At 43.1% G+C, this 144,179-nt stretch overlaps 5 protein-coding genes, 1 non-coding gene and 1 pseudogene across 6 annotated transcripts in view; 5 read left to right on the top strand and 2 right to left on the bottom strand.

The window, feature by feature from the left end:
* Window positions 1-1,740, top strand: part of Il2rg (interleukin 2 receptor subunit gamma) — a 3,742-nt gene extending 2,002 nt beyond the window's left edge. The window contains exons 6-8 of the mRNA XM_028892089.2: window positions 374-470; window positions 663-732; window positions 1,060-1,740. Coding sequence (XP_028747922.1) covers window positions 374-470; window positions 663-732; window positions 1,060-1,245 — 353 coding nt within the window. The 3' untranslated portion in view covers window positions 1,246-1,740. The remainder of the gene's footprint in view (window positions 1-373; window positions 471-662; window positions 733-1,059) is intronic.
* Window positions 1,741-1,902: 162 nt separating this feature from the next.
* On the top strand, window positions 1,903-4,786 carry CXHXorf65 (chromosome X CXorf65 homolog). Its single transcript, XM_028892090.2, has 6 exons — window positions 1,903-2,304; window positions 2,424-2,510; window positions 2,710-2,850; window positions 3,834-3,902; window positions 4,336-4,499; window positions 4,661-4,786. Exons 1-6 carry the CDS (start codon window positions 2,280-2,282, stop codon window positions 4,751-4,753), a joined length of 579 nt encoding a protein of 192 aa, XP_028747923.1. The 5' UTR covers window positions 1,903-2,279; the 3' UTR covers window positions 4,754-4,786.
* Window positions 4,787-5,295: 509 nt separating this feature from the next.
* Window positions 5,296-12,549, bottom strand: Foxo4 (forkhead box O4). The gene is given in 4 exon segments (XM_028892066.2): window positions 5,296-6,741; window positions 7,033-7,542; window positions 7,545-8,091; window positions 11,654-12,549. Coding segments are annotated over 4 exon segments (1,518 nt in total). The 5' UTR covers window positions 12,107-12,549; the 3' UTR covers window positions 5,296-6,733.
* Window positions 12,550-25,367: 12,818 nt separating this feature from the next.
* LOC114708660 (selenoprotein K-like) lies at window positions 25,368-25,676 on the bottom strand. Its single transcript, XM_037198778.1, has one exon. It carries the CDS (start codon window positions 25,674-25,676, stop codon window positions 25,368-25,370), a length of 309 nt encoding a protein of 102 aa, XP_037054673.1.
* Window positions 25,677-41,044: 15,368 nt separating this feature from the next.
* Snx12 (sorting nexin 12) lies at window positions 41,045-121,198 on the top strand. Its single transcript, XM_028892097.2, has 6 exons — window positions 41,045-41,341; window positions 47,727-47,822; window positions 49,090-49,214; window positions 49,743-49,833; window positions 119,362-119,404; window positions 120,864-121,198. The coding sequence occupies exons 1-5, from the start codon at window positions 41,177-41,179 to the stop codon at window positions 119,383-119,385; spliced, it is 501 nt and encodes a 166-aa protein (XP_028747930.1). The 5' UTR covers window positions 41,045-41,176; the 3' UTR covers window positions 119,386-119,404; window positions 120,864-121,198.
* On the top strand, window positions 42,376-42,505 carry LOC114708664 (annotated as a pseudogene).
* Window positions 119,035-119,166, top strand: LOC114708665. Its single transcript, XR_003736833.1, has one exon. It is a non-coding gene; the product is annotated as a small nucleolar RNA SNORA72 (small nucleolar RNA).
* Window positions 121,199-144,179: the final 22,981 nt, after the last annotated feature.

The following is a 144,179-nucleotide window of genomic DNA, read 5'->3' as shown; positions in this document are numbered from 1 at the left end:
CTCTACCTCCACCCACTGTTCCAAGTCAATCACTATGAAGCAGGGTTTGCTATGTAGGGATGAGAAGGGCTGCAGCCAGAATAAGAGAGTGGATCCCCAAAGAAGCCAGAGGGTGCTCAAGGGTAATATGGAATGTGTAGGAGGTCTCTACAGCATTCCATAGCGTCTGCATAGTGGAGATGACCTTGGATCTGGGCTGACCTCTTTGATTTGGTTTTATTCATCTGTAAAATGTAGATAAACATTGTTCCTCCCTCTCAGGAGCTGAGTGGAAAGTAAGCATAAGGAGTGTGTTTGGCATGGTGCCTGGCATCCATGTCTTAGGAGTGCCACAAATGCAAGGCTCATTTTCCTTTCCTTTTTTTTGCTGCAGAGAATCCTTCCGTGTTTGCGCTGGAAGCTGTGCTCATCCCCGTTGGCTCCATGGGATTGATTATTACCCTGATCTTTGTGTATTGTTGGCTGGAACGGTGAGATTTCAGGAGGCCCTTAAAAAAGAGGTGGAGGTGGCGGGGTTATTTCAGGATCTCCAGAGGTAGATCATACAGAGCTATGATGAGGGGGTTGAGAGGAAGCTATAGGTTCCTCGCTGGCCAGTTGGATGACGGGGAATAAAGGGGCTTTCATTTAGTGCTGCTGCTCCTCTCTTTCTCTCTGCTCAGGGCAATGCCGCGAATTCCCACCATCAAGAATCTGGAGGATCTGGTTACGGAATACCACGGGAACTTTTCGGTGAGAACACTGCCATGCGCATATTGCAGTCTATCAACTGCCAACTGCCAGCTAGCAAGACCGACTGTGAGGGGGGCAGAGTGGAGGGAGGAGCGGGGCCTGCATCATCAGGATGTGGCTGACCAAATGGAGGGTGGGCTAGGCAGAGAGGGAGCAAAGGAGAGTGTGTGATGCAGATGAAAAGTGTGTTATTAGGGGCTCTGGAGCCTGGGTATCCCTTCTGTAATCGCTATGGTTGCAGCGTTGTGAGAGCTCCTTTGGCCCCGAGCCTTGGTCTTTTGCTTCCTGCCCCTCATCGACCTCTGACCTGGAGATATCTGTCTTTAGGCCTGGAGTGGTGTGTCTAAAGGGCTGACTGAGAGTCTACAGCCAGACTACAGTGAACGGTTCTGCCACGTCAGTGAGATTCCTCCCAAAGGAGGGGCCCTAGGAGAGGGGCCTGGAGGTTCTCCTTGCAGTCTGCAGAGCCCCTACTGGCCTCCTCCATGTTATTCTCTGAAGCCTGACGCCTGAGCCTCAATCCCGTGATGGAATCTCAGGGTCCTATAGCTCTAAGTGACGCTAACCTCCCCCGGTCATTTTGCCAATCTGGATCCAATGCCTATCGCACGCCTCCCCCCTCACCCCACCCCCTACCCCTTGGCTAATTTTCAATTTCCTGCCCCATGTAACTGCTCCTCCATTCAATATGCTCTACTTGAGAAATACCTCTTGTCCCTTTTCCCTGCACAAGCCCCATCCCCTCCGCCAAGTCTGGCACCTTCCCCTGTTTTTGGAGACATCTTACCCTGTAGCCCTGGGTGGCTGGGAACTCACTACTAGGCTAGGTTGGCCTATAACTCCCCGGCCCCGGCACTCGGCCCACCTCAGCCTCCAGAGTGTTTGGGTTATCAGTATGCACCACCACACCCAGCACGGTCCTTCTCTTTTACAGGCTCCTCCCTCCCTCTTCCCACCTACCATTGAATTGTTCCTCAACCAACGAGAAATAAAGTTTCTACCAATGATCGTCCAGAATGTCTGTTGTGGGGCTGGGGAGCAGGGGAACACATGGAGTTGGGAGGAATGGCGTGAGGGTAGGAAAATGGGGGCGCGCAGTCACGCTGCCGAAGCAAGAGCACTCCAAATGAACTAAAGGGAGTATCTGGTGACTTACTTCGCTCTGGTCAACTTCTGGGCTCACTCCAGGGGCCAGTGTACGGTTGGATTTGCTGTGCTGATCCGGTTCCTAGAAAGCTCTTTTACAGATCGCACCCAGTGTCTTTCTCTCCTTGGCCTTACTCCACCTTCTACTGTAAGTACCATTTCTGACCTCACAATCCTTCACCTGCAGCCTCAGGCCCCACCCCTTACAGATGCTCCCCAAACTTAACTACCAAAAGTGCTCTCCTGTCTGCCCAGGCTGGGCCTCCTTCAACTTATGAGCTACACCTGGCTCTTCGGTCATCCAACCCTATGGGCAACCTCAGGCCCCTAGGGCCTCCAGAACACCTTCCTTCTTCATGATTCACCAGGGGAACTTTGAAGAGTGAGATGATCCTGATAGCATGTTTATCTACATTAAACATGGAGGTGAGGGGCAGCACAGAGCAAGTCTGGCCGTGGACGTGGGGAGGGCTAAGGACAGCAGAGATCACAGAGGGAACAGAACCAGAGAAGGGCCTGCATATCTCCACCCCATCTCTTCTCAGATAATCAAGAGTTTCTAGTCAACACCAATTGCTCCGTTCTCCTGTTGCTACACTACATCCGAAAGAAAATGGGGTTGCGTAAAACAGGTAAGTGGTCTGGAGAGAAGTGGAGACTGAAGGGCAGAAGCAATAAGCTGCTTCTGGCCTCTGGACTTTCCTCCCATCAAGAAGGGTTAGCCTCCTACCCCTGAATCTTCCTCAAACCCATTCTGTAGAGGAGCCCTGGCCCTTTTTACTCACGTTCTCTAGTCTTACTTGTCTCAATCACCCTGCGGCCTTCCTGTAGACACCATTGATTTGTGTGATGAAACTGGGACCATGAAGTTACTTTTCTTGTCAAAGACACCCGGAGACTATGCCAGCAAATTCCTTACAGCTCGAAGTATCTACTACGTTTGTAAAGTAGAGCGTGGAGCACCAGGTAGAGGTACGTGTGGCTTCATAAGTCCCTCAAGATGGATTAGGAAACTTGGCCTTAAAATACGGCAACTTTCTCTTGCAATGCCAGCACTCAGGGAACTAAGGCAGGGGGATTGTAAATTCCAGGGCAGCCTGGGCGTCCTAGCAAACTCTCATCCCAAATACCAACACCACACACATAACAACAACAAACAGAAAGCAGGGCTGGGATGTAGCTCAGATGGCAGGGTGCTCCCTAGCAGGCATGAAGTTCTGGGTCCCATCCCTAGCACTGCATAAAACTGGGTGTGGTGGAGCAAGCCTATAAACCTAGCAGTTGGGAGGTGGAGACAGGAGGATCAGAAGTTTGAGGTCATCTCTAACTGTACAGCAACTTTGAGGACAGCCTAGGTTGCATAAGACCCTATCTCAAAATAAATAAATGCATTTGACAGCTCTGGCTGTTCTGGAAATCACTCTGTAGACCAGACTGGGCCTTGAACTCACAGAGATCCCTGCCTGCCTCTGCCTCCTAAATGCTGGGGCTAAAGGGATGAGCCACCACCTCCCAACATAAGTACATTCTTTAGAAACTGAGGTAAGGAGGATTGAGAGTTGGAGGCCAGCTCGGCCTACAGAGCAAGAGACTGCCTCAGAAAACACCCACAAGGTGGAGCCAGGAACATTAGGAGTTCAAAGTGAACTTGGGCTAGATGAGAGCCTATCTCAAGACTCCCCAAAACAAATTAGCAAGTAAAATAGGGCATCCTTAACCAGATCCAGATTGACCATGTCTAGTCAGCTCAAAGAAAGGGCCCTGCGTTGATGGCAGTAGGTTAGGTTCATATAGACCATGTCACCGTACTTCATCCTAGGGTTCACGTAGGGCCATGCCAAAGGGGAGGGAAAAAGAACACGAGCTCTATTAGAATCCTGAAGTCTTGGGTTTTGAAAAGGTATGCATGACTTGGTATGTATCAGGGGCTGGAAAGAGGTATGCTCTGTTTACAGGTATGAGGATCGAGAATTCCTACAAAGCTGTTGTGCCTCTCTTGAAGAATCCAGAACAGGAACTAGTTGGTAAGGCATGTGCTGGGGGAGGAAGGGAATAGGAAGTGGTGTACCTAGCTGTGTACCGGGCGTAGTGCCATACACGGGTAACCCCAGTACTCCCTCCAGAGGAGGGTTTGGAGTTAAAGGCAGCCTAGGCTGAATGTGGAGGGCACTGCCAGAGAGGGGAAGGTATGAATGTAGGGGTGGGTGGGCTCATAGGAGTCTAGGATAAGGGGGACAAGGGTCTAGATAAACTGTAGAGGGGTGTCCAGTTTAAACTATGTGAGCCCTACATGTCGCTTCTTCCCCACTTCCATGTCGTCTTTTCAGTTTCCCAATCATCCTCTCATCATTTCTGTCTTAGGCCAAGGTCCTCTGACGGATCAAATGAATGACGGAAGGTCATGCTGGGTTCCATCTTGGTTCCTCAGAGCTGATGGTGCTTTTTCTTGTTTTCTAGAGTCCCTACGCACACAGTGTGACTTCCTGGAGAGAAGCCGAATAAAGATGCTTCGAACTCTAGAAGCGAAGAGACTGGCAGCCATGGAGTCCTCTACAAACCTCACAGCAAGATCTTCCAAGAGCAGTGCCCAGCAGAGCACTAGTCCAAGTAGCCAAATGAAGGTTTGTGCGCTGCTGACCAGAGGATTTCCTTTCTAAATCTGATGTCTGTGTTCACCACCGACTGACTCCAATTGCCTCTTCTTCTCTCCTGCATTTGGCCCTAGCCCGTAGAAACTTGCCTGCAGAGCCTCTACATTAATAGATTGCTTTCTCTTTTCTAGTCTAAAGCCGGACGATCAGATGAAGACGGGCCACCTCCCACCCGCAGACCATTCTACAAGACCAGAGCAGACTTTCTCAAGAGACATCGCTAACTCAATAAAGTCACCAACTGAGAGCAGCAACTACCGAGGGAGCGCATGACGTTACTGGAATTTAACGTGAGCGCTCTTTTTTTTCTAGAAAGACTCCTTCTCCCAGCCTCTGCACAAAGGCTTCAGTAGGCTGCAGGCACCAGGGAGGCTGAGGGTGGACCGGAGCAACAACAGAGGGCCGGAGTGAGCACTTGGGTGGGGGGTGGTGGTGGTGGTGGTGAGCAGAGACTGTGAAGTCTGGTTACTAGACTTTTAGTACAATGAGCCTTTGAGGGCCCGAGAAGGGGGTGGGGTCTTCTCAAACCAGACTACCTCCCCTCGGGGGAGGCCTATCTTGCAGCCGCCTACTCCTGCTGGGGTTAGGTGTCCCTCCCCCACCACACTCCATTACCTCCCAGGCTGAAATTCCCCCACCTCCCAGCCTGTGGGCAGTCCCTCCCACCCGCCCTTCAACTAACTGCCCTTCGCCTTTCCGTCTCCCTCCCTCCCTCCCTCCCCTTTATGGGAGGGGGGCAGCAAGGCAGCAGAAACCAGAAACCAGATCTGATTATAGACATTTATTGAACTCATTTATTGATTTGACACACTTCCCCACTCCAATCTAGCACATGATACAATCTGGGTAGGCCAGGCGCTGACACAGGAAATGATGGGAACCCACAGCAGGGGTGGGGGAGGGGACAAGGCAAAGGGCGCTGGGGGAGGGGCTGCTTGGGGGCTGGGGTGGAGGAGCCCCAGATGGCCTCTCTGGCAGGTGCTAGTAAACCTGATCCACATTCCCCCCCATCCCTGCTCATTTCCCAGACCCTCAGCCAAACTCCCCAGGCTCCCCCTTCCCTGTTCCTCTCCCCAGCCCTGCCTGCCACCACACACTCTTCCACGGAGCCCTGGCAGTCCATGACTAGGAAGAAGGGCAGGGACAGCTGTCCCCTGCCTTGAACAGGGAGGTCTCTGTACCTAACTTTACTACCCTAAATCCTTCCTTCTTTCACGGCCCTCCGAGGGCCCAAGCCAGTTCCCGGCCTTGGATGTTCTCTGGAGGCACGAACAACCCACACTGGTCAAACAAGAGGGTGCTGGCCCCGCAACAGCACCCTCTTCTAGGCACAAAGTGGACACAATGTGGGGGCCTGGCTTAGGTTTCTTTCCTTAAACTCTAACCGAAGTATGCACAGAAAGAGATTTTTCTAGACCTGGTCCAAAAAGGGTGGGCTTCCCTCTGGTCACTTTCGCTACCCACCCCACCCCCCCCAGCTTCCTGTGGCTCCCTCCTAGAATATGTAGTGTTTGTATCACGTCACTATGACAAAGCCTTCAGAAGAAAAAAAGCAGGCTCCCCATTACTAGCACCTCACCACTGTTAAAAATCTCTATATTTGTGTTTATAGTTCTTTAAAAGTTTATAAAAAGCCTGTCTGTTATCTGCATCCTTCCAAAAAGTGATTTGGCCTGGTGAGCCACTCCAGTGCTCAAAACTTGGCCCTTCTAGGTCCCCTAGCCCCCCACCCCCCACCCCCACCCCACTGCATAAAAATCCAGGCCCAACCTAGCCTGGCCCAGCTCTAGTAAGACTCTCTACAAAAAAAAAAAAAATAATAATCCTGCTTCCAAAGGCAGGGGTAATAAGGCCACTGGTGACTTCACATTTCCAACAGCATTGCTGGCCCCTGCTCCAAGGCCTAGGAGGTGGGAATGGGGAAATCAATGATGGCTCCTGAGAAAGGGCCATAATTAACCCCTAATTGGCACAGTGAGAATAAGCCCTCTTCCCGTCTTCCTCCCATCACCCTCCTCCATAATCCCCACATGGCACAGCTTTCTCTTTATGATTTCCTCAACAGTCATGTGTGTGACCACCTAACCCTAGCCCGAAAGCAGGGTCCCAAACTCCTGAGGAGGGCTCAAGGGGAAAAGTAGATAAGGACAGGCCTGGATCCACCTCCGAATCTGAAGCAGGGGGCCAAAGCTTCTGGCTGTGACTCAGGGATCTGTGGGGAAAAGAAAGGGAGAATCAGATCAAAGATTCATTTGGAGCACTATCTAGACTCATTCCAAGGAGAGGCACTCCCCTCCCCTCCACACAGCTCCCCCTTCTGTGACGGAGGAGCCAGGAGCCGGGAAGTCCCACTTAGAAGTGATGCTATTCTACTATGACATCCTCCCTCCAACTCCGCAGGAGCTCCTCTTATCAGCTATATGGCTCTTCTCTCTGGCTCAGACCAGAGAATTAGCTGAGCACTTAAGAACAGAGATGCTGTAGTGATCAGGGGATGCTATACCTGGCTCAAAGTTGAAGTCCAGTCCCTCGCCACCATCCATGAGGTCACTGATGATGTTATCCATGTCGCACTCCAGGTTCTCCATGTACATATCAAGATCGAGATCCTGAGGCATTCTGTCATGGCTGGTAGCTTCAGTAGGAGAGGGGAGCACAGGGGTTCCCAGAACCTTAGGGATGGGAGCACCTGCCATGACTGGAGGTGGTGCCATCACAGAAAGGGTGGGAACCAGGTTGCTGGGCCCTGGACCCTCGAGCGGCTTAGGACACAGGCTAGCTCCAGTAGCCAGCTTGCTAGAGGAAGGCATTCCTCCCAGTAACAGCAGTGTGGGAGCCTGAGACAGAATAGGATCTACCTGGGTCATGAGGACATCAGCAGGAGGGGGTGGTGTATCAGAGGTGAGCAAGGCCTCTAGAGACTGGGAGCTTGAAAAGCACCCTTCTGCTGCTGATAGAGGCCCATCTAGTGGGCCAAAGAGGGAGGCACCATAGCTATGTAAGGGGCCAGAAAGCCCGGATGTGGTAAAGAGAAGCCAGAGAGACTGCTCCTCGACAGCAGGGAATGGGGAGATGCAAGATTGAGCCCATCCAGCAGCTCCAGATCTTCACTGAGGGTGGGAGGGACACCCCCTGAGTAGCTGCTGGCCGAGGCCGCCATTTCCTCTTCCGCTAGCACCTCAGACTCCGGCCTTATTGGGGACAGCCGGGTGCTGACAGTGCTGGCATTGGAACTGCTTCGTGGACGGAAAGTGGTCCACGCCTCAGCTTCTTCCCGATTTCGAGGACAAGGGTTGCTCGACCACTTGGCAAAGTGGCCTAGAGGGCTCCTCGGAGTGGCACCTTCAGGCGGGGCTGGCAGGACAGAGGGTTTCTTCTTGGGGCCTTTGCTGCGGCCCCGGAGCAGCTTGCTGCTGCTATCCATGGAGGCAGCCCTGCGGCGGGGTGCCTTGCCACCCTTGCCGCCCTCAGGGTTCAGCATCCACCAAGAGCTCTTGCCGGTGGCCTCATTGTGAACCTTGATGAACTTGCTGTGCAAGGACAGGTTGTGACGGATGGAATTCTGGATGGGACAGAGGTGTAGAAAGGGTGCATGAGCTACATGTAGAGGAGGTGGGCGGCCAGCAGTCTAATAATCTAAGGGGAGGCTGGGAAACAGCAAAAGTCAAATCCGGGAAGGAAAAACTAGAGCGAGGTGAGGGAGAAGAAACTGTACACAGTTCCTAAGCTCAGCGTCTCCTGCAGACTTCTCACAAGAGACACACCGTAACAACCTACTTTCCAGGGAGAGCCACTACCTACCCCAGAAAAGCTCCTCCCAAATCTCTGGGTGCAGTGTTGGGTTGGTGGGCATGGGGGAGTACTCGACCTAGAAAAAACTAAGCTCAGATGGGAAAAAGCATTCCAGAACACCATTCCTTTCCTCATGTGCAGGCTTGGGTGGAGAATACAGGATGGTGGCCATACCAGCTCAGGAATGTCCTGACTTGGGCCAATTCTCTGAATAGACTAGAGGGTAGAAGCTCAGTACAGCTGGTACTCCATTCTCTACTAGGCCTTAGGTCAGCCAGATAACTCTTAAGATTGATCCCAAGCCAGGCCTTTAATCCCAGCACTTGGGAGTTAGAGGCAGATGGATCTCTGTGAGTTCGAGGCCAGCCTGGTCTACAGAGTGAGTTCCAGGACAGCTAGGGCTATATAGAAAGACCCTGTTCTCCAAACATGGGGGAAAAGGGATCTCAGCCCAGCCTTATTTCTACACAATACTTTCATGAAGTGTAATTCTCTGTCCCCTTTTCTTAGGGAGATATTTCCCTCTCTAAATTCTACTGGAGGCCAAGCTTAAATCCTATGCCTTTTAATAAAGTGTTTGCTTATCTTCCATAGCCAAATTTCTTGTATAGTATTTTTTTTTAATCTGTTTCCCAGTTTTACCCAATCTATATGGTGTGGTTTATGGTTTCATGTAATTAGTCTTGTCAACTGTAAGTACCAAAGGCACAGGCAATGCCCTCCAGTCCCACTGTACCCAATAGTGCCCCCTCAGAGTGCCAAGGCCACAGCATATCAGGTACACAATACATAATCAATACTTGTCCAACCGGTAGGTAGCCCCTAGATGTCGTCTAAAGTGAGGTTTTCCTTGAGGCTCTGGCAGCTCTTGGGTGCCTTGGGTATTGGAACCTATCATCTAGTATTCATTCTTCTTCACTGGTAACCTGTAGATTAATATACCTTTTTCCTCTAGCAGTCCAGGTACAAGATGGAGGGTGGCACTTCTTGAGCCTCTGGTGCTGCTTGTTTTTACTGGTTGGTATACGCTGTCTGCCCCCACCTCCCGTCACTTCCTCCTTCCCAGTTTGTCCCCCTGGAAGTCTTCTAAGATTCTGAGCATAAATCTCTATCGTAAAGGCCATTTGACCTCCCACACAGAGCTCTTTAGTTTAGAAATAAATTAAGGAGGAAGCTGAGACATGATAGGAACCACTAAGAAACTGAGGCTCTAGACAGCGAGAAACCATTTCTACTGGAATGGTAAAAGGGCAACCCTTGTCTTGAAGAGCATGGTTTGATCAGCTCTTGTGCCAGGGTTCTTTAGTGAAAGACTTCCTTGCCTTCCTGAGCCCGTCCACTCACCTCGGGCTCTTAGTAAACGAGAAGCATTAAGTCTTCTAGCTCTGTGATTTCTTCCCTTCTTTTTCTCTAATTCTGGATCTACTGTAGTGTGTGTGCCCGAGTGTGTGCACGTTCGTACGTTCGTGCGTGCGTGCGTGCGTGTGTGTGTGTGTGTGTGTGTGTGTGTGTGTGTGTGTGTGGTGCTGGGGTGCGCGCACATGTGCGCGCGCCTGCGTGGGTTGGTGGTTCAAGCCCAGAGACTCACATATGCTGTGCAAGGGATTAACTACTGAGCTACACTTCCATCCACATCCCTTCTCCCTCAGGCCTTGGAAAAAGCAAGTAGGAAAGGTCAGTTCCCAGGTGCAGAATTGTTTGAGGTGTGTGTGTGTGTGACCGGGGTGGGGGTGGGGGTGGGGGTGGGGGTGGGGTGGAGAAACTGCTCACTAAGCCACCTAACTTAAGCGTTCTTGTTCAAGTGAGTGCCGCCCCCTGGTGGGGTGGGAGTGACCTTGGCACAACACCAGGGAAGTGTGAAGCTTCCTGCTGGGGGGCTTTGGAAGCTCTAGACCCTGGTCTGACTAGGTTTGGCAATGAAAGCAAGCCATGCTTTCCTTAGAGAAACAGGATCTGTAGCAAAACTTGCATTCCAGTCCTCATCCTCATAGTAGGCCAAGTACCTAACCTCCAGTGCCTTAATTTCCTCAGATGTAAAATGTTGACTCTCAGAACTGCCACGAAGACTAACAAAATGAAAAACAAATCTTAAAATTATTTCACGGGTTATAGATTCAGCTTAATGGCAACCGCACTGCCCTGGTTCCCAGAACCAAAAGAAAAAAAGAAGATCTCACAAACTATCAAGGCCGTGTTACGCGTAAATCATCAGGAGGGACTACTCCCCAAGTCGAACAAGCAACTCGTGGTCATCCTACCCTGGAAAATCAACTTAAGAGAAAAAGAAAAACAGCTGTGCAGGCTGGGTCCAAGGAGGGGAGCTCTTTGTGAGCTTGAGATTGCGGCATGGCACTCTACCCAGAAATAGTGCCAAGGGTCTCAGTCAGCTGTCCCATCTTCTGTTCTGTCTGGCCCCTACGCACACTGCAGATCTGTTCCCTCACTCTCCGCATCTACGGGAAGCTCCTCTGTCCACTCTGTCCTCTGTACTAGGCACACTAATCCTAACCACCTACCGAGGCACAAGACACTGATACGGGCCGAACTCGGATTCCTTAATTTTGTGATGAGAGCCTGTAGTTCTCTGGCAATTTTTTCAGTTATCGTTCGAGATCTTCCCAGCTCTCAACTTGGGCTCTAAAATCAGAGTTATGTGATACCTCCTGTCTCGTGAGTAGTATTCCTCACCAACAAAGACTTTCCTAAGAGTTTGGATAGCTCCTTAGGAGGAAGAATTCTCGCTAGCAGAAGGTAAACTGAGGCAAGATAGCCGTTCACAGCCTTTTTCCTTAGTGCACACTATCAGCTACCTTTCCTCATGGATACCAACCACTTTCTCCTCTCTTCACCGCCGACTCCCTCTCGGGCAGAGCAATCCTCTAACAGTTCCTGTTCACTGAGGTATTGGGAGGCGAGCAGGGAATCCGAGTAATCCCGCAGGAATGGGCCAAAAGGTGTTGGGTGGGAGGTGAGGGAGGAGGGAAGGCTAGGTGCGGGTGGAGAATCCACACAGTTCCTGCTGTACATAGGATAAAGACTTCTCTGTGGGAATAAATGTTTGGAGCGGCTCAAACCAAAGTGCTGAGTAGCGAGCAGAGAATTCGATTTTCCCCAGAGCAGGGACAGTGTCTTATTCATCGCGGATCCTCCCGCTTCAAGCTCCGAGTGTGGCATATACTATGTACTAAGTAAATGTTTTGTCTAACTGAAGATTGAAGGTGGATTTTTGGGCTTCCCAACGGAGTTGGGAGGCGGTAACGGGGCCCCCCGGAGGGAGAGTAATCAGAGGGGTCCAAGGGTGGATGGCGTGGAGGTAAGGGAGTCATACTTACTTTCCATCCTGCCGAGCTGTTGCTGTCACCCTTGTCCTTGAAGTAGGGCACCGTGCGGACCATCCATTCGTAGATCTGGGCGAGTGTCAGCCGCTTCTCCGGGGCGCTCTCAATGGCCTGGCTGATGAGTTCTGCATATGACTGATTTCCCCAGGCATTCCGGCGGGAGCCTCCCTTCCGAGGACCTGTAACAGCCCCCAGGATTCCCGGCTGGGAGCCCCCTGCCGGCTCTGGGAGCCGAGAGGGCAACAGGATTGGCTCGGAGGGTCCCTCCGGGTGTACCTTCTGTCCCAGACCTGGCTCCACCTCGGACGGTTCTGGTGGCTCCGTAGCCAGCTCTGGTCGAGGAAGGGGCCAGGTGCAGGATCGTGGACGGCTCTGGGGTTCGAAGTCGGGATCGAGGTCTATGATCGCGGCAGCCTCTGTGGCTGACTTCTTATTCTCTGGATCCATACGTAGAGTTGAACCTCTGCAGCTCAGTGTTCAGTGGAGCCTGCCACAGTCCCTCACCATGCCTCCCCTCAGAGGGGAAGCAACGAGGGCCAGGAGGCACATTCCTGCCAGTTCTCAGAAAGTCACGAACTTCTCCCTCCTCTCAGGATTCTAGACCCCAAACTGTCCCTTCCACTCAGTTCTCCGATCTCCTTCCCGAGTACAGGCTGCAGCCTCAGAGCGCTACTCTGAGGCACCACCTGTAACCTCCGCCAAGCGAAGGCACTTTCTGCACCCTCTCACTCAGCTTCCTGCTCTTTTAAACCTGAGGCACCATATCCCCTCATACATTGCGCTCCCATCACCGAACGTCTCAGCGAAGTTCCCTCCCCCTTTCAAGTTGCTGCCCCCCGGACACTCCTCCCAAATTTCCTCCACCCGGATCGCTGCCCTCCCCCACGCCCCGCTCCCGGCGTCACTTGTCCCTCCCCTGGCTCCCCCTCCCCCCGCCTCTTCCCTCCAGGTCACTCTTGATAGGGTCAAGGTTCCCGCGGCTCCAGACTCCCCTTTTCCCGTACTGAATCCCCTATCGGACCCCCCACCCCCCGCCCCCCGGGTTTCCCTTTTGTTTTGCTCCAAGCAGCAGCCCCCGCCTGACGTCTCTGTTTACCACTCGCCAGGGCAGCCATCTGCGCACGCGCCTCGAGAGCCACTTGGGAAACCGAGTTCTTCGGTCGTGCCACCCAGGTCGGTCTCGAGGACTACATCTCCCGTCCTACCATGCGACCAGGAGTCCGATATCGGCAGCGGGACCGCGGCGCGTGGCAGGATATGGGGAGGTGGAACTTTAATGATTAGAGGTCGTCCCGGACTCTTTTTCTTTTCTTAAAAATATTTTTCCTCATTCCTTCCCTTACCACCCGCTCCCTCGAGTTTCGGGGTCGCCCAAGTGACGGTTTTGAGAGACGCTAGACTTTCCCGTTTTCAGTTAAGAAAGCAAAATGCAAAGTATTGTCCCTATAAAAAGCAGGGAGAGTATCAACAAGTAGGGAACTGATTAGAAAATAAGATACATTCACGCTAGGCAGTTGAGTGGGGAACTTGTATAACATGACAAATGGTGGTAACTGGTGGGGGTACTCTCCATGTGCAGTACACAGACACGCATCTCTAGCCAGTTTCCTCCGTCGGCCTCCTCAGAAATATTGATATTCTCCTTTTCCCGATCTTCAACAGCTTCTCATTCAACAGATCCCCAACTGAACTTTTTCAGAAATCTCTTCCTGCATCCAGACTCCTACCCTCAAGCTACTCTTAACCTCTGAGCTTGGTTAGCAGCTGTCCCGGGTCTACATAACATTCCTAATCATACTTGCCGGTCACCTTTCCATTTCTGTAACTTGCTCCTTCCAGATTCCAAATGGAGACATTATGACTGCGTTTAAGGGCCTTGGCATGGTGGTGCTTGCCTTTAATTGCAGCACTCAGGAGGCAGAGACAGAGGACAGATCACTGTGGGTTAGAGGGCAGCCTGGTCTACATAGTGAGTTCCAGGATAGCCTGAGCTCTTGAACAAACAAACAAAACCCCAAAAAGCTCTGCATTTAAATGGCTTTATCATCTTAACTGGACCTCCTTTCATCCATCAGTCCCACTACCTCCACCACAGTTTGTTTTCTGTTACCAACAAGATTACCTTTCTAGGGGTTGGGGTTTTAGCTCAGTGGTACAGCGCTTGCCTAGCAAGCGCAAGGCCCTGGGTTCCGTCCTCAGCTCTGGAAAAAAAAAAAAAAAAGATTACCTTTCTAAGAAACACCTGGTAATTAACAGCTAAAATATGTCCCAGTCACTGTTCTAATTGCTTTACCAATTGTCTTAGTCACTGTTCTATTGCAGTGAAGAGACACCATGACCAAGGCAACTCTTACGAAAATTGGAGGCTTACTTACAGTTTCGGAGGAGTCCATTATTATTGTGGCGGGGACCATGGTGGCACATGTGGTTCTGGAACAGTAACTGGAAGCTGCATCTTGGTCTGCAGATCTAGAGAGAGAAAGTGTGTGACACTGGGCATAGCTTGGGCTCAAAGTGACATCCTCAGTGACACACTTCCTCCAACAGTGACACACCTTCTAATCCTTCTAATGAAACAGTTTCCAATAGTGCCATTCCTTGGTGACTAAGCATTCAAATTTATGAGCCTATGGGGGCGGGGCATTCATATTCAAACCACCACACAAATGTTAGCTCACTGCTCACATAACCCTGCAAGGTAGATACTGCTCTTATACCCATTTTACAGATGAAAATGCTGGTGGTCTCAGAGATCAAGTGATTGATCTGTCATCCTCCCTCCCTCAAGTCTCCATTTGGGGAAAAATCCCACCCATTTTTTCATGTTTTCCTCTGGTGCAGCTTGTTGTTCCCTTCGTGCCTTAAAGCATCTCTGGCAAGCTCATGATATATAGCTGCAGGGCATGTTTGTGTGCTGGTCTGTGTCTTATAATAAACTGTGAGCCCCTGGGGGCAGAAACAAGTCTTGTGAATCTGCAATCTCAGCTCTGGGGCACAGTTAATGTTGGCCAAATAAAGGAAAGAATGAATAGGATCAAGAGTTACATATTACACTTAGACAGTTAACAACTTTTAAATAAATACCTGTTTCTTGGCCTGGTCATATTGCAATTTTTCTTGTAGACAGCAAGATTTGAGAGACTCTAATTTATTTACCTCTTGAATTGTTGCTGTATATATTTTTCTCCTGCTACTTCCTCTTTTGCTTTTTGGAAACAGAATCTCTTGTAACAAACCTAGGCTGGCCTTGAACTGCTGATCATCCTGCTTTCACCTCTCAAGTCCTAGTATATAATAGGCCATTTTTTTCAGCACTTATACAGTTAACTAAAAAAATAAAATAAAAGTTTTTTTTTTCTTTCTTTTCTTTCTTTTTTTTTTTTTTCTGAGACAGGGTTTTTCTGCGTATAACCTTTGCTGTCTTGGAACTTGCTCTGTAGACCAGACCAGACTTGAACTCACAGAGATCCTCCTGCTCTGACTCCCAAGTGCTGGTATCAGAGGCGTGTACCACCAATGCCTGGCGAAAAGAAAATCAGGTGTTCTTTAAACATTTTGTGGTGTGTGTGTTGTGTGTTTGTGTGTGTGTGTGTGTGTGTGTGTGTGTGTAACATGTGAATATGCTGTAGAGTCAGATGTTTGAGGAAGATGAGTAAAAGGATTGGTGGAATGATAAAGAAAAAAAAAAGATGACTTTGAGGCTACGAAGGTCAGGGTAACTTATTGCTGTGGGAGTGTTAGAAGAAATGTTAGTCAAGCCGCATGTCTGCAACCTCAGTGCTTATGAGGCTGAAGCAAAAAAGATCACTTACTGCAAGTTCAAGGCTAAGCTGGTCTACATAGCTAGCTCCAGACCCACCAGAGCTACACAGGGAGATTCTGCCTCAAACAGAACCAAACCAAACCAACCAAGCAAGCAAGCAAAATCCAGCCAGCCCAACACAACAAAACCCAACACAAACATAGTCATGGAGAGTCAGCAAGGTGGCAGTGGAAAATGAAGGAGGTGGAGGGGAGGAGAGGACCAACAGGAGGCTGTGGTGAGTGATGAGCAGACGCAGCAGGACTTGGGAGTCCAAGGCTTTTGTCTTGTAATCTGTGCTCTCAAAGGGATCTCATTTGTTGCATTTTCTCTTTCTCTTGAAGGTCACAGGGCTTTGGCTGTCTTGCCTCTGTCACTGCTGCCACTGCCCACCCTTCTACTTGGGCGCCACCCCTACCTAAGCCTGCTGCCAAACTGGCCGTATTAATGTGAATGAAGACAGACATTTCTCTACTTCTCTGTTACCCTATTCAGCTCTGAAAACCTCACTTGAATTTCTAAAGGAGTTTGCTAGTAATCACAGGGAAAGTTGTCATCCTTATCATGTTAAGAGCCAGTTCAGAAATAATACAAGTTACACCGGGCAGCGGTTTCACACGCCTTCAATCCCAGCACTCGGGAGGCAGAGCCAGGTGGATCTCTGTGAGTTCGAGGCCAGCCTGCTCTACAGAGTGAAATTCAGGACAGGCACCAAAAACTACACAGAGAAACCCTGTCTCGGAAAAAAAAAAAAAAAAAAAAAAAAAAAAAAAAAAAAAAAAAAAAAAAAAAAAAAACAAGCAAAAAACATAATGCAAGTTACACTAATATTAATAAGTAACATTACTGGATTATATTAAGCACTGAGCCTTTGCTAAGTGCATTAAAAATTATCTAACTTAAGATATGCAACTAAATAAGCTAAATGCTATTACTATTTTCTTCCTGCTTTCCTTTTTTCCTTCCTTCCTTCTGTTTCCTTTTCCTTTTGTTAAAAATTTCATCTATTAATTTTATGTGTGAGTGTTTTGCCTGTACATATGTATGTGTGCTTGGTTCTTATAGAGGTAAGGAAAGGGACGGGAGTTATGAGAGGTTGTGAACCTCCATGTGGGTGCTGGGAATGGGACCTGGGTCCTTTACAACAACAGCAGGTGCTCTTAATGGTTGAGCCATCTCTCTAGCCCCAGGTGGGGTTTTTCTTTTCTTTTTGAGACAGGGTCTCATATGACTCAGGCTGCCGGCAACTCAGTAGGTAGCTGAGGAAGACTGGTGATCTCCTGCCTCCACCTCCCAAGTGCTATGATTACAGGTAGGAGCCACAACGCTAGCTGTTTTTTTTCCCTATTTGTTTATTTTACCTTCTATTTAAAACTGGAGGTAGTTGTGAGCACACACACACAAATAGGAAAAAGAAAAACTGAGTTCCATAGCTTAGTTGGAGAGTGCTTGCTTAGCATGTGTGAGGCCTATGGATTTTATGTGTAGTACAGAAAAAAATGACAGGAAGAGTTTACAGAACATGAACACATGCTCATACTTTAAACTTACTTACAGGAAAAGACCTGGATATGACAGGATACTAGTTTACTGTTGTATGTTCATAACTTTGGTTAAGATACATTGGAAATGATAGGCAGAAAAAAAGTTTTTTCTTTTGAGACAGGGTTTCTCTGTATAACAGCACTGGCTGTCTTGGAACTCTCTCTGTAGACCAGGCTGACCTCGAACTCACAGAAATTCACCTGTCTCTGCCTCCAGAGTGCTCAGATTAAAGGCATGCACCACCACACCCGGCTCAGAAATTTTTTTTTTTAATTAAAAAATAATTGTTTTTAGGCACGGATCTCTGTGAGTTAGAGGCCAGCCTGGACTACATAGAGAGTTTCAGGACAGCCAGGGCTACACAGAGAAGCCCTGTCTCAATAAAGAAAAAACCAAACAATCAATCAAACAAACAAAGGGTCTCCCTGGCTTCTGTGTAGCTTTTAAACTGGGGGAACTGCTTTGAATTCTGCCTCTTTGTAGAGGCAAAATGTTCCAGGGATTCGAAGAAGAGTACACAGTCCTTACTTAGAAATCCAAGGCATAGGAGCAGGAACCCATTGTGCAATGATTGACCACGAAATTCACCTTCTGGGGTGGTTAAGGGAAGGAGGTATGCAGCAAACTGCACAAGTCTTGTCAGGAAGAAAGAAGATAAGCATTCCTTAACCGGTGGGGAGAGGGAGAGGGAGAGAGAGGGCAAGTCGGGGGGAGGGGAAGAGTTTTCTGTCACCAGCGGCTTGTTTTCCCCAATTGGAAAGACAGAGCTAGAGCAAACAAAATTGTTTTTAGAAAACAAAAATACTTACAATCCCATCGCCCTCGTATAATTTTGTCTTTGCCTATCAGCTTTCAGTCTTTGTCCACAGGCACGTATAATTTTACATGGCTGCAATTAGAGTCTATATACCAGTTTGTGTCCTGCTTTTTTTCTATGAATCTATCATAAACAGGTTTTCACGTTGAGTCTTCCATAATTATAATTCCTAACAGCTACATAATGGTCCATTGCTGGCACTAAATTCTATAAGAAATATCTCTTGTGGGATTAACGTAGGGGACAATGTCCTCAGTAGCAGTTTACTAACGCACAGAAGCGATTCCCATATTACATTCTCATAACTACCCTGGTTGAAAGCCAGGGCAGGACATTAAAACACTTCTGCTGGGACAAAGCTCAGATGGTTCAGGCATGTAACCTTCTGGTGCTCTAACTTGATCTGGGGACACAACTTAAAATGCCACCTAAAGGAGTGGATGGATAGAATGTCCCTCACAATATATTCCATAAATATCTCTTCTCAGAGGCAGGCATTTGGCGGGACTCTTCAGAAGCCAACTTCCACTTATTCTCTGTTGAAGGCCAGACGTGGTGGTGCTCTCCGTTGTTGACTGAGTCAGGATCCATATGCTTTGGAAGTCAGATGAACAGGTGGTCTGGTGACAGGGTTACCATTCTGGCTTGAAAGTTGAGAAGCCCCACTTAGTGTTGTTGCCTGCCTGGAAGTTTACCTCCTGTCCCCATGGAGGTAGAGTGCAGGTAAAGCCAGATTTTTTTTTTTTTTTTTTTTTTTTTTTTTTTTTTTTTTTTTTTTTTTTTTTTTTTTTTAGGGAGTAGCTTTTGAAACGGAGTTTCACACCACAAAGGAGAGATTTTATTTTTTTATCTATACTGTTTGTAAAGCCCGTAATCAGTCACATGGTCTGTGTCTAAAAGGGAAGTCTCAAAATGTTCCAATGGAAGCTCTGGTTTTAGGAGCCGTAGGGTTCCACTGTGCCTGCCAGTATGGATTAGCTACAGAGTGGGTTTCCTATCGACCAGTTGAATTTTGGAGCCTGTCACCAAGGACGATACAAATTGTTTTACTTGAATGATGTGGAGTTGTTATTTCTAGCACTAACCGAGTGCCAGAACCGATCTCTTCTTTAACAACTGTACCTACGGCCAGTGAGATGGTTCAACAGTTAAAGCTCTTGCAGTTCAATCCCCAGAACCTACATAAAGGTGGCAGGAGAGAAGTCCTTCACAGAGTTGTTCTCTGGGTCTCTGTGCATCCCCCAAGAGTAATAATAATAAAGATGAACAGAACCGTACCTCTTACACAATAAGATAACTATGTTAGTAGCATAAAGCCAGGTTGACTTTCTTCTTTAAATGTTTTCATTATGTAAACATGACAGTGCCAAGTGCAAAGGGGTTTTTTTTTCTTTTTAAGTAGTGAAAGTGAAGAATCTAACTACAGTGCTGCATCTTAACACAATGATCACTAAGGTTAGCAAGCTTCCCTTGTTTTTCTCACTATACTTTTACATATTTCTGCTCACACCAATTTGTGTCCCGTTTTGATCATTGTAATCACACCAGTGTGCACAAATGTGATCGTTATAGAAGAAAACTAAAAGCTCCTTTGGCCGCCCTGTAGCACACAGACCTTTCCATCCCCTCCTCCCTGAAGTAACTCCTGTCACAAGTTTACCTGCTTTTATTTTTAGAGCACTGTCAATGTACTTCTAGAACCTCATGCATGCGGGACAAGTGTTCAGCCCTTCTACGTCTACTCTTACACAGGGAAACATGTGGCAATGTTGTCTCAGTACATTCTCTACCGCTTGGATCAGAACATCACAGTTTCAGTAATTTCTAAATAGTAGAAGGTGTTTTTCTTTTTTCTTTTTTTTGCCTTACCGTTCTGAAGGCTAAAACATCCAAGATCAAAGACCGGAGAGGGCCTTTGTGTTGTACCATAAGGCAGCAGAAGGGGTCACAAGGCAAGAGGGCCCTCAGGAGGGACAGGGAAGGCACTCAGCCTTTGTAAGGTCGCCACTCCCATAAATGTCAAAGAGACTGTCATGATCATGGCTTTAGTCCATTTGTGAAGGCAGAGGCCTCCCAACCTGTTTGCTTCCCAAAGGTCTCATCTTTGAAAACTATCCTTTTGGGCACTACGTTTCCAACACGTTCAAACTAGAGCTATTTTGTGTTTTTCTTTGTAATAATGATTACATTTAGCAACTTGTTCCCCCTCCCATAGAGATACTTTTGAAGTCTATCTTTATTGGTACATCTAGTTTGTTCCCTTTAGCCTTTGTTATATTCCATTTAGTGAATATGCCATATTTTATTTAGACACTCCCAAATGAATTCTTACTTTTTCCATTATGGCAAGAGGGCTCATCTGTCAAGTCACCTGGCTTCCCTCCTTACCGCTCTGCCCACACCAGTGCAAAGAGACGAGTGAGAAAAATGAAAGCCCTCTTCATGCAGATGCAGATACTTGGTCCTGAGATGATGGTTTTGAACGTCTAGATTCACAGTGCTTTTCAGCGGAAGTGTCTGTGAAGATGGAAATGCTCCATATCTGTAGTGTCCAAGAAGCTAGCCAAGTGAGCACATGTCACCAGTGGATATTTAAAATGTGGTCAGTGCAACTGAGAGGCTGCAGGCTTTCTTCTGTGATCCAGGATCTTCTGTAGCCCAGGCTAGCCTCAAACTCACCATTACGTGGCTGAGGGTGACTTCAAACTTCTGATCCCCCTCCCGGTATCTAAGGACCAGGATTACAGGCAGGTATCAACACACCTGGCTGGCGATTTTTAAAATCTAAATTGGGCCACTTGCTGGGTGGTAAAGGTAAAATTCTTTTATAAGTTGCATCATCAGAACTCTGAGACAATTGCAATACCTTCTAAAGGTCAGGGCAATGACACTAAGATCTTGTCTTCGTCCTTGTACGTGCTGGATTTTTAGTATTGTCTCTAGTTTCCTGACTTCTCTATGGGTCAAAAAGATGTGTTATCTATGGAAAAGACAAGGTTCCTGGAACATCTGTCTTTCTGGGAAATAACTCTACTCTGTAGAAATTCACCCCAACCCCTTCACTTGACATTTACTCAACCAACCCTCCGCAGTTATTCCATTAGCTCACTAAAAGTTTTGAGGATGACAGAGTATGTCCCAAAGTCAACAGAAAAGTATAAACACCTTACAGAAATGGTCTTGGCTGAGAGTCAGCATTGTTCAGCTAGTTTGGTTGTGTGTCATAAACGGGGTTTAGATCCAGAGAGCACGGATGTACTTTTTTGTTTTCTGTAAATGCCTCCGGGGCTCCCTGAGTCCCCATCTAGATCTCCTTTATCACCAGAAGTTTCCAGGCTCTTCCATATAGCCTGCAAAAGCTATAGCTCACACGCACAGGCATGTGGTTATGCAATTTGCTCCCAGAGTGGGCTCAGGAATGTCCAGATCTAGTGTCCAGTTGGTCTTTGCTGGTAGTGTCAGGCAGATATGACAGCTCACGTGGGCTGAAGAAATACACAGCCTGCTCCTGGGAGGAATAGGGAGAGGCTTAAAGGCATAGATACATATAGTCTTAATACAGACAATAAAATACACGAAACTTGCTGCTTATGCCTGTAATAAACATCCATTACTAGCACCTCTCATATGGGCATTGATCTATGAAAGTGTACCTATCCTCTTCTCTTTCCAACCCACCCTCATTTCCTGTTCTTTCATGTTTACCTTCTCTGATCTCTCCTTAGTCCCTTTCTCCCTCCGCTTTTGGCAGTTTCCACTGCTGATCCCTGTTCTTTTTTTCCCCCTGGGACCAGCTTTACAGCATCCTTCAATAAAATCATGCACTCACTTAACCTGTAAGTGGTACCAGGCCATTAAGATATAAGTTAAGGGGGCTGGAGAAATGGCTCAGTAGTTCCCAGGTTCAATTCCCAACACCCACATGGTAGCTCACAACTGTCTGTAGCTCCAGTTCTAGGGGACCAGACGCCCATGGCAGAACACCAATGCACATAAAAAAAAAATAAGAATAAATACATTTTAAAACAGATGTAAGTTAAAGAGAAAGGCATAAACACAGCACCACTTACTTGTGATAGTGGTTTGGTGTACCAGGGCCCTCCTACTTTATGTTTTAAACTTTTAAAAATCAAAGTCCCTTCCTCTACTGAACAAGTAGTACATCTTTTTTTTTTTTTTTTTTGGTTTTTCGAGACAGGGTTTCTCTGTGTAGCTTTGCGCCTTTCCTGGAACTCACTTGGTAGCCCAGGCTGGCCTCGAACTCACAGAGATCCGCCTGCCTTTGCCTCCCGAGTGCTGGGATTAAAGGCGTGCGCCACCACTGCCCGGCAAGTAGTACATCTTGGCTAAAGAAAAAATTATAATGTGGCCAGGCGGTGGTGGCGCATGCCTTTAATCCCAGCACTCAGGGGGCAGAGGCAGGCGGCTCTTTGTGAGTTCGAGGCCAGCCTGGTCTACAGAGTGAGATCCAGGAAAGGTACAAAGCTACACAGAGAAACCCTGTCTCGAAAAAACCAAAAAAAAAAAAAAATTATAATGTACATAAAATTCATACTCATACTACCCGTTGAAAACTACAGTCATTATTTTAAAAATTATATATAATATATGTGGTCTGGGTATATGCATGTGATTGTAAGTGTCCTTGGAGGCCAGAAGTGTCAGGTCCAGCTGGAGTTGGACTTACAGGCAGTTACAAGTCCTCTGACATGGGTACTGAGACTCAAATCCAGATCCTCTGTAATAGTAGTGCACGCTCTTAACCCTTAAGCCGTCTCTTCAGCTCCACAGACAGTATTTTTGTATTTTTAAAAAATATTTCTTTATTTTTATTTGCGTTGGTGTTTTGCCTGCATGTATGTTTGTGTGAGGGTGTCAGGTCTTAGAGTTGCAGACAGTTGTAGGTTGCCATGTGGGTGCTGGGAATTGAACCTGGGTCCTCTGGAAGAGCAGTCAGTAAGTACACTTAACTGCTGAGCCATGTCTCCAGCCCTGCATTTTTGTATTTTTTTCCGGGATTAGTTTTTCATTCTGTATGGATTTTGAATGACTGTTGTAATCATATTATACATACAATTTTGTGATCTTGTCTTTTCCGTTTACTAATAAGCTGGTTTTCGTAAATATAAATTTAATACCTGTATAGTATATAATACATTCTGTCAGATGGATGTTTCATCAGTTTTTTGTTGTTAGGTATCAGACTTGAAGTAAGTGTTAAAATGAGATTTTGAAGCTTCTTTTTTTTACATTCATTTACGTGTATGTGTGTGTGTGTGTATGTGTGTACCACATGTGGAGGTCAGAACTCATGGGAGTCAGTTCTTCCCTTCAGGTCACCAGGTTTGGTGGCAAACACCTTTACCTGCTGAACCATCTTGCCAGCCCTAGAATAAGAATTCGTTTCGGGTGGTGGTGGTGGTGGCAGTGGCGGTGGCGGCCCATACCTTTAATCCGGGCATTTGGGAGGCAGAGACAGGTGGATCTCTGAGTTGGAGGCCAGCCTGGTCTACAGAATGAGTTCCAGGACAGTCAGGTCTATACAGAAAAACCCTGTCTTCGAAAAACAACAACAAAAAACCCCCCAAAACAAAAAAATACAAGAGTTCGTACAGTATTAAATACCAATGTTTGATATGAAGCACATGTAGATCGTCCCCCTGCAATCTCTACACTTGAGACACCAGGGCCATGAGTTTGAGGCCAGAGTAATTACAGAGTGAGAACCTGTGGAAAATATCTTCAGTTTTTCAGTGACTAGTAGGTTCTTCTGCAGTTTTATTTTGGCCTCTGAGGATTTGGACCAGGCTCCTTGCACGTGGTAAGCAAACACTGCTGCGCAGCCGCATCTCCGGCTCCTCTCTGTGAGTTAAGGAAGTACAACGATAATGGATTGTGTAGCAGTCAGGCCCTTCCTCTCCATGATGTACCAAGTAGAGCCCTTGCTTGGCAGTAGAGCACTTCCTTTCCATGATGGTAGCCTGATGGAGTAGAAAGAGAAAAAGGACTTTGGGATCAGACATTCTTTTTTTTTTTCTTTTTCTTTTTTTGGTTTTTCGAGACAGGGTTTCTCTGTGTAGCTTTGTGCCTTTCCTGGAACTCACTTGGTAGCCCAGGCTGGCCTCGAACTCACAGAGATCCGCCTGCCTCTGCCTCCCGAGTGCTGGGATTAAAGGTATGTGCCACCACCGCCCGGCTCAGACATTCTTTCATTTACCCAATAATTGAGTATCTGTTATATGCCAAGGGCTGTAAAATATACTAATATACTAATAAGAAAATACAGGTCAGACATGGTGGTTCATGCCTGTAGTGCCAGTCCTTGGAAAGCCAAGGCAAGAGGATTGCCATGAGTACAAGGTCTTCCAGAACTACATAGTGAAATCTTGTCCCCAAAGACCAAAAACAGACCCAGTGGGGGGCAGTGGTGCATGCCTTCAATCCAGCACTCTGGAGACAGAGGCAGACAGATCTCTGTGAGTTCGAGGCCAGCCTGGTCTACAGAGTGAGTTCCAAGACAGCCAAGAGTGTTACACAAAGAAACCTTGTTTTGAAAAACAAAAAACAAACAAACAAACAAAAAGCCAAAAAAAGCCCCAAACAAAAATAAACAAAATAAAGATATCATCAGATAAAAATGAATTTCTTACTAGGTTTTATGATGTGTGCCTCTATTTCCAGGTACTTGGGAGGCTGAGGCAAGAGGTCTCTTAAACCCAGAAGTTTGAAGTTAATCTGAGCAACACAGTAAGACCTTGTATAAAAAGAATCTGTCTCATGCTTAGAAGTCTTTATCTGCTGTTCCCTGTGTCTGGAACAAACAGACGCCCCAGTCATTTCTCTGTCTTCAGCTTTCTGTTTCTCATCCTTCACATCTAAGTTTAGCTGCCACTTCTTCCAGGAAGCCTTCTAGATTTTCCTAAGTTTGAGTTGGATCCTCTTTTTTTCTTCCTTCCTTCCTTCCTTCCTTCCTTCCTTCCTTCCTTCCTTCCTTCCTTCCTTCCTTCCTTCCTTTCTTTCTTTCTTTCTCCTCCCTCCCCCAGGACTGAATATGTGACCCTTATTTCTTCCAACTCAAACATTTTGGATTTAATCAAATAAAGATGACAAATCAAGGTTTGAAGCCTAAAAGTATTTATTAAAAGTCTAACAACACTTTAGTAAACAGTTTATACAAATAGTTTACTAAATTAACTATACACAAAAGATAAGGATGGAGTTGGGGATTTAGCTCAGTGGTAGAGCGCTTGCCTAGCAAGCACAAGGCCCTGGGTTCAGTCCTCAGCTCTGGGGGGGGGGGGGAGATAAGGAGACTAATACAAATACGTACATTTATTGAAGTGCCTGTCAGTCAGGCCAGATCCTGCAGCTGGAATTCCCAGCATAACCTCATTCATCAGAGACGACAGAGAGCAATACTTGTTCAGACATACACCTTCATCTTGTCCCGCTGAGCGGTTCTTCACCTCTTGATGCTTTCCTTCTACGCATGTGCGCATGTGCGTGTCTGTTCACTGCTTTGAGTAGACTTTCTTTTGCCTTTCTCATCCACCAGCCTTTGGAGGAAGGTTGAGGCCATGAAGATGATTGAGCCAACCTATTCTTCCTAGGGAGTCTCCTGCTGGCCTTCTTCCCTCCTCATATCTGGAATCAAATGAGCTTCCATAGTCTTTTCTTTCTTTCACATCTTGCTGAAGCGGAGTTTTGAAAACAAAACAAAACAAAACAAATTCTGCTATTTCCCAGAACAAATCTGCTATAAAAGACAGTCTCCATGGGAACTGATTGCAGCTGTCCAACACTTGTCCATTCCAGATATAAACCTTCTCACCTCCGGTTTCCCATTCCAACATCTGAGTGATCCTCTTTTCTATACCTTACTCTCCCTATAACTCGAGGTCAGGACCACTCCAAGGTACGGTGGGGGGGGCAGGTTTTTATTGTAGGTATGAGGGAGAGTACAGCCAGAGGAAGAGTCCAGGGCAGGGACAGAAAGTAGTACATTGAACAGGGTCAGCGGCCTGGACCAGGCCATGGCGCACGCTGGGGGGGGGGCGGTTGGGGGAAGAGCCAGAGAGGAAGACAAAGAGAGTGTGGGCAAAGGAGACTGAGAGAGGGGGGGTAGGGCCAAGAGAGGAAGACAAAAGAGCTCAAGAGAGCGCATGGCGAAATGACAGGCTTATATGGGCCTGAGAAGCTGGGGGAGGGAAGCCGTGAGCTGGAGAAGTTTAGGGTAGGGGGTGGGGTGAGAAGAGCTGAGAAGAGCCACAGGTACTGAGCGAGCCTGGAGGGCAGCGTGCTCTTTGGTATGCTAATAGGCACCACAGTTAGCCATTTGTCCCGAGTTTCTCTTGGACCTGACACTCTCCCACCTTGTTCCAGATTTCCTTATCATGCTGAAATTACTTGTTGGCTACTAGTGAAGTCCATTAAATCGTATATTCTGAGACAGACAAGCACTTCACCATCTGGGGCTATCTTTCGCTCTCTGTCTCCCTCCCCCTCCACTCCTTCCACTCTTTCTCCTCCCTCCTTCTCTGCCTTCTTTCTTTCCTTCTTTTTCTTTCTTTCTTTTTCTTTCCTCCCTCCCTCCTCCCTCCTTTCTTTCTTTCTTTCTTTCTTTCTTTCTTTCTTTCTTTCTTTCTTTCTTTCTTTCTTTCTTTCATTCATTCATTCACAATCTCACTCTGCCTGGCGCTCCCTAAGCAAGGCTGTCTTGGTAGGAGAGTGCTTACTTAGCGTGTTTAAGGCCCTGCACGTAACTCTCCAACTTTACAAAAACAAAACAGAACTACCAGAGAGAGTGTGAAGGGTCAAAGCACACTATTGGAAGAAAAATACTGATTGACTACTTCTCTAACTTGGCAAAAAGTACCCATTTACAAATTCCAGCTCTGCAAAGCTCAAACAGAATAGGAAGAAACCTACCTCTATTTGCACTATGGTCAAATTGCTGAGAACTGAAGATGAAGAGAAAATCCGGAAGGCATCCAGACAAGGACGGTGCATTCAAATCACCACCGATGTCTTTTAAGGAACCATGGAAGACATTTCACAGCTCAGACACCTGCAACCCTGACAATGACAGGTCAGTTCTGTCTGGGACCCCAGCAACCCCTTTCTCAATGTGGACACCTTGAATACTCCCTTCTCTGCTGTCTGCTAGGTACTTTTCTCTTGAGTTGGCATCCTGGGGATTGGCGGCTGAGCCTGGCTTGTTGGGGCTTCTAGAGTGCGAGCTTTTATCCCAGAAACATTGGTAACCTCATCACTTGCTGCCATTCACTCATCTGTTCATTCATCTAGTCAACGTGTGTGTGTGTGTGTGTGTGTGTGTGTATACACACGTGCGCTCACGTTGACGGGGAACTGTGGTGGGATCTAGGAGTAACAAGAATAAGCAAAGCAGACTTTGGATATCATCCTACAGATTTCAGAGCTTCGTCCATTTTTCTTCAATCTCTTCTCCTTCTTTTGTTTGGCCTCAGTCCCTCTCAGGAGCCCTGGATGGCCTCTTGCTCTCGAGTCTCCCGGCTCTGCCTCTGCAGTGTTGAGATTACAGGCATGTATCACCAGGATGGGCTTGGATTAGAGACATTTTATTACCTTCAAGGTTCCTGACCCCGTTGTTATTTCTTCATACTAGTAAGTCCATCCAGTTCATTTTTCACTTTATATATTACACTTTTCACGTGTAGAATTTCCATTTAGTTCAGTTTCATGTTTTTTATTTCTCTCTTACCATTGCTTTTTCTTAAAAACAAACAAAACCAAACCTTATTACCAATGGATTTCTCCCTCTTTGAGTATCACCATCTCAAGACTGACCTCTATCAGTCTGGTTTTCCCTTGAGACTGGGTCTCATTTTCTTGACTCTCTATCTAGTGGATAATATTGATGCCTTCTTGGATCTTTGAATGCTAGGTTACAGAGCCCATGCATTTTATTACATTCTCTGAAGATGTGGATGCCCTTATTACAGCAGGCATTCAACTTAGCAAGAGTGCCACTGTGCCCTTCTTGTCTGTTCTGCATGGCAGGTCAGCTCAGTGCTGTTCTGTCGGTGTCCACTGGAGCAAACTTGGAGTGGTCCTATGCATCTCACAGTTCAGGACACATCCTGAGGAAAATGTATCCAGATAATTTAATTTAGAGTTTCTTGCCTGCATAAGACATCCCCTCATTCTCCAAAGCTTGTCCCAGGCTAGGTTTTGTTGTTGTTGTTGTTGTTTTGGTTTTGGTTCTTCAGGCAGGAAAGGTTTTCTTCAGGACTCCAGAGCTCTGGGATTGCAGCCTGCCCTAGGGCAAGAGCCATAAAATGTGAAACTCACCCCCATGTTTATTTCAGATTGTAAATGCCCTCAGGAAATCGGCCTGTTTTTCCTCATTCTCAAGAGCCTCCAGGTAGTCTGTCTCCCCGTGTCTCTATCTCTGTCCTTTTGTGTTCCCATTTGCAAGTGTTTTCCACTCAGAACGTTCACAGTTGTACTCGACATTTTCAGGAAGAAACAAACAACAGCCTCGACTCTTCTCTTCTCCATCTTACAATTCTCTATGTCATCACCTATGTTTTCCTCCTGCTTTAGAGAAAAATGGTCAACAGGCTTAGCGTTTCCCTTTTCCCATTTGAACTGGCCTGGCAGGGGAGAAGGTACTGTGTCCTTCTCCTCTCTTTGACCTCTCTTTGACCATTAGGCCGTTGAAACAATGAGCCTTAAGGAATTACGATTTCTCCAGACTCCTATGCTGAGACGGTAAGGCTCCAGCCCTGGTGTCAGCCAGAGGAGGAACTTGCCTCCCAGGAAGCAATTTCACACAGGTCTGACAACTTGTAGGACAGGCTCAGGCTGGAGCCCTGACAATGATGGACAGTGAGGAGGCGCAGGACCATACCTTAACAGGACTGCTTAGTGATGCATACCTCTTGCCTCCTTTTGAATTCTAAATCTTACATCGGGGACCCCAGAAGGTGGCCCTAAGGGGTGCTCAATGTATCACTATTTGTTCCTCTTACCGAGTAGCCACACTGAATAAATCTCACATGTCTGCTTTTCACTGTTGTTTCTTTTCAAGTGGCGTCCTGGGGACTGGTGGCTGAGCTGAGCTTGTTGGGGCTTCTGTTTGGGGTAGACCTTGCAGTTCGCCTCTCTGTTCATTTATTCAAAATGTGTGTACAGAGTGGAGGCTGTGGCGGGACTTAGGGGCAACAAGAATAAGCCAAGTCAGCCCTTCACTGGGAGTGCTGCTAGCTCGTCAGAGGTCTGGAGTGGGCGGCAAAAGTGGAGCTCAGCAGTAGAGTGCTTGTCTAGCATGCAGGAGTTTCTTATTCAAGGCCTTCAAGCCCCACAAGAGGACCGGAGGACCGGAGGACTGGCTTCTTAATCACCAGATAAGCTACTTTATCTCAGCCTTATTCTCTTTTCTGCCTCCTTCTCTGCTGACTCTGTTGTCCACCCTCAGGTCTTCATTTTTTTTTTTTTTTGGTCTTCCTGTGTATTCCTAACTTCACTGATTTTTCTCAATCTATGTCTTTGGCTCGATTCTTCTCTTGTCCTTGACAGTCTTTTTTTTTTTTTTGGACTCAAAACGCTGGGCAAGTGCTCTGTCACTGAGCGACACCCCCACACCTCCTCAGCTGACTTAATCTTAGTGTTTCAACTGCCTTGTCTATGTCCAGGACTCCCAAATGCTTATCTTCAGCCCTGACCTCTCTCCTCAGCTGTTTGTCTCTGCCTGGCTCTTTAAGCTATGTGCAGTAAAAAAAATTCAACATATTTTTGCCTCTGAACCTGCTCTTCTTCCTGTTATTTTTTTTGAAACCGGGACTCTCTGACAAATGAACATAGTCCTGGCTGTCCTGGAACTCACTCTGGAGACCAGGCTGGCCTCAAACTCAGAGATCCCCCTGCCTCTGCCTTCCGAGTGCTGGGATCAAAGGCGCATGCCACCACTTCCCAGTCTTTCCTGTGTTTCTCATTTCACTTAATTCTGAATAGTGGAAGCCAAGTTAAATAAGAGCCGCATCAGGGCTGTGGCTCTGAGTAGGAAGTTTCCCTCTAGGGAGGCTCCAAGGTGTCTGTCCTTCTTATGTCCTGCTTCTATCACATTTCTAGCACACAGCTAGCCATTTTCTTTGAGGTGTTCACAACCAAATCGAGGGAGACAGAGCAATGGAGGGATAACTGCGTGTGATTTCAAATGCCGCAGGAATTCAGAGAAAAGAGAGCGGCCACGAGAGTGGTGAGAGAAGACTTTGGAAGAAGAGAATTGAGCTAAACTCTTCAGACTTAGAAGCCGGCCTGGCTTTCCTTTCTGGCCCTCCAGCATTATCCTCTGCACATTGTAGAGACTCCATAAAGCCTTTTTGAATGATTTTGCAATATTGTTGTTTATTGAGTACACATTGAGTTCATAGTTCTCCACTAAATGATGTGGAGGTTCACCGAGATTAGATGTAGTCTCTGACCTTTTCAGCCAATCAGTCAACTGACAAATATTGACGAAGTGCCTATTATTTGCTGTACACCAGGCGAGGAATTGTGGAGGCTACAAGATGTAAGAGAAATAGAAATCTAAGTCCCTTTCCCTCGGGGAGTTTACAGTACGGTTGGTAAGATGAGACATATGTGCATACAAGGCTGAGAACGTGAGCCAGAGACAAATGAACATCACACACAAAACAGAAGACATTTTAGAGGACAGCTAAGTTGGATAGGTATGGAAACGTTTATGGAAGGCCAGAAACTGTGCTGGACTTTGAAGGATGGGCAGAAGTTAAATAAGCTTGAAGTTCTCAGGGTTATTAAGAAGACAAAACTCAACCCAAGATTCGGGCTAAAGACCAAAGAGAACAGTATCCAGGCAGGAAGCAGCAGTTTACTCTCGATCTTAGCCAAAGGTCTAGAAGGCACAGAGGAAGGCAGTTTCTATCAGCGTGTTACTTACTGGGCAGTTGTTAGTGTCCTTCTACTTGCTCCCCACTGTAAGCAAGCACCTTTTCTGTCTCCCCCACTCTTCCAATCATTTCTCCTCTTTCTGAAGTCTTTAAGCAACATACAGATTGAATCTTTCATTTCTGACAGCCATGTTAAAAATCTGTACTCAGAATCTGAACAATCCAGGTTCAAATCCTGACTTTTCTACTTCCTAACTGGGTGGTTTGGAGCACATTGTTTAATGCTTGTCTTATTGCTGTCTGCAGGTATAAAAACAATGCTTTTGTTAGGTTATTTTGAAGATTACCCGAGTTAAAACATACAAAGTGCCTATGATAGTGCACATATTAGGAGACAGCTGGTTAATTGTGACATGACTTTCCTGTCACTTGATAGGTAATTATATAATTAACAGACACCTCTTTGGAAGCTGGAAGCCATTTTCTTGTAGGCTAAAGTCTTTAGCAACCCCCCTAAACATGCAGAGTTTATTCATGCACTTAAGTCACAAGGCTGTTTCTCAAACTGTCCTTGTCCGTAGGTGATCCACAGATGCTCTGCTAAAGTAAATAGAATGGACAACTTAAGTAGACAAGTCGAACATTTTAAAAGCATTTTGTCAACACAGAAGGAACTGACAACTTTCAGAAGGGATTTAGTTGAAACTAGAGACTATCTCCAGGGAGGTGCCAGGTGAAATTAGGGCTAAATGAACTTACTAAGACAGAGAAACATCTAGAGTAATAGGCAGCACATTACTGCTGGATGGGAGACTGTGTAAAGAGAGGGGGGCTCCATGGAAAGGTTGTTGATCTCCAAATCCAGACTCTCTGGATTACAGATCATTCATATGAATGCACTTTGTTTAGTTCTCATTAACTCTTTTTATACTCAGACCCACGGACCTCCTTTCTGCTCCTGAGAACACAAGCACCCCAAATCCCAGAGGTTTTGATTTGCCATTTCCTTCAGACAGTCTGAATAGAGAAAAAAAAAAGACATCCCTGTCATTATGATTGCATAACACCAAAAAGGAGATTTTGAAACCTTCCAGAAGAAAAGTCTGGGGACAGGAAGATGGATAGGTATCTGTTTAAGATATAATGCTGCCTGTAGGCAAGATGGTACGTGAGTGAAACCCTTATAATTTAGAGATTTTAAACTGAGATTTTTCATTTTTCTCTAGTCCTGGTTCCTCAGGTCCAGAACACCCAATAGAGAGAGCAACTTGTGTATGCATGTGCTTTCCAGAGGATAATTATCCTTTGCTCAACATCACTTGGTAACTTAGCCTCCCAGGAAAAACAAAAAAGATATACGTGTCTGTGTGGCTTTGTGTATGTATGGGACCCAGCTGCTAAACAGCTGTCATCATCTTATTTATTACAACAAAGGGTTTAATTAGTTTAGTGCCCTTTACTCTCCTCTTTCTACCCCATAAAACTTAAAAAAAAAAAGACCCTGCTAGCCGGACATGATGGTACATGCTTGTCATCCCAGCACTTGAAACGCTGGAGTAGGGGCATATGAGTTTGAGGCTGGCCTGGGCTACATAGTGAGATTCCTTCTCAAACAACAGCAACCACCACCACCACCACCACCACCACCACCACCACCACCACCACCACCACCACTAAATACAACAAGAAGAAAAACCACGTAAGTTCCTCCTCTGTCTGGGACTAGGGCTTCAGCCAGCATGGGATTCCTGGGAAATTTGTAATTCTTTGGGGTCTATTGTTTCTAGTGTCTCTTTTGAATATCTTTTCTTCTGCTAGGAGAGTAACACTTTCCCTCTCTTATTTATTTTACTTATTTATTTTGAGACAGAGTCTCTCTATGTATCTCTGGCTGTTCTGGAATTTGTTATGAAGACCAGGCTGGCCTTGAACTCTGAAACCCACCTGCCTCTGCCTCCTGAGCACTGGGACTAAAGGGGTACACAAACCTTGACTGGCTTATCTCTATTTTTTTTAGACCTCTTAATCTTGAGGGGTTTGGGATCATATACTGGACTTGGTATGAAAAATTCATGAAATATGCATGTTCCCCAAACAAATAAATAGAACAGTATCAGGAAGAGATTTCACACAGTTCGGACAACATATTAGACCACTTTTTTTTTTTGACAGAGTGGAGCCAAGGCAATGATGGGGTCTGTGATGGATGGGACCACACCTTGACTGGGGACTGCTTAGTTATATACACCTTGAGTCAGTACCCTAAAGACAGACTTGGGGAGTCCAGCCAGAGAAGACTATGCATTAGCTATTTATATCTCATCGTGAATTTAACTTACATAATTGTCCTAGGGTTATGTGATTTTAAGCCTTATCTCTTTGCTCACTTACATATTCCAATTTTCACTGTCTATGAAACCATTCTCTTCAGCTGCTTAACATGTCCCGGTCTGTTCTATCTTTATAAAAGGAACAACACCAAGTAACTCAGCTGTGCCTCCCAAGAAAAACAAAACAACAATAATGTTGTATGTTAGTGGTGCAGGCCTGGATCTTAGCGTTTTGGAAGTGGAGGTAGCAGGATTAGTTCAAGGCCAGGTCTGGCTACATTGGGATTTGAAGCCAGCCCGGAGTACAGGAGACTCTGTCTCAAAAAGAAAATCAATCAAACAAACAAACAAACAAACAAAAAATCCCCAACCACCACCACCACCAGAAAACCCCAAGCAAACAACAGCAATAAAAACCAAGGTCGTAGTCCTTTGATGCTACATCATTCCTGGCTTTTGGCAATGCATGACTCTCTAGCTACCCCACTTCTTTCTTGGGAAAGCTTTTTGAGAATCGTTCTTCACAAAATGTCGTTACTTTTCTTTCAATATAGTTCACGGGCCCTGTTATCTGGCTTCTAATCCATGTTCTCTATGGAACTGCTCTGTTTTAGGTAATTGCCAAACCGAGTGGACATTCTTGGGGCTTATCTTATTTGACGTTTCTATTGGAGGAAACATTGCTAAACACCTAGTTGCTCCTTTTGGAGACGTTTTCATCCCTTGCCTTCAGATCATTATCACCTCTTAGATCTCTCTTTTTTTTTTAAAGATTTATTTATTTATTTATTATGTATACAGCATGTATGACCAGAAGAGGGCACCAGACCTTATTACAGGTGGTTGTGAGCCACCATGTGGTTGCTGGGAATTGAACTCAGGACCTCTGGAAGAGCAGTCAGTACTCTTAACCTCTAAGCCATTTCTCCAGCCCATCTCTTAGATCTCTTGACCACTAACTCCTTCCTTGTTTTTCACAGGCTTTTCTTCCTGTGTCTGCCTGCCCTAAAGTATTTTCCCAGATGAGAATAGTTTTTTTTTATTTAAAAATATATATATATATATATATATATATATGCAAAGATACAGCTCAGTAGTAGAGAGCTTTCCCAGGATGCTTGAAGTCCTGGGTTTAATCTTTAGTACTGGATGTATGTGTATATATATATATAAAACACATAAATGGAAAGATAAAAATTGTACAAAAACATTTATAAGAAATATATGTACAATCTCTAGTGCTATAAAAACAAAACAAATAAACAAGGAGTCTAAGAAATCCATTTGTTGAAAGTCAGGTCCTAGGGCCTGAAGTGTTGCTGAGTAGCAAATCACTCATACACCTCGTACAAGGCTCTGCATTTGATCTCATCACACTTCCAAGATCAGATCCTTTATCTTCCAGAAAATGATAAATAAGCAGAAAGTCCAACTGAAATCCCACTACCCAGAGGTTACTACTGTTAGTTTTATCTATATCCTTTTAGACTTTAACATTTATTATGTAGGGTTGGAGTGGTTGGGAGTCGCTGGGTTTGATTGCTAGCACCCACATGGTGACTCACAGCCATCTGTAACTCCAGTTTCAGGAGATCTTACGCTCTCACCTACACACACACAACACACAATATACAGCATGACACTCATACATACTAAATTTTAAAAATCTAAAACATTATCATGTATATTAATATATTAGTACAAATGATATTATACTATGACATTTTCACCAGCTTTTATCATTTTCAGAGATGTTGCTTTGAGACAAGGTCTCACTCTGTAATCCAGGCTGCCCTGGTCTGTAACTTGGTGCAATTCTTCTATTTCTGCCCCACAGGTGGTAGGATTACAGACATGCACCACTATGCCTGGGTTTTTCTCACATTGTGTGTGTGGAAGGTGTACACGTACCTATGCTTGTGGAGGCCAGAAGCCGAAGTCCTCTATCATTTTCTACCTTATCTTTTAAGATTCATTTTTATTTTATGTGTATAAGTGTTTTACCAGTATGTATGTAAGTGTACCATGTGCATTCAGTGTCCATGATGTGAGGAGAGGGCATAGGATGCCCTGCAACTGGAGTTAAAGATGGTTGTGAACTGTCATGTGGGCCATGGGAAACGAACCCTGGTCCTCTGCAAGAGCAATTGCTCTTAACCACTGAGCCTTCTCTTTAAGTGCCCTGTTTACATTTTAATGTACATCATTCCATATCAACAAGCATGGAAGGGTTTTTATTTTGTTTTGGGGTGTTGGGGATTAAGCACAGGGGCTCACACGTGCTTAGCACATACCTTACCACTGAACTTTACCCTTTACCCCAGACTCAGATTCCGGCTTATCTTCAGCTATCATAACACCTTTTTTGTTGTTTGTTTTCAGACAGGGTGTTACTATGCAGCACGAGCTGACCTAAGCCAAATTGGCCTCAAACTCACAGAAATCCTCCTGCCTCTACCTCTCCAGTGCTGAGATTAAAGATGTGCATCGCCATATACTGCCCTGTCTTTTTTTTCAAGACAAGGCTGACTTTGAACTCTTTAAAAATTTAAAAATATTTATTTTACTTATTTTTTATTTATGTGTATGTATGTGCATATGTGTATGTGTGCGTGTGTGTGTGTGTGTGTGTGTGTGTGTGTGTGTGTGTGTGAGAGAGAGAGAGAGAGAACTTGCCCAGACCAGAGAGAGAGAGAGAGAGAGAGAGAGAGAGAGAGAGAGAGAGAGAGAGAACTTGCCCAGACCAGAGAGAGCCTAGGATCCCCAGGAGCTGGAGCTACAGGTAGGTGTGAGTGAGCCTCTTGGAGACCGAGCTGGAGACCGAGCTGGGCTTCTCTGGGGAGTAGTAGAAGCTCTTAACTGTTGAACATCTCTCCAGCCCCATCTTTATTTTGAGGGGTGGGGGGCTCCTGTCTAAGGCTAAGACTAGACTGGAACTTGCTGTGTAGCCAAGGATGATCTTGAACTTCTGATTTTCTTGCTTTCACACCCTCAGTTCTGGGATCACAAGCATGGGGCAGCACATCTAATTTAACGCTGTGCTGGGGTTAGAACCCAGGGAGGGTTTCTTGCTTGTTAGGCAAGCACTCTACCAACTGAGCTACATTCACAGCCATGCTCTTAAAACTCTTGACCCTTCTGCTATCTTCCAAGGGCTAGAATTATAGGGGTGCACCACCACCATTATTAATGGGCACCACCATGACCAGCAAAATGTACGATGTAGTGGGTAGCCATTCCAGCTTTGACCTGGAAGTACCACCCCCATTGAGGCTTTGGAAATGGTCATGCCTACAAGGCGGGGCCAAGAAAGGACCCTGAAGACCCCTGATGCAGATGGGCTGGCTCTCTTGGTTCCTGGACCCTGGATGCTGGAGGTAGACAGAACAGAGAACACCGCTGGACTGCGCTACACCTTTCCCAGACCCTGTAAACTATCCCTTCACTTGTAAGTTACCCCACAAAATAAACCTCCCTTTAAACTACGTGGAGTGGCCATAATAATTTCACCAATATCACTTCTCATCTCTTTTAGTTTTGGTGTGTTTGAGACAGTTTGGTTATGTAGCCCTGGTTGATCTGGTATTTGCTAAGTAGCATAGGCTGGCCTCAAACTTTCAATAATTCTCCTGCCTCTGAATATTGTCTCCTCCTTTCTGAATACTGAGAGTATAGGAGTACACCACCATGCCTGGCTAGTAATTTTTTACTTTAAAAAGATTTTTTTCTTTTCTTTTAACGAGACAGGGTTTCTCTGTGTAACAGCCGTGGTTGTCCTGGATCTCGCTCTGTAGACCAGGCTGGCCTCGAACTCACAGAGATCCACCTGCCTCTGCCTCCTGAGTGCTGGGATTAAAGGTGTGCGCCACCACTGACTGGCTCCTTTAAAAAGTTTTTATCCAGGTGTAGTAGCTCATTACTGAAATCCCAGCACTTTGGAGGTAGAGGCAGGAAGATCAATAGTTCCAAGTCAACTTGGGCTGCATTATATCCTGCTTCAAAAATCTATTCTTCCAAACTGCACATGGGACCACTCCTTTTTTTTTTATACATTTAAAAAAAAGATTTGTTCGGCCGGGCGGTGGTGGCGCACGCCTTTAATCCCAGCACTCGGGAGGCAGACGTAGGCGGATCTCTGTGAGTTCGAGGCCAGCCTGGTCTCCAAAGCGAGTTCCAGGAAAAGGCGCAAAGCTACACAGAGAAAAACCAAAAAAAAAAAAAAAAAAAAAAAAAAAAAAAGATTTGTTTCCCAGAAAGATTGTAGGGATTGGAACTCCCATCTAAACGGTATCATCTCACTAGCTTTTAAATCTGTCCTGTTTTTCCCCACATATTTCTTTGTACACTGTATTCTGATGATCCCTAAGTCTCTATCTGCACTATATCCTGATGATCCCTAAGTCTCTATCTCTAACCTCATCATGCCCTCAAGCACTAGGCAAGGATTTTCAGCTGCCAGCTGGACATCGACACCTGCATGTCTTCCAAATAACTTTGATTTATTTTAACTGAACTCATTTTCTCTCCTCCTCTATGTACTCCTCTTTCTGTAATTCCAATGTTGATTGATGGTGCCTGGTCAGAAAACCTGGGGGTCATTTTCAATTCCCTCCCTTTCCTCCCTCTCCAAATAGTAACAGTAGTGAATAGTTACCAACAGCTACTTTGTGCACATATAATATTTTATTTCATTCAATTCTCACAACAGCTACAAAGGTAGCTTTTAATTTTATTTCCATTGTACAGATAAGAAAAACTTTGTATAGTTTACTCAAGGTTACACAGATAGGGAGCAGGGATTTAAATCAAGTCAGTCTCAATCATGGCTCACATATTTAATTAAGTCCTATACTGCATCATCACCATACAAACCCTAATTCATTCTCCCATAATGTGTTCCTTTACCTTTTTAAAAATGTGTTATGTGTATGTGTATGTGCCTGCTTCTCACCATGCAAGTGCCCTCAGAGACGGGAAGAAGACCTCAGAACTCCTGGAGCTCAAGTTACCTCAAGTTGTGAGCTCCCCAGTGTGGCTGCTGGGGACTGAATCCCAGTCCTCTGGAAGAGCAGTCATTGCTCGTAACCATCAAGCCATCTCTCCAGCCCTCGTCACTCTTGCTGTTGGTTCCTTCAAAATTAGTCACATTCACTTTAAATCCATTTCCCACGTCACTCGCAGAATAGTCTCTCTAACACAAATAGGCTCATGTCCTTCTCATTCCTTTTCTCTTACGATTCTTCCGTGCTCCCTGTCACCTATCATAAAGTCAGAGCCACTCCGCTTAACAGAGCGGGCTCACTCTCTTCTGCCCATCCCCAGACACCGTCCATCTCAAAACATTTCCATGACACAGTCTGAATTGGTGATAATCGCCTAAAATTACTGTAGAGTTTCTTCCTGCAACGCCTTCAAATATGCTATTTCCTGCGCCAGAAATTGCCTTTCCCCATTTCCATTATTTCTCCTGTATGCCTTTAAAGTTTTTAGAAAAGATCTAAAAGTTTGATGTATCTGAGTGTTGCATCACAAGTATGCCTGGTGCACGAGGAGGTGAGAAGAGGGGAGTGGATCTCCCGGAACTGGAGTTAGGAGCCACTGTGTGGATGCTGGCAGTCAAACTCAGGTCCTCTGCAAGAACAATAAGTGCTCTTAACTGCTGAGCTATCTCTCCAGCTCCCATCCTTTATGCCTTTTCATGGGTTAAACTCTGATGTGTCCTTCTCTAGGAAGTTTCCCCCAATTTTCCCAAATATATATGTCTTTTTATTTTGTTTTGTTGAAACAGGGTCCCATTGTAGCCCAGGCTGGTCTCGAACATGCTGTGTAGTAGAGGGTGGCCTTGAATTCCTGAAGCTCCTATGTCTACTTCCCAGTTGCTGGGATCATAGGCATGTACCAGCATGCCCAGTTTAGTTACATAGATTCTATTTGCTACTTTGAACGCATTAGTTTTATTTATCTGTCTCTGCTTAGGAAGCTAACTCATGGTTATCTGTAGTGGCTCACGCCTTTAATCCCAGTACTCAGGAGACAGAAGCAGGCAGATCTCTGAGTTTGAGGCCAACTTGGTCTACAAAGCCAGTTCCAGGACAGCCAGCCCTACACAGAAGCCCTGTCCCGTCTCCCGTCCCGTCCCGTCCCCGTCCCGTCCCGTCCCCCCCCCCCCCCCCCGTCCCCGCAAAACCTTCAAAAACAAAACAAAACAAAAAGGAAATTTAGCACAGTGCTTGGCACATAAGTAGTTTATAGATATCAGTTATATTAAATTGTCAAATTGTAAGCCCTTGTGCTTTGTTGAAAGAATTTAGTCATCAGTGAAATGAAAAAAAATTTTTTTTTAAAGAAAAGGTTAGGTGAAGGGAGAAGGAAAAATGACCTAAAATTACGACTTGTCTACCTCTTAATATGGGACATGTAGGGCTAGAGAAGATGGCTCAGTGGTTAAGAACACTGGATGCTCTTTGCAGAGGACCTGGGTTCAATTCCCAGCACCCATATGGTGGTTCATAACCATCTGTAACATAAGGTCCAGGGGATCTGAAATCCTCTACTGGACTCCTTGGGCAAAGCATGCACATGGTTCATGGACAAATATGCAGACACATAAAAAATACTTATTTAAAAATTAAAATAACAATAAGAGAAATATTTTTAAAAAATATGGGACATGCATAAAAATCAGTCTTTAAAAAAATCTATATTTAGCCAGGCAGTGGTGGCACATGCCTTTGATCCCAGCATCTGGGAGGCAGAGGCTGGGAGAATCTCTGAGGTCAAGGCCAGCCTGGTCTACAGAGCGAGTTCCAGGACAGCCAGGGCTGTTACACAGAGAAACCCTGTTTCGAAAAAACAACAAAAAGTATATTTAAGGACTGGGGATATAGCTTATTTGATATACCCTGGATTTGATCTCCAGTACTACACAAAATTGGGTGTAGTGGAGCATGCCTGTATTCCCAGCATTTGGGAGATACAAGCAGGAGGGTCAGAAGTTCAAGGTCATTCTCAGATACAAAGCAAGTTTGAAAACAGCCTGGAATACATGAGACAATGTCTCACAACTATAAAAACAACCACAAATAATATTTCTAGCTGGACATGGTGACAGAGACCAGTAATACCAGAAATCAAGGGGCATCGGCAGGAGCATTGCTACGAGTTTGAGGCTAGCCTGGCCTACAAAGCAAGTTCCTGGCCAGCTGGGATAAATATAAGACTCTGTCTCAGCATGTACATATCTGCAAATACATTTTACAGGTATGTATATATGTTTTTCTATAGATGTTCTCATGTAGACATGTGTTCATCATAGGTTGCAAGCAAGCTCAGAGCATAGCCAAGTATGGATGGGGTTCTTCAGAATGTAGACAAAAGTTATGGAATAAACGTTCTGAAATTAAAGAACTGAGTACACCTGGAATTAGTTTATATCAAGCAACATGTGGAAAATGAAGACACACCCACTATTCCTGAAGAGCGAGAACAAGAAATCATGATTGTTTACGCAATTCGAGTCTGCTGCTTCCCTGGCACTTGTAATGTGTTGCTTTCCGAATGCTCAATTGTGTGTAGTGGGAACTGAAACTGTTAGTGGCACAAGTAGTGGAGCTGCATTCTACGTTTCTGGTACTGTTGGTGGAACCTCACCTTCCAGAAACCATTCTTCTATTTTCATGGCAAACCCGGACTTACTCAGGACCCGGGGTTTCAGTCTAACACCTTAGGATAACAGCTCGCAGGGCAGTGCCCACTGCTGATCGGTGCACGGGATGAGACAATTTCTGGGACCGAGGAACACAGATTGGCGGAGCCTGCGTGTGGTGCTTCTCGAAGTATTGGACAGGGAATATTAGAGATGCAGGTTCCGGGGCAGCTAGCAGTACCACCCGGAAGTCTGAATGACGCTTTCACCGTAAGGTACAAGCCCTAGTCAGCATGGCGGCTATTCAGGGCGACGGGCCGAGACTCAGGCGGTGTGTGCGTGCGCGCATGCGTGCGCGCGTGCGCGCCGCCGCCGCCTGTGGGTTGGCTGGTTATTTTGCAAGCGGGAGGGGCCGTGCGCGCTCTTGCCTCAGGCCTCTGTCCCCCACCCCCTTCGCCGGTACCGGTCTCTTCTTCGGAAAGATGTCGGACACGGCAGTGGCTGACACTCGGCGCCTTAACTCGAAGCCTCAGGACCTGACCGATGCTTACGGGCCGCCAAGTAACTTCCTGGAGATAGACATCTTTAATCCACAGACGGTGGGCGTGGGCCGCGCGCGCTTCACCACCTATGAGGTTCGCATGCGGGTGAGTCACGGGGTGAGGGAGACAGCTGAGGGAGGACGACGCGGGAGGGGAGGGGGCATGGGGACGACTAAAGGCGGGGAAGCTGGGAGGGGGTCATGTGAGGGTTAGGGCTTGAAAGGGTTGCAGGGAAGGCTGCAGACTCAGCTGTGGCCTGAGGGTTGCAGAAAACTCCAGAGGGGACTTTCGGGCGGAGGGGAAGGAAAACAAGTACTCACGAGGCAGAAGTGAAGCATGGCTGGACAGGGTGTGGAAGATGGACAAAGATTAGTGAGGAATTCAAGTAGAGTGGAATCCTGATTGACAGAAGCACGAAAGGGGAGGGTGGAAGGAGGCTGGGGGATGGAAAGCCAAGGCGAGGGATCGCTGGGTCCCACAACTAAACTAGGTTATGGAAGTCATTCTAAAGGGGGGGGGGTGGCGGTGGGAAGGCTGGGCTAATTCCTAATGACAGAGCTCTCTGGGATGATGGAGTTAAGCAAACCTTTAGTCCTAGGAAAGACTACCGGAAAGAGAGACAGTGGGCTTGTGAGAAAGAGCAGAAGTAGAAAGGCAATCTTGAGGCTGAATGCTTTGCTGACTTGTCTAAGATTTACATCTGAAAGAGAGAAATGTTTTATGCTTGAGTTTCTTAGGTACCACAATGCCGTGTCTTGCGTGAAACCCGGCCCTGCACTGGGATTGGTGGATTGTCAGTTGCTGCCTCCCATCCTTTGCTGATCCTTTAGATTTGAAGTTTCCAGAATGCAGAATGTTTACTTTAGATTTTATTGGCTCTCACTTTTTTCTTTTTGTGAAAGGCCATTTGCTTTTTCTGTCCCTGGTCTGTAGTTACTTTAATACATGACATTTCAGAAGGGCTCTAGGAAGGGCTTCTTTCAGTTTGCACCCCAGGGACTTTATTCTCTGAGTCCATAGTGCAAGGATGGAATGTGCAGATATGCAGATAGAGTACATGGCTCACACGTATTTTTTCCCCCAGTTGAAGTGGTACAGGTTTAAAAAAATTAGGAACTATTTTTTAGTTTTCCTTGTGTATCGCTTCTCGGCCTTTTGGCTAAGATCAAGTGTAGTTTTCCTTGTGTTTCCTTTTCATTTTGGAGATCCAGGATATTCTTTGTGAATAGCATCCCTCTTGAATAGCATTGAAGAGCCAAGAGACATATGGTGCTCTTATTTTTTAGAAGAATTGAATGAGAATGCTTGTTCTACCTGTGCTTGACAGTCTTAGGGGAGAAATGGTCCTCTCCACACTGAGGGAGGAAAGTGATGGCAGCGTCTGGAACGCTTGCTTGTCTTGTGGAGACTAGACTATTTGAAATGATCTCTTTAGAGAAGCATGGATTTACCTTCTTTAAACTATGATAAAAGAGAAGTGTTCATGGAGGAAGGCTTAATTACTCAAGGGAACCTAAGTATAACTTGTTCAGTATAAAGACCACTTTTAGGGTTTTGGAGATTTTGTCTAGATGTATAAGAGTCTTAAGGATTAGTAAGGAAATCGTTCTCTTTAGGTATTCTGATAACAGAGATCATCCATCTGGTCCCTACAATGAGCCAGGCACCAAAGCAGGTTTTAGCTTTCTTTTCTTTTCTTCTTTTTTTTTCTTTTCTTTTCTCTTCTCTTCTCTTCTCTTTTCTTTTCATTGTTTTTTTCTGAGACAGGGTTTCTCTGTGTAGCCCTGGCTGTCCTGGAACTCACTCTGTAGATGAGGCTGGCCTCCAACTCAGAGATCTGCCTGTCTCTGCTTCTCCCTCTGCGTCCTGAGTGCTGGGATTAAAGGTGTGTGTCGGTATGCCTGAGTAGGTTTTAGTTTCTGTATGTTTTTTAAAAGTAGAAATCAGGAAAGCATGTAGTTTAAGTAATTTTCCCAAGTGCATATAACAGTATGGATAGGGCTGGGATTTGAAACCAAGTCTCTAAGTCCAAAGTCCATGTTCTTTCCACTACTTTGTTCAGGCTTGGTTGCAAAACTTAGTATGCAAAATGTACACTGAGCTTTTTCGTCAGTCCCTTCCCCAGTTCTAGCTATGTAATGTTGATAGAGTTGACGGTGGCTCTTCTTTCTGTGGCTGTGAGTTGATTTGAGGCTTTTACTGTTTTATTGAACTCTGATTTTTGTAAAAATATGTAAAATCGTTTGTATTTATTTTTTTCTGGTGCTGGGGATTGAATTTAGACCTCATGCATGCCGAGCACACACTGCCATTGATCTACAGCTTCAGCTCCATATAATAAATATTGATGAAGCTATTCTCTTTAATTTTATTCAGAAATGGATCCTGCCTGCCTGAGGAGTCTGGAGAGGTGCTATGGTGTCCTCACATCATCATACATATTCATATGGATGTTTCTTTCTTTTTTTTTCCTAGACAGGGTTTCTCTACATAGCCCTGACTGTCCTGGAACTCAAATTGTAGACTAGGCTGTCCTTGAACTTGCAGAAATCTGCCTGCCTCTAACTCCCAAGTGCTGGGAATAAAGGCGTGCACCACCACACCACCACCACCACCACCACCACCACCACCACCACCTGGTTCATATAGATGTATCAATGTGGACTTGATTTTTTTTTCTGTCCTTTTACTTTATTTTGTGCTGAGCAGAACCCCTAAACCCTCAATATCCTATATTATACAATTCTGGCTTCCTCATATGATTTGTAGTTTGGAGCCCAGGGACTAGCCTTCTATGTAGTAGCTTTTTTTCTTAGATGGTTAAGTGCTGAGATGGAAGGACAATATTTTCAGCATCCTTTGGGGGTAAGGAAGGAATAGTTTTTTTTTTTTTTAGTCAAACAAAGCCCATAAAAAGACAATTTTTAAATTAAAAACTTTTAAAAAAGAAAGATTTATTTATTCTATGTGTATGAGTGTTTTGCTCAAATATATGTCTATGTATCATGTGCAACCTGGAACTGGAGTTATGGATAGTGGTGAGCTACTACATGGATGCTGGGAATTGAACCTGGGTCCTCTGTAAGAACAAGTACTCTTAAAAAGGGAGCCATCTCTCCAGTCCCTTAAAAGAATTTTTTTTTTAATTTTGTGAGACAAGGTTTCTCTGTGTAGCTTTGGAGCCTGTCCTGGAAATCACTTTATAGACCAGGTTGGCCTTGAACTCACAGAGATCCACCTGCTCCTGCTTCCCGAGTACTGGAGTTAAAGGCATGCGCCACCACCGCCCAGCCCTTAAAATTTTTGAAATTATATTTGTATTTATTATCTTGTGGTCAGGGGAAGAGTTGTAGCACATGTCAGAGGACAACTTGCAGGACTTGGTTCTCTCTTACCATATGGGTCCTAGAGATGGAACTTGGTTGTCAGATTTAGAGTCAGGCACCTTTACTTGCCAAGTCATCTCACCAGCCTCCAGTTTCTTATTTATTCTTATTTTTTGTTGTTATTTTCTGAGTTTCATGTAGCCTAGGCTGGCCTAAAACTCACTGTCTCACTGTGTAGCTGAGGATGACTTTGAACTACTGACCATCCTATTTCCACTTATCAAGTGCTGGCATTACAGATCTTTGCCACCATGTTTACTTATTTGTTTATTTCTTTTAAAAATATTTTTGCCGGGTGGCAGTGGTGCATGCCTTTAATGCCAGCACTCAGGAGGCAGGGCCAGGTGGATCTCTGAGTTCAAGGCTAGCTTGGTCTAGAGAATGAGATCCAGGACAGGTACCAAAACTACATGGAGAAACCCTGTCTTGAAAACTCCCCCCCAAAAAAAATTGTTCTTTGAAAATTTCATACAATGAATTTTGACCATATTCACTCCTACTCTCCTTCTAATTCCTTCCTGATCCATTTCCATCTCCCTCTCTCTCCAACTTTTGAGTCGTCTTTAAAAACCAAACCAAGCCATCCAGTCCAGTTTGTATTGCCCATATACTTCTGGGTATGAGGCCATCCGCTGGAGCATTGTAGACATACCTGGGGCCACACTCTGAAGAAAACTCATTCTTTAGTTTAGATGACAAAATGTTATGTATATCAGACTCCATTTAAACCTATTGATATTTTTTGAACCTTGAAGATTTTGGGTAGAATTGGCCAGTTATTGGCTGGGGAGGCAATTTCAAGACTTGGGGACTGTAAAAATTAAGGTAGTAAGGACCATGTGAGGCTCTACCAGAACTCCAAGATACTCCTTTTTTTGCCAAGAGGCAGTTGTGTTGAGAAGAAAGAGGTGGTTCCTATTATTACCCACCCATTGCTCTGAATTGGCTGGCAAGAAATATGGTCTAGATTAATGTATGTATTTGACCATTTTCATTTAGAATTTGTAGACAGGAATGAAGATTTGAGCTTTTTTTTTTCCAATGGGCTTTTTTAATATGTTAGAAGTTCCTCTTATCACTAGAGTCTAAGGAGTCTTCTCAGTGATTAAGATGTAGGAATGAGTAAGCTACAGAAAGCTAACTTACATAAAGGCTGTTCATTCTGCATTTTTTAGGTAAAAGGGGTAACTAGATTCATTCTAGTTTCTATTGAGTAATTGATTATTGGTACCTTACATTTTGGGAGAAACAAAAGTTGTCATGATTGTTGATATTTTTTGAGACTGTCTCACTATGTTCTGGCCAGTCTAGAACTCTCTATGTAGTGACTTGGCCTCAAACTCAACAGAGATCTGTCTGTCTGCCTTCGGAGTGCTGGGATTAAAGGGATACACCACCATGCAACAGTCAGGTAGTTGACTTAAGATCATCATTTAGTCATGTAGACAACATACAGAATGCATAAAACATCTGAAGAAAACCTAGTAATGTGATGCTTTATAAACTGTAGATATGGAAGGATCACAAGTTCAAGATCATCCTCAGAAATGGGGATGTGGGTGTATTTTAGTTGGTAAATACTTGCCTAGCATGTCTAAAGCCCTGGGTTTGATGCCTGACACTTCATGAACTGGGTGTGGTAGTATACCCCTGTAATTTCCTAAGGAGGCAGGAAGACAAAAGTTCAAGGTTATCCTCAGAGTTTGAAGCCAGCCTAGGCTAGAGACAGGGTCTCAAGAAAAGTATAATGTCAGAAGGGATCAAGGAGGAGGTAGACCACAATATACCCAGCTGATACTATCAGGAAAAGTTTTCTTAATTAAGTGAGAATTGAACTAGGACTTACAGAAAAGATTGGAATAGGAAAGCAGAGAGAAGCATGTCTTGGGGATCTAGAGAATGATCTGAAATAGCCATACTTTTGATTTTGAATGAGTAAGTTTAATTATGTGACAAGTCAGAGTAGAAGAATATAGCAAGAGATAGACAGATAGAAAACATTATCAAGTCAGCATATCCAGCAGAAACTGACTGGGGAAAGTGCCTTTAAGGCAGCCAGCTGGAGTTTCCCAAACAGAGAGTCCCAGACAGCAAGCAGAGTGTCCCCTTGGTTGAGGCTTCCAAGTAAAAGAACAAATAGCAACAGAAAGGTAACATCATCAAATCAGGCATCCCTAAGGTCCAGCAGAAACCATCTCAGGAAGTTAGGCAGTCAGCTGGAGTTCCTGATTGAGCATTTTCTCCATGGCTGAGCTTCCCATGAGTGAGCTTCAGCTTTTTTTCCACTGCAGGCACTTTTATATCATGGGATAAACATCTGTTGGAAATGGTTTACCTTCTAGTTGTTCTCAAAGACTGTTTTTACTGTTGGAGTGTTTTGTTGTTCACTTCCCTCTGTATCACAGAGATAGGAAGGGAACAAATCCCCAGACAGGGCCTTTGAGAACACTTTGAGACAAACATGTGGGTATGAAATGGGGATGGGGAACCCATCTGAGCTCAAATAACATGATTTACCAATATAACGTACATTAGAACATGACTGTGAGTCTTCTCCGTAAAATAAATTTTAAGTAGCAAAGGATTTTATGTGTGTGTTTGTGGGGCGGAACCAAGAGCCTTGAGCATGCTAGGCAAGTACTCTATCACTGAGCTACCCTTCAGCCCCAGCAAAGGACTTCTGATAATTGGGTATGTTAAGGGTTAATATATACCTGGTGGTGTTTTGGAAGAGTTTTAGGTATATGGTCCATAGGAACAAGTTTTCTTTTTTGTGATGCTGGGAGTTAAACTCTGGTGCTCATAGAGAATAGGTAAATGCCCTACCACTGAGTTATATCCTCAGTCCCAGAGGAGCTGTTTCTTCATTGAGACTTTTCCAGTGGTTCTGACAGGTGGTCCCCACAGGTTGGTTGAACAGAACTTATTGCCTGTTTTCAGTTTTTATTTTTGAGATAGGGTCTCACTATGTAGCCCAGGCTGATCTGGAATTCGCTATGTGGCCTAGGTTGGCCTCAAACTGCTGATCGTCCTGCCTCAGCCTTGTGTGTGTTAAAAGTGTCACAACACCTGGCTTCTCTTTATTCATTCTTCCTTCCCTGTAGACAAACCTACCCATCTTCAAGCTGAAAGAATCCTGTGTACGGCGACGCTACAGTGACTTTGAGTGGCTGAAAAATGAGCTGGAACGCGATAGTAAGGTACAGCCCATCCCTAATTAGTACCATTGGAGGAAGCAATCTGCATAGGCTCATAGGGTGTAAGATCATAGCTCGTAAAGTTTTGAAGTAGGTGGGAAGGGTGAACACATTCTTATAGACTGAATCCCAATGTATTGGTCCTGGGGGGGATACACTTTGAATCTTGAAAGAGATTTAGAATAGTTTTTTATTAAATTTTTAAAATTTATTTTACACACCAACCACAGTTTCCCCTCCCCTCCTCGCCTCCTGTTCCTTTGCCCCACCTCCCTTCTGCCTCCACTGCCATCTACCCCCACCGTAGGACAGGTTTGTTGTTTTTTTTTTTTAAAGATGATTTCCTTTTGTAGCCTTGGCTGTCCTGGAACTAGCTCTGTAGCCCAGGTTAGCCTCGAACTCAGAGATATGTCTGCCTCTGCCTCCCAAGTGCTGGGGTTAAAGGTGTGCACCATCACTGCTTGGCTGACTGTATCATTTTTAAAAGTGTGTGTGTGTAGCGGGGGTATATGGTGCAAGGGCACATGCAGGACAGACGAGCAAGTTGTGTGTCCTGCTCTATCTACCTCACACATTTTACAGAGCTTCTTACTGAATTTGGAGCTAGGCCAGCAATCTCCAGCAATCCTCCTGTCTCTACCCTCCACCCGCAGCTGGACTTTTTTGTTTGGGTCCTGGAGTCCATATTCAGGTCCTCATGTTTGTGCAGTCAAGGCTCTTACCTGATGAGCCATCTCCTCAGCCTCATGAACAATATTTTTAACTCGCTTTGTTGTTTGTAAAGTTAGTAAACTCGTATAAGTGCAAAAATGTGTCAAGAAAATCTTAGCTAAATGCTTGGATGGTGCTGGATTGTTAAAGAAAGTGAAGAGTGCTTGAACTTTACTTCCTTTCTTTTGAGATGGTAAATCTGTCCTACAGAAATCAAGTTGGATCCATATGAGCCATCTTTACTGTTCTAAGGTCTTAGCTGAACCTGGCATGGTGGATCCCAGGCCTAAAAGAATTGAGATACACAGTTTACCTGGCAGGTGAAGCCAGGAGGATCAGAAGTTCTAGGTCATTCTTGGTTATATACACAGTTGGAGGCCACCTTGCAGCCATGGAGGGGAGGGGAAGGGAGGAAGGGAGATGGAGAGAGGCGGGGGGGGGGGGGCGGGGCAGGGAAAGAGAGAGAGAATTCAAGCACGCAGGCGCTGGAGAGCCTTTTACCATCTCATTTGCTTTTTTATTTCTTGCCCTCTCCAACTGGGCTGCTATTTGACTGCAGATTGTAGTACCACCACTGCCTGGGAAAGCCTTGAAGCGGCAGCTCCCTTTTCGAGGAGATGAAGGAATCTTTGAGGAATCTTTCATTGAAGAAAGGAGGCAGGGCCTCGAACAGTTTATCAACAAGTAAGCCGATTTCCTGGCTGCTCTGCTTACTCTATTTGCCATCACGAACTTTCTTCCCTCCCTCCGCATTTTTCTCCCCCTCCCCCTTCCTCCTTTGTTCCCTTTTTGTTGGGGAGTGATTCCAGGGCCTTGTGTATGCTAGGTAAGCACTCTACCTCTAAGCTATTATACTCCCAACCTATCATGATCTTTCTATATTTTTTTCTGCTTTGTCTTTTTGTAATAGGTAGTATGATGTAGTGGGCAAACTGGATAGTTAAACTTCATTCCTGTGAATAAATTCTGATCCTGTATGTCAAAGCCTGAGAATGTAATGCATGTTAACCCTTTTAATTAGAATTTCCCTACCCTGTCCTTCTGTTCAATTTCCCTTCTACAATGTTACAATTTAGGTCATCCCCCACTGCTGTCCCCAGAGGCTCAAACCTAAGGCTGATCATATCCTTTTTCCTCTCTTCATATTCCTATTCCCCTGCCAATTGTCTTTGATCCCGGAAACTACTGATAACCATTTTGGTCTCTTTATAGAATTGCTGGGCACCCACTGGCTCAGAATGAACGCTGTCTACACATGTTCCTGCAGGAGGAGGCAATTGATAGGAACTACGTCCCTGGGAAGGTGCGCCAGTAGGAGTCCCTCTCACCACTTGCCCTCTACTTTATCTGCTGAAATGACATTGATTTTTACACTAAGCCTCTCTCTCTTTTTGATCTGAAGTTGGCTGCCCATCCCCTGGCCTGATAGACCGTCTTGCATTGGGCCCCTTGGTACCAGACTACACCATGTGGGCACTCTGCTAGTATCTCTTCTCTGAAGAGAGGTGGGAAACCACAGGCAGATGCTCTTTGCTTGGGGTTGGGGTGGGGGAGGGATTGGACTGGAAGGCAATTTTTGGGTATTTTACCCATGCCAGAAGGCTTAACCTTGCGGGGAGGGGGGTTTGTGCTGGTGAGGCACTGGGATATATTACTGATGCTGCAAGTCTAGGGGCTTTTTCTTATTCTTAGGTTTCACCAGGAACACTGAATAGGGAGAATCTCTGCTTTTCCTACCTGCATGAAAATTTTCCTTTAGGGGGAAGGTAGTAGAGACCCAAAACTTACTGTTTCTTCTAGGCCTGCTCCCAGTTTTCTCAGCAATTTTTTTTGGTTGGTTTTTCTCTCCCTTGTTGCTTTTCACAGCAGTAATCCTCATAGAGTTAAGCAGTCTGTTATGTGGAGCAGGGTGTATGGGTTTTATGGGCCCATCATCATGGTTACTGCAAAGTCAAGAAAGCCATAGGGTAGTAGGCTGCTCTTCTTGCCTAGCCCCTATCCCTTTATGGCTCCCTACTCTGGCTGTCTATATTTTGCTCACTAGCTAATTAGTCAGAATGGGCCAGCAATCATCCCGCCTCAATCCTTGTGACTTTATGGGTTAGCTTTGTAGGTTTTGAGGAATAAGAGCAACTTACCACTGCCAGGTGACTTCCAGAATGGTGGAGGGGGTCATGTTCTAGGTTCCTCTACATGGTAAAGAAGAACAACATCACTTTCCTCCTTCCATTCCTCCTTTTCCCATCTCATTTAGTGCTGTCCCAAGGGCAGAAACACACACACACCACAGTTTCTGATTGCTCCTAAGCACTTTGAGCTGTTGAATGGGGTTCAGAGGCAAGAGTTGTCTGCTGCCTTCCCCAGCTTGGACACAGGGTTATTGAACTGCCTGTACTTGTTTCCCATGGAACTCCAGTGTTGTTCCCAGAAACTGAAATAGGGCTAGCAGCTAGATGTAGAGTTCCCAAATCTTAGAGGCTAAAGCAGCTTCTTGATGCTGGCAACTCTCCTAGGCTATTGTTTGGAAGGTGGTGGTTTGTTTGCTGGGACCTGCTGTCAGTCCAAATGATGGGATGAGAGCAAGTAAACTCTGGTGCCAGGGAAAAGTTGGGACTCTTGGCTTAGACTCCCTATCGTGGAAGGAATTGTGTTTTCCATGTAGGTCCTTGGGGAAGAGGATTGCTCATCCTGGTGTGATCCTGGTCAGAGAGATCAGGATTAGATTTTGACATGGGTCTTGGAGCCCATCTCAGTGTTGAAGATCCTTGAGATAGATTAGCTCTCTAGCTGCTGAGCCCATGCTGGGGGCTGAGCAGCCCCTTTCCCACCTCACCAGTGTCCATGTCCTTGCTGCCTTTTGATTTGTATCCTCTGTTACAGATATTTTTTTTAAATATTTCTTCTTTCATTGTGCACAAGTGCTGAGACTCTGAGGCCCCATTTCTGCTGTGTATATATCCTGACTCGGGGCTTTTATTCAGCAAACTGTTCATTCTTCTGTCAGACAATGTCATATTCAACTCTGTTCATATTAAACCACTGTGAAGCAAGCCTCCGTTTTCCTCCTTAAGTTGTAAATTTACTATTTCCCAGTGTTGAGCGCATGCTGGGTATTGTGTAGAAGTCATGCAACATGGCCGTTGTCCTGAGGTGATGACTAAGCTTTGCACTTATTATATTACATTACAGAAAAGCAGAATCCAGGCTGCTTGTAGTAGTTTACCTATAGTTTCTTGTAACTTACAACTAACCGACTTTGTCACATAGATAATGCATCTCCTTCCAGGAAGTAGCCATATAATATCTGTGATTTATATTTATATTTAGGTCAGATTTAGCTGATCTGATTTTTATGTTTGTGGAATTTTGCTAATTTGAGTTGAATGTATTTACATTACGTGTGTTTATATATGCTTATGTAATGTGTTATAACAGAAACATACATATAGACCCATCCTCTGGTACACCCACATATCAACAACAGTTTCTTTCATTGTCTTTTACCTCATTCGAAGTTGCTTCATTGTGTTGTTTTTCAAACAGATTTGATGCAGACAGAAAGGTGGGTAAAATCCTGAGAACTTCTGATGGGTCTGTGTTTTCATCTAACTAATATGGTCTTGTACAGAATGGGTTCCAGGAAGGTTGGGATGAGGGAGGTAGGAATCTTGTCATTTGGTAAATTAAAGATAGTTTTAGAGCTGGACGTGATAGCACATGCTTGTAATCCCATCATGTGAGAGGTGGAGGCAGGAGGATCAGGAGTTCATGGCCAGCCTTCATTACATGGTGAATTTGAGGCCAACCTGGTCGCCCTAGAAAACCTACTTTTCATCTATTTTAAAATGAAACAATGGTATAGAAAATGATGTGTTCAAAAGATGAGGATGTTACAGAGACCTAAGAGTGATACTTGGTTTTAAATAGAAGAGTCAGCTGAAGTAAAGAAGTTAAGTAATTTTTGATCATTAGAGAATGAGATGAATAAAAGATTTCTGAGGGAGTAGGAAGAATAGGTATTTCTGTGAGATAAAGGAAAGGAGTGATCAAGAGATACAGCCTTCATAGGCAGCAGTATTACAGGATGAACTGGAGAATAACTAGAAAAGGTGGCTATAAAATAAAGAACTAACAATGTTTTAGATAGCTAGTATTCAGCTAGGTAGGTGTAGGGTAGGGTAATCAAAATACAAGTAAGATGAGTGAGTACATTCTATTTCTTCATAGACTTCACGAATCAAGAGCTCTCGATGTAAGACAAAACTGAGAGATAAATATGAAAGATGAGGTTCACGATAGCTAATTAATTATTCCCTTTCCCTACTTACTCTCTTATCTGAGACAGGTTTCATTTTGTAGCCCATGCTTGCCTGGAACTTGTGATCCTCCTGTCTCTGCCTTCTGGGTGATAGCATTGTATGGGTGATTTCCTTTTATTATTAATTTTAATTTTCAACAAGTTCAATTTTCTCTTTTTGGAGGAAAATTGGCCATTTTAAACACAGTCACTAGGTCCTCTAAGAACCTTAAATCCAAGTCCTCTTTCCCATCCAATGAGTCTTTACTACTAATAAATCCCCTTTTTTCATTGCTCAGAAAGATTCAACTTTATATTGGCTTTTAGGAGAGAGAGAGGCTAAGAATGAATCTTACGCATAGTTAGACCTAAAAGAAGCCTACATCTTAACATTCCAAAGATGCCTTACCTGCCCTTTGACCTATTGGAGATGAGAAGTTGAGCTAGTGAAGGTGGGAGAGGTGGACACCAACAGGCTTCACAGGATTTTCTATGCTATGTAGCCTAGGTGAGACACGGCTCTGTTGAAATACTTGGTGTAGTAATGTCAACAGAATCACCTGCTGTGCTAATTTAGACCAGCTGCTCACTGAAGTGGCTATTTCTTCCTGGCCTTGTGGGCTGTTGAGTCACTCCTGGTATTCTCTTAGGCACAATAACCATTCGGATTTTTCTTCACTTGGTTTTTTAACCTTTTTATTTTTATAATTCTGAAATTTTCAAAGTCTTCATTTGTGCCTAAGCAGGGAGTCTAAAACTGAGTACTCCTTTAATTATAGCTAAAAGTTAGGTGGTCGTTACTCTGATTATACATAGTATAATTAAACTAGTAATTAAACTTTTATTTTTTTGAGATGGGTCAGGTAGCTGAAGCTGGCCTTGAACTTGCTATGTAGCTCCTGATCTGATTCCATTCTCAAATGCTGCCATTACAGGCTTGTGTTACCACACCTGGCTTTTTTTTTTTTAATTTATTTTTTATTTTTTTAGACAGTCTCACTTTGTACCTCAGGATGACCTATAACTCACTATTTACAGGTTAGGCTCAAACTCATGGGTGATACTTCTGTCTCAGCCTTCTGAATGCAGGACTCAAGTCACCATGCCCAACTTCATGAATAATTTAGTTTGTGGTTCTTTGCTTTTCCCCTTCTGACCACCCACCAGGCATCATTCATCTTTTCTTTTTTTGACTTGCTTATATTGGCTTATATTTGTCTTCTTAATTTTATTTTTAGATTTTTCTTTCCTACTCCCCTGTGTGTGTGTGTGTCTGTCTATACTTTTTTTTTTAAAAAAGATACTCATTTTTATATAAAACATACAAATGAGGAATAATTACAATTGTCTGTCTATGCTTTAAAAAATAGATACTCATTCTTATATAAAACATACAAAGTAGGAATAATTATCAATATCATGAAAGGATTCTTTAAACCCTTTGAGGGCTCCTTTAAATAGGTGGTTTCTATGGTGGCTTTATTTATTTGTCTGTTTTTGACTGTCTTACTCTGTAACATTGGCTAGCTTCAAACTCATTATGTAGCCCCGGTTGGCCTTGAACTCTCAAGAATCCTCTGGCTTAGCCTCTTGAGTGCTGCCATTTACTGTTGTATGCCAGCATGTCTGGCTCTTCTCTAGTGGTTTCAAATGTTTGTATTAGATAGAAATTCCTTTACCTAGAGAAATTGAAGATAAAGGGTTAAGATGGTTAACAGGAACTGTCAGCTAAAGATAGGTTAAAAATTAGGAGAAGAGGGCTGGAGAGATGGCTCAGGGATAAAAGCATTTGTTGCTCTTGCAGAGAACCCTGATTTAGTTTCCAGCACCTATATGATGGCTTGCAACCATCTGTAACCCCAGTTCCAGGGGACCTGATGCTCTTTTCTGACCTCCATGGGCACCAGGCACGCCTGTGGTGCACATTTATGCAGACAAAACATTCACATAAGAGAAAACAAATCTTTGGGTTGGAGAGATGGCTCAGTGAGTAAGAGCACTGGCTGTTCTTCCAGAGGACCCTGGTTCAATTCCCAGCATCCACATGGCAGCTTGCAGCCATCTATAACCATCTATAACCCCAGTCCCAGGGGATCCCGCATCCTCTTCTGGCTTCCACTGTTACTGCTTTCACATGGTGTAGTACACTCACAAAAGCACACAGAAATAAATTTAAATAAATAAATAAATAAATAAATAAATATTTTTTTTAAAATTAGGAGAAAACTAGTTAACAAAATAATTGGTAGAAATTTTATCCATGTGTTTCTTTTTAAGAAAATGTTATATCAGTAATGCTTTTTTGTCTAGTTGCAGTAAGCTCTTAAAATTTTTGCTAACAAGTACACACATTTTAGTTTGTTATATATTTTTATTCTAAAATACAATAACTTTTTTCTGAGAGTCAGCTTTTCAAGGCTGTGGTAATGGTATACATTTTTTTTTTTTATATAGGACTGCACTATGTAACCCTGGCTGGTCTGGAACTCCCTATGTAGACCAAGCTAACCTCAAACTCACAGAGATATGCCTCCCCAGTGCTGGGATTAAAGGGGTACACCACCACATCTAGCTACGTTTTCATTTCCCTATGTATTTTTGTTCTAACATTTAAATACAGTGACATCTAATATTTAGGAGACAAGAATATTTCATACTATGTCATCAGAATGAAGACTCAGGAAAATCTGAAAGGAAGTAGAAAGAATACCAGGGCTGGAATAGAAACTGACTTCTGGATCTGGCTGTGGTGGGCTAGAGGACCTTAGGTGAATTGTTTCATGACTTCAGACTTTTTGTTTTCAACTATAAAATGAAGATATTTGATTGAATGATCATAGATATTTAACTGAGTTTATAGTTGCCCTAATTTTAACTTAAATTTTCTAGATGAAAAATTTTGGTAGTAGTAACTTACATGGAGTTGCATGTGTGTCTGTGTGTCTTTTGAGACAGAGTCGTGCTATGGAGACCATGATAACCTTGAACTTTCAGTGATTCTCCTTTCCATGGTTGTAATTACAAGCATATGCCACTACACCCAGCTATGGAGTTATTCTTATTTAAATTATATAAATTATAACTCTCTTGATTTGATTACAAAAGAGTCTCTTTTGTTAAAATAGTATATTGTAAAATTCAAAAGCAGTTTATGTAAATAGGCAAAATTTAAACAAAACAAGCATATAAAGTAAAAAGTGAAAGATTTTTTTCCACATTCTTTCCTATTCCCATTCTCTAAAAATGTCTTTTAACTGGTGTATGCTAAAGCTCCCTTTCCCTTCTCCCTCTCCACTCTGTCCTCATACATAAACATAAAGGAACATCCGCACATATGTATAGTTTTTAAAAATAGGACGTTGTTTTACTACTATGCAAATGAATATGAATATACTGTGTATTTCTTGCATTAATACATGGACACTTCATTTAGAAAAATGAAAAGAAAAATAATGGTATAACATTCAATAGTATAGCTTTATTACAATTTAACAATTCACCTATTGATTGGGAACTTGCCTCCAATCATTCACTGTTATAAATACTACATTTAATCTTTCTCCTGTATCTAAGTATTTCTGTAGGATAGATTTTGAGAGAAGGAATTGCTAAGTCAAAGAGTGGTGCAGTTTGTACTTTGATAGCTACAGCTAAATTACTTTTTTGAGACAGGGCTCTCTCTGTGAAGTCCTGGCTGGCTGGGAACTCACAGGAATCTACCTACCTTCCAAGTGCTGGTTTTAAAGGCGTGCACCACCAAGCTGGGCTAAATTACTTTCTTTAAGAGTATAGTTTAGCTGGGCAGTGGTAGCACACATCTTTAATCCCAGCACTTGGGAGGCAGAGCCAGGTGGATCTCTGTGAGTCTGAGGCCAGCCTGGTCTACAGAGTAAGATCCAGGACAGGCACCAAAACTACACAGAGAAATCCTGTCTTGAAAAAACAAAAAAAAAATCGAGTATAGTTTAGACTCCCTTCACAAATATCAAATGACTGTTTCTGCTGATCCCCTCAGATGAGGAAATTAATGTTTCCTCACAAAAATTTTCCCTGCTAAACAGGGTACAAATTTAAATAATCTACAGTTATCAAAGGTATTTAGTGAAAATGTTGTTTTCATGATTCTAATTTGGATTTCCTGATGCGTTTAGTTGTAATGATACCCACTGTTAGGAGTTTACAAGTTTCCCCACACATTTCATTTTGATCATTCTAGAAGCAGTATCTTTCTGTCAGTTAAAGATCCTCACCACTTAAACAAATTCAGTTACCACTTTTAAGTTAAGAGCCCTGAATAGTCCTATTTTTTCCCACTAGCCTTTGGGGGACAATAAAATTCATTAGTCCATTGGCAATGCAATCTTGTATGAGGTACTCTTAAGACCAGTTCTGTCTTAGATTAGCACCACTCAGGACAAGTTCAGAGCAACTCCCATGGATCCACATGGAAATATACTTTGCTCTTGGATCCAGCTTGGACCTCTTCTTTTGTTATTTTTCCTAGATCCAAACCTTAAATTCTGGGAGGGGACCAAGAAAACATGTTGATTTAAATAGGAGGCCACATTACAAGATCCCACTCTTCTGGTTGGCTGTATGTCAATCAGAAATGAGCAAGCCTGTAGTTATTTGTATGCTGTGGAAGCACATTTCCTCTCCTGATTGGTCTCTTAATGGAGGGAAGGACCACAGGAAGCCACTGGTATGGGAAGCCAATGGGAATGCTGTGATGCTGCTTTTGGAAGTGAAGGCCTGCCTAACTTCTGTGGCTGAATTAGTAATGGCCTGCCCACAGCCTGAACACCCTTCACAGTCTCACACTTTACATGTGTCTCAGAGTTGTCACCTGTTTTGACACAGTTGACTCAGGTTATACAGGTTTTATGGCTGTTAGATGAAGTCCTCCCTAGCCTGGCTGTACATCAAGGCCAACTTGGAGCTCTCCCTTTCACTTGGTTGCTGAGGTCCTGGGTCTGAGCAAAGGGGTATTAGCTGGCATATTTGACCTTCCTTGCTACAACATCACCACAGGATTCTCGATGGAAGCAGGAAAGGCCACAAAAGCTGGAGACTGAAGATCTTTGTACTAAATCCATTGGAAGAACAGATGTCTGACCTAGAAAGTGTCCATTCCTGTGCTACCATTTCAGCCAGTCCTCTGTCATCTGATTGTACTCTGTGCACCTTTCTACACACACACACACACACATCAGTTTACCATAGAAAATCCATTGTGTTATGTTTTTATTTCCACAAATTACCGTGCTTTAAGTTCTCATTCAGTGTTTTGGAAATGTTATTTACTAGATTCATTAAATGTAACACAGTATACACAATATGCCATAGTATAACTATAAATGGTTATTTAACTTTTTTCTTATTGATAGACTACTGGATTGTTTTAACTTTATTATTACTTTTACAAACAATAGTGGTGTGGCCATTCTTTATTTGACTCTTCATCTTCTCAAACTGTGATCGCAGGACTCCATTGAAAAATAAATTTTCTGGGCTGGAGAGATGGCTCAGAGGTTAAGAGCACCGACTGCTCTTCAAGAGGTCCTGAGTTCAATTCCCAGCACCCACATGATGGCTCACAACCATCTGTAATGAGATCTGGCACCCTCTTCTGTATACATAATAAATAAATAAATCTTAAAAAAAAGAAAAATAAATTTTCTAAAGTCAAGAATTAGAAGAATAAAATTGACATTTGTTTTGTAAGTTACATTGATATCTGCCCTAGTAAGAGACAACTAAGTTCTCATATCTGCTTCTGCCTTTAATCTTTCTATTGTTTCCATTGAAATATATCACATATTGCAAAAATATGTATATATGTATGCACATATATTATGTATAATAATATTCACTGTTTTAACTTTTTTTGAGATGGGGTCATGCTGTATAGCCTTGGCTGGCCTGCCACTTGCTATATAAACCAGGCTGACCTCAAACTCGTGGCAATCCTGATGTCTAGTCTTCCAAGCCCTTAGATTACAGGCGTGTGTCACTACACATTTTGTTGTTGTTTGTTTGTTTTGTTTTTATGTTTTTTTGAAACATGATATTACTATATGACCCTATGTGGTTCAAACCCACTGTGTAGACCAGGCTGGGCTTGAATATACAGCAGTCCTCCTGCCTCTGCCTTCCAGCTGCTGGAATTACAGATATGTGTCCTGTGCCTGGCTGTCCTAACCATTTTTAAGTGGCATTAAGCATGTCTGCATTGTTGTGCAGCCATTACCACCATATATCCCAATACTTTTTTTCATCTTTCCACTTTAAACTCAGTAGCTTCCCATTACCCCTGGCAAACACCATCCTTTCTGTCTCTTTGAATTTGACAATCATAAGTATCCATAAATGGAATAGTTCTTAGGCTTCTGTTATTGCGTTTTTATTTGTGTATGTGCACACTTCTGAGTGCTGTAGCATGTGTAGGGGTCAGAGGGAAGCTTGCAGGGTCAGTTCTCTCCTTCTACCATGTAGGTCTTGGAATTGAACTCAGGTGGTCAGGCTTGGTGGCAAGTGCCTTTACATGCTGAGCCATCTCACTCACCCTTAATTATCTTTTTTGTGACTGGCTTCTTTCACTTTAGCATAAAATCATCTATGATGCAGCACATGTCAGAATGCCTTTTCTTTTAAAGGCTGGATAATTTTCCATTCATTCCCCATCCCATTTTGTTAGTTCATATGCTGAGGACACTTAAATTGTTTTCATTTATTTTAATTAAAAATGTAACTATATCTATCTATTTATTTATTTTTGGGTGTGTGTGTACATGAATGTGCATGCTGTGGATTGTTGTGTATGTAGGTCAGAGGACAACTTGTGGAAGTTGGTTCCCTGGTTCCAGTATATGGATCCTGGGGATTGAACTCAGATTGTCAGGCTTGGCAGCAAGCACCTTTAACCTGCTAAGATGACTCACAACCTCTATTTTTTAAAATTTATGCGTGTGTCATATGTATGTATATGGGGGGTGTCAGAGAACAACCTTTAGGTGTCATCCTTAAGAACTCTTTCCCCTCTTTTTTTTTTTTTTGAGCTGAGGATCAATCCCTGGGCCTTGTGCTTGCTAGGCAAGCGCTCAACCACTGAGCTAAATCCCCAACCCATAATATCTTTATTGATTTTGTTTTGTTTTGTTTGTTTTTTGTTTTTCAAGGCAGGGTTTCTCTGTGTAGCTTTGGAGCCTGTCCTGGAACTCGCTCTGTAGCCCAGGCTGGCCTCGAACTCACAGAGATCTGCCTGCCTCTGCCTCCCAAGTGCTAGGATTAAAGTCATACACCACCACTGCCCGGCCCCCCTCCTTTTTAAAAATGCTCGATAAATAAGTATATTTCCTTAAGACCTCTGCCTAACATATGTTTATGTTTAAAAAGTGATGATGAACATAAAAATAATTAAAAAAAACCAAGCTGCTCTCAAAGTATCCCATTGTTTTACCAAGCACATATGACTATTTGACTGAACTGTGGACTTACCTTCTCTAAGTTAGTCCCCATGTCAAAATTATCACCCTTTAACTTAAAAGAAACATGTTAGATGATAAAGATATGTGTCTCCAGAGGCGTTTAACCGTTATTCTGCAAATCAAGAGTGTTTTCAATACATTCAGTTGGAGACTCAAGCCTGGTAAGACTTCTGCTTATAGTCAGCCTGTACTGCAGAAGACACTCAATGCAAGATTTGCCTGAAGTTTTCTGCTCTCACACATTCATAGTTTCTACTCAAATGTTAGAGTCTTAGCTTTTCTTCAATTTTAACGTAAATCACCTATGTTTTCAGGCTTCCTATGTCCCTGTCAAAAGCTGTGATGGAGGGCTGGGTGTGGTGGCAGCCCTTGGGAAGCACAGGCAGTTGGATATCTGTAAGTTCGAGGCCAGCCTGGTCTACAGAGTGAGCGCCAGGACTACACAGAGAAGCCCTGTCTTGAAAAACCAAAGGGGGAAAAAAAAAGCTGTGATGGTGTTTTTTGTCACTTTGCAGTTAATAGGTTAATGGAACCCTCAGAGACTTCAGGTTTTATTCCTGTTTTCCACACTTAACTATCAAGGGATTCTTCTCAAAATATCTACATGAGTCAATCTGCACTTTAAGGCTGCCTCTCTCTTTCCCCCCCCTTTTTTTTATTTTTGAAATTGTAATTACATAATTTCTCCCTTGCCTTTCCTCCCATACACCCCTTTTTGCTTTCTTTGAAATTCATGGCCTTTTTTCATTAATAGTTGTTACATACATGTATGTATGCATACACACATATCTTCCTAAATACACAAATACAACCTGCTCAGTCTGTATTGTATGTATGTTTTCAGGGCTGACCATTGGTATCGGATAACAAATTGGTGTGCTCTTCTCTGGGGAAGACTATTTCTCCTCCTCCCAGAATTCCTTAATTGCCTGTAGTTCTTTGTGTAGGGTTGATGTCTCATGAGCAGACACCCCCCCCAGTCCACTTTGGCATGTCTATTGTTGTCCTTGTTCAGCTCATGTTAAGGCAGCCGTGTTGGTAAGACTTTACAGGTGTAGCTTCTGCCATTACTAGGAGACACAGTCTTATGGCAAAACCCCTGGTACTCTCTCTAGCTCCTAAAGTCTTTCCTCCCCATTCTTCCATAGTGTTCCCTGAGCCTTAAGTGCAGGAGTGTTTTGTAGATGTATCCATTAGGACTTGGCTCCACAACTCTGGGTTTTGATTGGTTGTGTTTTTCTGTAGTGGCCTCTGTCTGTTGGCAAAGAGAAGTTTCCTTGATGACCCTTTTGAGATATGGTCTCGCTTTGGCCTAGAACTCAACCAATTAAGGTAGAATAACTGGCCAGCAGGTCCAAGGGATCCTCCTGTCCTCCCGCCCCCCCCCAGCCCTGCAATTATAAGTATGCACCACCATGCCTGGCCTTTTTAGGTGGGTCCTCAGGCTTGCAAGGCAAGTAAATACTGACAGAAGTATCTTCCCAGACTTTTTTCCATTTGTGGGCCATTATGACTCAACTACAAGGAGATAGATAAAACAATTGATGAAAATATTTTTTTTTTGGTACAGGGTCTTATGTAGCCCAGTCTGACCTTGAACTCACTTTGTAGTCACTTACCAAGAGCTAGGATTGAGGTACATGCTACCATACCTGATTTATGTGGTCTTGGCTGTTGAACCTGGCCTCATACATACTCTATATGCTTAGAGAAGCATACTATCAACCAAACTATATCCCCAGCCCCGAGGAAAAGCATTTAAAAACTTATTTTCAGATAGGGTCTTAATATGTAGCCCTGGTGGCTGTTACCATGAAGACCAGGATGGCCTTGAATTCACAGAAATGTGTGCCTCTGCTTCCCTAGTGATGGAATTAAAGGCGTGTGCTACCACATAGGACTAAAAACTTTTTAATGTATTTATCCTTTGAGAATTTCATACATGTATACAATGTATTTTGGTTATAACCTCCATTCACTCTCCTCTCTTCAACCTCCCTCCAATATCCACCGTCTAAGCCCTTATTCTTTTTTTTTTTTTTTTTAAATAACCCACTGAGTGCAATGAATGTTGCTTTTATGTGTGTGCATGTAGGGCTATCCACTGGAATATGGGCAACCTACTGAGGGCCCTATCTCCAAAATGTCCCTCCCTTCCTCTCTCCCAGAAGTCTATTAATTCCTCAGGTAGGGATGGGGCTTCTCTAGCCCTTCCCCTGCTCATGCTGGAATGCTGACTGTCTTGGTCATGTGCAGGTCCTACAGGTAGCTATGTCTGCTGTGAGTTTATGTGTGTAATGGCCCTGTCATGTCCCTGAGGGGTGTATGTGCATGTGTGTATGCCTGTGTTCGTGCGTGCGTGCGTGCATGTGTGCATATGTGTGTGTGTGGGGGGCTGATTACTCCATAACCACTTATTTTCTGTACTTTGATCAGTTGTGTCTGTATTAACTTGCTGTCAACAGCAAAAAGAAAAATTTGATGAGGCCTGAGAGCTGCAGTAATCTATGGGTATAAAGGATTTAGAAGGCAGTTTGATATTATGTGTATTTGGCAAAATAATAGTAGTAGCTTTACCCCCTAGGGCCTATGACCTCCCCAGCTATTCATTCTTGGCTAAGTTTATAGTACAAGCATGAATGCCTTCCCATAGAGCAGTCCTTGAATCCAATTAGCTTAAAAACTCTTGTAATTCTGAGGGTCAAGTATTTATCCAGTACAAGGTTGTTCTGAGTGATTTTTTTTAGTTTTATACGTAGTGTATTCTTTGACGATTTTATACATGTCTATAATACAGTTCAGTCACATTTACTCTCCCACTAAGTTTTAACCTGTTCTTGAAACTTTTTAGAATTGGGTTTTGTAAATGATATATTTGTGCCTTGAAATGTTTTTCTAAATAGGTAATTAATTGTCCCAACATTTTTCTCAGTGATTTGAAATCCCATCTATATCATATACTGAATCTTATTATATACCTGAGTCTGTTTCTGGATCACTTATTTTGTTTTGCCAACATCACACTTTTCAAATGACTACTTTAGGTTTGTTTCTTTTTCTTTGACCCATAGTTTTTGTATGCTGACTAGGGTCTCCTCAAAATTCCATGTTCAAAGGAGTGTGTACCACCATGTCCAGCTTGCTATGAATTTGAAATGTGGCAAAGTCTTCCTTTGTTTTTCAGACATTTCTTTTTTCTTTTCTTTTCTTTTCTTTTTTCTTTCTTTCTTTTTTTTTTGAGACAGGGTTTCTCTGTGTAGCTTTGTGCCTTTTCTGGAACTTGCTTTGGAGACCAGGCTAGCCTCGAACTCACAGAGATCCACCTGCCTCTGCCTCCCGAGTGCATGCGCCACCACCGCCCAGCAGACATTTCTTTAATAATTTTTAGAAACAGCTAAATATTCCACAGAAAATCATACTGTTTTTGGTTTTTTTTGTTGTTGTTGTTTGTTTTGTTTTGTTTTTGAGACAGGTTTCTCTGTGTAGCCCTGACCATTCTGGAACTTGCTCTGTAGGCCAGGCTGGCGTGGAACTCACAGAGATCTGCCTGCCTCTGTATCCTGAGTGCTGAGATCAAAGGTGTGCGCCAGCACTGCCCAGCTTTTTAAAGATTATATTGAGTTGTCACCTTAATTTTGAGAAAATAGATGTCCTTACATTGTAGAGTTTGCCTGACCACAGGACTGTAGTAGAGTCCTCAGTTTAATCAGGACTTGGTAATGATATGTCTCTCCTTTCATTTAGACTTCTATATTTTGTAATACCATGTTTACTCACCTGTCTGTCTCATCTAAACTCTCATGGATCTTTTTGTTTCATTTGTGTATTTACAATGTCTGGCATAGAATAGGTTATTCAGTAAATGATCGATGAACATTTTACACTACAGCAGTTGCTTCAGAATTTGATTAAAAACTGTGTACTCACCCCCATAGAAAAATGGACAAATATGCACAGAATTTTAAATAATACTTTAAATAATACTTAAAGGGATAAATAGACACTGTTCCTGATGTCTGTCAGGTCTGAGTGCCCCTAATCTGAAGTGAGATGCTGTATAATAGCAGTTGAATACTTTTTTGTGGAACTTGAAGGAAAGATTTAATACTCTAACACAGGCTGTCATGGAAAGCTTTATAGTAACAGATACTCTCTTTGGCGACTAGGAGATTTTGAAGGGCAGAAAAAGCATTTTAGGTAGACTGGTCCACCATCTGAAAGCCATTAATTCTACAAGCTTTGGGGGGCCATTTTTAAAATGTTTGTTATCTTTCTTAAATTCCTTTGGCTGTCTTTCTCTTACCTTTTCTGTCTTCCCTCACTGCCAATCATCCACTCACTGTTGCATCCCTTGCCAAGTATTTGCATTGTTTTTCCTTGTAGATAAGTTTCTGGATCCTAAATTTCCTCTTAATTCTTTCTACTTGCTTACTTTAACCGAAACCTGGTGTCTTAGGGGTTCTATCACTGTGATAAAACACCATGAACAAAGGCAACTTGAGGAGGAAAGGGTTTGTTTCATCTTACACTTCGCTATCAGTCCGTCATGAAGCCAGGGCAGGAACTCAAGGCAGGAACCTGGAGGCAGAAACAGAGACCATGAAGGAGCCACTACTTACTGGCTTTGCTCCCCAGGGCTTGCTCAGCCTGCTTTCTGATACAACTCATAACCATCTGCCCAGGTTTGCACCACCAACAGTGGGCTGGGCCCTCCCCCATCAATAACTAATTAAGAAAATGTCCCATGTGGTGGTGGCTCAGGGAGGCAGAGGCAGGCAGATGTCTGTGAGTTTGAAGCCAGCCTGGTCTACAGAGCAAGTTCCACAACAGCCAGGGATACACAGAAAAACCCTGTCTTGAAAAGCCAAAAAAAAAAAAAAAATGCCCCATAGATTTGCTTACAGGCCAGTCTGGTCGGGGTATTTTCTCAGTTTCTAGGTTTGTGTTGATAAAAACCAACCAGCACTCCTGGCTTCTCCCAAAGAGTTATACTCTCCCTACTGTTATGGCACTTTTCACATATGGGGTCTCACTAGGTTGCCTTAACTGATCTCTGATCTCAAACTTGTGAGCTCAGTCCTCTTGCCTCAGTCTTCCAAGTAGCCATGTCTACAGGTGTGTGGCACAAGTGGATGTAACTTGCTTCTTTTCTAATAAATATTTAGGTGGTTTTCAGCATTTTAGTTTACAAACAATGTCACAGTAAGCATCCAAATAAATGTATGTTTTTGTATATGTAAATGTGCTTATAGGATAGATTTGTAGAATTTGAACATCTGGATCTAATGCATGAACATTTAAAAATTGATAAATAAGGATGAGAGGGATAAAAGAGGGTGGGGGAGAGGATAATTAGGATATATTATATAAATTTATGGAAATTGTTAAAGAACAATATTAATTAATAAAAGTATTTGATACCTGCTGTCAATTTTTATCTTAGATGTTTGTTTTAATGTATATTATTATCAAGCATACATGAGTGTCCATTTTCTTATACTTTACCAGTACTGGAGCTTTATTAACTTGGATAAGTTTTGTTTCACAAAGAAAGTTTTTGTTTTTGTTTTTCTCTTTATTGCTTTTGCTTTCAACTCTCATATTGTAAATCTCTCCTTTTGCATTGTTTCCTCCCTCCCTCCTCTCTTTCTTTTTTCCTTCCTTCTACTCCCTTCCTATCCTTCCTTCCCCACCTCCCTTTTTGTTTTTTTGAGACAGGGTTTCTCTGTATAGCCCTGACTGTCCTGGAACTCATTGTAGATCAGATTGGCCTCAGATTTAGAGATCTGCCTGCCTCTACTTCCCAAGTGCTGGAATTAAAGGCATGTATCACCACTGCCTGGCTTTTTTGTTTTATGTTTTGTTTTTCAGGACAGGGTTTCACTGTATAGCCCTGGCTATCCTGGAAGTCTTTCTGTAGACCATGCTAGCCTCACACTCACAGAGATCTGCCTGCCTCTGCCTCCCAAGTGCTGGGATTAAAGGTGTGCGCCACCACTGCCTAGCCCCTCTTTTTAAAAACGAAAACAAACAAAAAAACAGGGTTTCATGAAGTCAGGGCTGGCCTCTAACTCAGTATGTAATAGTCATTCTTGTATTGCTATGAAGAGACATCATGACCAAGGCAACTCTGATGAAAGAAAGCATTTAATTTGGGGCTGACAGTTTCATAAGTTAGTCCATTATCATCATGGCAGGAATCATGGTGGTGTGCAGGAAGGTGCTGGAGCAGTAGCTGAGAGCTACATCCTAATCCATAGGGAGAGGAGATGGGGAGAGGGAGGGAGAGAGGAAAGAGAGAGAATGTGTGTGTGTGTGTATGTGTGTGTGTGTGTGTGTGTGTGTGAGAGAGAGAGAGAGAGAGAGAGAGAGAGAGAGAGAGAGAGAGAGAGAGAGAGAGAGAGAGAGAGAGAGAGAGAGAGCGCCTAGACCTGTCATGGGCATTTGTATGTACACCATAGTACATACAGAAAAGTCAGAGGACAACTTTTCAGGAGTCAGTTCCACATTGTTAAAGTAGGATCTCATTGTTTTTCTCACTGCCCAGCATACTCCAGGCTAGTTGGCCCAAAAGCTTCTGTCTGATTCTGTCTCTGCCTCCCACCCTGCCTTAGGGAGTGCAGGGATTACAGATGCACATCATAGCATCCAGCTTTTTATGTTGGTTCCAGGGATGGAACTCAGGTCTTCAGGTTTTTGCTACAAGTAAGTGCTTTTACCAGGGAACCATCTCCCTGGCCACCAGGATGATCTTGAGCTTCTGATCCTCCTGCCTTCACTGTTCATTTTGCTGGGATCATAGGCATGTGTTGCCCCATCCAGTTCATGTGGTTCTGGAGACTGAATCCAGGGCCTTGTACGTGGCAGGCAAGTACTCTAACTGTGCCAAATTCCCAGACCCTTACAAGTCTTACTGTAAACATACGTGTGAGGCCCTAGGTTTGATACCTAGCACTGCAAAATATTTCAATGATTTGTAAGAATCTTAAAAATATTTTCTGGGCTTAAGTACTTTGTCAGATTTATGTTTTGCAGATATTTCCTCCAACTCTGTACTTGCCTATTCATCCCCCCTCCCTCCCTCCCTGCCTTCCTTACTTCATCCATCCATCCATTCATTCATTCTTTTTTTTTTTTTTTGAGACAAGGTTTCATTATATAGTCTTGGCAGACTTGGAACTCACTATGTAGACCAGGTTGATCTCACACTCAAAAATCTGACTGTCTCTGTCTTCCAAACTGGGATTAAAGACATGCACCCTCTTCATTTTTTTTAATGGTGTTTTTTTTAAAAACATGAACTAGGCTTTAAATTTGGTAAAGTCTAATGTGTTGTGTGTGTGTGTGTGTGTGTGTGTGTGTGTGTGTGTGTGTGTGTGTGTGTATGTGTGTGTGTGTGTATTTTAAGGTATGATCTGCTATGTAGCCCAGAGCCTGCCTGCTATAGCCTTTCAAATGCTGAGGTTATAGGAATGTGCCCAACAAATTAATTTTGTTATTATTTATTGTGGGTGTGGGTCTGTACATTCCTTTACACCATGTGGCTCCTTGTCCCTTGGATTGAACTCAAATCATCAGACTTGGTAGCAGGTGCCTTTACCTGCTCAATTATCTTGCCACTTCAAATTTATCTTTTGTTTGTTTGTTTGTTTTTCGAGACACAGTTTCTCTGTGTAACAAGTTCTGGAACTCACTTTGTAGACCAGGCTGGTCTTGAACTCACAGAGATCTGCCTACTTGTGTCTCCTGGGTTCTGGGATTAAAGGCATGTGCCACCATGCCTGGCTCTTATTTTTATGACTATTGTTTTCTATGTTTTAAAACATCTTGGTCCTCAAATCTTAAAGATTACCTTTGGGCTTTCTTCTAGAAATTGGTAGGCTTAGCATTTATATGTTTAGTTTCATAATCCATTTTTATTTAGTTTCTCATATACTATAGATCAAAGCTTGTATCTTTCCATTTGAAAATCAAGTTCTAGCACTTTGTTTAAAAGACTTCCCTTTATTCTATCCAGTATTGCTTTTTAAAAGTCCGCTGACTGTATGTATACATTTATTTCTGAGTTCTCCATTCTGTTTTGATGATCTCTTTGCCTGTCAGATTCTATAGGTTTACAGTCTTAAGGTCAGGAGTACAGGTGTCAGGGGCCCAGACCCTCCAGCTGTCATTCTTCTTTTCTTTCTTGTTTTGTTCCAAGACAAGGTTTCTCTGTGTAGCCCTGCTGTCTTGGATCTCGCTCTGTAGACCAGGCTGGCCTCGAACTCACCAAGATTCTCCTGCCTCTGCCTCCCAAGTGCTGGGATTAAAGGCTTGCGCTGCCAACTGTCATTTTTCAAGATTGTTTTCAACATCTTGGGTCCTTTGCATTTCTTTTTTTAAAAACAAAATTTGTTGATCAGGGCCTGGTGGCTCACACCTTTAAAAACCATTTGTTTACATATATTTTATATTTATTATATTTATATAAATAAATATATAAAATATAAAATATATTATATATATATTTTTTTTTTCCCCCAAAGAGCTGAGGACCAAACCCAGAGCCTTGCGCTTGCTAGGCAAGCACTCTACCACTGAGCTAAATCCCCACCCTCTCTATTTTTATTTATATGTCTGTGTGTCTGTGTAAGTGTATGCCATGTGTGTGGTACCCACAGAAGCCAAAGGATAGCATCAGGTTCCCTGGAGCTGGAATTACAGACAGTTGTGAGCTGTTTGACATGGGTGCCAGGAATTGAACTCAGGTCCTCTGGAAGAGCAGGAAGCACTCTTAACCACCGAGCAAGCTCTCTAGCCTAGTCCTTTGCATTTCTCTCTCTATATATATTTTGGTTTTTTAAGGCACAGTCTCACCAATGTAGTGTAGGCTTGGCCTGGAATTCACTATGTAGCCTAGACTGACTTTAATTTTGTTTTTAGATTTGTTTCTTTTAAAGCCGTGCATGGAGGCATATGCCTTTAATTTCAGCACTTGGGAGGCAGAGGCAGGTGTCTCTGAGTTTGAGGCCAGCCTGATCTACAGAGAGAGTTCCAGGACAGCCAGGGCTACACAGAGAAATGCTGTCTTGAAGAACCAAAAAAATATTTATTTTCTGTGTATGAATGTTTTGCCTGCATATATGCATGTGCACCATATGTGTGCCTGGTGTTTGTGGAAATCAGGATCCTCTGGAACTGGAGTTACAGATGGTTGTGAATTCCCATGTGGGTGCTGGGAATTGAATACAGGTCATCTGCAAGAACAAATGGTTTCAACCACTGAACCATATCTCCAGTGCTAGACTGGCTTTTGAACTTCAAGTAATTCTCCTGATTCAGCCTTTTGAGTGCTGATATGAGTGCCCCTGTGTGTTGTCCTTTGCCCTCCATACAAGTGCCATGGTTACACACACACACACACACACACACACACACACACACACACACACACACTAGTTTTAATGTAAAATAAATGACAGTGGCAATACTTGTAAACCCATCTCTGGGTAGACAGAGATAAGAGGATGAGGAGTTCAAGGTCATCCTTTCATCTTTGGCTATACAGAGGTTTGAAGCCAGTCTAGGCTATGTGAAACCCTGTCTAAAACATACACACACACACACACACACACACACACACACACACATATAAAGTAAAAATAAAGAAGAGCAAGAAGCTCTTTTGAGACAAAGAAATTCTGGTCTTTGTGACACAAGATACCATCTTGTTTCTATTACTCAGAAGAGCCAATGTTAGTGCCTTACTAGCCTTTCTTTCTTATTTTTCTTGTTTTTCGAGACAAGGTTTCTTCAGTGTAGCCCTAGCTGTCCTGGAACTCTCTCTGTAGACCAGGCTGGCCTAAACTCACAGAGATCCACCTGCCTCTGTCTCCCAAGTGCTGGGATTAAAGGCGTGCGCCACCACTGCCTGGCCTCCTGAGCCTTTTTAAAAGCTTTTTTTGGTATGCAGTATTAAGATACATGTTTTCCTATGTGTATTGGTTCGTTCGTGCGTGCGTGCGTGCGTGTACGTACACTTGTGCACATGCTATAGGTGTGGACATCTAAGGTTGACTGGGCATCTCCCTTGATTACTTTCTCTATGTTGAAGCCCGGTCTCTCACTCAACTGGGAACTCACCAATTCTGGTTGGTCTAGCTAACTGGCTTGCTCTGGGATCCCCCGTCTCTGCCTCTGAACTGCTGGGATTACAGGTGCCTGCAGTGTCTGCCTCATTTTCTTCCATTTTGCCTAGGGATCTGAACTCCACCCTTCACACTTGTGTGGCAAGTGCTTTATTCACTGAGCTGCCTTCCTCAGCCTTTTTTGTTTGTCATAATACTGATACTTCATTTCTTCCTTTTTTTTGAGATAGTTTCTCTCTGTAGCCCTGGCTATCCTGGAACTCTCTCTGTAGACCAGGTTGGCCTCGAATTCACAGAGAACAGCCTCTCTCTGCTTCCTGAGTGCTGGGATTAAAGGTGTGTTCCACCACCATTACCACCAGGCTCTGTTTTCTTTTATTTCAGACAATATCTGTAGCCTGGGCTGGCTTCAGAATCACTATACAGCCAAGGATAACCTTGAGCTTCTGATCCTCCTGCCTCCATGTCTTGAGTCGATGGTGTGCACCAGTGTCCAGTATATGCAGTGCTGGGGATAGGACCCAGTGCTATATCCCCAGCCTGTGCTTGAGCACTTCATTATTTCAGGAAGCTGCCCTGGAGACAGTGTTCTCCATTTTGGGCAGCCTTGACATACCTTTCTGTCTGATTCATTTCCTCTATCTATTCGTCTCTTCTCGATACTAAACTCATCATTCTGGTTATTCTGTTCTGTTCATCCTTTAGTTCATTGATGCCTCACTTTGAAGATTGCCATCTAGAACATAATGCACTATTCAAGTACCTGTTCTAATCAGCAGAGAGGAGTGGGCTGATGCTTTGTTCTAGACCCTCTGCTATTGCTCATGCATACAAAGATTAGCCCCTCCCGCTGTGCCACATCAAAAGCTCTGTGGACTTAGGTCGAGCCTATAGTTAGTTAAAGTTTTAAGACTTTAACTCTGCTATGTTTATACATTCAGTACTTGAACATCTGTGGCTTAGGATCTTGTACAAGTCTTTACTTTGATCTGTTTTTTTAAATCTTGCTAAATTTATCTATCATTCCTGTTTATCAAATGTATTTGAATCCCAATATCACTCAGTTGCACTATCTTATTTTCCAGCTTATCTGTAAACTGGATTACCAAGCCATCAGTGTTTTCATACAGATAGATGTGGAAAGATACTAAAAAGGGCAGCGTGGAGCTCAAATCTTTCCAGCTTGATTATAAACTTTCTTCCATTGAAATTGGGCCATCTGATAAGGGTGGCTGCTGTTCTTCTACCCTCTTTTGCTGTTGACTACACTTTGAGCCAGTTTCTAGTCTTTTCATGGAGTCAGTGCTTTAAGATAAATAGGAAGGTCAGATTATTATAAAAGTGAGGGGAGGTGGTGGCAAGATGCCTCAGTGCATAGAGGGGCTTGCTCTTAAGCCTGAAGACCTGAGTTGGGTACCCAGAACCCACATGGTGGAAGGAGAAAACGTTTCTACAAGTTGTCCTCTGAATTTCACATCTGTGGTGTGTATGCCCTACTCTCTCTCTCTCTCTCCCTCCAAATGTCAACTAACTAACTAAATACCCCGGAAGTGATAGGGAGTTTACATAGCAAGCTTGAGGCCAGCCTGGGCTACATAGCACCTGTCTAAAATACAAAGACAGGTTTATTTAGTGACATTTCTGGAGGTTTCAAGTCCAAGTGGCATAGTGCAAGCTCTGGCAAGGTCCCCACAGTAGATGACAGAACATGTGCAACAGTAAGCACAACTTGAACCAGAAGGCAAAGAGAAGACGTTCTTGTTCCTTTTATAACAACTCTTTCAGGAACTTGAGAATCCGTGATAGACACCTGATTCCTTCAAAGGCACAGCCCAATCATCTAAGGACCTCTCACCTTTTATGGCCCTGCCTTATAAGGCTCCACACCATTTCCCAACACTTCCATTCCAACACATAAACCTTTTAGGGATGTTCAAGCCACATCCAAATCACAGCAGATAGGAAAACTATTGCCTGAAAATGAAGTTAAATAAAACATAACAGATAGAAGCAGCTATTCAAAAGACTATATCCAGTACACCCTAAGAGACACTGGAGTCTTAGAATGGAGCCAGTATGTTTTCAAGTTTCCATCAAAGCCCTGAGCATGATCTCCAAAAAGAGAAAAAAAAAGAAAGAAAAAGAAAAAGAAGAAAAGAAAGAAAATTAAATGTTAAAATATAAAGAAAAAAATCCTAATTCAGCTGTCCTATAATTTGGCCATCTGAAATTGTGATCTATTAATAAAAGGAAGGATGAAGGGTGATCCTTTGCAAGGAGCATGGAAAGGAGATTTTTTTCATGACAGGATTTCTCTGTGTAACAGCCCTGGCTGTCCTGGATCTCACTCTGTAGACCAGGCTGGCCTTGAACTCACAGAGATCCGCCTGGCTCTGTCTCCTGAATGCTGGGATTAAAGGCGTGCGCCACCATCACCTGGCCCGAGAATATTTTGTTTCATTAGCTTTTTCTGTTTTTTCATAGTTTAATTAATAGGTAATATGTATCTGAATATATATAGATATTATAAAAATGTTAAAACATGACCCCAAGAGTAAATTCTCTCTTACCATTTAACTGGTTTTGAACTCACAATCCTTCTCCTGTGTAAATTTCTTGAGTGTTGGAATTACAGGTATACATGTCATAAAACCCAACACGAGTAGGCTTTTTTTTTTTTTGGAGCTGAGGACTGAACCTAGGGCCTTGTGCTTGCTAAGCAAACACTTTACCATTGAGCTAAATCCTCAAGCCCTACTAGTAGGCTTTTAATAGAAATATATTTAGTAGAGAGAGTTTACCAGGGTCATAATCTGATATTACCATATCCTTTGTGGATATGAATTCCCTTTATTTTTCATTAAAATATTTATTATTCTAAAGTGCTATTTATTATATTTTATCTCCATGAATGTTTTGCCTGCATGTTTCTATAGGCCTGCATCATTATGTGGTGCCCAGAAAGTCAGAAGAAGGTGTTGAATCTTGTAAGCCACCATGTGGGTGCTGGGAATGGAACTATGGTCCTCAGAAAAAACAAGTGTTCTTTGCCACTGGGCCATCTCTCTAGCCTCCCTTTTTATGTGTATCTGTGCCTGAGTATATGTGCATCATGCTTGTGCAGAAACCCCAGAACTACAGATGGTTGTGAGCTGCTGTCTTGTCTTAGGGCTTCTGCTGAAGAGCTCCTTGGGTAGGAAAGGCTTTATTTCACCACATGACAGTCCATCATGCAAGAAGACAGGCAGAAACTGGAGGCAGAAGCTGAAGCAGAGACCATGGAGGAATGCTGCTCACTGGATTGCTCCTTGTGGCTTACTCCTCTGCTCAGCTTGCTTGCTTTTTTTATACACACCATGACCACCTGCCCAGTGGTAGCACCACCCACAATGGTCTGGGCCCTCTCACATCAACCATTAACAAAAATGCCCTCCAGGCTCACCTGCAGGCCAGTCTGGTGAGGGCATTTTCTCAAGTGAAGTTCCCTCTTCCCAGAGGACTCTAGCGTGTGTTAAGTTGACATAAAACTAGCTAGGACAAATGATCATTTGTCAACCTGACACAAACACATCACTGTTCAGCTAGAAGCATACCTTTCTTGTTCATCTCCAAGATCTCATATTAGTATCAACATCAAAAAAGGAAACATTCCAACTTTTAAATGGCCCACGGTTTTCAAAAATTCAAACAAGTTAAAAGTTTAGTCTCTTTAAAACATCTAAGGTCTCTTTCAAAGTCTCTCTAAAATTTTCCAACATCTCTCTAAAATTCCAAAGTCTCTTAACTGTGGGTTCCTATAAAATAAAAAAAGGTGGCACACTTTCTTATTCCAATGAAGAAGCAGGTCATAGTTACAATCAAATCAAATCAAAACCAAAATTTAACATACAAAGTTCTGTGCTTGACGTCTGAGTCCCACTCACAATCTTCTGGGCTCCTCTAAGGGGTCTGTGCTACTTCTCCAGATCCTCAGTTTGTCTGCTAGGGTCCGGCCTGCTCCACTCCATACCTGCTTGTGCCTTTGGTGGTCATCCCATGGTACTGGCATCTTTAAATGCTGGGGTCTCTTATGTCATTGGGATGCACCTGTACAAATAGCCTCTCCTAGACTCTCTTCAGGGACTCTGACCTTCCCACACTACACCAAGCCTCAAATTCTTTCTCTGACCCCTTCAGTCCTGGGGTTTCTACTGGAAAGAGGCTGCACCCTCACTAATGGCCTCTCCTGGCCTCTCACTACCAAGCCTCAGCTGCTCTCCCTGACCCCTTCCAGCCTTCAAAGCCAGTACCACCTAGGAAAATCTTACACATTACCATGCTCAGCTGCCAGCATGAGGTGCACCTTTCACCTGCTCTGAAGCACAGCTTCTGTGCGCTGACCCTGATCCAGAAGATTTCATCTCAATGATGCTAGTCTCTTCTTAATCCCCACTAACTTCTTAGCTCCAGCTAACCTCCATCAGTCATCCCAGCAAAGCAAAGGTTTCACTTGGTGCTTCTTTTTTTAAAACTTTATTTTTATTTTATGTGCATTGGTGTTTTGTCCACATCCATGTCTGCATGAGGGTGTGGGATCCCCTGGAACCATAGTTATAGGCAGTTATGAGCTGCCATGTGGGTGCTGGGAATTGAACTCAGGACCTCTGGAAGAACAGTCAGTGCTCTTAACTGCTGAGCCATCTCTCCAGCCCCCACTTAGTGGTTCTTAATTCAAAAGATCACGTAAATGGCCCCTATAGAATAATTTCCCTCTGAAACTTCACAAGCTAGGCCTCTACTGTTTGCATGTTTCTCAACATTCTTATCTTCTAAGCTCACAAAGAACAGTCTATTAAACTCTGAGCCCATAATGGCTTTGCCAGCCCAGAGTTCAGTGCCACCACAACCCCACTCAAAACACATGGTCAGGTCGGTCATAGCAACACCCCATAACCTGGTACCGATTTCTATCTTAGGGTTTCTATTTCCATGATGAAACATCATGACCAAAAGCCACTTGGGCTTTTGGGTGGAAAGGGTTTAGCTCAAATTATAGATATAGTTCATCACAAAAGGAAGTCCGGGCAGGAACCTGGAGGGAGCAACTAAATTAGGGGCCATGGAGGAGTGCTGCTTGCTGTCTTTCTCCTCATGCGTTGCTTAACTTGCTTTTTAGAAAACCCAGGACCACCTGCCCGGGGTGGGGGGCACTGCCCACAATGGGCTGGGCCCTTCCACATCAATTACTGATCAAGAAAATGCCCCACAGGTTTGCCTACAGGCCAATCTAGTGGTGGTGGGGGGGTATATTTCTCAGTTGTGGCTACCTCTTTTTAAATGACTCTAGTTTGTGTCAAGTTGACATAAAAGTACCCAGCACAGTTGCCATGTGGGCGCTGGGAACCAAAACCCAGGTCCTCGACAAGAGCAACCATAGAGCCATCTCTCCAGCCCTGTCTTTGTCTTAAAAATCCGTTCACAAACTACCTTTTTAATATGTGCTTTGTCCTGCCTAGTGTGCCTGCTTGTCTCAAGTGATTACCATGTATCTATGGTCTGGCACTAGTCCTAGTAGCTTTGTTTCCTTTTATAGTCCAATACATTGGCATCTAGTTCAGCTAATTATGTGTCAATTAGGAATTAACTGACTCGGCTCACCGATCATCATACTAGGAACTGCTGTGGTACCACAAATCTATCCTTTACTTCTGTCTTTGGTTTTATATAGCTGAATGTTACTGGGATCACAGGTGTAAGGCACCATGCCTGGCTCTAGATAGTTCTTTCAGTGGCTTACAAGGTCCTGTAACTTGCTCTCATACCAGTGTCATTTACTGTCACTCGTCATGTCAAATTATGTACCTCAGTTTCCCTTCTTGGAGTATGCTTTGCTCTCTTTTTGTGTAATCCAGACTTTCCCACATGCTCTTCCAATGGCTGACTTTTCCACTTTTACTGATGTTATGACTTAGCAGTGAGTACAGCTTGGTGACAGCTTAATCCTCCCGTTAAAAAATCCCTCCCTGTGTCTCTCCTACTGGTTTTTATCATCCCTTAGTCACCGTTATTCGAATCACTTATTACATAAGGTGCTCCCAAATGGTGATCCTTCTAGGTCCGCTCCTCCTTCTGCATCTGTTAGCTGAAATGTGTTTGTAAAGAGTTTCTGTTACTGGCTCGGCTTATTTGATTGCCTCAAATAACAGCGTGTACACGAATGTCTGGGTAAATGTTTAATTCTTATGTGATTATGTCTTTAAACGTTTATTTAAACTTGTAATTCAGAGCTTTGGACAAATTTGTCAGAGAAACCACTTGCAAGTAGTGGTTGTGCTTGCAGAATAGCAGACAAAAACCTCCCTAATCCCACAGGTTAAATGAAATATTACACGTAACTTATAAAAATCAAAACTATTTTTGTAATATTAGTTATTAAACAGAAGAAGACTGAGATTTAAAGTTCAACTTGAGTGCTATCACTTGAGAGAAAAAGCAGTCTTAATTAGAGAAAGCAGTGGATGGCTACTCAGGGTGATTTGAAGTGATCTGCTGAGTGTCTTTAAGGGCTTTCCGGGTTTGACGGCACTGTTCTTATGTCTAATTCCACTACAAATTTAAGCTATTTTCAGTGCTTTGCTATGTGCTATTACCAGCACTTTTTATATTCAACAGCTGGGGCCCATGATTAGGATAATCTTTGGCTCACAAATGGAGAGAGGCACATTTCCCATTATAAGTGAAAGAAGTGGATGTGGATGAGTGGAATGAAATCAGCTGAGCCCAAGGTAGTGCAAGACAAGAAGAAGGGGGAAGAAGAATGTTCCCCCTCATACCTAAGGGTTAATCCTGTACTTGACTGATCCATATGATGAACGCCTCCTTGAAATTCGTGCCATAAACTAGTGGTTGGGGTCTGTGTGAAACAAGACAGTGAGAGTTGTGGAAAACTAGATGTTAAGTTTCTAGGAGTTCATGTAATGGAGGCCCCGAGCACAGGAGTTACAAAGACTTCGCGGCTATAGATTTGAATCAAGAGTCTCTATAAAATCAAAATCAAAATCAGAATAGAGTGAATAGTGGAGACCAAGAAAGGCTTAGTAAAGAGACCATGTTGAAGTCTGAATGATAAACCTCAAAACAATTTCTAGGCCAAAAGCATATGGCAAGAAGTTTGGTAGCAAAGACAGGTATAGAGGCATGTAAGTATAAAATAGGAGGTTAGTGCCAGAATCTAGGGAGTGGAAGAATTCTTAGGACAGGTTAGAGTTTGGGAAGTTTTCTCTATGGATCTTGGGGAACCATTTGAAGAACTTTATGGTTGAGTTGTGTAGCTACAGTAGTACAATATAATTTCAACATTTCTCAATATTCTATATAAATAAAGACAATCTTATAATGAACCCCTATCTGCTCATTAATCACAGTCCATAACTCCCTTTACCCCCTTCCCTCCCCTTCCCCTCGTATCCCTCATTTTCATCGCCCCCCTCATTCTTCCCTCCTGCCTCAGCCTGCCAAGTGCTGAGGTTATAATTGTGTACCACCATGCCCAGCTCATTCTTTTGTTTTAGAAAATAATTGCTCAAATAGTTTTTTGAGAAAGGGCCTCATGCCCAGGCTGGCCTTAAACTCAGTAAATAGATAAGGATGACCTTGAGCTCTTGATTCTCCTGTCTCCCCCTTCCTAGTGCTAGGACTAACATGTATGTGCCATCAAGCCGAGGTTGTTGAAGTGTCTTCAAAGTAATTCTAGACATCATGCTGTTTTTACCTCTGAATACTCAGTAAGCATGCCTGAAATGTGCAGATATTCTTGCATATGATCACTCTTTCACACTGCTATCTTAAAAATTAATAATTCTGGGGCTCAGAGAGATCTCAGTCATAATGTGCTTGCCACATGTAGTGGTTAATTTTGATTGTCAACTCGGTTAGATTTATAATCACCATGGAAACAATATTTGGGTGTGTCTGTGAGATTGACTAGATTAGATTAGGTTAGTGAGGTAGGATGGCCCATCTTAAATATGTGATGGACCATTCCATCAGCGGGAGTCCCCTTCTGACTAAAAAGGAGAAAGTGAGCTGAAAACAAGCGTTTGGCTCTCTCTGATTCCCAGCTGTGGATAAAGTGGATCCAGCCTCCTCACTCCTGTCACCATACTTTCCCTGAAGTGATAGACTACTGTGATTTTGGACCTATAAGCCAAAATAAACCCTTTCCCCTCAAGTTTATTTTGTCAGGTATTCGGTCATGGAAATGAGACCAGCAACTAACATACTGGGTAGCTTCATTCTCAGCACCCGTATTAAAAGCTGGAGGTGAAGCCCATGAGATGGGTCAGAGAGCAAGAGCACTTGCCATAAAAGCCTGAAGACTTGAGCTAAATCCATGGAACTTGTGGGGTTTTAATACTTTATCATCATCATCATCATCATCATCATTATTATAGTTTTTTGAGATAGGGTTCTTCTGTGTAGCCCTGACTGTCCTGGAACTCACTCTGTAGACCAGGCTGGCTTGGAACTCAGAGATCTGTCTGCTCTGCCTCCCGAGTGCTGGGTTAAAGGCATGTGCCATCAACACTGTTTGTTTTGCTTTTTTTTTTTTTTTTTTTTTTTTTTTTTTTTTTTTCGAGACAGGTTTCTCTGTGTAGCTTTGCGCTTTCTGGAGCTCTTGGTAGCCAGGCTGGCTCGACTCACAGAGATCCTGGCTCTGCTCCGAGTGCTGGGATTAAAGGCGTGCGCCACCACCGCCCGGCTTGTTTTGCTTTTTTTAAAATGGCTGTTATGGAACCTATCTGTAATCTGAGCATTCCTACAACAAATTGGGAGGCAGAGACAGGTGAACTGCCTGGAAGCTCATGGGCCAAGTAACCTGTTGTACGTGGAGTGGCCGAAACACGGGAGACCCTGCCTCCGCAAGTGGACTCAGACCTCCACTGCTGTGCCGTGTCATTTGCCCACCCGCACTCCCATCCGTATGCATCCTTCGCGCACGCGCGCGCACACACACACACACACACACACACACACCCACATGCACACTTCTACCCAGAGCCAACGGTGGTTGTATGTGCCTGTAACCCTACCACTGGGGAAGGGGAGATAGGAGGATTCCTGGGGCTCACTGGACTTAGCTGAACTTGTAAGCTCCAAATAAAATAAGATGGAGAACGCCTGAGGAGGACATCCGAGGTTGACCTCAGGCCTTCACGTGCACACATATGTGTGCCTACTTACACACGTGCCACCACACATATGAACATATAAATATACTAGCACACACATAGCCAAACATTTAATAATTCCTTAATAGCATTTAATATACAAGTTATTATTAAATTTCTTAGTTCGTCTTAAAAGGTTATCTAGTAGTTGATTTATTTAGGTCACATTCCAAACAAGATGTGATCCATATATATTATTTACTATTGTCTATTAATCTAGAGTGCTCTGTGGCTCATTTTTTCCTTTTCAGGTCTTTGAGTAGTTACAGACAGTGGGTCACATGTACTGTAGTGTTGTCCTCCTTTTGGATTAGATATTCTTCATTCTTGTGCTGTCATTTACTTATTCTTTTATGCCACATATTTTTTATAGAGGAACTTAGATTTGGAGGCTTGATGATATTCAGCTTCTTTTTTCTGTTTTGGTCAAGAATACTTAGGCTGGGCATGGTGGTGTATACCTTTTTTTTTGGGTGGTGGTGATAGTGATGCACACATTTAATCCCAGCACTCAGGAGGCAAAGGCAGGTGGATCTCTGTGAGTTCAAGGCCAGCCTGGGCTACAGAGTGAGTTCCAGGACAGCCAGGGCTACACAGAGAAACCCTGTCTCGAAAAACCAAAACAAACAAACAAAAAACAAAAACTATGATCATGTAATATGTGGTCTTTTGTATCTAGTTTCTTTCATGTAGTGTGTGTTTCAAGGTTCGTCTATCCTATAGTACATATCAGTACATCATTCCTTCTTATGGTTGAATAATGTTCTATATACTGTATATATTTAAATTGTTATTGGGTATATGTGCAGGTGTGTGGATGTGTGTGCCAAGGTACATGTATGACAGTAAGAGGACAGTGCACAGCTTTGTGAAGTCAGTTTTCTCCTCCCATGTTTAGGTAGGTTCTGGGGACCAATGCAAGTTGCCAGGTTTATACAGCAAGTGACTTTACCTACTAAGCCATCTCAATAGCCCTGATTTATACTATATTTTCTTAATTAGTTAATGGACATTGTGGTTTGCTTCCATATTGTGACCCTTATAGGTCACCTTTAATTTTTTTAATTAAAAGTGTTATTTTAGCTGGGTGGTGGTGGTGGTGGTGTGGTGGTGGTGGTGGTGGTGGTGCATGCCTTTAATCCCAGCACTCAGGAGGCAGAGGCAGGCGGATCTCCGTGAGTTCCAGGCCAGCCTGGTCAACCAGAGCCTGTTATACAGAGAAACCCTGTCTCAACCCCCACCCCCAAAGTTTATTTTATTTTGTGTGTATGAGTTATAGGCAGTTGGGAGTTGGACCTGGGTCCTCTGAAAGATCCAGCCCCACTGTGATTCACCTTTTGAAGAACTACATACAGTATTGTTTTCAAAGCAATCATATTGTTTTACATTTCTGCTAGCAGGGAATGAGAATATCAGTTTTCTACATCCTGACCAATACTTGCTTATTATATATATATATATTTTAATAATAAACATCCTAATTGAGTATATGCCTTTTAAGAAAAGAAACTCCCACTCCCTGAAATTGTGCCTTAAAACAAATTGTTTAGTGGTTTGCCTGAATTCTGTAACAGTTGTCTCCTTTCAAATATGTGGACTGTGATGTTTCAGCTTGGATATTCTTTTTGTTTCTTGGAGACAAGGTTTCTCTGCATAGCCCTGGCTGTACTGGAACTTGCCCTGTAGACCAGGTTGGCCTCGAACTCAGAGATCTGCCTGCTGAATTCTGAGATTAAAGACATGCACTACCACTGCTGGACCCCAGCTTGGGTATTCTTTAATTTTGAGTTGAGAGTGAACCTAAGGCCACATATATGCTAAACATTCATTCTACCTCTGAGCTACACCTATAGTCCCTCTATTTAGTAGTCTAAAAATTATTTTTACTTTTGTAGTGCTTGTGATTGAACCTAGGGCCTTGTACATGCTAATTGTTCTACTATTAAGCTACATCCCCGGCCCCCAGATTATTTTCACTTCTAAACCTAGTTTCCTAGATGCAGAATGTATATCAGGATAGCTTGGTGGCCAATGATTGGTTAAAGGTTGTCCTTGAACATCTTGGGCCAAGCTGTCTTCTCCTGTTTTTGGATGAGATAGGATGTAGGTTGAGAAACATACTCAAAGTCTCCTTTAGTTATGTCTTCCCATGTCTCCTCTGTGCCCATGCAAGGTCTCCCATGCTGTCAGGGAAATGCAGATAACGAGGTCTCTCTCCAGTGTCCCGAGCTTGAGTGCAGTGATCTGCCAGATCGCTGGCGATTCGAGGAGTCTTACAAGCTCCACTGTAGTTGGCTGGTTTTCTGGATCCCTCTGTCAGACTTAGGGGAGGTATGCTCTTCTGTTGCTTATCCTAACCAGTAATGTGACTGCAGGTAACTGTGATGTTGGCTTGTTCTGATTATAGGACACACTAATTTGCTGTTTTTCAATTCCTCTAGGAATGGAACATTTTGTGATCATTCCTGGTCAAGTAATTCCCCTCTGGCAGCCAAGTTGCTGTTTTTTGAGATGCCTTGCCTTGTTCTTGTACAGTTAACTCTAGGAACCTATGAAGGTAGATGGGGGCTGCCTCCAGGATAAAAACACAGTAGTCTCACCTTTTTAAAACGCAAGTTATCTTAAACATTTCTAAATTAAATATTGCTCTGTTTTTAGGTCCTAAAATAATTGTTTTTGACACATTTGTATAGCTTTATCATTTTTCAGAAACAGGATTTTCTCAGTTTCGGAATTCCTGCCTAATCTATGTTTGAAAGGCAGTTCTTAAGTGTTCTTACTGAAAAAATGATAAATATGTGAGATAATGCCATGGTAATTAGCTTGATTTTGCCATTCTACATTCCATGATATTTTAAAACATCATATTGTATACCATAAATATATAATTTAGTCAGTTTTAAAAAAAGGTCTTTTTAAATGTAGATTTATTGTGTGTGTGTGTGTGTGTGTGTGTGTGTGTGTGTGCTTCTATGTGTGTGTGCACACGTGCATGTTTGCATTCCATGACCCATATGGGGTTGTTGGAAGATAACTTTCAGGAATCATTTTTTTTTCTACCATGCGAGTCCCAAGGATTAAACCTGGGCCATCAGGTTTTGTGGTAAACACTTTTATGCTCCATCTCATCAGCACCCAGAAAAAGATCATTTTGATAGCAGTGAAGGCTAGAGTGTGTGTGTGGGGAAAACTGGTAGTCACAATTATAAGATTTCACTTAGCAGTTCATTGTAGTCTGTAGGAATGGATAATACAAGGGATTGATTTTTGGATGGGGATTGACATAGTATGGTGGGAAGAGGCTGAAATCCACAGCCCATGGAGTCTTTCCTAGGTAAAAGAAGAAATGAAGCCTACCTGTAGAATAAATTAGTGGGTGTTGGTTCCAATGGTGCAGGCCTGTAATGGGAACTATTTGGGAGGCTGAGACAGGAAGATCCACGTTTAAGGTCAGCCTGGGCTACAGAGAATAGGTAAGAGGGAAACCAGGTGCATGCCTGTAATCCAGCCCTAGGGGGAAAAGAGTAGGTAAAAGGGTTAGTGAACTAAGCACCTTGAGGAAGTTAAATGGTGAATTTAAGGAGTATGAAGTATAGAAGAGGCACTCAGAAAAGAAGTTCTGAGAGTGTACTCAGTGTTCAGTTTTAGAGTAGAGCCATCCCAGCTGTCCCTTCAGAAGTCAATAATCAGAATAGAATGAAAATGAATACATTAGATATGGCTATGTCTAGATGTAAGGTTTATAAGTTAGATCATCAAGGGGGTAATGAAAGCTTTCAGGACTAGAGGAGAAAAGGAAAACAGTTGGTCCCAAAGTCATCAGTGAGTAGAGGGGGGAGTCTTGGAGATTGTCATTTAACACAGAGAGTGATGCAGTTGGGTAGTATGAAGGTCAGAGAAATGGGCTATTGAGTTAAGATGGTAACTCTGGGGATTCAGTGAAGGAAGGTATAAAAATACTATAGCCTGATCCTGACTTAAGTGGCAGGGTGAGCCAAGGAAAGGGGGGAAAAGCCTCAAATTAAGAGCTTTGCAAGGGCAACAGCATACTTTGGGATGACAGTTCTGTTAAGAAGAGAAGCTGGAGCTGAACATGGTGACACACACCTTTAGTCCAGCACTCGGGAGCAGAGGCAAACAGATCTCTGAGTTCAAGCCCAGCTTGGTCTACAGAGTGAGTTCCAGGACAGCCAGGGCCACACAGAGAAACCCTATCTTAAAAAACAAACAAAAAACCCCCAAAACAACCCCCCCAAAAGAAGTGAGGATGATCAAAGGCTAGCCGGCTTCAGGAAATAGCAGATAGTTTGTTTTTTCCCCCTCAAGTACAGGGTACAGTTAGGTATATTATAAAAAATAATACTAAAATCTGTGTAATTGGTTTGAATTTAAGATTATAACTAAATTAACTATTGTTAAAATATTTTTAGGCACTGGGTGGTGGTGGCACACGCCTTTAATTCCAGCACTCCAGAGGCAGAGGCAGGCAGATCTCTATGAGTTTGAGGCTAGCCTGGTCTACAAAGCAAGTTCCAGGACAGCTAGGGCTGTTACACAGAGAAAAACCCTGTCTTGAAAAAACAAAAAAACCAAAACCAAAACCAAAACCAACCAACCAAACAAAAAACCCACAAAAAACAAAAACAACAACCCCCCACCCAAAAAGCCAACAAACAAAAATGAAAATTTTGTTAGGTACATGGTATGATGAGATTTTAAAATGGTTTGTTTAGAGCTCAAGAAAATTACTGATGTTGGTGGCTGCAAAGTAATTTGACAACTTTGGAATATTATGGTTATGATAAGTGTCAAATTGAGAGATATGGATTGGATGTAGTTTAGCTTTAGACTATGTGACTAGCATGTGTGGAACCTGGAGTTCAATTCCCAGCATAAACACACACACACACACACACACACACACACACACACACTTTTGAGAAAGGGTCTTGCTTTGTAGCTTATGCTGACCTGAAACTTAGGCTATATAACTCAGACTAGCTTCAAACTTGTGGATGATCTTTTTGCCACAGCCTCATGAGTATTGGGATTATCGGCATGTGCCATCACATGTAGGAAAAAGTATATAATTGATGTTGTTAATGCTAACATAAAATTAATATAATTTTGGAAAGAATTAAGTCTAGTATAAAATTGGTTATTCCTAGATTGTGTCTTCAAGACCTATGAATTTTGATCTATTTTAATTGGAAAACTAGATCTTTTAAAATATATTGACATTTTGGATCTTTTTTACTATTTTTTTTCAGGGCTGTTTGCAACTCACAATATATAGAGGGCTGTGTAGTATTTGCTGCAGTGTTTAGGTTTGGATCTTAATCTCCCTAAACTATATTTTCTATAATGGTATTGATATGTAAATAAGGTACATAGCTAGAAGCCAAGAAGACCAAATGTAAAGCAATAATGAGACTGATGTAGAGCTCCAGCTATGAAAACCTTAAGATGATAAATTGCCATGATGGTAATCTGATAACTTTTTTCTCCATGCTGCCATTGATTATGGGCAGAATGAACATTGGAATAATTTGATATTGAAGTGCATGACTGTTAGCATTAGAGAGCGTGAGAGGAGTAGATTTTCTGGAAACAAACTTTGTAACTTTCTGTATTAATACTGTATATTTGATGCTGGTTCACAACAGCAGAACAACTATTTATTACCTTGTTGGGGACTTATTAAATTGAATTCTACTCTGAAACAAGATGGAGGTGTTTGATGGTTAAAATAGTTGATGTAATATTCATTCTTTAGTTTAGAAGTCATTAGAAAAAGAGATAGCAAAAATCCATAGCTTGTGCATCTGTCTCTTCTTTGTGACCTGTGATCCTGAGCTCTTGGGCAGTTAGAATTCCAATTCATGAGGCAATCTGTTTTGATCTGTTGGTGCCAGGTGAATAGTCTGTATGGACTAGTTATACAGGACCTGGCTCTCTAAAAAGAATGTGAAAGAAAAAAGCAAAGAAGGAAAATATGGACAAATATAGATAGGAATCTTAGAACCTAGAGGAGGAGTAAAGGCCTGGGACACAGAGTGCAGCAGATGGAGAGCGCCCTGAGGCTTGTGCTGGAATCCAGGAGAGTGGTATTCATGCAATATAAGCATTGAGAGAACTGGGAGAACTGAATCTGTTTTGAAGTCTGGCTGGACTTCAAGAATGAAGAAAACTAGGTTGAACAGTAATAAAAATATCTGTGAAGGCAAGGTTAAATAGAAAGGAAATATGCTTTGAAGTTAAAATGGGCAGAGCTTGATAAGTGTAATGAAGTCTCTCTCATGAAATGCTAGCTAGAGATGATAATTAAATCTTTAAGATTTAAAAAAATTCCCTCAGTTTCTTTGTCAATTAAACACATTAATAATGCTTAGATGGTTGTAGTAATAATTAAATCAAAAATCATGTAAATCACTTAGCGTGGTGCCTGCCACACACTCACAGCTCAACACATTGCCACTGTCATCAGGCAGTGGAAAGAAGAGGGAACATGGGGGTCCTGTTGGGGGATGAACTACTCACAGGTAGATATGCAGTGAGCTGTTTCTTCTTGGAGCAGCTTGGAGAGCTCTCCGGGTGAGAACCTCTTGCAGACCAGTCTACAGTGAGTGCGAATTTGGCTCATTTGAAGGAAGTCAATCACATTTGTTTCCTGAGTTTGTGAGAAATTAGATTAAAGGCATAGCCCACACCTTTAATCCCAGCAGGATACAGTCAGACAGAGCTCTGTGAGTTCAAGGTCAGCCTGGTCTACCAAGTGAGTTTCAGGACATCCGGGGCTACACAGAGAAACCCTGTCTTGAAAAATCAAACAAAAAAGAAATCAGATCCTTTATATGGTAGTATTCTTTTATGCTGTGACTTGAACTCAGGGTCTCTCGTATATTAAGCACAGTCTCTACTACTGAGCTACATTCCCTGTCCCAGAATGGTACTTTTGTTTTTTTGTTTTTGTTTTTAGGTAGGGCCTCATATAACAGAGACTGACCTTAAACACATTGTGTATGTGAGGCTAGCATAAACTCTTAAACCTTCTGCTTCTATGTCCTGAATGATAGGATTAAAGCATGTGCCACCATGCCTGGCCAGAATCATATTGTGAACATTTACATTTTTAGTTAGCATTTACTTTGAGTATTTTTGATGATTTTGTTTTTCTCAGAGCTTGAATTTTTGAGAAAATGACAAAGTGGTTAAGTAGACAGATGATACTGGTTGAAAACAGATGATTATTAGAGTATAAAAGGAAAGTTTTCTCAATAGTCAGTGCAGATCACTCTGGCTAGAATTCATTAGGCCACACATCTGAACAGAGTGTAGGCTGTTTAAATCATCATAGGGAACCTAAATAATTAAATCCTTAAGAAGCTCCCTGGGCAGCTTATTGAACTTAGGGAGGGAAAGCTAGACTCCACTAGCTAGATAGCAAAGGAGGAGGTGAACTGTGGCTTCTTCTTGGTAGTTTTGAGGTAGAGTCTTGTTATGTATACCAGTGGCCTTGAATTTGCTGTAACCCTGCTTCTGCCTAGTAAGTGCTGGGATTACAGGTATGAACTACCACACCTGGCGGAACTGCATTTTTGTAAAATTATATATATAATTATTATTATTATTATAATATATAGTGCATATAATATATATAGTGCATAAAGATGCCTGATGACCTGAGTTTGAGCCCCAGGGTCCACATGGTAGAAGGACAGAACTGACTTCCACGCTTGTCCTCTGACTTTCATATGTGGTCAATGGTATACCTGCTCACACATATCTAAAAACACATATACACACGAAGAGATAAATAAATAAATGTAATAAAAATGAAAGAAAAATCCTACAAGGATTTTTGTTGTTATTTTACATTCGTTTTAAAGAATCTGATTGTTTTAAAACTGTTTTTTTTTTTTTTTTTTGAGACAGGGTTTCTCTGTGTAGACCTGGCTGTCCTGGATCTCGCTCTGTAGACCAGGCTGGCCTCGAACTCACAGAAATCCACCTGTCTCTGCCTCCGGAGTGCTGGGATTAAAGGCGTGCGCCACCGCTGTCTGGAGAGAAAAGCACTTTCTGTCTTTGCTCTTGATGGTCATTTTTCTCTTTCCTTTATGATCTTTCTCCACCAGCTATTCCTTTTTTACTTGTATCATTTGGTGTGTGTGTGTGTGTGTGTATGCGTGTGCGTGTGCGTGTGCGTGTGTGTGTGTGTGTCTGCATAGTACATATGTGTGCATGCTCATGTGTGTGAGTGTGAGCACATGTGCCACAGATAGATATGGAGGCCAGAGGACAAACTTGGGTGTTGCTTGTCACTTTCCACCTTGTTTGAGGCATAGTTTCTTGGTTTTCACCACTCTGTATGTACCACAGGCTAGCTGGCCCATGAGCTTCGAGGAATTCTCTCGTCTCCACCTCTCCTATCACTGTAGGTGCTCTGGGATTATACAGATGTGGTACCATGTTTAGCACTACACAAGCTCTGGGGATCACCCAGCCCCTTCTCTCTTCATTTGCTTCCTCTTCATTGCTACTTTCCCCATATCAGATATACTCAAGCCCTCAATGCAGAAACAGATATCCTGCCTTTTCTTTTTAAAAATTTATTTCAATTCTATTTCATGTGTTTGTATGTTTTGCCTGCCTATATGTCTGTGTACCATGTATGTGCCCAATGTCCATGATAAATAAAACACTGATTTGCCAGTAGCCAGGCAGGAAGTATAGGCGGGACTAGCAGAGAAGAGAATTCTGGGAAGTGGAAGGCTAGGCGGGGAGAGACACTGCCAGCTGCCGCCATGACAAGCGAGATGTAAGGTACCGGTAAGCCATGAGCCACGTGGCAACTTATAGACTAATAGAAATGGGTTAATTTAAGATATAAGAACTAGATAACAAGAAGCCTGCTGCGGCCATACAGTTTGTAAATAATATGTCTCTGTGTGTTTACTCAGTTGGGTCTGAGCGGCTGTGGGACTGGTGTGTGAGAAAGATTTGTCCTGACTGTGGGCCAAGCAGGACCAGGAAAACTCCAGCTACAGATGTAGGCCTTCAAGTATATTTTGTTTTAACAAAATGTAGCTATCTTTTGTTTTTTATTCTATCTTTAACTAATTTTACATTTAGTGTGTGTGTGCACAAGTGTGGCAGTCAGGGTAGCTGGCGTGAGGTAGTTCTCTTCTTTTACCGTGTGGGTCCTGGAGATTGAACTCAGGTCATTGGGTATATCACAGGCACCCTTGCCTGTTGAGCTGCTTGTTATTTTTGACTTGGCAAGTAAAGATTGTGTGTATTTATGGTGTGCCACATAATTTTTCAGTGTATGTATACATTGTGAATAGCTAAATCAGGCCATTTAACGTGGGTATTACCTCACATACTTATCTCCAAGTCTGCTTATAGAAATTCTCAATTATACAATAAAGAGCTATTAACAGTAGCCACCAAGATATGCAATAGATCTCTTGAACATATTCCTGTTTGTCCTTTGACCAACTCTTCCTCAGTGTACCTACCCCCAGCTTATGTATTTTACTCTATTTCTTTGATTCAACATGTTTAGATTCTACATATAATTGGGATCGTGCAATAGTTGTCTTATATTTGTCTTTCTATGCCGGGCTTATTTCAGGTCATGTCATACCCTTTAGGTTCATCTGTGTTGTTGCAAATGACAGGATTTTGTTCTTTATAAAGCTAAATAATATTCCATTGCATATGCAAACAGCATATCTTCTTTTTATGCGCTGATGGACACTCCAGTGATTTCCCCATCTTGGGCACAGGGAAGAATGCTACAGTGAACACAGGAATGATCTCTTCAGCATGCTGATTTCAGTTCTTTTTGATCTGTACCCAGTAGTGGATCATACAAGAGTTCTATTTTTTAATATTTGGAGGAACATACATACTGTTTTCCACACTGGCCATACAAGATTGTATTCTCACTAACAGTATTTAAGCATTGCCTCTCCCCCACATCCTTGCCAGTGAATTGCTAGAAGATGGCAATTCTAGGTTTCTGGCTTGACTTAGGGGGAAAATGGTGCCACCAGCTGAAGTAAGGAATGCCAGAGAAACAGATTTGTGATCATGGTGATAATAATTTCAATTTAAGACATATTTAGAGATATCCCAGAAGAAATATGAATCAGGCAATGGATATAAGAATCTGAAACTCAGGAGAGAGATGAAAGCAGAAAGCAGAAATATAATACTGGTCAGGATTTAGGTGATGGTTTAAAAGATGGGACTATTTGAGATTGCTTAGGGAGATTAAGGATTACCTGAAGGAAAAGGCAAAGGTTGGAATCCCAGGTTAATATTTAAAGGAGACTTTGTCTCGTTTATGTATTCTCTATAGGAACGATTTTCTGTACTCATGGCTTTGAGTATTTTTTGTTGTTGTTGTTGTTTTTGTTACTTTGTTTTTTGAGACACTGTTTCTCTGTAGCTTTGGAACCTGTCCTGGAACTCACTCTGTAGCCCAGGCTGGCCTCAAACTCACAGAGATCCGCCTGCCTCTGCCTCCTGAGTGCTGGGATTAAAGGCGTGTGCCACCAACACATAGTGAGTATTTTCTTTTAAGATTCAATTTAGAGGCACATGGTGTTAATTAGTGGTAGAGTACCTGCTTTGCCTGAGCAAGGCTCTGGGTTCAGCTTCAGTATCAAAAAAGAGTCTCGGGGTAGTATTTCTAAGGATCAACTGGACTGTTTTGCTTCCTAAATATTCACACTAAGTTTCTTTTCTTTTCTTTTTTTGTTTTGTTTTGAGACAGGGTTTCTCTGTGTAGCTCTGGCTGTTCTAGAACTAGATCTGTAGACCAGACTGTCTTCAAACTCAGAGATCTCTACCCCCCCCCCATGCTGGGGAATTAAAGGCATGTGCCACTACACTCAAATATCATCATCATCAAGAGAAGATACAGCAAATGCCATTTGTTGAGCATCTGTTATATGCTTGCCGTTATTCTCAGTGCTTACATGTTTTGATTTATTTTCATGAAGTGTTACTATAGTTAGCTCCATTTTACGGATGAGGAAATTGGCACATAGAAAGGTAAATAATTTGCTTGAAACCACACAGCTATGAAGTGACTATGCCCAGATTTCAGCCCCAGTGCTTATTAGGCAAGAATCTTTTTGTCAGTTTGTTTGTTTGTTTGTTTGTTTGTTTTGAGACACGGTTTCTCTGTGTAGCTTTGGAGCCTTTTCTTGAACTCACAGAGATCCGCCTGCCTCTGCCTCCTGAGTGCTTGGATTAAAGGCGTGCGCCGCTGCTGCTGCTGCTGCTGCTGCTGCTGCTGCTGCTGCGCGCTGCGCCGCCGCCGCCGCGCGCCGCCGCCGCCCCGCCGCCCCCCGCCCCCCCCCGCCGCCGCCGCCCCGCCGCCGCCACCACCACCTGGCCAGGCAAGAATCTTAACCATCCATCCCTCTCTCCCTTGCCATCCATCCTTGCCAGCCATCCCTCTCTCCCTTCCTTTCCTTTCCTTTTGAATTTCTTTATTCTCTGTTACCTTTATTTTTTTTAAGACAGAGGCTGGCCTTGAATTTGGTGTATAGATAAGGATGATCTTGAACTCCACATTTTCTTGTCTCTACCTCCCAAGAGCTGGGATTATAGATAAGAACTGGTTGATCTGCCACCTTTAATTTCTGTACCATCCTGAGTTCTCACTTGTAATTATTGTTTTAATCCTCTCTTTGGTTTTAGTTTTCTTTTTAAAAGATTTATTCATTTTATTTTATTTGTGTTTTGCCCAAACATATGTATGTGCACCATGTGCATGTACTTGGTGCCTGTGGAGATTAGGAGATGGTATGGGACCCCCTGGAACTGGAGTTAATGAATGGTCGTGAACCACCATGTGGATTCTGGGAATCAAACCCAGGTTCTCTGCAAGAACAACAAATGTCCTTAACCGATGAGCCGTCTAAGTAGCCCTCTCTGATTTTCTAAACTAGGAAGTTCAGTGTCATGTTTGGCTTATCTTGGTTTTCTTTAGTTTTGTTTTGTTTTGTTTTGTTTTGTTTTTTGAGACAGGGTTTCTTTGTGTACCAGCCCTGGCTGTCCTGGAATTTGCTCTGTAGCCCTGGCTGTCCTGGAATTTGCTCTGTAGCCCTGGCTGTCCTGGAATTTGCTCTGTAGACCTGGCTGTTCTCGAACTCACAGAGATCCGAGCACATCTGCCTCCTGAGTGCTAGGATTAAAGGCATGTCCCACCATGCCCGGCCTTAATTTTTTTTAAACAGATTTATTTTATGTGGATGAGAGATTTGCTTGCATACACATCTATACACCATGTGCATGCCTGGTGCCTGTGGAAAAATTATGTATGTACATGAATATGTTATTTATTTTACTTTATTTAGATAGGGTTTCACTATGTAGTCTAGGCTGGCCTGGAACTCTCTATGTAGACCAAGCTGGCCTCAAACTCATAGAGATATTTCTACCTTTGCCTCTGCTGTGCTTAAAGGCATGAACCATCAGTACCTGGCTATAATTTTTTGCCATGATTGGGATGGAACCCAAGGCTTTGTACATGCTAGGCAAATATTCTATCAGTATGCTACACCTCCAGCCTTGTAACTGAAATTACAGTGCTATAACTCACTACAGGACTAGAATAAGAAATTAATAGATGATAAAATTGGATAGCCAAAGGTCAGAGCACAAAAGAGCCTCACATGCTGTACTGTGCTGTATAATTGGTAGCTGTTGAGTGTGTGTATGAATGTGAGGGCCACAAGAAGATGTCAGATCCCCTGGAGCTGGAGCTACAGGCAATTGTGAGCAGTCCCATGGGTGCTAGGAACTTGTGTCCTTTGGAAGAGCAGCAAGTACTATTAACTGCTAAGCCACATCTTCAGCTCCCGCCATCGAGGTGTTGTAAAGGGAAAAATGAAGTGCATTTAAATGTTTGGGTATAGTGTGAAGAAAGAATGGGAATAGAAATATCAGAGGTGGAGAGATTTATACAGTTGGCTTCTCAAGGAAGAATGGTGGGCTTGAACAACAACAAAAAGCAGGTGATCAGTCTAGAGAGGTAGTTCTTTTTGTTTTTGGTTTTTTGAAACAGGGTTTCTTTGTGTAGCTTTGGAGCCTGTCCTGGAACTCGCTCTGTAGACCAGGCTGGCCTCGAACTCACAGAGATCTTCCTGGCTCTGCCTCCCAGAGTGCTGGGATTAAAGGCATGTGCCACCACTGCCCAGCTGGGAGAGGTAGTTCTTAGGAACAATCTATAGGTGTTTGCTAAGTGAGCATGGAGAAAATAAATGGGAGTTAATAATAGTGTGGAAAATACTTATTTGGGTTCTTTATGCACATTGTTGTCCTGTTTACCATGGAGCCCTAGAATCTGGCCACTCCCAAATGCATAGAGATACATTCTATATGCAAGGATTAGTAAGAAACAAAGGCTATAGAATCTCTAGTTAACTGACATAGTATTTATGCATTGAATTATGATGCATTTAAAAACAATGTAAAAGAATGCAAATTGTTACTATCACTTATATGTTAAATGCTGTCAATGCTGTATTTCCATGACTTAGTGGCAAAAAAATAATTGAAAACAAGTGGTAATTTGTATATAGTCTTCTCTTGTTAAAGTGAAGGTTGTATTTTGAAGACAGTAAGAAAGAAAAATGTAAAGGTAATTAATAATATATTTATAATTTTCCAGATTGAAATGGTAAAATATGACTATTCAGGATGACTTAGAGTAATTTAACTTAATTTTGTTCCTATTGCTTACTCATTGAAATGAAAAACAATACTTTAGATACTTAGAGAAAAGAATCAAAAATTAATAAAATAATTTTTATTATTTCTATTTTTAGTGATAACAAGCTGTATTTCAATTTAGAAGGAAAAACATTAGAATAATTACTATATAATTTACATGCAGCGTTTTCTTGATAACATATAACATTTCAATGACTTAGAAAAGGGAATGCAAGATTAGTAATTTATTCTTATTTTTCACATTGCTTGTATTTTAAAATTATAATGCAGAGCATTTCAAAGACCTTTTAAAATCTGAAAGTAACTATTTATATTGCTTCCATGTTAAAATTACAGTACTTGGGGGCATTTTATATTAAATAAAATATGTTATTAAAATATTCTAGTGTCTGGGAATATGGCTCAGTGGGTAAAGTGCAAACATGAGGCCCCAGGTTTGGATCTCCAGCACCTATGTCAAAATCCAGGCTTGGTAATGAGCCCCTGTAGCCCCAGTGCTGGAGAAGTAGAAACAGATGGATCTGAAGCTTGTTGACTAGCCAATAGAGCTGAATTAGTGAGTTCTAGGTTCAGTGAGACACCCTGAGCAAACAAAATTCAAGAACACATTTAAAAAAGATTATTCATGGGCTGGGCATGGTGGTGCATATCTTTAATCCCAGCACTCGGGAGGCAGAGCCAGGGGAATCTCTGTGAGTTCAAGGCCAGCCTGGTCTACAGGACAAGTTCCAGAACAGCAACATAGTGAGACCCTGTTTCAAACAACAGACACCCCCAAGAGCATTCACCACAATCATGTTTGCTTTATTTCAGAGATGTAGGTATGGTTCAATATATGTAAATTAATAAATGTTATAAATTTCATAAATGAACTCAAGGACAGAAATGACATGGTCATTCTGATAGTTCAAGAAAAAGGCTTTTTGACATAATCTAACATCCCTTCATAGTAAAAATTCCCCAGAAACTCAGAGTAAATAATAATATATCTCAACATAATAAAGGCTATATGTGACAGACATACAGCCAACATCATACTGAATGGAGAAAAACTCAAACATTCCTACTGAGGATCAGAAACAAGACAGGGAGTCTACTCTCTCTGCTTCTGTTCAGTATAGTGCTTGAAGTCTATGCTAGAGCAATAAGAAAAACAAAAGGTATACAAATAGGAAAGGAAGCCTGGTGGTGGTGGCGAACACCTTTAATCCCAGCACTCAGGAGGCAGAGGCAGGTGGGTCGCTGAGTTTGAGGCCAACCTGGTCTACAGAGCAAGTTCCAGGACAACCAGGGTTATACAGAGAAATCTGTCTCGAAAAACCAAAACCAAAAAATAAATAGGTTAGAAGTCAAAATACCTCTATTTGGAGATGATATGACTCTATACTTAAGAGCCCCTGAAGACTCCACCAGGAAACTCTTAGAACTGATAAACACTCTGAGCAAAGTGGCAGGATACAAAGCTAATGTACAAAAGTCAGTACTTTTCCTATATGCCAATGACAAACATGCTCAGAAAGAAATCATGGATCCAGATACAGGGACACACGATTACAGCCACCTGATTTTGGAGAAAAGAGCACATTTTCAAACCAATGATGTTGGGGAACCTGGATATCTGCATATAGAAGCAAGGAACTAGGTCCTTTATCTTTCACCATACATGAAATTCAACTCCAAAAGGATCAAAGGTCTCAACAAAGGGCCTGAACCCCTGAAATTGCTAGAAGAAAAACTAGGGAGTATGTGTCAAGATACAGGCATAGGTAAGGACTTTCTGGATATGACTCCAGTCACTCAGGAAATAAGGCCAATAATCAACAAATGTGAACTCATGAAATTAAAAAGCTTTTCAACAGGGACTGGAGAGATGGCTTGGTGGTTAAGGGCATATACTGCCTTTCAGAGGACCCAAGTTCAATTCTTAGCACCCTGTCAGGTGACTCACAATAGCTTGTAACTCCAACTCCAGATCTGACACCCTCTTAGGACTCCAAGGGTACCTGCACTCAACATGCACACACCCATGCATAGTCATAAGTGTGCACACATACTTTAAAATAATAAAAATAAATCTTTTTCTTAAAAAAAAAAAAGCTTTTAGCTGGTCATGGTGGTGCATGCCTTTAGTCCTAGCACTTGGGAGCAGAGGCAATTGGATGGATCTTTGTAAGTTCTAGGCCAGCCTGGTCTACAAAGCAAGTTCCAGCCAGGGCTACACAGAGAAACCCTGTCTTGAAAATAAACAAACAAAAGCTTTATTTATTTTTAATTTATTATTATTATTTTATGTGCATTAGTGTTCCGCCTGCATGCATGTCTGTGTGAGGGTGTCAGATCTTAGAGTTTCAGACAGTTGTCAGCTGTCATGTGGGTGCTGGGAATTGAACCCAGGTCCTTTGGAAGAACAGTCAGTGCTCTTTAACTGCTGAGCCATCTCTCTAGCCCCCCACCCCCCAAAAAAAGCTTTAAATACCAAAGGAAAATGTCAATAAAGAAACAGCCTACAGAATGGAATAAAATCTTTTCTAGCTGTATATCCACAGGAGGATTAGTATCTGGAATAAAGAAAGAATTCAAGAAATTAACCATCAAGAAAACAAATAAGCCTGATACGGTGGCTCATTTCTTTAATCTCAGCACTCGGGAGGGAGGGATCTCTATGAGTTTGAGGTCAGCCTGGTCTAGAGAGTGAGTTCCAGGACAGCCAGGGCTACACAGTGAGATCTTGTCTCAAAAAAGAAAAAGAAAGAAAGAAAACAACCTATTCAAAAAATGGAAAGGAAAGAGAGTTCTGGAAAGAAGAAATGCAAGTTGACAGTAAACATTTTAAAAAGTGTCTCTGTGTGGTGGTGGTGGCGGCGCAGCGGCGGCGGCGGCACACGCCTTCAATCCCAGCACTCGGGAGGCAGAGCCAGGCAGAACTTTGTGAGTTCGAGGCCAACCTGATCTACAGAGCAAGATCCAGGAAAGGCGCAAACCTACACAAAGAAACCCTGTCTCGGGGAAAAAAAAAGAAAAAAAGAAAAAAAAAAAAAAGAAAAAAGTGCTTAGCATCATTAGTCACCAGGGAAATGTAATTTGAGTTTCCATTTCACCTCAGTCAGAATGACTATCATCAGACAAAACAACAACAAAACAAAACCAGATGACACCAAATGCTGACACGGGGTCAGGGAAAGGGGAACCCTTATGCACTCTTGTTGACAGTGTAAACTAGTGTAGCCGTTATGGAACTCAGCATAGCGCTTTCTCAAAAAGCTACAAATAGAACTGCCATATGACTCAGATATATACTTGGGCATATGCCCAAAGGACTGTGTGTCTTACAACAGGGGTAGTTGTCCATCCATATTCATTGCTGCTCTATCTACTCACAATAGGAAGGAAATGGAGTCAGCCTAGATGCCTGTCAACTGATGAATGTATAAGGAAAATATCATACATATACACAACAGAAATTTCTTTAGCTATAAAGAAAAATGAAATAGGCAGGAAAATGGATGGAACTAGTAAAGTCACCATAAGTGGGGTAACCCAGGCTTAGCAATACAAATGCTACATGTTCTTTCTCATATGTGGGTCCTAGCTTCAAATTTTTATATTTATGTGTTTAATTTGGAGTGTCTGTAGAGGTCAGGAAACTAGGAAATGATGGGAAGAGGCATTAATTGGGAGACAGGATAGTAGAACACACGGTATTAAAGGGGAGACTACTGGGGGCTCAAGGTTTAGATAGGGATGAGGTGGGGGATGGGGATGAAGGATGAGGTGGGGGGAGGGAGAAGTAGAGGAGTGATTAACTCAAGCTAGACATATATGAAAAAGCCTTAGAGAAACTTCTTTTTCTAGTTTCAACTCCATTGTATTTTTCTTTTATTATGGTGGATAAGTGAATAAAAATTAATAATGAATGTGTAAACTCTAAGCGAAGCTCCATTGCTTTCGAGTGGCCATTCTAACTGTATGGAAGTTCGCTGAGATCTGTGGGATTTGGGAGTGGGCAAGTGTTTGAGTGGGTTCACTAAACTAGCTGTGTGATGTTTTCATTTGTGGGCTAATTAGAATAAGGTGATTTTATTATCAAAAAGAAAAAGAAAAAGAAAAATAGAAGCTAGGTGGTGGTGGCACACTCCTTTAATCTTAGCACTCAGAGGAGGAGAGACAGGTGAATATCTGAGTTTGAGGCCAGCCTGGTCTATAGAGCTAGTTCAAGAGAAACCATGTCTCAAAAAAAAAAAAAAAAGAAAGAAAGAAAGAAAGAAAGAAAGAAAGAAAGAAAGAAAGAAAGAAAGAGAAGAAAAAGAAAGGAACTCAATGTTTTAAAAGCTAATTTAAAAATATAACTTAAGGGGCTAGAGAGATGCTTCCTTCAGTGGTTAAAAGGACTGGCTGCTTTTCCAGAGAACCCTGGAATCCAGCAGCCACGTCAGGTAGCTCATAACTGTGACTTCAGCTCCAAGAAATGCAGTGCCTCTGGCCTACATGCTCACCTACACGTACACGCACACACAGCACCTACACATAATGAAAAGTAAATCTCTAAAAATATGAATTAGAAGGAGAGTTTAGGGGCTGGAGAGATGGCTCAGCAGTTAAGAGCATGGGCTGCCCTTTCAGAGGACCCAGGATCTCTTCTCAGCACCCACATGGTGGTTCACAAACATCTGTAACTCCAGTTCTAGGGGATCTGTCACCCTCTTCCAGCTTCTGTGGGTGCCACACACACGGCGCAAAAACATACATGCAGGCAAACACTCATGCACATAAAATAACAAATAACAAATGCTTTCAAAGTATATTTTAAATGGAGTTTGAATGCATGGGCAATGCTTCCCCCAGAAGACATGGGTTATTAAATGAAATTTTCAGTGCCAGTGTGGGATTACCTTTGTATGAGTTATTCATCAGATAGGCCCCAGAGACCACCAAATTAACACAGATATGGGGAACAGATGAAGCTCTGAGTGAGAAAAGTCCTGAGTGAGTGTGTGTTGACATGGGCTTGGCCATGTCAAAGATCCCAATGCTTTCAACCCATAGGAATGGCAAAAATCTTTCCTGCAGTAGCTCAGGGAAATGGACATCCTGGTCTGAGCACAAATGTTGATAGTATGTACAGAAAATGTCCAGTATAGGCCCCTCCTGCCCGTGCTTATGGCCCCATGTTCTAGACTGCTCATACCGCCATTAACTAAACATGCCTCCTTGTTCAGCTGTATGCAGTAACCTTGCTTCCCTGTTCAACTGTATATGATAAATATGCTGCTCTCAAGGGCAGGGACCACTCTGAGTGTTGGGATTAAAGATATGCACTACCATATGTCCCTTATCAAAAATAAATTTAAAATTCTGAAAAAAGTTTAAACTTTTTTTAAAGTACAAATTGAAGGTGAAGAACAGCTGAGGAAGATACCCAGTGTTAACCTCTGGCTTTCACATGTATGTGTACATGCACATACATATACACACATGCATCTCACATATAATGTGCACACACACAAACACATGCATATATACATACCTAAAGAAAAACACAACATAAAATATTTTTAAAGTACACGGAGAATCTTGAATGATATATTAATGTGGCTTAACTTTATTTTTTAAGCAATGAAAAGCTGCAAAAAGACTTGAGGGTAACACAATCACATCTTAGTCACAATTGACTAAATTGCCAATTCCTTATGGACAGAGGCCATATATTATGTGGTAAATAACGGGCACAGTTGGTACTCTCAGGATGCACACAAAAATGTATCTAAAATCCATTTCTTTCCATCTCCACTGTCACCACTCTAGTTCAAGCTAATCCTTTCTTCCCTGGATGATTACTGTAGTTTACCCTTCCTGGTTCTGCCTTTGCCTCTCCAATTCTTTGTTTTTCCACAGTCAATATAATCATCTTTTCAGAAGGGTAAGAACTGATGCTTGTAGCTAGGATGGAATAAGTAAGAAGGACTGAATTACTCTTTGACTTTAACTCTAAACCTGGACAAAATACATGAAGCCAAAATTCAGGAAAGGGGAGCCTGGCTAACACCTACCATTCGTGATTTGGGAGACAGATTTCAGAATTCATTCAGGTAAGTTTGATGGCTAGAATTCAAAGGGCATAAATTAAAGGAGGGAAATCAAATATGCCTTCCTGAGAGCTACAGTATTCAGCAGGGAGTGCCTCAACACATGAAGTAATGACCTGAGGGCAGGGAATGAACCAGAACAGAGCAGATCCAAGAGTGCAATGCGCAGGACATTAGTTTGAGTACTTAGAAGGGTGTCGTCTCAAGAGTAGGGACACCTTTGCTCTAGGCCAAAGGTTGCTCTGGGCTTGCTTAACAAAACTTAAAAACAAGTCTCAAAAGAAACTGTTTCTAAGGAACCTAACTGCATCTCAGAACCAACCTTAAATATATTTAAAGGAATAGTAAGGAAAAATCAGCACCCAAAGCCATAAAATTCACTGTTTGACATCCAGGAACAAATTATTAGGTATGCAAAGCAAGGGAATGTTTTCCATAATTATAAGCAAAGTGAATTAATAAATTACCCAGGAAGAAAATTCATGATGGAATCAGCTGACCATAACATTGAACTAATTATGAGTGTGCTCCATATGTTAATAAAGTACAGGGAGACGTGATCATGAGATCATATGGAGGAGAGACATGGAGGATATAAAATATAAATCAAACTTCTAAAAAGGGCATGATGGTACACACCTGTAGAAGCAGAAAGACGAGTAGTTCAAGGCTAGCCTTGGCTACATAAGTGAGTTCAAGGTCACTGTGGGCTATAAGAAACTCTGTCTCAAAATATCAAAACCTACCAATCAATCAAAAGCCAACTTCTAGAGATAGTGAATACCATGCCTGAGGAAAGTGATATACTTGGTGGGATTAGCAGATTAGATACTACTGAACTAAAGATGAACAACTTGAAGGCGAGGAATAGAAAACCTTAGGGTCAGGGGATAGCTCCTCAGATAAAGGCACTTGGTCTTGAAGCTTGGTGAGCTGAGGTTGATTCTGAGAACCCATGTATATGTGGAAAGAGAAACTCCACTTGTGTTGCCAAGGCACATGCCTTCTCTTCCCCACACCATACCCAATGCATACACTGAAAATAGAAGAAACTAAGGGAGACCGGAGGCCTCAGGTAGGTAGAGTGAATAGGATGGCTGCCATAGAGGCCAGCCAGCCAGCCTGCTGTGCTGGGAAATGCCCAAGAGACTTGGCTTTTAAATAGTTATTGATAAAAATCATAAGAAAAATGAACAATAAGAAGTTGTGGACTTTATGGAGAAGTTTTAATTAGAATGGTGTGACTTAGAGCCCACTTTATAGTGGGTTGGAGAGGAAGATGAAAATCAGCCAGGAAAAGTGACTGATAGCTTTGACTGTGGTAAGGGTTTTTCCTGTGATAGAGTCATGCTCAAGACCTTCTGCCTGCTCTATCACTTACCTGCATCTCTAGCCCTGGACTATGTTCAACATTATAAACAAAGTAAAAAGGTCAAACTTATGAAAAATAGTTTAGATTTTTCAGAAAAGTTTTGGTTTTCAAAATTACTGATAAGGACTCTGGGGGACCTGCACAACTAATTAGGAAAGCAATTTGACACCTACTCGGAGAAGAAGTTGACTCTGTCTTCACCTCTCAACCAACTAGTTCATTCCTAGTGCCAAAGAATCCACAGAAAAGTATCCATGACAATACTGCTTGCACCAGTGTGGTGATATTGTGTTCCCCAAAATATCGTGCACCCAATAAACTTATTTGGGGTCAGAGAACAGAACAGCCACTAGATATAGAGGCCAGAAAATGGTGGCACACATGCCTTTAATCCTAGCATTCCAGAGGCAAAGATCCTTCTGGATCTCTGTGAGTTCAAAGCCACACTGGTGACACATGCCTTTAATCCCAGGATGTGAGCCTTTAATCCCAGGAAGTGATGGCAGAAAGCAGAAAGGTATATAAGGCATGAGGACCAGGAACTAGGCAGGTTAAGCTTTTAGGCTTTTGAGCAACAGTTCAGCTGAGATCCATTTGGATGAGGACTCAGAGGCTTCCAGTCTGAGGAAACAGGATCAGCTGAGGAATTGGCGAGGTGAGGTGGCTGTGGCTTGTTCTGCTTCTCTGATCTTTCAGCGTTCACCCCAATACCCAGCTCCAGGTTTGTTTTTATTAATAAGACCTTTTAAGATTCCTGCTATACACCAGGAAGAAACTAGAAGCACTAATGTACATTAGAAGGTGGACAAATTGTGATGTGTCCAAATGGAGGAAGTTAGTTTCAAGTGAACTATAGTTGTATATATAATCATGAAATGTTTGGTGTGGTGTCACACACCTTCCTTTAAACCCAGCAGGCTGATCTCTGTTTGATATCAGCTAGGTCTACATAGGGAGCTCCAGGCTAGCTGAGGCTATACAGTAAGACCTTGTCTCAAAAAAAAAAAAACCAACAAATAAATCATAACATGATATATTTAATACGATTCTACAGGATAAAGCTGAACCACCTCCAGATTTAGCCGCATAAAACATTTGTTTGCTCAAAATTCTGCAGATAATTTAAATAGACCCATTTGGGCATTTCTGCCTTGCCTAGGCTTGCTCATGCCATTGCAGTCTGATGGAGGCTTGATGGAGGCTGAATGATTTAATATAACCTCATTTGTACATCCGGCAGTTGACAGGCTGTCAGCCATGGTGCCTCTCCAGAAAGTTTGAACCTGTTCACATGATGGCAATGTTTTAAAAGGGCAAGCCCTAATGCACAAGTGCTTTCCAAGCCTAAGTGTGCATCACATTTGCAGACATCTCATTGGCCAAAGCAAATCACATGACCAACTCCAGAGCAAATCACATGACCAACTCCAGAGCTGTCAAGGAACTAGACTACCCAAAAGTGTGGATTCAAAGACTCGTAATTCATTGGGACCTTCCACATCTTCCATAACTATGTATTGTTTTAGACATATGTACTACAGGTGAAGTATAAATACAGAACATGCACTTAAATAAAAAATAGCAAAGCCTGAGAGTGGCAATCTCCGGGGAGGGAGGGACGAGACCAGAAAGGATATGTACACACAAGGCAGTTGTGGTTTTGTGGTGCTGGGAATTGAACCTAGAGCCTTGCACATGCTAGGCAAGCACTTTACCAGTGAAGTATATCTGCAACCTCAATTGTGTTTTAATTTAAATAAAAATAGGAGCAAGGGGCTGAAGAAATAGCTCAGTGGTTAAGAGCACTGGCTGCTCTTCCAGAGGACCCAGGTTCAATTCCCAGCACCCACAAGGCAGCTCACAACTGTTGGTAACTTCAGCTGCATGGGATCTGGAGGCCTCTTCTGGCCCCTTTGGGTGGGCATCATGCACACACGGTGCACAAACACACCATATATAGTCCAGGCAAAGCACCCATATACATGAAATAAGAATAAATCTTTAAAACACAGGAATGAAATTTGGTAAACTGATAGTATTGGCCAACTGAGCTGTATACACACGATTTTTATTATATTCTTTGCTATCCTTTTTGTTCATAAGCTATTTCCAATTTTTAAAGCAACTGGGAGGTATGGAAATACAGATTAACCTTTGAAGAAGTTTGGCAAAAGGAAAGGTCAGTAGAAAAAGCAGGCACTACCTAGACAAAAGGGCATGATTGAAAGAACACTATTTTTTTTTTTGAAAGATGGGCAAAGGCTTGTGAACATAAATGGGTTGAAGAAGAGATGTCAGTGAGATACGCTGCTGAAGGTTAATCCAAGAAGCAAGGTTCTAAAAGAAAGACCCTGATCCATTCTTCTGATGATCCCTTCATAGGAATTCAGTTTTGTTAGCATTCAGTGCTTATAGTTGAATGAATATTGAAATGATACAGCTAGCAGAGGAAAAAGCAAGGCAGAAAGCAAACATACTGGCAGAGAAATGTTTTAGAATTCATTTATACGACGAACATTTATTGAATGTACTGTATGTACTATAATGTAGTAAATGCATTAGGATACAAACATTAGTAAGACTTTGTTTGTATTACCATGTCTTTCTTACCGTATAGTGGGGGCTGATATCATATGAGCAGAAACAGTACATTCTCAGCTGCAAATGGAACTCAGTGACAGAGTATTTGCTTAGCACACACAAGGCCTTGATTTTGATCCCTAGCATCAAAAAAAAAAAGTGTGTGGGGGGATAGTATATCCCAGTGTGATAACTCATTACAGGAAAGTGAACAGAGTCTATGGGAGTGTAGAAAACAGCAGTCAACTGGAGATAGTGCACGTTGCTTGTAGCACCCTGGTTAAAGGTTCAAGTTTTCGAGACGTATTTCAAAATCTTTCCACTTACTAGTTGGAACCTTTTAACCCCGTAACTATCTGGTTTCGTTTGTAAAATGGCCACCATGACAGTAGTCACCTCACAGTATTGGTTGAAGATTAAAGAAGTTAATGAGGACAACTTGCTTAGAAAAAGTGCTTGATGATAGCTAAGTTGTTTGTCAAGAAGGCACATATTAAAGGATGAGTGAAAAATAAGGAGGAGGGAATGCAGTATGTGAAGACAGGGAGGGAGGCATATAGGAGAGAGCGTGGTGTGTTTGTGGACCTGTGAGAAAGTCGGTATTCAGGGACTGATAGTCATGATGATTGAAGCTCACAGACATGGCTGAATCCCAATATGCTAACCCAAGGCATCTGTTTTCTGGTGGGCACCAAAGATTCAAAAGGGTGGATTTGCTTTTGTAATAAGTAAATCAAAGATGATTTTGAAAAGAGTTGTGGAAGTTGAATGGGAAAAGATCGATGGGACTGCTAGAGAGCAGGTGTTGTCCAAGCAAAGAGCTTCAACCAGGGGGAAGGGCAAGCTTGATGGGATGACATGGGTTACAAGAATTAGGACGATATGCTGACTTGTTGCATGTGCAGGGTTCTGAAGACAGGGTAGTTGAGCAAAACCAAAACCTAGCTCGAAAAAAAGAATGTAATTAAGAATCTGATGGTTTGTGGAGAGAAGATGAGGCTGATTTTGGAAATGGTGGAGCTTAATCTACCTTTGTAGCCTGTACGTCAAGATGCTTAACAGTTATTTGGAACTGTCTGGAAGTGAAGCAAGAGTTTGGGGCTGTTATTAAACAGTTTGCAATCCATCACTGTTAGATGACAGTTGAACTTGGTTGGAGAAGATAAGAGAGACTAGGGCATAATCCTGGTGAATCCCAATGAGTAAGAGTTGAGCGAAGACATTCTGACTGGGAGAGAAAAGAGGAGAATGAGGAGACAGTAAGAACTTTTGGGAAACAAGATCAACCAGCTGCCCTAGACTCTATAGGTGTGGGCCAGTGAGTTCAGCCCTAGGAAGTCTTCATCTGTCTGCCTTTCCTTCCTTCCTCTTCCTTCCTTCCTTCCTTCCTTCCTTCCTTCCTTCCTTCCTTCCTTCCTTCCTTCCTTCCTTCCTTCCTTCCTTCCTTCCTTATTTCTCTCTTTTCTTCTGTGTCTCTGTTCTCTCTCTCTCTCTTTGAATTTTTAGACAGGGTCTCACAATGTAGTCCAGGCCAGACTAGAACTCACTATTACAGCCTAGCTTGACCTAGAACTTAAAATGATCCTCCAGCCCCAGCCTACCAAGCACTAAGTTTACAGGTGTGTGTGTGTGTGTGTGTGTGTGTGTGTGCGTGCGCGTGCCACCACTCCTGGCTTATGTTTTAGTTTGATAATGTTACAGCAGGAGCCAGACTGCAGGGCAGTGACTCACTGGAAAAGGGAAAAGGACAAATTAGGGAAAGGGTAGTGAATACTGGCAGTCCCTCCAGAAATCTGACTGTGAAGAAAAGGATGGAAAAGAGGAGTATTTGAAGTGAAATAGTGTGGAATTCACACTTTAACTTTTAAATGGGAAGAGGTTAAGTATGTCTGTAGTAGGGGAAAGGTGTGGAGGATCACAGAGAAAGAGGATGATGGATGGAATCAAACTTCAGGAAGACTATTCCTGATAGATTCTTCCAGGGATCACTGTGAGTAAATTGGCTTAGATTGTCCAGAGTGGAATGGAACCAGGAAGCAGGCAAAAGGAAAGGAGATACAAACGAATAGAGAATACTTCTGGTGCACTACGAAGTCTTTCCTTGCATCCTAAAAGATGTTGACTTCCATGACTAGTGGAAAATGCAGCTATGCTATGTACCATTAAAAACAACCATTTTTGATAACTTTGACTGTTTAGATTTGTCCTGTTGTAATAGTTATCACATTTATTATACAAATTTTAAGGAACATAACAGAAAAGAATCCAGGTTTAGTGGGCATGCCTGTAATCCCAGCAATTGGGAGGCAAAGACGGGTGGGTTGGGTTTCAGATGACCCTGGCACAAAAGAAAAGGAAAAAAAAGGAAGGAAGAGAGGGAGGGAGGGAGGGATGTGGGGAGGGGGAGGGGGAGAAAGAAAGGCTGATATCTGTTTTCCAACTCAAACATTTACAGCATTTGTTTGGTGATCCTAACAGTACATTTCTCACTACTAATATCATTTACCATGGGGATCACCAAGAAGTCTCACACTTTTATTGTCCGTCCATCTAGGGTTGAAAGCATAGCCATAGCTATCTGTTTCAAGGATTTCACTTTTTTCTTCTTGCTACTCTATATGAATGTCTAATACTTTTTGCTGGGAACTGATTAATGAACAGCATGGAGCTTTGCTTGGTGTCCTAATGAGTATGGCAGGAAGCTAAGAACTTGGAAAAAGAATTGCCCTACTGACATTTTAATAACAACTGTTGGCTAAGAGCTGAGATTAACTATCTGTAGAAGTGATTTTATTGTTTGTTTGGTTTTTGTTTTGTTTTGTTTTGAAACAGGTTTTCTGTGCATAGCCCTGGCAATCCTGGAACTCACTCTGTAGACCAGGCTGGCCTCGAATTTAGAGATCTGCTTGCCTCTGTGCCTCTGCCTTCCTAGTGCTAGGACGAAAGGCATGTGCCACCACTGCCCAGCTCTGTAGAAGTGATTTTTACAGTTTATATTTGACTAATGTTCTTCTCTGACAATTTCATACATGTACATAATGCATTCTTACCTCCTTCCCTCTCCTTCCCACTCCTGTCACTACCCACCCCTTACAGTCATTCTGGATGTATTACCATGTCTAACTAATTAGATTCTACATGGAGTTATTTTCCACACTGTGCCATAATTAAGCCGAAATTTCATTTACATTTGATTATTTCTAATGCTTTCTTATAATGTTTTTGCAGGTCAGAATTTTCTTTTTTATTGTGATAAAATAAACATAGTATGAAATTTACCATTTTAACTGATTTAAGGGTAAAATCCAGTAGCATAAAAATATATTCAGTGCTGTAGAACCATTATCTCTGTTTAGTTCTGGAACATTTTTTATCATTCCAAATGGAAACTTTGTATCATTCCTCATTTCACCCTGCCCTTGGACCCTAGCAACCACTAATCTGTTTTCTGTTTCTGTGGATTTACCTATTCTGGATATTTCGTATAAATAGAATCATGCAGTATGTGGTCTTTTGTTTTGCTTCTTTCTGTCAACATGGTGCTCAAAGTTCATCTGTGTTATAGTGTCTATCAATCAGCCCATTTTGAATAACATGCCATTTATCCACTGATCAGCATTTGAGTTGTCTCCACCTTTTAGCGATTGTGAATATTGTTTCTGAGCATATTTGCTTAAAGTTTTATTTGAATACCTGCTTTTAAGTCTTTTGTGTATACACATAAAATGGAATTGCCAGGTCTTTTTTTTTTTTTTTTTTTTTTTTTTTTTTCCGAGACAGGGTTTCTCTGTGTAGCTTTGTGCCTTTCCTGGAACTCCCTTTGTGAACCAGGCTGGCCTTGAACTCACAGAGATCCGCCTGCCTCTGCCTCCCGGGTGCTGGGATTAAAAACATGCACCACCACTGCCCAGCGAATTGCCAGGTCTTAGTGGTAATTCTTGGTGTAACTTGTTGAGGAACTGCCAAAGTCTTTCCCCAGGCAGTTGTACCATTTTATACCCCACCAACAACTTCTAGAGTCCCATTTCTCTGCATTTTCACTTAGCATGTGTCTGGTCATAGAAACCCTAATCGATCGACATGAGAAGTCTGTAATTGTGCCTTGAATTTGCATTTTCTTAATGGCTAGGTGTGTTAAGTATCTTTTCATGCATTTCTTGAATGTTTTTATATCTTCTCTGGAGAAAAAATATTGCCTGTAAAAATTGACTTGATATAGAAAATTGAAGCCGGATCCCTATTTTTCAACCTGTACAAAACTCAATTCAAAGTAAATTGAATACTTTAATGTGAGGCTTGAAAATTTGTATGCATAGACAAAAGGGATTTCCTTTCTTTATTAAGTTCTTATTTTAGGACATATCAATCTATACTCATAAGGGGCACACCACTGAAAACAACAAAAAGATTGATGTTTATCCCTACTTCCAATATTCATACCACTTTAGGATGATAGCAAATGGAGTTAAATGTAAACAGTATGTATAACACATCATCACATTTTCCAGTTGATTTTTTTCCCAAATGATACTTTTAAAATGGAAATTTCTGAGTCTGGAGAGATGGTTCAGTGGTTAAGAGCATTAGCCGCGCTCTTTCACAGGACCTGAGTTCAAGTCTCAGCACCACCATCTGTAACTCCAAGTAGGGGATCTCATGCCTTCTGGCTTCCATGAGCACCAAGCATGCACATAGTGCAAAGACATGCATGCAAGCAAACCACACATGCAATGATAACTCAAAATTGACATTCCTAACTATATCTAAGGATTTGAAACTTCTGGAAGAAAACATATGGGAAACTCTGAAGAGATAGGCATAGACAATGACTTTCTGAACAGGAGTCTGATGGCTCAGGAAATATTAGCAAGAATTGCTGAAGTGAGATTGCATGACATTCGAGGGCTTCTGTACAACAAAGGAAACAGTTAGCGGTGAAAAGACAGGCAGCAGAATAGGAGGAGATCTGTGCTAGCTACACATCTGACAGAATAAAAATCTCCAGTCTGTGATGAACTCGAAAAATGTAAACACTCAAAATCCAGCCAAGCTGTCCCATCAACAAATGAAAAAGTAAAGCCAGCCAGAAACCGCAGGGGAAAGTGTTTAGCATATTTAGCTATCAGAGAAATGTACAACAGAACTTCATTGAGATTTTATGTCACCCCAGTCAGACTGGCTATCATCAAGAAAACAAGAAACAAGTGCTGAGGAGGATGCAGAGAAAATGGACTATATACACGGTGGATAGGACTACTAATTAGTCTAACATGGCTCGATGAAAAGGAGAATGGAGGTTCTTCACAAGCTTCCAGAAAGGACTACCTACTGCATTGCCCACTCACTGTCCACCATCACGGAGAATACACCCAAAGGAATCCAGGTCAATGCACAAGAGAATTATTTTCACACTTGTGCTTATTGTAGCCTTATTCACAATAATCAATATATGAAATCAGCCTTGGTACACATTAACAAATGAATGGATAAAAATGTGGTACCCATACACAATGGAGTTTTAATTTATTCAGCTATGAAGAACAGAGGGCTGGGAAGATCGCCTAGTTGGTAAGGTGCTTGCCACACAAACATGAGACCCCAAGTTCCAGCCACAGCACCCATGTAAAAAAAAAGTTGGGCATGGTAGCACAGGCTTGTAATCTCTGTGCTGGAAAGGAAGAGACAGGGGATGCTTGAGGCTCACTGGCCAGCTAGCCTAACCTAATCAGCAAGCCTCGGGTTCCAGTGAGAGGCCCTGTCTCAGAAAATACGGTGACTAGCTCCTGAGGAATGATAGCTGAAGATGACCTTTGGTTTCTACATGCATGTGCACACATATGTACACTTGTGAACACGGGTACATGCACTCACACGCGCACACACACTAAATTAATTTAAACATATTTTTAATGGAGCTAGAGAAATGGCTCAGTGGTTAAGAACACTGGCTGCTCTTGCAGAGGACATGAGTTTGATTCCTGGCACCAACATGGTAGCTCACAACCATCTATAACTCCAACACTTTCTTCTGATCTCTGTGGGGACTGTGTTACATGGTACACAGACATACATGCAGGCAAAGTACCTACATACATAAAATAAACCCTTTAACGTAGTTTTACTTTTTATTTATGTGTGTGATTGTGTTGCCTGTAGGTATGTCTGTGAACCACATAGTCCAGAAGAGGGCATTGGGTGTTGTGGAACTGGAGTACAGATAGTTACAGAGTAGCCCAGTGGGTGTTGGGAACCTGCAAGAGTAGCGAATGCTACTCTTGGTCATCTCTTTTAGGAAATTGGGTGGATCATCATGTTAAATGAAATAAGCCAAATTCAGAAAAACAAATACCACATGCTTTCTCTCACATGTGAGTCTTGAGTTGTCCTCAGAGTGAATATGATCAAATTACATTATATGCATATATGATAATGTAATAATGAGGTTTGTTATTTTATATAATAATTATATGCTAATATTATAAGATGTTTGTTACATTTATTTATCTATTGTGTGTGTGTGTGTGTATGTGTGTGTGCAAGAGCATGCATGTGGAGGTCAGAGGACAGTTGGTCCCACAACTTGTGGGAGTTACTTCTCTCCTTGTACCATGTTGGTTCCAGGGACCAAATTCTGCTCTTCAGCCTTGATGGCAAGAGCATTTAGTCGTCAAGCCATCTCTCAAGTCCTATATGCTAATGTTTTGTGTGTTACTGGGCATTGGATCTAGGGTCTTGTGCATGCTAAGCAAGTATACTAGCACTGACCTATATCCTCAGATAGTTTAGTTTTGACTTTAAGACGGGGTCCTTTTCCTTTACTCAGCCTGGTCTTAAATTTACTCAGGTAATCCAGGCAGGCAAGCCTTGAACTTGTCCTCCTGCCTCAGTCTCCTGAGTAGCTAGGATTCCAGGCTTGAGCAAGCAGGCCAGGCTCTACTTTTAAAATTACTTACCCTCTCTTTGTTATTATGTAATTCATCTTTATTTTATTTTTTAATTAAAAATTTCACTTATTTATTTTGGGGGGCGCACATGTGTAGAGGTCAGGAGACAATTTGCAGGAGTTGGTTCTATATTTCCACCATGTGAGTTCCAGGGACAGAATTTAGGCCATCAGATTGGCGGCAAGTGCCTTTATCTGCTGAACCATCTCACTGGGGCTACATTGCTTTAAAAAAAATCTTTTTATGAAGCTGGAGGGATGGCTCATGGATTAAGAGCTCTTGCCAGAGGACCTGAGTTTGGCTCCCAGCACTCACATTAAGCATCCTATAACTAACTGCCGGTAACTCCAGTTCCAGTGGATCTGATGCCTCACTCAGGCACTGGCACTCAGGTGCACGTATTTACTCACATACATAATTAAACATTTTAAAGTGATTTGTAGGGTTTTTCGAGACAGGGTTTCTCTGTGTAGCCCTGACTGTCCTGGAACTCACACTGTAGACCAGGCTGGCCTCGAATTCACAGAGATCCTCCTGTCTCACTGCCCAGCTTGATTCCCTCCCCCCCATTTTTTTAAATAACTGCCTTGTTGAGATACAATCTGTATACCATATAGTTCATATACTTCACATATGTAATTTAATGTATTTTAGTATATGCATAGGTATCATTACTTTCCAAAATTTTCATAATCCCTAAAAGAAACTTCATACTGACCTGCAGTTAATCCCTACTGAACTTTGCCTTTTTTGAGACAGGGTCACATGTAGCTCCCTGTGTGGCCAAAGATGACCTTGAATTTCTGACTTTCCTGTCTCTATCTCCAGGAGCTGGGCATACAGGTGTTGTATCTCGGCATCCACTTTATGTGGATCTGGTGACCGAACTCAGGGCTTTGTGCAGGTCAGGCAAGTATTCTGCCAACTGAGCTACACGCTTAGACACTGAACTTCGCACAGTTTTTATTTATTATTGTTGTTGTTGTGGGGAGTACACATGCCAAGTGCACTTGTGGAGGTCAGAGGCCAACCGTGTGCAGTTGTTTTTCACCATCCAGTTTTATGTGGGTTCTTGTGATTGACCTTTAGAACAGCGGAGCTCTGCAGTTATGGTAAAGCTGTCTACTTGCTAGCATCAGGTGTTCAGGGCTACCCTCAGCCCTGAGTTCAAGACCAGCATAGGCTACACGAGACCCTGTCTCAAAACAGAATAAAAAAAGAGGCATTGTGCTAAAGGAGATAAACCAGACCTTTGCAGTCTGCTCTATTTCTTTACTTGAAACCTTCATGCAGGGTGTTATACTCTTTTCCAGGTGAGCAAGGGTAACACCTACAAGAAGGGAACATATAATAACATGCAACACAGGTTGCCTTTGGGGAACGACCTATCTTTGGCTCTAGATTCCAGACTTTGATCTTTTCATTCAACTTAAAATTTTCTGCTGGGTGGTGGTGGCGCACACCTTTAATCCCAGCACTCGGGAGGCAGAGGCAGGCGGATCTCTGTGAGTTCGAGGCAGCCTGGTCTACAGAGCGAGATCCAGGAAAGGCTCCAAAGCTACACAGAGAAACTGTCTCAAAAAAAAAAAAGTTGAGAGTATACTCATGTGACAATGAATAGGAGTGCAGTCTGAGAAACACTTGATGAGGTGCTTCGTCACTGCGTCACCATTGTATATTTCTACAAACATGCATCACAGGGCCTACTACGTAGGGGGGACGTACAGCATAGCCATCATGCCTGCAGCTGTCATTGACTGAAATGTCATTTCACCCTGCATGGTGGTAATAATTTATCCCAGGTATGTTGCAGAACTTCAGGATAAAAGTTGAGTAAGATACAACCCTTGTCCAGGAAGAATTTATAATTTTGTGGGGTGGGGACACACGTAAACAAACGATGACCATGTTATGAAGCGTAAGTCTTAGAACAGAAGTGCTATGGGGAAACAGTGTGTGAGCGGGAGAGTGTCTGAAGAAAAATCCTCAGGGAAAAATACATGGGCTAAAGGTTTTGGTAGGAGAGGGCAGTCAGTACTGGGAAGAGAGCCTGGGGTCTCATGCATACTCGGTAAGCACCCTACCACCAAACTAGATCCTTAGCCTTTAAAAAAAACGTTACAAAAATAGAAAGAGTTTTGCCGGGCGGTGGTGGAGGCACACGTCTTCAATCCCAGCACTCAGGAAACAGAACCAGGCAGATCTCTGTGAGTTCGAGGCCAGCCTGGTCTACCGAGTGAGCTCCAGGACAGGCACCAAAACTACACAGAAAAAACTTTGTCTTGAAAAACCAAAAAAGAAAAAAAAATTAAGACAAATGTCATTAAGTTCCCCAGGTAGGTCTTGAACTTGTGATCCTCCTGCCTCTGCTTCCTGGGTAACTAGGATTACAGGTCTGTGTTATCAGGCTCGGTTTTGAGCTGAACAGTAAAGCATAAGGAGATGTTTAGTAGGCAGGAATTGGAGTGAAGAACATGAGGACAAACGTAAGAGAAGGAAGAAGGAATATGGGATGTTTGGGAGCAGTCTAAAGGCCTTTTCTAACTAAAGAGAATGTTCAGGAATGTTCCTGAAGGTGGCAGTGAGAAGGTAGGCTGGGACTACCAGTTCTTATCCTACACTGTATTTTTTTTTTTTTGATTTTTTCGAGACAGGGTTTCTCTGTGTAGCTTTGCACCTTTCCTGGGACTCACTTGGTAGCCCAGGCTGGCCTCGAACTCACAGAGATCCGCCTGCCTCTGCCTCCCGAGTGCTGGGATTAAAGGCGTGCGCCACCACCGCCCGGCTTATCCTACACTGTAAAGCAATGCTTTCCAAACTTCACTTACTGTATTTTGCCTTCATGTCTTATCTTTGGAGTCATGAACTTGTGATATGTTTTATTTATAACATTAAAGAGAAACTATTAAAATAAAATAATAATAGTATATGTATTGCTATACTTTGTATACACGGACATGTTTTTAGAAAGCCATTGCTGAGTGCATTATTGAAAGAGATTAGGCAGAGGAGTAATGGAGGAGATTACGTCAAAGGCTATTGAAATACCCAGAGATGACAAACTTCTAAACGAAAAAAGCCTTATTGGCAAGGGCAGTGAAGAAGGGAAGGGATTTTAAAAGAGATTTAGGCTAGGACTTACGGTTAATTAGAGGAAGTAGGGATATTTATAACTAGAATCTGGATTTGGTGACTAATAAGGAAGGGTGGAAGATCACAGGAATGACCTGGAGTCACAGTCTCTCTTGACACTAATGACGACACTATTACTAACACAGGGGAAAGAGCAAAAGTACGTGCGTGAAGAAAGGCAGGCTTTTCTGTTCGTTTGCTTTTGTTAATTTCAATTTTATTTCTGATTAAAAAACCCAGGATATTCTCACTGTAACAATTAAAACAATCCAAAGATACAAGATGACCAAGTTAATGTCTCTTCCCTTCCTTGTATATATAGAGTGAGACATGTAAAAGACAGATTGTGTGTAAAAGATCTCTCACAGTTATCTTTTCAATATAAAAAAAGAGACAGGAACTGGGAAAATATGCAAATAACCAGGTGCCTAACACAGCTGGATTAGACTTCCTTAAGCGGCTCCAACAAGGAGTCCTACAGTCCCAGTGACTTTGAACTCCTCACTAACAATTTAAAATATCTTTATAAGGACAGAAAGAATTTTATCAAAAGTTCAGCAAAGCAGACTGGTGTGGTGGCGCACACCTTTAATCCCAACACTCAGGAGGCAGAGGCAGGCGGATCTCTGTGAGTTCGAGGTCAGCCTGGTCTACAGAGTGAGTTCCAGGACAGCCAGGGCTACACAGAGAAACCCTGTCTCAACCCAAAGAACAACAACCAATGAACCAGCCAAACAACCAAACGGAAAGTTCAGCAAAGCAGCAGCTTGAGAAACACATTCTCTACTTCTGTGTTTCTCCTTGGCCTTATATTATGCTTATTTGTCCTGATACAAGCCACTGGAAACCGTAACAGTATTCAAATCTGCCCATCATGGTGGCACATGCGTGCAATACAGCACTCAGGAGGCAGGGGGAAGAGGATTGATGCAAGCTCCAGACAGCGAGATTTACATAAATTCTTGTCTCAAAAAAAAAAAAAAATGGCTAGTGTGCTCCTGGTTACAAAGTAATAATAATCGTAATTGACACCTTTGTCATGACGTGTCCCCTTTTGCATCCTTCTACCGTCCACTTGTAACTTTGAGGGAACCAATAGATATGGCCTTTGACATAGTCTTTATGAGTGTGTATATGCATATGTAAAAAGCATGTGATTTTGAAAAGCCAGGCAGTGGTGGCGCACACCTTTAATCCCAGCACTCAGGAGGCAGAGGCAGGCGGATCTCTGTGAGTTTGAGGCCAGCCTGGTCTACGGAGTAAGTTCCAGGACAGGCACCAAAACTACACAGAGAAACCCTGTCTCAGAAAAAAAGTATGTGATTTTGATAATAGGTATTCTCATTCTCTCTCTCTCTCTCTCTCTCTCTCTCTCTCTCTCTCTCTCTCTCTCTCTCTCTCTCAAGATTTACTTTATTTTTAGTTATGTGCTTGTGTGTGCCTGTACGTGGGTATGTGCATGTGGGTGTAGGTGGCCACGGAGGCCTGAGGCAGGATTCCCCTGCTGGAGGTATAAACAATTAGTGGTCAGCTGCCTGGGTGTTGGGAACTGAACCTGGGTCCTCCGCAAGAGCAGCCAAGCGCTCTTAATTGCTGAGCCATCCCTCCAGACCCAATAATGGCTATTGTCATATAAAAATGAGGTTATTTCTTTTATACAGACGTGTAAAATCCCCAGCTGATCATTTGCAGTGGATATTCTCTAGGTCATTCCATACCAAGTTAACTCACTTTTCTGTAGGAGACTGCCTTTTGCCTCTCTTTCTTCAAACTGGCTCTACTACATTTAAAGTGACTTTCCAGCAAGTGGCATATTTGGCTTGTGATTTTTTTTTAATTTAGCCTATCGATATCTGTATTTTAATCAGGCCATTTGCATTTTAGGTAACCGTAGTGCCCTAAGGTTGCTGTGACAAGAGCCATAAAATGTTATTTATCCTGTCACAGTTCTGGAGCCTGGGTTGTGGCGCTCGGCTGCGAGCCTCTGGAGGAGGACCTTTCTTTGCGTGGTCTCACTTCTGGTGGATTAGCCCCAGGTGTTCCCCGACTTACAGCAGCTGAATTGCAGCCTCTGTCCTGTCCTCACAGAACCATCTCTCCTCTGCATCTGCCTTCACATGGCACTCTGCTGTCTCTCCGGCTTCTTCAGACTTCCACCTTCCTGTGAAGAAATCAGCTTTGTTAGATTAGGACTCACCCTAACGGCTCCGTTAAACATTTATTTTAGTTTCTAAGTGTGTGTGTGTGTGTGTGTGTGTGTGTGTGTGTGTGTGTTTTGCCTGCATGTTTGTGTGTACGCCTCAAGTGGATCTGGTGTCAATGGAGATCAGAAGAGGGCATAGGATCCCTTTTCTGGAGTTATAGATGGTTGTGAACCACCATGTGAGTGCTGGGAACTGAACCCGTGTCCTCTACAAAAGCAGCAAGTGCCCTTAATCGCAGAGCCATTTCTCCAGCCCCGTAATGGCTTCACTGTAACTTGACCTGCATCTGCAGAGACTCTATTTCCACAAGGGGTCCCTTTGAAAGGTTCTGAGGTTAAGACTTCAGCATCCATTTTGGGAGAACACAAACTCACAATGGTAATTGTCAGTGTGTTAGGCCTAGAGTCTGGCATTTTAGTATTCATTTCCTGTTTCCGTTTCTTCTGTTTCTCTCTTTCTATTTCCTTATTTTCCTGTGGATTTTTAGGATTTTTTTTTTTTGGATACAGGGTCTTACTATGTAACCCATGCTGGCCTCAAACTTGAGATCTTTCTGCATCTGCCTCCCAAGTGCTGGATTCTAGGCTTGCTTCACTACATCTAACCTATTTATGGTGTTTTTTAAATTTTAATTTAAAATGAATTATTGTTGTGTTATAGGGGGGCAGTGTGGTGGTCTAAGGGTGCATGCAAGCCACAGGACAGAAGTCGAGGCCAGAGGACAACTTTCTCCAGAGACTAGAAGTGGTTGTCCGATGTCATGTTCATTCTCCACGTTGTCCCCTTAGACAGGGTCTCTCCCAGAACTTAGAGCTAGGCCGGAGGCCACCCAGCCCTAGCAGGCCTGTTTTCAGCACGTACAGCACTGGGGTTACAGGCATGTACAGACTGGCCTTTTACAGAGGGGACTTGAACTCTTGTCCTCATACGTGTCTTACGAGTGCTTCTCTCCACAGAGTCATCTCCTTAGCCCTTAGGGTCCCTTAGTTTTTATCTGTTCTTTTTTATCTGTTCTGACATACTATCCAGAACAATGCACGACATTTAGTCACCGTGTTTCCTTGGCGCCTCTGGATTGTGACGGTTTCGCACACATTTATTTTTCAAACCTTGATGTTTTCAGTGACTACTTGTCAGTTGTTTTGTAAAATAATGGAATTTGTCTGATGCATTTGTCACCATTAGACTGAGTTATGGACTTGGGGAAGACTATGGAGGTAGACAAATTTTCACCATGTCGTGTCAAGGATACCTACTTTCGAAACGCCCTACTACTGTCAGTGTTGAGCTTTCTAAGCCGGCCCAGGGAGTTTTGTCAGACTTTATTGTCTATAGATACTATTAGAATGGAATATTGCTCTCTTCTTTCCCCCCATGCATGCATGTGTGTATGAATGTATTGGTCTGTCTGTCCTTTTGTCCGTTCAGTACAACAATGATTGATTTATATCAGCATGGACTCATGGGTATGTTTTTATACTTTGGGTTATAATTTAGCACCCTTCATTTTCTTGCTCAGATTGTTCCAGTTTGACCATGGGAGCCCTTTTAGCCTGCTCTTAACCCTTTTCACCTACCCTTATCATTTTTTTTGACGGTACATTTTCCTACATTTGGGCACGGTTCTAAGTTCATCGTGTATTCTGCTGTTTTCTGACAGTTCGTTTGCTCCTGAACTTGAAAAATGTTCCACTTCATTCTGTCCTACACAGCTTCAGATGAGAGATGTCCTCTCATTCAGACTGGGGAGCTCTGTAAGTGATGCAGTATTTCTCTCTGAGTCACTTCAAGACTTTGTCTTTGTTTTGTTTCATGAAGATTCATTGTGATGTGGCTTGACGTGTGCTTCTCTGTAATAAAACCTTTATTTAAGAAGATATTTATTTATTATTCAGAGATAGAGTATCCCTATGTAGCCCTAGCTAGCCTGAAACTCACAGATACCTGCCTGCAGCCCCTGATATTGACTTTAAAAAGAGTCTTTCATTCACTTATTTTATGTCTATGTAAATGTGTCTATGTGAGTGTATATATGTGTTTGTCTGCAGACATTCAGCCAATGTATGCCCATGGAGGCCAGAAGAGGACACTGATGCTCTGTTCTATCACTCTGCATATTTCTTTGAGGTGGGGTCTCTCCTTGAACCTAAGGCTCACATTTTGTCCTAGGGCTGGAATCCGGCAAGCCCCAGTGACGTTCCTGTCTCTGGCTGCCTCAGAGTGGGGATTACAAGCATGCACCTAATGCCTGCCTTGTTAAATGGGTGCTGGTATCCAAATACCAGTCCTCACCACTGTGTAGCAAGCACTCTTAGCAACTGACCCATGTCTCCAACCTCTCTTTCTTGTTTCTGTTTTGGAGACAAGGTCTTGTGTAAGCCAGGCTGGCCTCAAACTCACTCTGAAGTCAGTGATGGCTTTGAACTCCTGATCCTACTGCTTGCACCACCACCACCAGTTTATACAATGCTAGAGATCAACTCCAGGGCTTCCTGCAAGCTAGACAAGCACTCTGTCAGCTGAGCCACATCTGCACTCTCACAGCTGGCTTTCTCATAATTGTGTACTGCATTATAGGTGAAGATAGCATTTACCAAACATGCTATAGAAAGAAAATCGCCAAGAGAAGGGATATTGATTGCAGCAGTATCGCTACTGGCAAAACTTGAAACAAACTGTAGGGTCAAGGATAATGTGTTATTAATTTGGGCATTTCCTCAGTGACGCAGGCTGAGCCAATCACATCTCTCAATTCATAGCATAGTAATATTTACCTTCAGTTTCCTGTTGCCACAGACATATTTGTACATGTGTGCTTAAGGTCCAAGTATATTGTAAGTATGTGCAAGTATGTAAGGGATATATGTATGCATTTTAAACTTTAATGGGCATTACCAGATTATTTTTCTAAAAGGTTACAGAGGCTCATATTTCTGTCAACAGTGTAAAAGTGCCTGTCTCCACGAATTTTCACCAATACTGGATATTATCATTTTCATTAAGTTTATGAGAAACACCACATTATTGTTTTATTTGTATTTCTTTAGTAGAACAGATTTCCTCACTTTTGGCAGCTTGACTTTCTTGTTCTGTAAACGATCTTGTTTGGAATTGAGTTACGAACATACTGAGTTTATGGTAAGGACTGTGAATGAAAATGATCGGCATGGCAAACCTGGCTTGCCCAGAAAAGAAGGCAATCATGGCTGCTGAAGCGGTGAGGGCCGTTAAAGAGGAGGCAGACACTGCACACAGTCACAGTGAGCAGAATCGTCAAGGGTGGAAAGGTTGGAACTCATCTGAAATACTGACTGCAAACATCCTCGCTCTTCTGATCTGCTGGAAATCAGGACAAGCTGAACACTGACTGTGCTAAGGTCATGGGTGAATCCCCAGACCTAGTTGTTTCCCTAGGTGTGGTATTATAAATTCGGGTGATAAACCAGGTCTGACTGATTGTCTGATCATCTCCCCTGCGATCATATGATGGCTAACATTCTAAGTTATTGACAATGCAGCTGCTGCAATGATTTGCATAGAATCAGTTGTCTTGAGTAAAGAATGTGTAGCCACTGTAGGAAATTTGAATGCCAGTTGCAGGTGAGTGAATTGTAAAATGACTGTTTTTCTTTTTCTAGGTGATTGTGATATTAGAAGCATGACAGAACAGATTGCTAAAAGGTAAACCATGCAAAAATGTTAATTTGCCTTTGATAAAACTTCCCAGGGCTTGTTAAAAAAGAAAGAAAGGAGAAAGAGGGAGCATGTGCTTCGATAAGAGAGCTCTGGAGGGTACACTGTTTACACAAACGAAATAAAACAAGCCGGAGCCAGGCACTCGGTCACTGAGCCGCCCTCCCAGACCCCAGCTTCTTTTGATGATTAAGAACAATGTGTTGGTGACTGAGTCCCCTCCCCCACAAGACACGAGAGGAGGAGGGGGAACCACACTCTGGTCCTCTGCAAGAGCAGCCGGTGCCCTTGACTGCTGAGCCAGCTCTCTGGCCTAGACCTCATTTTTAAATTAAATTTTTTTTTAAAATCAGAGCAATGTCTGGGAGACTTGTTGGGAAGAAGAAGGGGTTCAGCCTGGGAGGGAGGAGAGTGAAAATGACGTGTGTGTAATGACCACTCGTTTTATATATATATATATAAAACATATATGAAACTGTCAAGTGGAGTAAATCCATATGGCATGGTAGTTTGGTGCTGTGTGTGGAACTAATAATGAGAGACCTTAACAAACAGCACAGATTCAGGTAGCTCTTCTAAATAAGGTATAATTCTACTGTTCCGTCTACTCTCTGGGAAGGAAACAAGAGGATTAGGTCTCTGTCTAATAAGGGAGAGGAAGAGTATGGGTGACGAGATTAGCTTCTGTTTGAAAATCTGCTGTGTGCTATAAAACTCGCCAAAGTCCGCGCTAGCAAAGACTATGTGTGGGCTCTGAGTACCTGCACCCAGTGTAGGCGCTCAATAGATGTCGGGATTTCAACTGTTAAATTACTCATTTAATCTGTGCAACAACCCTATGAGTTAAGTATTTTTACCCACATTTTGCAGATTAGAACCCTGAGACAGAGAGAGCTCGTTATCAGCCTTCTGATTTACAGGAATGTGCATACATAGATGATTCTCACGGGAGAGGACAGCCTGGTCTTGGGCTGAGAGATGAGGGAGATGAGGCAGGCAGTGTGAAGCCGGCGGCGGCGCCGGCGGCGGAAGCGGCGGCGGCGGTGGGCGGCTCTTTGTCTGTGTTACCGTGCTTTGAGTAGTTGAAACTTGGCATTTGCAACTGGATAATTCTCTGTAGAGGGGCCATCTGGGGCTGTGGGGTGATGTTGAACAGTATCTCAGGATGTCTCTAAGATGCCCACTCCACGCTTTGACAACCCAAAATGTCTCCAGACATTGCCAGGGGTTAAAATCTCCCCTGATTGGGAACTACTGCCTTAGACACTGACAGGACTGCCCAGGAGCCTCTCTGCCCTCGAAGGGAGTGTCTCTTCTCTAGTTTTTACCCAGAGTCAGTGATGGTCAGCCGGATGTGAGCTCCAATTGACCTTGGCCAATTTTAAGTCAGCTTTTTTCCTGTGTCCTGTATAGTCTTCTTACTCTATTAAAAAGTTCTGTTTTCCAGGGGCTGCAGAGATGGCTCAGAGCTCCGATTGCTGTTCCAGAGGACCTGGGTTCAATTCCCAGCAACCACATGGCAGCTCACAACTGTCTGTAATTCCAGTTCCAGGGGACCTGACACCCATGGCAAAACATCAGTTCACATAAAATAAAATGTTTTAAAAAAAGTTCTGTTTTCCAATCAGGTGTGGTCATGGACACTTGTACTGCCAGCACTTGAGAGGTAGAAACGGGAGGCTCTCCAGTTTAAGGCTAGCCTGCACTACATAATGACTTCGAAGCCAGTTTGGGTTCACATCAAGACCCTTCCTGAAACAAATGAATAAACTTTAAAGTCTATTTTGCCCTTTCTCTGGTGTCCCCTAAACCTTTGTCTCCCCTAGCTCCTCCACAGTTGTCCTGTGTGGAGACAGCACTTTATGAGGTCTGGAGCTGAAGTCACTCAGTATGTTTTCATTTTCTGGTAAAATCCAGGTCCCTTCTGCTACTAAACTTTACCCTAGGCCCTGAGTCTGACTGGCTCTGTCCCCACATCCCTGCTTCCTTGTCATAGGTCTTCTGTCTTAAGGAGATGACAGTCATATTTGTGGAATTCCATTCTCCTTTAACAAAGGAAATGTCGTCGTTGTCATGCCGGTGTGAACACAAGCATCTCGCCCTCCCTCTACGCTAGCCCTCAAGCATGGTTACAGTACCCCGGAAGGCAAGTTGCCAGATTGAGAAAAACAACTAACCAAAAAGAAAAAAAAAAAACCAGGATGTTCCATGAAATTTGAATATAAGTGTGTACCAAATGCTACAGATATTTTTGGTAGAAATTCATCACAAACTTGAATTTCAAACTTCACTGTCCTGTATTTTATCTGGCAGTCCTGCTAGAGAGCTTATCAGAAGAGAAATTCCTACTTGGTGGATCTGGATGGGGCCTAAGAGTTTGTTTATGCGGGTTTGGGGACGGCACTCTTGAGAGCCCCTGGCATATAAGATAAACAGAGAAAGATAAGGGTGTTGTCTCCCTCACAGCATCAAAGGTAGAGAAAAGAGTTGCTGAAACTTGAACCAGTGGCTTGTTTTTGAGTCCTGATTTCCTCACACACACACACCCCTAATCAGGAATCCATGTGTGAAAAAGGGTGGTTGAATTGTAGTGTTTTTAGAGTTTTTGTAGTGCCAGGCCATGCACATGCTAGACAAGTGCCTCTCCCAGGACAGCAGTCCCCAGGTCAGGCTGTAAATTTTACGGGGTGACAGCAGTAAGCTAGCTAGTCAAAACGACGGATTTTAAACATAGATGCAAAGCACTGAGGATTGCTTTAGGACATGCTTCTCACTGTTTACTCATTGCGTAGTGTGGTCAAGTCAGGGGAATGCCTCGGTTTATAATCTGAACGTTTCTTTCTTTCTTTCTTCCTTTGTTTTGTTTTTTGTAATAGAATTTCTCTCTGTAACAGCACTGACTGTCCTGGAACTCACTCTGTAGACGAGGCTGGCCTCGAACTCACAGAGATCCACCTGTCTCTGCCTCCCGAGTGCTGGGATTAAAGGCGTGCGCCCCCACACCGGACTATTAATCTGGAAGGTTCTTAAGAACTAAGAACCTTTCTTTTTCCTTCTTCCACTCCCTCCCTCTCTCATCTTCCTCATCTGGCCTTCCTTCAGCTTTTTTGCTAATTACAAAAGTAAATGTGCTCATTAGATCTCAAATAGGTGTTATAGCAAGTCACACTTTGAAAGAGAACTCCTCTGTTGACTGCTGCATATGTATATGCAGTCTCTTTGCATAATCCTAATATGCATAGTTGTATTTATTTTATTAAATGAAAATTTGAGCATACTGAACATACTGTTCTGACTTTTTTTTAAAAAAAATTACTATAGAATTTGGATATCTTCCAATACCCGTGCATATGGATCTAATTTTTAAAAGATTGATTTTTTTTAAAATTTTTATGTGTCTAGGTGAGTGCCTGAAAGTATGTCTGTGAACCATGTGAGTGTCTGGTGCCTGTGGAGACAGGAGAGGTTAACAGTACAGAATTACAGGCAGTTGTAAACTGCCACATGGGTACTGGGAACCAAACTTTGGTCCTCTGCTGAGTCATGTGTTAAACTTGGATACATCAACAGTCATGTCTCCAGCCTAGATCTAATTTTTAAATTAAAATATTAAACAAATCAGGGCAGTGTCCCTTGCCCTAGCCTTCTGAATACCTGTACACTTACCCAACTGGCTAATATATTTTCATCTTTCTTCCCCTAAGCCCCGACTCTATTTTTGAGACAGTCTCACTGTGTGGCCTTGGCTGTTCTGGAACACACCCTGTAGACCTGGCTGGCCTCGAACTCACAGAGATCCACTGTCTCTGCCTCTTGAGTGCTGGGATCAAAGGTGTGCATCACCACGCTGGGCTTTCCTTTTCCTTAATCACAGTGCTGAGGACGGAAGAAGTGGTGTCTCTCGTGTGCTTGGGTGAGCTCTGTAGAGAGCCCTGAGCCACACTCCCAATACCTCTTTCCAGCTGTTCTCTCTGGCAACTTGTTTACTGAAGAAACTGGGAAATTGACCTCTAGAGCCTTCTCCAAGTCTGGATTTTGTTGACTGTCTCCTCATGATCTAGATTGCCCTATTTTCTCCATACTGTATTTTCTTTAAATATTTTTAAAACGTTTATTATTATGGTGTGTATGCATGATGCATACATACATGCCACATGGCACTTGTGGAGGTCAGAGGACAACTTGTGGAATCAGATCTCTTCTCCTACCCTGACATGTTCTGGGGACTCAGACTCGGGTGAGCAAGCTCACATGGTAGTTGCCTTTACCGCTGAGCGAGTGTGCCAGCTCCTCTACTGTCTTTCCTTTTTTTGTTATTGTTTTAAGACAGGGTCTCATGCAGCCGAGGAGAACCTTGAACGGATCCTCCCGCTTCCAGGTTCCCAGTGCTAGGATTCCAGGCACTCGCCGTCATGGCTGACTTGTATTTTTGTCTTTGTAGTTGTAGTTGATTTCATCGGGTTCAGGTAGGAGGCTTTTGGAAGACTAGTGCACAGATGGTCTTTGTATTCTCTTAGCAGAAGGCACACAATGTTTACTCTTCTCTCTGGGCTATTAGTAGCCATTTGCCGCTTAAAGCCTAAGTCCATTTATTCATTAAGGGTTGTAGCATGGTGACATTCGAATTCTATTACTCATCATTTATTTTCTAGGAAAAAGAAAAACATATATTATTTGGTTGGCTAAGGGTATAGTTTATTAAGGGAAAGCAATGTAAATGTTTGCCTTTTCTCTTCAATTTTTTTCAAAATAGTTACTTGTTTTTTTTCTATTCTAAAAATGTCAGTAATATAAAAAGCAGTCACAATGAACTCAGAAATGGAACAAAATTGATGCTTCAGGCTCATTTTATACATTTCCTGGCATAGACCTGAAATCACTTCTCTAAAAAGGCCTGGTTTCTGTTTTGTGGGAAATGGCATCTCAAGGCCACTGTGTGTCTGGATGCTAGCAGCAATACTCGTAACTACCAGTTGATCAGTGTTTCAAACCCTTTAAGGAAAAATAGTGCAGGAGATATTGAGGAGTTGTTTTTTCCAAAGTCAGATCTTGGGGGTTTTCTGAGCTGTCTCACCTCTCAGTCTCCTTTCTTTCCTACTGAGAATCCACAAATATAGGAGATAATAGGCTTAAATGATCACATTGTTATGCGCGTGCATATGCCATGCCTTACACAACTGTCTCAGAGCAGAATATTCATGCTGCCACCACTAACAGGACAGCAAAACCACAGAACCTGTTTGCACCCTCTCTGTGCCTCTACTCCATATGCAGTTGTTACAAACTGCACTTTCACACCGACCGCCACCACGGAATCTCAGTCCGATGTGGATCTGTGTGCGCGCTTAGTTTTAGTTTATCTAATGGTCACAAACAGGCCTTTTGTCTACGTTTTTCTCAGTGGTTTTTCTTTCTTTCTTTCTTTCTTTCTAGAATTGGTTCTGTAGCAGATTGCTTAGGAAGGGGTCACAAGAGCAGTACTTCCTGAGTGAGTGCATGTTGACAAGCTTGTAGACTCTATCCTTGAATATTATTTAGCTGGGGATGTCATAAAAAAAAAAAAAAAAAAAAAAAAAAAACAGAGACTGGGTGACGTAAACAGCAGAATGTGTTTCTCAGGGCTGGAGGCTGGAAGCCCAAGGGCGGGTGTTGGCAGATTTGATTTCTCTGAGGCATCTAGCCTTGGTTGGCAGATGGCTGCCTTCTTGCTGTGCCACACAGCCTTTCCCCCTGATAGATACCTTTTGTCTGTTTATTATTTCAGACTGGACATTGCTGGGTAGCCCAGGCTAGCCTCGGAATTTCAACTAGATGCCGCCCTGGCAGGCTTTTGGTGTCTTTATGTGTACGAATCCCCTCCTTTAAAAACTGTTTTGACCGTATGGGGATGTAACCTAAAGCCTCTGGAATGCTAGGCCAGTGCCGCGCGCCTGAGCTCCGCCCCCAGCCCGCCTGCTCTTAGGGACTGCAGGCAGATGGAAGACTCTCATTCAAACCTAATCACTGCCTTTAAAGGCCTTGTCTTCAGATATTGGCTCTTTCTGAGATGCCGGGGTTAAGGCTTTCAACCTGTGAACTTTTTTGGTTCAGTGAGAGGATGCAATTCAGCTCATAACAGTTTGGCTACAAATGAAAATTGTTATTTTTTTTAACTTCCGGGTCAATGATTTCTTTCTTTTTTACACTTTGGCAATGTTAAGCATGTATGTAATGTATTTTGGTCAGTTTCACACCGCATGATCCCTCTCATCCCCTTCCTTTTACCCAACAAGTTCTCTCCTACTTCCTTCCATGGTCTTTGTTTTGCTGTTTTATTTAGTGTGTGTGACCCACTGAGGTTAATCGGGGCTGCTCACAGGAGCATGGATGGGCTGTTTACTAGATCACACAACTTACCAGTGGTTGCCGCCGCCGCTGGGAGGCCTCTTGACTCCCTTCCCTATCCAAGACGGAATTCTGACTGCTTGCCTTACATTCTTTCTCCTGTACATCATGAATCTTTTGTTTTCTGTTTCTTCCAGTGTTAAGCATCATTGTCAATATATCTGATAGCTGGCTGGTTTTCTTTGTTCTCCTCACCTAGATAGAAAATCTCCTCCTAAAAATTAAATACTTGCTTTTTAAATTTGTTGTTTCAAGTCTTTGTTCCAAGTTATTTCAGGAAAGCTTTCTTGTAGCCTCTACTCTTCTGCCTTTTTAAACTTTTAATTTTATTTGTTGAGACAGCATTACTCTGTTGTCTAGGCTGTCCTGGAACTCCCCATATATCCCAGGCTGGCCTCAAACCTGTGTTGATTCTCCTGCTTTAGCCTCCCAAGTGCTGGAATTGCAACCACAGGCTACCACACCAGCTCTCTTTTCATTTTTTATGGGTGTGCATTTATTGTGCATAATATTGGGTTTTATACAGACTATTTCTTCAACTATACCATGTGCATTGATCATATTCAGCCCTCCCTTTCCATCCCTTTAAACTGCCTTCTCTACCCCCTCGCATTAATTTTCTCCCTTCTCCTACTCTCCAGCCTGCTTTGTGCCACATATAAAAATACTTTCCCTAAAAACCCATAGCAAGAACTGCACACACACACACACACACACACACACACACACACACACACACACAGAGAGAGAGAGAGAGAGAGAGAGAGAGAGAGAGAGAGAGAGAGAATAGAAATACACACACATATTCTCTATAAAGGGTTCTAGGATCCACAAACAAAACACAGTATTTGTCCTTCTGTACGTTACTTCCTTTGTCCCATTCTCCTGCTTTTCTTTTCTTCTCTCTACATTTGGTTTTCTCTTTCCTCTTCATTTTGTAGGGGGCAGTAGGGTTTGGGACGCGGCCCAAGTGCTAAGATGCTCTTTGATTCCCAAGTCCTTCCCATCACTTCAGTTGCTTCCTTCTGGATTTATACAGTTCCGTCTTCTTAGCTTCTGTGTACATCGGGGGTTCATTTGCTCTTTCTGGCTCAGAATTCATTTCTATTTCCCCTTTCCAAGTCTTTCCTTAACCCTATAAATTACCTCGTGCTTTAGTTTTTCGGGTCCTGACTTCTTTCACATCTTCTATCCTTTCCTTTGTCTATTTTGGACTTGTTTGAGATGGCGGGCTATAGTTTTCATGTCTCATAATCATGTACTTCCACTATACTGTTGATTGTCAAAGTGAATCGTCCTCGTTATCTTTTCTCTTCTAATAAATACTGTTGCTCGTTTTCACATGAGTTTACAGATTTATGTGTTTATTTATTTTGACCTTTTGAGACAAGGTCTTCTTATGAAGTCCAGGCTTGCCTTGATCTTGCAGTTCTCCTGTTTCTGCTTCCTGGGTGCCAGACTTAGAGGCCCGTGCCCCTACATCTTTTTTGAAATGTTTAGAAGGATGGAGGCTAGGGTGACAACAGCTTTTCCCTTTTCGTGGTTTCTAGCGCCCTCTTCTGTTGCTCTTGTGTAGTTCTCAAAACTGTGACTTCCTTTCTCCGAGACCTGGGAACTCTCTTCTCCCGGGCATTTGGGCCGGGCATGTGGGCAATTGGGCTCCTCTCCCGGGCATTTGGGCATTTGGTCCGCTCCCTCTACTGCGGAATCTGGACTCTGCTTCCAGCAGTGTCCTCTGCTCCTGGCTGGTTAGTGTGGAGAGTTCATGGGGCCCACACTGCTGCAGACAGTGTTTTTTTTTTTTTTAAACTCTTTAGGTCACACCTGCTACTGGAATATGCAACATTCCCCTCAATTCAGCCCCTGGGATTTGTGGCATGTTCTTTGCTTCCTCGTGTTTCCTTTCACACACGGCTAATATCACATCTGTTTTACAGCTATTGGTGCTGCCTTGTACCCTTCCACATATTTAGGCTAAATGCTCTTGTTACCTAGCTTTGTGACAGTTATGGTCCATGGGTTTTGGGGTTTTCTATAGCAGATATTCTGTTTTGGTTGTTGCATGTTTCAGGCAGGGCCTCTTTATTTTTTCTTTATTATTAGTATTTTTTTTTAAATTTTTTGAGATAGGGTATCATGTAGCCTAGGCTAGCCTTAAACTTACTGTGTAGCTGAGGATAGCCTTAAACTCCTGATCTTCCTGCCTCTGCCTCACAATTGTCGGGATTATAAAAATGAGCTACTACACCTGGCTTTAAAAGTTTGTTTTTAAAATGTTTAAAAAGTATAATATTTCAATTAAAATTAATCGTTATGAAGGTTCCTGGCAGGTTTGTGGAGGTGTTATAGTTTTTAAGATATCCTCACTCCTCAATAGCTTAATAAAAACAGAAAGCAAGTTGGGCACAATGTAGCCACAGCACCTGGGAGACAGAGGCAGAAGCGTCAGGAATTTGAGGCTAGCCTGGGTTGTATAGCAAGAACTTCTCTTTAAAAAAAAAAAAAAAAAGGTATAGCCTTGGTGGTCCATGCCTTTAACTCCAGTACTTAGGAAGCAAAGGCCAATGGATCTTTGTGAGTTCAAAGCTAGCCTGATCTAGTAGCAAGTTCCAGCTTCTCTTCTCCCCCTGGAGAAAGTAGGAGCTGGAAAGATGGCTCATCTCTGGAGAGATGACTGTGTAACTCTAGATTCTGCGGAACTCAATTCAAGGAAATCTGCCGCCCTCTTCTGGCCATTTTCGGTACTGCTTGTATGTAGTACCATCCCACACATGCAGGCAAAAAACAAAAACAAAACAAAAATGAAACAAACAAACAAAAAACACTGGAGAGATGGCTCAGTGGTTAAGAGCATTGGCTGTTCTTCCAAGGATCGGGCTCCATTCTCAGCAACCACGTGGCAGCTCACAACTCTCTGTAGCTCCAGTTCCAGGGGACCAGACACCCTCACACGGACATAGATGCAGGCAAAACACCAATGCACATAAAATAAAAATAAGTCAATTTCAAAAAGAAATTTCACTTTATATTTTGGACATTTTTGTATTGTTTTTATTTTTTAATGTTTTAGGGATTATTGCAAACAGTCTTCCTCTTGCTTTCACATTCATCCCATCTTCGTTTTTTTAATTTGAGAATTTCATACATGTGAAATTCATTCTGCTTTGATCAAGTCCATCCTCCAGTTCTCCCAGCTCCCTGTACTGTTCATCTACCCTTAAGCCATATCCCTGAAGAAAACTGACGTTTCCTCCCCCAGCATCCGTTGCAATAGCTCCTCGGCTAGGGGTGGAGCTTTATAAACCCTCCGCATCCATGCTGGAATTTTGATGGGCATGATCTTGCGCGTGCTGTCACAGCCACTGTGAGTGCATGTGTGCAACAGGCCTCTTGCGTTCAGAAAACACTATTTCATAGCCGTCCTCTGACTCTCACAGGCTTTCTGCCTCAGCTCTGCTTTGATCCCCGAACCTTGGTGGTGGTGGTAGTGGTGTTGTTGTTGGTGGTGGTGGTGGTTGGTTGGTGGTGGTGGTTGGTGGTGGTGGTGATGATAGGTGGTGGTGGTGGTGGTGGTGATGATGATAGGTGGTGGTGATGATAGGTGGTGGTGGTGGTGGTGTGGTGGTGGTGTGGTGGTGGTGTGGTGGTGATGATAGGTGGTGGTGGTGGTGGTGGTGTTGGTGGTGGTGGTGGTGGTGGTGGTGGTGGTGGTGGTGGGGGGGGGGGGGGGTGGTGGTGGTGGTGGGGGGGGGGGGGGGGGGGGGGGGGGGTGGTGGTGGTGGTGGTGGTGGTGGTTGTTGGTGGTGTGATGGTGGTGGTGGTGGTGGTGGAGGTGGTGGGTGGTGGTGGTGGTGGTGGTGATGGTGGTGGTGGTGATAGGTGGTGATGCTGTCCAGGTCTCATTAGGGCTGAGCACTTTGCAGCCTCTTATTCTCTGTATTTGACCCACTGTGGATCTCTGTGTTAAGCGTGCTCTACTGTAAAAACAGGCTCTCTGATGAGGGCTGAGAGCTCCACTAATCTGGAGCACACAAAAGGGAGAGACCCGGTAGTTTGCTTCTCTTTTTGAGACAGGGTTTCTCTGTGTAGCCCTGACTGCCCTGGATTTCACTCTGTAGCCCAGGCTGGCCTCGAACTCACAGATCTGCTTGTTTCTGTCTCCCGAGTGTCGGGATTAAAGGAGTGCACCACCCTGCCTGCTTGTTTGCTTCTTTTTAACTGAAGCTTTTGGTTGCCTTTTGTATTTTCTTTTTGAGAAAAAGGTGAATTGTCGGTGTTTTCTGGATATGGATTCAGTTCCCTTTTGCAGCTCTCGCATTCAGTCTCAAGCCTTGTACATGCTTCTAATTTTCTGCTCAGTGTATCCGGTGGTTGAAATCTATTTCATTTCATTTTGTTCATCTATTTTTGAGATAGGGTTTCACTGGACTCTGGCTGGCCTGGAACTCACACTCACTATAGCCAAGGCAGTCCTCTTTCCTCAGCACGCTGAGTACTGGACTTTTGGACTGAACATCATTTCTGCCTCCAATCTGTCTCATTCTTAGGATACAGTCTTTCTGCTTGCGTTCCAAGCCTGCTTCACAGCTGTTGCCCTGAAAATTTGTTTTTCTCACTGGATTTGAGTTCAGGCTGCATTTTCTTATTCCCTATATTTTTTCTTTCTGTTATTTTACTGGTTTCTGTTATACCCTGGTTTTGTAAGAGTACATCTTTAAACCAGGCGTAGTGGCACACACCTTTAATCCCAGCACTCAGGAGACAGGATCAGGTGGATCTCTGTGAGTTTGAGGCCAGCCTGATCTACAGAGCGAGTTCCAGGACAGCCAGGAATGTTATACAGGGAGACCATGTCTCGAAAAACCAAACCAAACAAAATAGTGCATCTTTAATAACCTACTCAGAAAGAATAAATGCTCTTTGTGTCTTTACTTTTTTTTCCAGGCAAGTTTTCTCTATATAACAGCTCTGACTGTCTTAGAACTAACTTTGTAGACCAGGCTGTCCTCAACCTCACAGAGATCTGCCTGCCTCTGGAGTGCTGGGATTAAAGGCGTGGGCCACCACCACCCAGCTGTGTCTTTATATTTTAGAAAATAATCTTTTGTACTCAACTTAATTAATAATGTGGTTGAATTTTAAATTCTAAGTTCAAGCTGTAGTACTGTCACCAGGAAATTTGTGGTCCCTCTTTTAAATTAGTTTTTTTGTTTGGTTGGATGATTTTTTTTTTTCAAGACTGGGTTTCTCTGTGTAACAGTCCTGACTGTCCTGGATCTCGCTCTGTAGACCAGGCTAGCCTCGAACTCACAGAGATCCGCCTGCCTCTGCCTCCCGAGTGCTGGGATAAAAGGCGTGCGCCACCACCGCCCAGCTTAAATAGGTTTTTATTAATAAGTTTTGTTCTTTGATAATTTCACAGGTGTGTATAATGTACTCTGCTTTCTCTCCCCAGCCTCTTATACCCTTCCCGCCTCTGCCATCTCTCCACTCTTCCTTACAAATCTCTTTCCCATATTTACTAGTTTTTGCTTTATTTTGTGTTCCACAAAGTTGAAATGACCCAGGCTTTGGAACGAACCATCAGAACATGGTGGGCTCACCACTGTGTATACAACTGAATTCTGTGCCTCACCCCTTCCCAGAATCTGTTAGTTGCCAAAAGATCAGCTCTAGGTGGCAGGGACCTATGTGTCACCTCCCCTTCTGTAGCTGATTGTTAGGAAGGCTCTGCTTGTGTGGGCCCAGAGCCAGGAGGCATACCTGGTGTGAATTCATGATTGCTGTGCCTGGGACAGGACAGGCACCAAAGCTACACAGAGAAACCCTGTCTCAGAAAACCAGGAGGAGGAGGAGGAGGAAGAGGAGGAGGAGAAAAAGAAGAAGGTGGCATTTCTTAGCCCTTTTCCCTGTCTTCTGGGGTTTCCTTTTTATAGTCATCGTCAGTGTGTGTGTGTGTGTGTGTGTGTGTGTGTGTGTGTGTGTGTGTGCGCGTGCTTGAGGCATGTATTTGCCTGCATGCTTCATCACATGCATGGCAGCGAGAACAACTTTGTGGGGTTGCCTTTCTCCTTTCACCTTTATATGACTTCTGAGGACCAAACTCAGGTTGCCAGGCTTACAGGACAAGGTCCCCTGCCCACTGAGCCATCTTGCTGGTCCTATGGTTTCCTTTTGTGAGTTCTTAATCTTGTTAAAATCATTTTAAATGGACTCAGAAGGAAGCTCGAGGACCGTTTTACTAGAGCTTGAAAGCAAAACAACAGATGAAGCAAGCTATAAATCTTGGCAGCTTCCGGGGGTGGGGTGGGGGGACTTTCAGAAAGGAGAGTCTTAACATATTTTGAGTTAGGGTCCAGGAAAGCCAGCACGTTAGAGCATGCTTAGGCTTTTGGCTGGTAGCCATAAGAGACAGAAAGAAGGAAAACAGGCTGGAAAGACAGCTCAGCAGTTAAGAGCAGTGGCTGCTCTTCCAGAGGTCCTGAGTTCAATTCCCAGCACCCACATGGTGGCTCCCAACCATCTATAGTGGGATCTATGCCCTCTTCTGGCAAAAAGTCAATAGAGCACTCATATACATAAAATAAAGACATAAATCCTAAAAGAAAAGAAAGAAAGAAAAGTTGTGCTTCTTTTTAGTTCGAACTCAGAAAGGCAGACGGGCTTAGCAATGCCATGTGACAAGAAGCCCTGTAAGCAACTGTGTCAAGAGAGTGGCTTCTGGGACATGTCATTAAGGAAGGGTGATTTGTCTTCCCATCTCCTAGCTTGTCTTCGGGTGGGACAGTCTCTTGGCCAGTTGATTGACAGGCCAAGATTAACGCTTAAGGGCGGAGGCAATGCTATAGGATGTTCTCATCTTTGGAGCAGAGACAGAACTCAGATTCCATTGTTTTTAAACAGGAGGAAGTCACTTTCCCTTAATGGGCCTCAACTAAGCTCCAATACCTTCATCTATTTGTATGGTATTTTACTTTATTTTTTAATTTATTAAATTTTTTTTTCATTTTACATTCCAACCACAGTTCCCCCTCCCATCCCTCCTCTTGCTCCTCCTCCCCCCACCCCCATCCACTCCTCCAAAAGAGTAAGGCCTCCCTTGGGTAGTCAACATAGGCTGCCATACCAAGTTGGGGCAGGACCAAGCCCCCCCCCCACCTCGCATCAATGGTGAGCAAGGTGTCCCACCATAGGTAGTGGGCTCCAGAAAGCCAGCTCATGCACCAGGGATAGATCCTGATATCACTACCAGGGTCCCTTCAAACAGACCCAGCTACACAACTGTCTCCCACATGCAGAGGACCTAGTCTGGTCCCATGCTGGCTCCACAGCTGTTGGTCTAGAGTTCATGAGTTCCCACAAGATCTACCTAAGACTCAATGATACTACTCTTGGGCATATACCCAAAGGATGAGCATACCACAAGGACACTTGTGTAGCATGAATCTTAAAAGGTCTTATTAATAAAAACAAACCTGAGGCCAGTTATTGGGGTGAACACTGGAAGATCAGAGAGACAGAACAAGCCACAGCTGACCTCACCTGGCCAACTTCTCAGCTGATCTGGTTTCCTCAGACTGGAAGCCTCTGTGTCCTCATATCCGAATGGCTCAGCTGAACTGTGCTGCTCAAAACCTAAAAGCTTAACCAGCCAAATGCTTCTAGTTTCTGGTCCTCATGTCTTATATACCTTTCTGCTTTCTACCACCACTCTCTGGGATTAAAGGCTGGCTTTTTGGGATTAAAGGCATGAGTCACCATGCTTGGCTGTATCCTTGAACAGATGAATTTCTGCCTCTGGAATGTTAGGATTAAAGGTGTGTGCTACCACTGCCTATCCTAAGTATTTAGTGGCTTTTCTGTTCTCTGACCCCAGTTTTTATTAGGGTATACAATATTTTGGGAACACAATACCACCACACACTTGCTCAACTATGTTCATTGTATGGTATTTTAAATCCTAAGAAGGGACAATTGTGACTCTTCCCCTTCTGTTGTTACCAGGGAAACGGGAGGTGGGGTCTAAAGCAGATCATGGAAGAGTGATCCATCTTCACTTTAATGGCTTCTAAACCTGCTAATCTCCTAATCCCGGTAACATTCTTCTTCACCAAGAGTCAAAACCCAAAATCATTTAAGGGATGGGCTGAAATTGGGACACAGAGGGCTTAGGAGCAGCAGTTCTCAACCTTCCTGATGCTGTGACCCTTTAATACAGTTCCTCATGTTGGGGTGACCCACAGTCACAAAACTATCTTTGTTGCTACTTCATAACTGTAATCTCGATACTGTTATGAATTGTAGTGTAAATAGCTGTGTTTTTTTTATGATCTTAGGTGACCCCAGTGAAAGGGTCATTCAACTCCCAAAAGAGTCTCGACCCACAGGTTGAGAACCACTGACTTAGGGTCTCCACTCTGGCTGACTTTTATGCCTTGGACGGTGATCAAGGAGTTACATTGCAGCAGGACCACCAGATTAAAAGACATAAAATTAAGACAGCTGTTGAGTACACAAGTGTGGTGGTTTGAAAGAAAATGGCCCAAAGGGAGTGGCACTATGAGGAGGTGTGACTTTATTAGAGTAAGTATGGCCTTGTTGGAAGAAGTGTGTCACTGTGGGTGGAGGCAGGCTTTGAGGTCTCATATATGCTCAAACCACACTGTGTCTCAGTTCACTTCCTGTTGCCTTTGAATCAAGATGTAAGAATTCTCAGCTCCAACACCATGTCTGCCTGCAAGCTGCCTTGCTTCCCGCCATGTCGATAATGGATTACAACTCTGAACTGTAAGAGAGCCACCCCAATGAACTGTTTTCCTTTATAAGAGCTGCCATGGTCATGATGTCTCTTCACAGCAATAGAAACCCTAACTAAGACAACAAGGTTCAAAGATCAGTAGCATAACTACTAGGATTATAATGGATATAGCCCATTTCCACCATGAAGATCCAGATAGCCAGTTCTGAAGTTCTTCAAGGGGATGAATGTCTACACTGGAGTTTTGGTCACACTCACACGGCTTCTGGGCAACTGTGTAAAAGGAGAAAAAAGATAACAAGTGGCCAGACCACAAACTAGACACTGCCAACACTTCTGGCATTTCAGGCCTGTGGCCAGAACAGAACAAAGATATTTTGGGCTTCTGGCCAAGGATAAGAATGGTACTGCTTGTTTCTGAGGTCTCTGCTGTAAAACTGCCTGTTTCCACAAGCATAGCTTTTTACTCTGGGCATGCAGGACCATCCTATTACTACCATGGAGCAGAGGTAACCTGGGACCCACAGTCATGGCTGACATAAACAGAACAAATACTGTGATTGCGAGGTCTGTGGTAAAGGTACTGGCCTTTTAACACTCCCATCCTGCCTCCTAGCTGCATGTGAGCCGGAGAAAGGAGTGCTAGAGTAGACAGGAGAAGATTAAAGGCAGGGGCCATGACGTCACTTTCTTGATGTCATCACTCAGGATGAGGGGAGACTTTTCAGTGAGGTAGCTGTTTTTGAGTCACCCACCAGCCACTCTCCTTTAAGTGGCCCCAATGAACTCACTGGTTCACCAAGTTGGACTTCTGTGAAACTGTTCCTCTGGTCTGTCATTGGTGCCCTGTAGGAGGGGAACAGACATCTGTTCATGTCTCCCTAGGAAAGTATTGCAGCTGCTCAGAATGATTTTCCTCACAGCTTTAAAATACTCTAACATCCAATTTTGCTAGTGAGAATTCTGATTTTGTTTCTTCTTTTTTTGTTGTGCTGAGCGTTGAACCCAGGGCCTTGGGCATACACCAGGCAGGAACTCTACTACTGAGCCATATATACCCGGCCCTTAACTTAATTTTTGTTTCTTTAGGGGTAATCAACTTTTTAATTGTAGTTACAGTTTCCTCTTCCTGATTTAAAAAACATTTTTAAAAGATTTATTTATTATGTATACAGTGTTCTGCCTGCATGTATACCTGCGCACCAGAAGAGGGCACCAGATCTCACTACAGATGGTTGTGAGCCACCATGTGGTCGCTGGGAAATGAACTCAGGGCTTTTGGAAGCCATCTCTCCAGACATAAAAAACATTTTTGTTTTCTTTCTTTCATTCACTCATTCATTCACTCACTCACTCATTTATTTATTTTTTATGTATGTATGTATGTTTGTATGTATGTATGTATGTATGTATGTATGTATGTATGTCTGCCTGTATGTCTGTACACCTGTTTGTATGGGTGTCTGTGGAGGCCAAAAGAGAGTGTCAGTTGGAGCTGGAGTTATAGGCATTTGTGAGCTGCCTGAGGGGTACTGGGATCTAAACTCTTACAAATTAGTAGTAAGCTTTTTTTTAAAAAAAACTTTTTATTGATTTTGTGTCTATGTGTGGATTTCACATCATGGATCCTGATGCCATTCATCTTCCCATCCCTTCATATCTGCCCTCTGCCCTTGCAACCTCCCCCGAAAAATAAAATTTAAAAGAAAACAAAAACAACCAAACAAAAATGAAACAAAAGGAAAATATCTCAGCATGGAAGCTGTAGTGTGGCCCAGTGAGTCACACAGTTTACCCTTTAGTCCGTACATCTTGGAAGTGCTCATTGCTATGAGTCACTGGTCTGGCTCGAAGCCTCTGGCTTCTGCTACACTATTGATAATAGGCTCTCCCTGGGGCTCCTCTTAGATATCCTGTGATTATCCTGTGTCCTGGGGATCCTGTAACTTTGGATCTGCAGATCTGGCCCCTTCACATGCGCCAGCAGTTCATATTCGCTGGATGTTGGGGTGGGCTACCTTGTAGCCCTGGTTCTGGGCTTGGGTGGTAGCTGGATTGGTCAGCCCACCAGCTCTCCCTCATCATCACTGCCTGGCTGCTTCACCCAATGCAGTCCAAAGCAAGGAGCAGGGCCAGTTCTCCTGTTCTCATGCCCTTCAGGGCCAGGTCACCCTGACCCACACCACCAGGGCCTGCTCTACTGTTTGCCCAGGAGAGGTGCAGGGCTTGAGCAGCAAGCCCTCTTAACTCTAAGGCATCTCTCCAGCCCTTAAAACTCTTTTAAAACCGACTTTTAAGTTAGTATATAACATGACGGGTTTCAACAGTGCGTCTCCATGCACGGAAGTTTGGAATTATCCTTTGTTCTGATTTGTCCCCTTCCCAGCGCCAGTCCCCATCTTCCCTATCCCCCTGGCTTTCCTTGCCCTCTGCCTCATCTGTCCCTTAAGATAGCTTCTTCCCCTCCCATGATTTCTAATTTCAAGACACACACACACACACACACACACACACACACACACACACACACACACAGACCAATCCAAGTTCTGCATGTGAAAGAACAGATATGTTTATCTTTCTGAGTTCCACTGTTTACCTGCAAATACCATGATTTCTTTTTTCTCTATAGTTAAGTAAATTCCATTGTGAATATGTACTATATTTTCTTTATCCATTCATCTATGGATAAGCATTGAAGCTACTTCCATTTCCTGGCTATCACGAACAGTGTCACTAACTGGTAGTAATATCTGCATATGGGTCATTTCTCTCCCTGTTAGCTTAGTAGGCCCTAATACTAGTCCCCTTTCTAAAGTCTCTAGTCTCTCTGTGGTTAATTCTCCTTACTCTGTCCTTCTTTCCATGACGCTGTTTACCACTATATATCTGGTGGTCTGTTACTTTATATTTAAAAATGAAAGACCTGGGCTTTGTGACACAGGCTTGTGATCCAAGCACTCAGAATGCTGAAGAAGGAACATTCTGAGTTCAAAACCAGCCTGGACTACTGAGTAAGACCCTATCTAAAGAAAGAAAGAAAGAGAAGAAGGGAAGGAGGGAGGGAGGGAGGGAGGGAAGAAGTTCATCATTTTATGCCTGGAGATCTATTTGTGTGCTGGGTCTCTCCCCGGATAGGAAGTCTAATGAAGAGGGCTGCATAACAGGACAGGACTTGTGCCAAGGAACTTCTCCGTTGACTTAGTTTACGGAGCTGCGTTTGGCCAGGAGCTCTCCTGTTCCTAAAATTCCTCCCCTACCCCTCCTCCTATGGTCCCAACAGCAAACAGGTATGATTCTACCAGAGTTCACTGGGGGAACCAATGTGTCTAGTGGGCTTCCTTCCATAGGCAAGAGATTACTTAGGGGAGGGTGGCACTCCATTGCCCCGAACAAGCTGCACTGGGAGGTCTACCTATTAGGGATGATTGCTTTCCCATAGCCACCTAGGCCCCTCCCCTAGTTCTACTCCACCTACTTCCTCCAGCCCATTTCCCAAGACCTAGAGACCACGTGCAATAAGGGCAGAACTGCATAGGGCTGCTTGGGAGGATATTCAGGTGAGGGTCCCATGACCCACCCTACCCCTTCCTTCCGAGGGAAGGTCAACAGTCAACTGGACCAGCTATGATCTTTGGAGAGCAGGCCCAGCAGAACTCCTGAAGATGATGGCAATTTGGATAGTGTAGGCAGAAGTTTCCTGTCCCGACTACCTGTTCTCAAATAGCTGACTTGGAGACTTGATATTAATTATAAATGCTCAACTGACAGCTCAGGTTTATTACTACCTAACTTTTTTTTAAAGATTTATTTATTTATTATGTATACAGAAGAGGACGCCAGATCTCATTACAGATGGTTGTGAGCCACCATGTGGTTGCTGGGAATTGAACTCAGGACCTCTGGAAGAGCAGTCGGTGCTCTTAACCTCTGAGCCATCTCTCCAGCCCCACTACCTAACTCTTATATATAAATTAACCCATATTTCTTTTTTTAATATTCTGCATGTGTCCCTGAAGGTCAGAAGAGGGCACCAGATCTCATTACAGGAGGTTGTGAACTACCATGTGGTTGCTGAGAATTGAACTCAGGACATCTGGAAGAAGAGTCAGTGCTCTTAACCACTGAGCCATCTCTCCAGCCCCCATATTTCTTATCTATGTTTTGCCATGTGGCTCATGGTTGGTTACCTCATTTTGTACAGTCCTGCTTCCTTGGCGGCTGGCTGGCATCTCCTCTGACTCTGCCCTTCTTCTTTCCATCATTCTCCTGATTCTGTTGTCCCGCCTAGAATTCCTGCCTGGCTACCAATCAGCGTTTTCTTAAACCACTTCGGGTGACAAATCTTTACAGTGTACAAGAGGATTATTCCACAGCAGGATAGTCCTGTACAATACCCGCAAATGTCACATTAGCTGTGGGACATTAACACCTGTGCTGCCTTAGCTTTTCCTAGGACCTCCAGGTGACTTTTACTTTTTTTTTTTTTTTTGGAGACAGGGTTTCTCTGTGTAGCTTTGGAGCCTGTCCTGGATCTCACTCTGTAGCCCAGGCTGGCCTCGAACTCACAGAGATCCGCCTGCCTCTTCCTCCCTGATGCTGAGATTAAAGGCGTGCGCTACTACTGCCCTGCTTTTTACTTTTTAACGTGGTCTTGTTATGTAGCCCAGGCAGGTCACAACTTGGGGCCATCTGCCTTTGCCTCCCAAGTGTGTGCTGCCATGCCCAGTTTATTCTTTTTTTTAAAGCTGGGAAGTATTAACGGTTCACTATGGCAAGTATGTGGATAGTGCCGTGCCTCATGGGAGCCAATAGCATTTGTTTCATGGGCAGGATTTCACTTCTTGCTTTCCAGACTCCCTTTATTTGACCTTGAGTACTTGCCAGCTCTGAAGTGGCAGCCTCTCTGGGATTTTTCCAGACATACTGACCCATCCATTCTGTTTCATCAGCTGATGTATTTCCAATCTTCCCAAAGTTTGTTAAGTCCATTTTCTTCTTAAGAGCTTATTCCTTTATTAGCATTTTAATGGGATGCCGGAGGAGACATAGATAAGCACATACCTTCAGTCAGGCATCTTCAATTAGAACTCTTGTATCTTTATAAAAGCAGAATGGGAGACTTCTGCATGGCTGTAATATAGTTCTTCAAATGTCAAAGTAATGGACATTTGGGTTACTTTCAGCTTTTCACTCTTCAAGGAATAATGCAGTGGACCTCTTGTAGATAAATCTTTGGACACTTGAGCAAATATTTTTGTAGGATAGGTACATAGAAATAAAACTGGTAGATCTCACCAAATCACATTCTTAAAGCATTAATCCATTTTTTTTTTACTCCAACCAGCAATGAATGGGGCTATCTCCTTCTTTACATCTTCCTAACACTAAAAAAAAAAAAAAAGCAATCTTGCTATATCTTTACCAACAAATTGCCAAAAGATCTGCTTTTTCATTGTTTTAGTTTGTGTTTCTCAAGTACAATGGAGGTTGAAAATTTTTCCATTAACTATTTTCTTCTGTGAGTTGACATTCATCTTTTTCTAGTAAGCGCTCTTGGGGCTAGAGCAATGGCTCAGAGGTTAAGAGTACTTGCTGCTCTCATTGAGGACCTGAGTTCAATTCTCAGCTCCCACATCAGGTGGCTCACAATCACCTGTAACCCCATCTCCAGGGGATCTAACACCTTCTTCTGGCCTCCTCCGACACCTGCACAGATGTGCACACATACATACAGACACGTACACCTAAATAAAAATAATTGTGAAAACTAATAGGAGCTCTTTTTACATTACTTATCCCAATTCTGACTCTGGATTTATTTCACTAATAACCTTTGAAGCCAGATATGGTAGAGCATGCCTGTAATCCCAGGGATTTTAGGGAGGCCCCCTGGGGTCCAAGGTTGGTCTGGGCAGTGTAGCAATATCTTGTCTCAAAATGATGAAGAAATAAGTGTGTGTAGAATATATAGGGTGAAACAAAACTAAGAACATTGTTGTCTCTTTCTCCGGCATCTAGAGACGGGATCTTGCTCTCTAATGGCCTAGGCTTACCTGGAACTGGCTGTACTCCTGCTCCAGCCTCCCGAAGGCTAGGATCAGTGGCATGTGCCACCATCCTGGCTTCTTTGTTTGGTTGTTTGGTTGTTTTTTTGAGACAGGGTTTCTCTGTGTAACAACTCTGGCTGTCCTGGAACTCACTCTGTAGACCAGGCTGGCCTTGAACTCACAGAGATCCACCTGCCTCTGTCTCCCAAGTCCAGGAGGGATTAAAGGCAAGCGCCACCACTGCCCAGCCAATCCTGGCTTCTAAGTGAGCTTCTTTACTATATGACTTTAGTCTTTAATGTAACAATGCATATTATGAACAAGTGAATTTAGCATGCAACATTTCTCAAATTAGTCTGATCGTGAAATAATTGCTCTTGGATTATCTTGAGGAACTAATGCTGAGGGACATTTCTACTGGTCTACCCAGTTCTATCTAATAACAAACTCACTGAGTCTGGGCCTGTGTCTGTCTCATTCACCATTATGTACCCAGTATCCGATACCTCCCATATAGTAAACACTCAGCAAATGTTTGTTGCATGATGTGTTAATAACTAATGAATTAGCATTTTTCTTAGTGTGGTGCTCTGTTAGACATGGTATAAGGTGTAGTCTTGGGGCTGGAGAGATGGGTCAGCAGTTGGGAGCACTGGCTGCTCTTGCAGAGGATCTGGGTTAGATTCCCAGTACCCACATGGTGACTCCCAATCATTTGTAACTCCAGTCCCAGGGGCATCCAGTGCCTTCTTCTGGACCCCTTAGGCACTGCACGCACATGGTGCAAAGACAGACAGGCAAAACACCTATATACTTTTCTTTTTTTCGAGACAGGGTTTCTCTGTGTATCCTTGGCTGTCCTAGAACTCACTTTGAAGACAAGGCTGGTCTCAAACTCACAGAGATCTGCCTGCCCCTGCCTCCCAAGTTCTGGGATTAAAGGTGTGTGCCACCACCACCTGGCAGCACAGAATTTTTTAATGAGGTAAAACACCATGTGGCCTTACAGTATTTCATCTAATTTGAAACGAGTAGAAAGTTTACCCTCATTTTATGTACCACTATAGAAGAACAAGTTACTGCCAATCAAATGATCACAGTAGACAATTTTATCATTTAGAATTTATACTTTATAAGTGTTGAAGGTTATATTTTCTTTCTTTTTTTTTTCAGACCTGAGGACTGAACCCAGGGCCTTGAGCTTGCTAGGCAAGCGCTCTACCACTGAGCTAAATCCCCAACCCCCATATTTTCTTAATTAAAACTATTATTATTACTGTATGTGATGTGATGTGCATGTGTGGGTGGGTACCACAGCATGCACATGGAAGCCAGCTTATGGGAGTTGGTTCTCTCCTATCATGTGGGTTCTAGGGATAGACTCACGTCACAAGACTGGCATGGCAAGTGCCATGAACTCCCTTGATGGCCTAAAGATTTTTTCTTTTTAAAAATATATTTATTTTATGTGTATGGGTGCTTTGCCTGTGTGTGTATCTATGCACCCAATGCACGCCTAGTACCCAAGGAGGCAGGAAGAGGGCCTACCCTTGGGACCAGAATTACAGGTGTCTGTGAGCTGCCATGTGGGGGCTGGGAATCAAACTTAGGTCCTCTGGAAGAGCAGCCAGTGCTCTTAACCACTGAGACATCTCTCCAGAGTTTCTTAAGACTCACTTAGAAAAGAATATGTATGTCTGTGTGTATATATGCACACACATATATTGTTATGTGTATACAATATGTTGTATTGTTGATGGTTTTGTTGTTTGAGACAGGATCTCATGTAGTCCAGGAAGGCTTTGGACTACATGGGATCCTCTTGCCCATGCCTCTTGAGTGCTGATGTGAGTGCCATCGCCATGCTTATCTTGAAAGTGGACTTTTAAGGCAGGCCATTCTCATGTGGGTTACAGAAAACACCAAAATGAAATAAAATGGCTAAGGGGTTGGACGTTTTCTACTTGAAATCTGATCCGTGGTAGCACTGGACCTGTCATTTGCTGCTTCTGCATAACACTTGTTGCCATTAAGAACATGGATGATTTCTACGGGAACAACAAGTGTCCCATTGTTTTCTTCCGTCTCCTCATATTCACTTTCTTTATCTTACCAGAAGGTGTCAGGCAATGACAGCTGCTGCCTGGCCGGCAGAAACTCGAAGATTCCAGGAACTGTCAGATGGCTTGGAGCTCCCGGAAAGTGAAAAAACATGAACAAATGTGTATCTCTGGATGGAATTCAGTTGGTAGAGTGCTGGTTTAACATACACAAAACCCTGGACACCTCATAAACCAGATGTGGTGGAACATGCCTGTAGTTCCAGCACGGGGAATGAGGAGGCAGGAAGATCAGAAATTCAAGGTACATTGTGAGATTGAGGCCAATCTGAGGTACATAAGACCCTGTCTCAAAAAAAAAAAAAAAAAAATCGGGGGTAGAGGGAAATGGGAGAGAGGCTGGAGAGATGGTTCAGCAGTTAAGAGTATGTGCTGCTCTTCCAGAGGACCTGAGTTCGGTTCCCAACACTCATGTTAGCTGGTTCACAACCATCTGTTACTCCAGTTCCAGGGGTGCCAATATCTCTGGCTTCTGTGGGCACCTGCCTTCAGGTACACATACACACACACACACACACACACACACACACACACACACACACTAAAAATAAATCTTTTAAGAAGAAAGAGAAATGTGTATTGTAGAATCCACTAAATACATAATTACTATCATTTTCCTTTTCCTGAATTAATTTAATTCTTTTCAGCTAAATTTAATTCTCTCTTTTCCTTTGTAACCCACAGTCTCAGAAGACAGGTCTCTCTAGTTTCTCCTTGTTGAATACATTCTGATCCCCACCATTCCAATGGCAGTCTGTTCTCAGTCCTTATTCACAGCTATCTAACAACCAGTAAATCTGTAACATCCATTGGGAAGAGGAGTCATGGCATCTTAGAGCTAGGCAGTCTCTTCATCCTGCTCTCTTTTAAAGAAAAAGATTCTTGTTGGGCATGATGGTACACACCTTTATTCCTAGCACTGGGAGGCAGAGACAGGACGATCTCTGTGAGTTCGAGGTCAGCCTGGTCTACAAATTGAGTTCTAGGACAGTTAGGGCTATTACACAAAGAAACCCTGTCTCAAACAAACCAACAAGGTGGTTTCCAGGGCCTGAAGGCAGGAGGGGATGGAGAGACAGCATTTAATAGGTGCAGAGGTTGATCTGGAGAAAAAGACAGAGTTCTGGAAATGGACAGTGCTGATGCTGTCATGATAGTGTGAATGCTGTGAAATGTAATAGCATGGAATTTAACAATGTAGAACTACGTATTGTAAGACAGTTAGGAGAGGGCAGAGAGATGGCTCAGCAGGTAAAGGCGCTTGCTGTTAAGCCTGAGACCTGAGTTCGATCCCCAAGGATCCACATTATGGAAAGAGAGAATGAACTGCTGTAAGTTGTCCCCTGACCTTCACGTGTGTACTATTGCACGTGTGTGTGGCTGCACTAAATAAAATCCATTATAAATTAATTTTCAAATAATGCGCAAGGGGCCTGGGAGATGGATTGGCA

This window comes from Peromyscus leucopus, chromosome X (assembly GCF_004664715.2).
Source record: "Peromyscus leucopus breed LL Stock chromosome X, UCI_PerLeu_2.1, whole genome shotgun sequence".
Classification (NCBI taxonomy): Eukaryota; Metazoa; Chordata; class Mammalia; order Rodentia; family Cricetidae; genus Peromyscus; species Peromyscus leucopus.
Note: the sequence above shows the minus strand (reverse complement) of the source record. Positions and strands in the feature narration are given on the sequence as shown.

Coding starts and splice junctions, on each gene's coding strand:
- CXHXorf65 (XM_028892090.2), top strand. CDS start 2,280: ATGTTTATCTACATTAAACATGGAG. Junction 3,903..4,335: donor TCCAGAACAGGAACTAGTTG/GTAAGGCATGTG, acceptor CTTGTTTTCTAG/AGTCCCTACGCACACAGTGT. Junction 4,500..4,660: donor GTCCAAGTAGCCAAATGAAG/GTTTGTGCGCTG, acceptor TCTCTTTTCTAG/TCTAAAGCCGGACGATCAGA.
- LOC114708660 (XM_037198778.1), bottom strand. CDS start 25,676: ATGTTGGAATGGGAAACCGGAGGTGAGAAGGTTTATATCTGGAATGGA.
- Snx12 (XM_028892097.2), top strand. CDS start 41,177: ATGTCGGACACGGCAGTGGCTGACACTCGGCGCCTTAACTCGAAGCCT. Junction 47,823..49,089: donor AGCTGGAACGCGATAGTAAG/GTACAGCCCATC, acceptor ATTTGACTGCAG/ATTGTAGTACCACCACTGCC. Junction 49,834..119,361: donor GGAACTACGTCCCTGGGAAG/GTGCGCCAGTAG, acceptor TTCTTTTTCTAG/GTGATTGTGATATTAGAAGC.